Source organism: Schistocerca gregaria, chromosome 2 (genome assembly GCF_023897955.1).
Source record: "Schistocerca gregaria isolate iqSchGreg1 chromosome 2, iqSchGreg1.2, whole genome shotgun sequence".
Taxonomy (NCBI): Eukaryota; Metazoa; Arthropoda; class Insecta; order Orthoptera; family Acrididae; genus Schistocerca; species Schistocerca gregaria.
In genome coordinates, this window is record NC_064921.1 from 534,009,621 (window position 1) to 534,153,799 (window position 144,179).

The 144,179-nt window shown below is 39.1% G+C and overlaps 1 protein-coding gene across 2 annotated transcripts; it reads left to right on the top strand.

The window, feature by feature from the left end:
• The first annotated feature begins 13,943 nt into the window (after positions 1-13,943).
• On the top strand, positions 13,944-92,344 carry LOC126330529 (putative 3-methyladenine DNA glycosylase). 2 transcript variants are annotated; one of them, XM_049996365.1, is made up of 4 exons: positions 13,944-14,152; positions 21,712-21,889; positions 60,909-61,360; positions 87,854-92,344. In XM_049996365.1, the coding sequence occupies exons 3-4, from the start codon at positions 60,952-60,954 to the stop codon at positions 88,288-88,290; spliced, it is 846 nt and encodes a 281-aa protein (XP_049852322.1). In that variant the 5' UTR covers positions 13,944-14,152; positions 21,712-21,889; positions 60,909-60,951; the 3' UTR covers positions 88,291-92,344. The 2 variants fall into 2 exon arrangements, with proteins under 2 accessions (XP_049852322.1, XP_049852321.1); XM_049996364.1 differs by lacking the exon at positions 21,712-21,889 and having other exon boundaries at positions 14,047-14,152.
• The last annotated feature ends 51,835 nt before the right edge of the window (positions 92,345-144,179 follow it).

Genomic DNA, 144,179 nt, shown 5'->3' on the forward strand with positions numbered 1-144,179 from the left:
TCTTTATGCTATTCAATGAGACAGGCCAAGATGTGCGAATATAATTGACCAAAATTTCAAATTTGAATCAGCTTCCGCGGCCTGTGCGATTTTCTTATAGTTCAGCGGAAAAGACTGAAGCAATTCAGAATCCTGAGCAGCGATGTGGCAACAAGATGCAGCAGAAGTGTCAAAATCTGTATCAGGGCCAATTGGAAGACGTGAAAGTGCGTCCGCATTACCATATTGAACCATTGGACGATACACAATCTCGTGCTGGTATTGAGACAATGACAAAGCCCATCGTTGCCCATTATGGGCGTTCGTACAGGAATCGACTATGTCGGATGAAAAAAGGACGTGCAAAGGCTTGTGATCCGTTACTAAGTAGAATTTTCTGCCCTACAAATAGTGGTGGAATTTGGTGACACCATAAAAACAGCCAATGCCTCTTTCTCAATTTGTGAATAGTTACACTGAGCTTTGGACAACACTTTTGATGCGAAAGCAGTAGGCCTCTCTTTATCACCAATTCTGTACGAAAGCAGTGCACCGATTCCGTAAGAGGAAGCGTCAACTTGCAGTGCAACTGGTTTTTCAGGATCAAAGTGAACTAAGCATCGATCATTGAGCAATGCATTTTTAAGTTTTTTGAAAAGCTACTTGGGACTCATCTGTCCAAATTAAGGGGACATTCTTGCGACGCAAGCGATGCAAGGGAGGCGCGATTTGTGCAGCATTTGGCATGAACCGAATATAATAGTTCATTTTCCCTAAAACTGACTGTAATTCTGTGATATTTCGAGGAACTGTCAAGACTCGTACGGCTAAGAAATGTGACTGAAGAGGATGTACACTTGACTGTTTTGACATGACCAAGATACTGCAACTCAGGCAATACACGAAACAAAGCACGTAAATTTGCAATGTGTTCTTCAGGTGTACGACGTGCTACTACAATACTGTCCAAATAGTTCGAACAGTTTGGCACTTGTACAGTCAGCTGTTCCAAATAACGGTGAAAAATGGCGGGTGCGGAGGCATTGCCAAAAAGGCAAACGCAAATATTTAAACAAGCCCAAATGAGTATTTACTACATACACATTTTGAGATTCTTCATCGAGCGGTATTTGAAGATACGCGTCACGCAGATCAATTTTTGAAAAGTAGCGTTCAGCGCCTGATTTGTCAATGAGATCCTCTGGGCGTGGCAACGGATAAGTATCAATCAGAGTTTGTGGGTTGACTGTAGACTTAAAGGCAACACAGAGGCGAATGCGATCTGTAGGTCTGGGGAGCAAAACCAGTGGACTTGTCCACTGACTAGCTGATATGGGCGCAATAAGTCCGTTATCTTGAAATTCTGTAAGTTCAGCTGCGACTTCGCTCCGTAATACAATGGGAACAGTTCTCGCCCAGCAAAATTTCGGCTGAGCCTTGTCTTTTAGCCTAATATGTGCAACAAAATTGTTAGCTTTGTCTAAACCTTCAGAAAAGAGTTCTGGAAATTCTTTTAGCAAACTAGCTACACTGCCTTTTGCATTGAATGCCAACACTGACAACACAATGTCCTCAATTTTAAGCTCAAACAAATCAAATGAATCGAGACCAAATATGTTCTCACTCTCGCGTGATTTTAGCACTGTAAAAGCGAGCGATACTTGGCAGGCAAAGTACATGTTCCGAGAACGGGAATGTCTTGTCCATTATAAGCCATTAGTTGCATGCTAGTTTTAGACAGGCGTGGAGAGCCTAACAGTTCATATGTGTGAAAATAGAGCAATGTGACAGAGGCACCCGTATTCAACTGAAATTTCACACGTTTCCCACAAATAAGTAAATGAACAAAAAGTTTGTTTGACTGGCGAATCACGGTAGAACCTGCATGCTTGCTAGTTCTGCGAATGCCTGGCTCAGACTTTGAATATACTGCATTAATGACAAGGGCCTTGTAACTAGATTTTTGTTAGTGGGCCGAATTCGGATGTTCCTTTGCAAACAAATGGATTGTGCATGTACTTTCCTGCCACAAGCGTAACACTGAGCTTGGGGGGAGGGGCAGTCTTGGCGTTTGTGCCATGAATAACACCTAGGGCGAGACTTAATTCTGTTCGCCTGTGTAGCTGCCTGTTTAGCGAACTGCTTACACGGCGTACAGCAATGTTTACTCATCGTGGCTAGGGCAGGACAACGGAGCGGAATGGGGCGATTACAAGCAAGGGACCAACCCGGCAAATACAGGGTGGCGCACAAAACGTGTTAACATTTTGATTTTGAATATAAACTTTATTGTCAATACAATCTGAAAAGAACATTTACTACAATGAAGAGCCGTCCATGGAGATTTGTTCTAACTCAGCACATGCTCAATATGTCCACTATTTCGTTTCCTAACTTCCTTCAAACGAACAGTGAAGTTAGTGATTACCCTACGGCACATGTCTTCCGTAATTTCACTGCAAGCTTCAAGAATAAGTCTTCTGAGCTCCATTATATCACATGGACGTTTCGGGAAATTTTTCCCCTTTAGGTACCCCCAAAGAAAAACGTCACATGGATTGAGGTCTGGACTATTGGGGGCCAATTTTGTCCGTTACTGAAGCGACCTGGAAACCTGAGTGAAATGCTCCGCATGTCGAAATGCTCGTGTAAAAACTCCAACACAGTGTTTGCAGTATCTGGCCTTGCTCCATCTTGCATGAACCACTGCGTGTTCAAGGGCAAGGCAGTAGAAAAAGCTGTGGTACGGAGCTATTGCGAAGCATGCTCAAATAACGCTCGCTGTTGACAGTTTCTTCAAAGAAAATGGGTCCAATAAGTCCATGACTGGAAATTGCTGCCTGCGCTGTAATCCTCGGAGCATAATGTTGTCGTTCATGAAGCACTTGTGGGTTTTCAGTGGCCCAAAAGCGTACATTTTGTTTGTTAAGCACACCGTTTAAATGAAAATGTGCCTCGTCTGAGAACCAAACGTTGTTGAGAGTTTCATCCCTATCCTCCGCCCACTGAGCAAACAGTAGTCTCTGCTGCTTGTGTTCTTCAGTGAGCTTCTGTGCACAGATCATCTTGTATGGGTACATATGGAGGTCACTTTTAAGAATGCGTTGAACGGAGCGTCCCGATATTCCCAGTTGCACTGCTGCCTTTCTACACGACTTCCCGGGACTTCTCAGTACAGTAACTAGTACATTTTCAATATTCTCCAGCGAACAAACAGGGTTAGGCCGAGGTCGCTTCGCTTCCAATATTGTTCCTTCCTGTACAAATTTATCATACAACCTGTGGATGATCTTCTTGCAAGGGACCCATCGTGTGTTAAACTGTTGTCGAAAACGCCTCAGAGTCACAACAAGGCTTTTCGTTTCATGAAAAAGTAACGCAATTGCCGATCGTTGCTGTGTCGTCAGTCTTCCATTGTCAGCCATTGCTGCTTACTAGTCTCCTAACGGCAGTATCGTGAATTACACGTCATTTCGTAACTCATTTGTTTTTCCAAGCTGTGCTGGTACTGCTGTAGAGATCCCAGCGGGATATCTAATATGCGTCGTAAATTGTGAAACAAACAATTGGTAACACATTTCGTGCTCCTCGAATGTATGAGCCAACAAGGCACCTGAATTGTACTACTCTAGTATTTGCACTACCTGCTGAAATAATGGATCAGACTGTTTCAAAATTTGCTCTCTGACAGTGAGTGAGTTTGCATCAGGTATATTGTACCGAGCGAGGTGGCGCAGTTGTTAGACACTGGACTCGCATCCGGGAGGACGACGGTTCAATCCCTCGTCCGGCCATCCTGATTTAAGTTTTCCGTGATTTCCCTAAATCACTCCAGGCAAATGCTGGGATGGTTTCTGTGAAAGGGTACGGCCGACTTCCTTCCCCATCCTTCCCTAATCCGATGAGACCGATGACCTCGCTGTCTGGTCTCCTTCCCCAAAACAACCCAACCCTCAGGTATATTGTACACGATTGCATCACGAAACATGACATATGAATGTAAAGCACCACATGCACATCTGAATTTTCATTTCGTTGTCATACCCTGCAAATCCATTAGCCACTCGCGATACGTTTGTTCTGACTGTTTTTTGCAATTAAAGAACTGATACCTAGCTGCTACCACATTCACTTGTTGGTCATATTAGTTAGTTAGTGACGCAATAACCTGGTCGTAACTAAGTTTACTCGGAGTGGCGTTAGGAAAAAGTTCTTGAATGGGGCGGAACGCTGCACTTCCTAACGTTGAAAATAGATAGGGAAGTTTCATAGTAGCTGGTACATTGTGGGCGAGGAGATGCGATTCGAACTGGTACAACCACTCGAGCCATTCCTCGTGTTGTTCATAAAACTGTCGAAAATCTGGTACAGCAGCTGTAGTAGGCAGTGCCTGTTCCGTCGGGCACGCAGCGTTGGGCAGTAGCTGCTGCACCGTGTTGAATAGTGCAGAAATCTGCGGCGTCTAGAATCGAAACATCTGCATTAGCTGCGTGGCGTCTAACGCTTTCAGCTGTGGCGCCTGAGCAGGTGGCAGGACAGGTGGGGTGGGCATTTTGGAAGTGACAAATGCAAAAACAAATAAGAAACAGTTAAAGTAATTGAGCGTGCCTGCAAAGTAAAGACAAGAGAAAATTAAGACACCAGCACAATATAAACAAAAAGTTCGTGGCTGTCAGACACTGGATTCGGCGGATACTCGTCGCCAAATGTGGGGTCTTGCCCACTCGTCTGGTATAGGATGCCTAAAGGATGCTGCGTTCTCAGAACACTATACAACAATTCAAGCAAATAACATTAGTAGTTTTATTTCAATAAAGCAGGTTGATAATACTTAATTTTGAAATAACCATAGCGTCGCAAGCGATGGGAGACATGCAGTATAAATCAGAGTCCTTTGTTCCAGACAATGCCACCTACTGGCAGGATGTACTGGCAGAAGTAAAGCTGTGAAGACGGGGCGTGAGTCGTTCTTGGATAACCTTGTTGGTAGAGCACCTGCCTGCGAAAGGCAAAGGTCCCGAGTTCAAGTCTCGGTCTGGCACACAGTTTTAATGTGCCAGGAAGTTACATATCAGCACACACTCCGCTGCAGAATGAAAATCTCATTCTGGAATGTTCATGAAAGTTTGACACACAGTTTTTGGATCACTATTAACTGATACCGTAGCACTCCTTGCTAGGCCATGCTAATACTCTGCGAATACTGTCCACTAATGTCTGTCCAAGGCTGGCAGGAGCGACACCTATATTAGCTTTGGCTGGATGTGGCTCCTATCGTGGTGACATACTGGTCAGCACGCTATATGGTGATGTCTCACCGCCTTCTCTGCTCTTGCATTCCTCATCTTCGTTCTGGCGCTTGTGGTTATGCCAAAACAATCTTTCAGGTGTGCTGGGTGTATTTCTGCCAACTAAGGCTTTAGACAAGAATGAAGATTTCATAATGAAAGCATGGACGCGGAATGAGAGTAGTACTCTAACAAAAGGTCTAATTCAATGATGAATGAGATGGTGGTATTTGGGAAATACAGTTAAACAAAGATACATGTTGTGATTTATTAAAAGTTTATATATGGTGAACAAATGTAAGTGTACATGGTGGTAACTTTAAATTGTGAACTGTGTCAGAGATGAAGTGAAGGTGGCGAGTTATGGCTGTAAGTGCATATGGGCAATCATATAATAGCAACTAGATGGCTTCGTTTTATTTAGGTTTCATTTAAGATGAATCTATCAGAGTAAGTTGTAATGGACACTCGTCATGGTGCCAACAGTACAACAATGATCCATCTTACAAACACTGTGCACTGCAGTAGTATTGGATTGGGCTGTGGCGAGATAAAAACTTTCACTGTGCAAACGACTATTTGGTTGCTGGTATACAACAAATGAAATATTTTATTAGTCTTTCTGTTGGCAATATGGGCACTAACTGGTGCATGTAGCGACTGTGCGCTATTAAATTCCATGGACTAAGGAAAAATGAAAAAAAGAGACTAAATAGATCAAAGTTTCCCATAGATACCACTAGTATACCATGTACTCGATTAAAAGGGGACAAAATTAAATGCTCATGTGGCATTCTCTGCCGGCAACCTCCAGCTGGTGACGTTCGGCCGCCAGGTTGCAAATCTTTTTTCAGGTGACGCCACTTTGGGCGACTTGCGCGTCGTTGATGATGAAGTGATGATGAAGACAACACAACACCCAGTCCATGACTGGAGAAAATCTCCAACACGGCCAGGAATCGAACCTGAGCCCATTGAATGGTAGGCAAACAAGTTACCACTCAGGTACGCAGGCAGATTAAGAGGGGACAATGAACACTGAAATGAGCTACAATTACGAATTATACATTTTTATTGTCTAACCATACGTATTTTATTCACAGAAAATTTTTAATGTTATCGATAATGCATTATATGTTGCCCGGAATTTTTCATGGTTTCGCCATCAGGTGTGGAGTGGCAAGCAAGAAGTAGCTTCAAATGCAGGTACCTACAGTTAGCTGCGCCTTTCCAGCAGCAGATCATCCTTACCTAAACCTCAGCCACCTGCTGCAGCCAGTCACTACTATGAATACCAAGAAGATGAATAAATGTCAGTGAACTACTCTAACACTTGTAACCAATCACTGGTACAGAAAGAGGAATAGTGAAAATTCATATAATATGTCAATTCAGACTCTTGCATTCCAAATGAAATCATGAACTGTATACATCACAAAGAATTATATCAAAATTTAGCTCTGTTTGCCAAGGAATTTAAATTGAACAGTTACCCTTAAGTTACATTCTTGACTCTGAAATTTTCACATCAGACTGTACTTAAACATAAACCCATATATGTAGATCATGAGTAATAATGTTTTTTAATTGAGTAATCGATTGAGCATTTACTAACAATGTACTAAGCAGTCATAATGATAAAGAAAATCAAGTAAAATTCAAATACATAAACCTATACTGTGAAAAAAAGTGTCATCAAGCTGGACGTCTCTGCAGTGGTTTTTCGCCAGTTGTCTATGAACCATACTGGAATGTGGAGACGTAGTATAAGAATATTCCAGCAACAGTAAAAGTAACCAACTTCATGACTGATAAATAGTCACTCAAAACACTGATCTTGTAACAACAACGTAGATACAATGATAAATTATTACTTGAAAACTGATATGTTATTCCAAACTAAATGTGTTGAAAATCTTGCAATAACACAATTCTAAATCATCATAATAAGGAAGAACAGAATGCACAAACAACTTTTGTGTAATGTATAACTGCTGTTTGTCTAATGATTTCGAACGAATCTATAATGAGAATCAGTGAATGTAAAGCACTCTTGTAATGGACAAACGAAACTGATCTTAAAACCATTGAAAGGATCAATACATGCACAATCTAATAGCCCCAGCATGTCGCCATTGAGGGGGAATGTAATGCATGTTACTTGATTATGGAAATGCTATGTACTTTATGCTACGTTAGTGAACTGTGTGCTGTGATGATAATCTTCGCCAAGTACATAGGGTACCAATGGAATGTATAATTTAATCTTTGTGTTCACTATCTAATATCGCTAGAATTGTAAGAGAAATATTTTCATGACTGATATGAAATGAATCACTTCTGTTTTGGTCTTGAATCTGGAAGGTACTATGTATTTGCCTATTGTAATCAATTGCATGTTGCGGCTTTCAACTGAATAGAAAACCACCTTCGACCTGAATTTAATTAATTAGTTACTTTTGGAATAACTCTTACCCTGGTCACTGGTGTAAAGAAAGCATCTATGTGGTACACAGTGTTGACATAGCTGCTACCAATGCTCTTCTCTGTTGCGAACTCTTTAGTAATAAACTCTTATATTTGGATTAATTATTAGTGACATATTTGGAAACTGCACTTCATTTGTTTTTGTAACTGTAGTCCATAGCCACGATTATTTCTGTTGGAACATACAGATTCGCAATAAATTACTTTTCCACATCAGATGAGACAGATGGAGTAGTGCACTGCGCATTCTGGTTGCAAACCAAGTCGTTGTTCACTTTACCAAGCAGTTATATTGCAACAAACATCAAGAAATTATTTAGATTACATGATAATTCCAAGAAGCGAACGATTCCTGTCTGTTGTAATTTGCCCACATGCAAGTAGTCTCCAGACAACCTTAGGTTCACAGGGGTGAAACTCGTAAACGGATTTCCAGTAAAACAACGTTGATTCACTGCCAGGCTACTTGAAGTGCCATAATCTTCATCATTTTCTTTTCTTGTTTAGTGATGTAAAGTCTTCCATATTTGTTTTGGTTTCATACAAAACAAAAGCTGGTTTCATATCATTCTGTTCCTGATTATGGTTTCATATTTGTGCTGTAGGCTACTTTATAAATGTGATGTAAGTTGTTGTTGTTGTTGTCTTCTTCAGTCCTGAGACTGGTTTGATGCAGCTCTCCATGCTACTCTATCCTGTGCAAGCTTCTTCATCTCCCAGTACCTACTGCAACCTACACCCTTCTGAAGCTGCTTAATGTAGTCATCTCTTGGTCTCCCTCTACGATTTTTACCCTCCACACTGCCCTCCAATACTAAATTGGTGATCCCTTTATGCCTCAGAACATGTCCTACCAACCGATCCCTTCTTCTGGTCAAGTTGTGCCACAAACTTCTCTTCTCCCCAACCCTATTCAACACTTCCTCATTATTTATGTGATCTACACATCTAATCTTCAGCATTCTTCTGTAGCACCACATTTCGAAAGCTTCTATTCTCTTCTTGTCCAAACTATTTATCGTCCACGTTTCACTTCCATACATGGCTACATCCCATACAAATACTTTCAGAAATGACTTCCTGGCACTTAAATCTATACTCGATATTAACAAATTTCTCTGCTTCAGAAACGCTTTCCTTGCCATTGCCAGTCTACATTTTATATCCTCTCTACTTCGACCATCATCAGTTATTTTGCTCCCCAAATAGCAAAACTCCTTTACTACTTTAAGTGTCTCATTTCCTAATCTAATTCCCTCAGCATTACCCGACTTAATTCGACTACATTCCATTATCCTCGTTTTGCTTTTGTTTATGTTCATCTCATATCCTCCTTTCAAGACGCTATCCATTCCATTCAACTGCTCTTCCAAGTCCTTTGCTGTCTCTGACAGAATTACAATGTCATCGGCGAAACTCGAAGTTTTTATTTCTTCTCCACTACTCCGAATTTTTCTTTTGTTTCCTTTACCGCTTGCTCAATATACAGATTGAATAACATCGGGGGGAGGCTACAACCCTGTCTTACTCCCTTCCCAACCACTGCTTCTCTTTCGTGTCCCTCGACTCTTATAACTGCCATCTGGTTTCTGTACAAATTGTAAATAGCTTTTCGCTCCCTGTATTTTACCCGTGCCACCTTTAGAATTTGAAAGAGAGTGTTCCAGTCAACATTGTCAAAAGCTTTCTCTAAGTCTACAACTGCTAGAAACGTAGGTTTGCCTTTCCTTAATCTTTCCTCTAAGATAAGTCGTAAGGTCAGTATTGCCTCACGTGTTCCAGTATTTCTACGGAATCCAAACTGATCTTCCCCGAGGTTAACTTCTACTAGTTTTTCCATTTGTCTGTAAAGAATTCGTGTTAGTATTTTGCAGCTGTGACTTATTAAACTGATAGTTTGGTAAATTTCACATCTGTCAACACCTGATTTCTTTGGGATTGGAATTATTATATTCTTCTTGAAATCTGAGGGTATTTCGCCTGTCTCATACATCTTGCTTACCAGATGGTAGAGTTTTGTCAGGACTTGCTCTCCCAAGGCTGTCAGTAGTTCTAATGGAATGTTGTCTACTCCTGGGGCCTTGTTTCAACTTAGGTCTTTCAGTGCTCTGTCAAACTCTTCACGCAATATCGTATCTCCCATTTCATCTACATCCTCTTCCATTTCCATAATATTGTCCTCAAGTACATTGCCCTTGTATAGATCCTCTATATACTCCTTCCACCTTTCTGCTTTCCCATCTTTGCTTAGAACTGGGTTTCCATCTGAGCTCTTGATGTTCATACAAGTGGTTCTCTTATCTGCAAATGTCACTTTAATTTTCCTGTAGGCAGTATGTATCTTACCCCAAGTGAGATAAGCCTCTACATCCTTACATTTGTCCTTTAGCCATCCCTGCTTAGCCATTTTGCATTTCCTGACGATCTCATTTTTGAGACGTTTGTATTCCTTTTTGCCTGCTTCTTTTACTGCATTTTTATATTTTCTCCTTTCATCAATTAAATTTAATATTTCTTCTGTTACCCAAGGATTTATACTAGCCCTCGTATTTTTACCTACTTGATCCTCTGCTGCCTTCACTACTTCATCCCTCAGAGCTACCCAATCTTCTTCTACTGTATTTCTTTCCCCCATTCCTGTCAATTGTTCCCTTATGCTCTCCCTGAAACTCTGTATAACCACTGGTTCTTTCAGTTTGTCCAGGTCCCATCCCCTTAAATTGCCACCTTTCTGCAGTTTCTTCTGTTTTAATCTACAGGTCATAACCAATAGATTGTGGTCAGAGTCCACATCTGCCCCTGGAAATGTCTTACAATTTAAAATCTGGTTCCTAAATCTCTGCCTTACCATTATATAATCTATCTGATACATTTTAGTATCTCCAGGGTTCTTCCATGTATACAACCTTCTTTCATGGTTCTTAAAACAAGTGTTATCTATGACTAAGCTGTGCTCTGATGAAAATTCTACGAGGCGGCTTCCTCTTTCATTTCTTAGCACCAATCCATATTCACCTACTACGTTTCCTTCTCTCCCTTTTCCTACACTCGAATACCAGTCGCCCAGCAGAGCTAGTTGGCATATAAACTTGTACTACTGTAGTAGGTATGGGCTTCGTATCTATCTTGGCCACAATAATGCTTTCACTATGCTGTTTGTAGTAGCTTACCCGCATTCCTATTTTCCTATTCATTATTAAACCTACTCCTGCATTACCTCTGTTTGATTGTGTGTTTATAACCTTGTAGTCACCTGACGAGAAGTCTTGTTCCTCCTGCCACCGAAATTCACTAATTCCCACTATATCTAACTTTAACCTATCCATTTCCCTTTTTAAATTTGCTAACCTACCTGCCCGATTAAGTGATCTGACATTCCACGCTCCGATCCGTAGAACGCCAGTCTTATTTCTCCGGATAACAACATCCTCTTGAGTAGTCCCAGCCGAAGATCCGAATGGGGGACTATTTTACCTCCGGAATATTTTACCCAAGAGGACGCCATCATCATTTAATCATACAGTAAAGCTGCATGCCCTCGGAAAAAATTACGGCTGTAGTTTCTCCTTGCTTTCAGCCGTTCGCAGTACCAACACAGCAAGGCCGTTTTGGTTATTGTTACAAGGCCAGATCAGTCAATCATCCAGACTGTTGCCCTTGCAACTACTGAAAAGGCTGCTACCCCTCTTCAGGAACTACACGTTTGTCTGGCCTCTCAACAGATACCCCTCAGTTGTGGTTGTACCTACAGTACGGCTATCTGTATCACTGAAGCACGCAAGCCTCCCCACCAACGGCAAGGTCCATCATTCATGGGGGAGGGGGGGGGGTGATGTAAGTATGTTGCTCATAATATTGGTCGAAGAAGGGCGTATAGTGGGCATGCGGGAGGCCTGGTGGACGTACCGCCGAATTGCTCAACACGTGGGGCGTGAGGTCTCCACAGTACATCGATGTCGCCAGTGGTCGGCGGAAGGTGCACGTGCCCGTCGACCTGGGACCGGACCACAGCGACGCACGAATGCACGCCAAGACCGTAGGATCCTACGCAGTGCCGTAGGGGACCGCACCGCCACGTCCCAGCAAATTAGGGACACTGTTGCTCCTGGGGTATCGGCGAGGACCATTCGCAACCGTCTCCATGAAGCTGGGCTACGGTCCCGCACACCGTTAGGCCGTCTTCTGCTCACGCCCCAACATCGTGCAGCCCGCCTCCAGTGGTGTCACGACAGGCGTGAATGGAGGGACGAATGGAGACGTGTCGTCTTCAGCGATGAGAGTCGCTTCTGCCTTGGTGCCAATGATGGTCGTATGCGTGTTTGGCGCCGTGCAGGTGAGCGCCACAATCAGGACTGCATACGACCGAGGCACACAGGGCCAACACCCGGCATCATGGTTTGGGGAGCGATCTCTTACACTGGCCGTACACCTCTGGTGATCGTCGAGGGGACACTGAATAGTACACGGTACATCCAAACCGTCATCGAACCCATCGTTCTACCATTCCTAGACCGGCAAAGGAACTTGCTGTTCCAACAGGACAATGCACGTCCGCATGTATCCCGTGCCACCCAACGTGCTCTAGAAGGTGTAAGTCAACTACCCTGGCCAGCAAGATCTCCGGATCTGTCCCCCATTGAGCATGTTTGGGACTGGATGAAGCGTCGTCTCACGCGGTCTGCACGTCCAGCACGAACGCTGGTCCAACTGAGGCGCCAGGTGGAAATGGCATGGCAAGCCGTTCCACAAGACTACATCCAGCATCTCTACGATCGTCTCCATGGGAGAATACCAGCCTGCATTGCTGCGAAAGGTGGATATACACTGTACTAGTGCCGACATTGTGCATGCTCTGTTGCCTGTGTCGATGTGCCTGTGGTTCTGTCAGTGTGATCATGTGATGTATCTGATCCCAGGAATGTGTCAATAAAGTTTCCCCTTCCTGGGACAATGAATTCACGGTGTTCTTATTTCAATTTCCAGGAGTGTATATGCGTTTCTGTATATTGCGCGCATTCTGCTTCATACATTCTCGCATTTAATAGAAAATTCTGTGTTACAAGTTTTTGACAGAGTTGGTATTCAATGTCATTACATCTTAGCACAGGATAAGTATGTAATTTTGCTTTGAATGATGTTCTGTCTTGCCACACTATTCAAAGCAGAATTACATACTCATTCTGTGAGAAAATGCATTTAAGTTGAATATTAATTATGTCAGAAGCTGCCAACGTGAAGTTCCCCATTAAATGGGAAAAGGTACGACAAACAGAGATGAACAGAAATGATGTGGAATACGTACAATATACATACAACGCCATTAAATCGTGCAGTTCACACACAGATTTGTCAGCATTAATACTTATATATGTAGGTGAGTCCACAGAACACCATGCTAGAAAAGAACTTCTATTTTATACGAAACAAAACTAATTATTCAATCATTTTCTCCGTCCTATGGTTCGGATGTGAGCAAAAGTCAAGAAAACTACAACAAACATACAGTGCAAGAAGTCGTAATCAGTAACACAATGAGATGAACCCAGATTCTGCGTCATTTCAAATCGAATGATTTTTAGGCTTTGACGTGAGGTAAAGCGGAATTAATTGCACTCGATAATGACCATATGGTCGAAATTGCAATATCGGGTTTTAATTTTGCAGTCAAAAGGTCCACAGAGTAACTTAGAAAATTTTATATGACTGTGAAACCTATCTATGAGATGTTAATCTTAGCTTTTATGTTATGTTATCGCGTGAATCGAAATAAAAATATGGAGTTCCTCGTATAACTCATTGCTAGGCCACTTGGAGCATTGTCATCGATTTATGTTCTTATTTGTACATAGATAGGCGTCAGCTAAGTTCAGTTACTTAAAACACAAAAATTTTTCGCTTTTACATATGTACCGTCTTTTGTGTATGAGCACACAGTGTTAAAAAATACTCAATTAGTCCAGCAATATTTGCAATATTTCACGAAAACGAAAGAAAAAATAATGTAAAAAGTAAGAAAAAACAAAAAGACGAAATCGACTACTACTGAGCATGATGAAAATAGGTCAGCTTCTGCACTTAAATGGCGAAACAGTACATCGCTCCCCCCACCAACTGTAACATTAGTAATTTCTTCCCGAGATTCCTTGGCCTTGACATTCCGTTCTGTTTCTGTGACGGCCAGTCTAATATAGACTGTGGTTTGAACGCCATCCTCTGTTCCGTCAAGTGTGAGTCGATCTTACATTTCTGCCGCAATTTGAATGGCTTATATCGACTGCTCGATTTTTGTGTGACGAGTATCGATTAGTCTAGTTGTGTTTATTATTATCTAGTTGTGTTTATTATTTAGAATAAGGCGCGGTGTTCCTCTTTTGTTTACGCAAATTACTTATTAGAGTGTGAGTAGTGGTATAATTTTACAGAAGCGCATTACTATTTCCCATTTGTTATTGAAAGTGATTTAAGAGAACATGTCCATAATGTAAAGACGATTGTGATTTATGTACCTTGGAGATATGATCCTTTAAAACGGAAGTTATTTTGTGTAATTGAAAACTATGCTTTATAGAGATAACAATTAACTATGGTCATAACTGGATAGTGTTTGTGCAACTGCTCAAAACTGTAAGGGTGTACTGATTACTTCATATTTTTTTATTTTCTTTTTTTTATCCAAATTACGGAGCAAGGCCGTTCTCCCACAGCAACATAGAACAACAATTATTTGCGTAAGGCCTTGCAGTCGTCCAATAAATTGGGTGCGACGTATATTTCCCGATTTCATGATCAGTTAAAAAACTTTTTACCTCTGTGCAGTTGTTTTCGTTTGTACTTGTATAAGCTCGAACACGTCAAAGATGGGATGCGAAATTGGTTGTAGTTCTGTTGAGGCAACCATCACTTCGTTTTTCTTAAAGTATTTAGGGAATCCAAAAACCTTGCTCGTTTCTGATGCATGTTCAGTTCCTTAAATACTTCTCTGCTGCACACAGCGAGTGTGTGTATCCTATTTATATCTTAAAACTATGAACAGCTTACATCATAAACAACTTATGTACACAGTTTCAATGCAAAGCTATATTGCAATTTGGTTCCATTTGATATTCAATTAACACCATTTGACATTCAATTAACACCACATACACACTGCTTCTCCAACACTTCATCATTAACAAAATTTTGCAATTTTCCACGTTAGTGTCTCTTCACAGAATTGCTACATGTATACAGTAATCTAGAACAGAACTAGATAAGATACAAAATCAACAACAGAAGCTTTTTTTTGCAAACACACATAGTAAAAACAGTACTATTAGGATATAAATATACTCAGTATTTAATTAAGATTAGCATTATTGAGAACCAACATATCTACTTGAATTTCTCAAGTAGAAAATATGACAATAACTTAATTTGCACCTTCTGAGGGTGCTCCCGACACTGTCAAGCTTGGTCCTACCACACTTTTGCTGTTTTCTACATTTCCTCAGTCTAACACAAATTAATGTTGTGTTAGTCCTATCTGTTTTAAAGCCAGGTAAATTTCTAGTCAGTAGACTGTTGTCATTCAAGTGTTTACTGACTTTGTAGAAATAGTGGTATGTTTTAATAGTTTTTGCGTGTATTCCTGATTCCATTTTCAGCTACAATATGCCTTTTGAAATTTGTAATCTCTAGAGAAACACTTCACAATTTATATTACATGACACCGATGCTTTATTTACATCTGCTGACATTCAGTTCAAGCTTTTGACCATCATTAACACTTTTCATGGTACAGGCAGGTTTTGCACACAATTTTTTCTGATTTTTGGAGTTCAAGATTAACATGTGAAGTGTATTTATAAAATAATTCTTAGTGTCATACAAGAGTTTTCAGTGCCTGTTGTGACCCATGTAATGGATATAATAATTCCACATATTAGAATTCTGACTAGTTTGTTTGGAAAGTTCATTTCAAAATAAGCCAAATATGCTGAAGAAAAAAAAAAAGATTGTTATAGCACTTCTTACTAGAATTCATTGATTATACTCAGTACATAGCCACCACAATTTTCAATAGAGGAATTTATTGGATGTATCTTGTTTGATGAGTGGTGTCACTGTTGGCAATTAAAAGGAAGTTGTGGCAGCAGACATGTTAGGTTGTATGGTGATAATTCAGTTGTGTTTGTGAAGCCAGTAAATGTGTTACTACAAGTTACAGTTTTCTATAGCTGTGTAAATAGTGTAGTGGCTGCCATAACTGAGATGCTTGTCTTCACTATTTTGATGACATCCAGCGTTAAAGCTGAAGCTGAGTATCATAGCCTTCACTTACGGTAGCCTAACAATACTCCATTGATGCAGTAATTATCCTTGAGCGCTGTGAGCTTGTTGTATGTTGTACATCATTTATTCGATTGTGCTGTGATTCTCACTGCAGTTATTGGTGATGAGACCTCAGCTGCTGGTAATGTGGTGTCTACATCTGATTATTCTGCTATTCACAATTAAGTGCCTGGCAGAGGGTTCAGTGAACCACCTTCAAGCTGTCTCTCTACCGTTCCACTCTCGAATGGTGCTGTGGGAAAAACGAGCATGTAAATTTTTCCGTCTGAGTCCTGATTTCTTTTATTTTATCGTGATGATCATTTCTCAGGTTTTCGCAATCCGAGGAGAAAACTGGTGATCGAAATTTCATGAGAAGATCCCGTCAAAAAAAAAATAGTCTCTTTAGTAGATCTATTGTACCTTCTAAGTGTTCAGCCAATAAATTGCAATCTTCGATTTGCTCTACCCACAACATTATCTATCTGACCGTTCCAATTTAGGTTATTTGTAATTGTAATTGCTAAGTATTTAGTTGAATTTATAGCCTTCAGATTTGTGTGACTTATCGCATGATCGAAAGTTAGCAGCTTTCTTTTAGTACTCGTGTTAATAATTTCACATTTTTCTTTATTCAGGGTCAATTGCCACTTTTCGCACCCCACAGATATCTTATCTAAATCATTTTGCAATTCGTTTTGGTCATCTGATGACTTTACAAGACAGTAAATGACTGCATCATCTGCAAATAATCTAAGAGGGTTACTCAGTTTGTCTCCTATGTCATTAATATAGATCAGGAACACTTCCTTGGGGAATGCTGGATATTACTTCTGTTTTACTCCATGACTTTCCGTCTGTTACTACAAACTGTGACCTTTTTCTGACAGGAAATCACAATTCCAGTTGCACTACCAAGGCGATATTCCATAGGCACACAGTTTGGTTAGAAGATGCTTGTGAGGAATGATGTTAAAAGCTTTCTGGAAATTTAAAAACATGGAATCAATTTGACATCCCCTGTCAATAGCATTCATTACCTCATGACTATAAAGAGCTAGTTGTGTTTCACAAGAACGATGTTTCCTGTATTCATTCTGACTGTGTGTCAATAAATCGTTTTCTTCAAGGTAATTCATAATGTTCAAACACAGTATATGTTCCAAAACCTTACTCCAAATAGACATTAGTAATATGGGCCTGTAATTCAGTGGATTACTCCTGTTTCCCGTTTTGAGTATTGGTGTGACTTGTGCAATTTTCCAGTCTTTTGGTGCGGAACTTCCTTTGAACGAGCTGTTGTATATAATTGCTAAACATGGAGCTGTTGCATCAGCATACTCTGAAAGGAACCTGAGTGGTATAGAATCTGGACCGGAGACCTTGCCTTTATTAAGTAATTTAAGCTGCTTTGCTACACTGACGATATGTACTTCTATGATTCTTATCTTTGCAGTTGTTCTTGATTGGAATTCAGTAATATTTAGGCTACTTTGTCGCCTTTGGTTAAGGTGTTTTGGAAAACCGTGTTTAATAACTCTGCTTTAGTGGCACTGTCATCAGTGGCTTCACCAATGTTATCGTGCAGTGAAGGTATTGATTGCATCTTACACTATGAGAATAGCAGAGTCGACCCTTTAAAGGAGCTCTTAAGATTTGGACACTGCCAGCCGCTTTGCCCGATCCCATTTCTCAGAGACACAACCAGGAGTACATATGATGCCATATTCCGGTTTCTAGCAAAAGAAGACATAAAAATCTAAAATGGATTGAACTTAACTAAAGAACTTTATTAACAATTAAATTTTTAGCAGTCAACTGTGTTTTCTAATCTGATTACAATAATTTTGATCTAAAAACATATGAATGTATGCCCTAAACAGTACGTATAACGAAGGAAAAAAAGTTACCTTGTCATATGTGTCAGTACATTTATTGTGATGGCTAAAAAGTTTGTATGCCAGAAGCCAAGTTTAAAAAAAAAATTCGTCTTGCCACTGGTGTGCTTTATATATGACCAGAAACTATGTGGGTTTTCTACCAGATTCCGAGAAAGAGTTTCGTTATGGAATTTATTGAAAGCATCTCACATTTAAGCATGTGCCATGTTTAAAACTTTGCCAATCTTGAGTATTTTGCATTCTTTTAAATTTGGCATACTTTCGTTGCTTCTTCAACAGCGATCTAACCTGTTTGGTGTACCATGTGGGATCAGTACCATCACTTATTGATTTATGTGGTATATATATCTCAATTGCCGTCGATACCATCTCTTTGAAACCATTCCACATCTTTTCTATGCTTATGTGATCAGCTCGGAAGGGGTGGAGACTGTCTTTTTAAAAAGGTGTTAAGAGCACTTTTATCAGGTGGGGTTTTTTTTTTTTTTTTTTTTTTTTTTTTTTTTTTTTTTTTTTTATAGATGTACTTTTCGTTTCTTTTTGATAGTTGTGGTGCTATTCAGCCTGGAAGGCAACTGCCTTGTGGCCACTAATCCCTGTATTCATGATGATACTCCCTACCTGTCCAGGATTGTTTGTTGCTAAGAGGTCAAGTATGCTTTTGCAACCATTTACTCTTTGGGTGGGCTCATGAACTCGTTGTTCAAAATTATTTTCTGAGAAAGCATTCAGTACAATTACGCCAAGTGTCTGTGATTGTGACTTAGCTGCCTTTGAAATTATTTCAGGCATCTATGACATGATTTAAGATGTTGATGTCATGATTTCAGCTACCCATTATACGACTTTGTTGGCAATCTCTACAAGGGAAATAGCTGAGTAACTTGGCACAGTGGTTAGCATACTGGCCTCATATTTGGGAAAAAAGGCGCTTTAAACCCGCATCTGGCCATCCTGATTTAGGTTTTCCATGATTTCCCTAAATCACTCCACCAGATCAACCAACCGGCAAGGGAATTGCTGAGATCAGTTTAGACATACTTTTCATTCCAGTTGACCCATAGTGAGAGACCCTGTGGGAGGTGGAAAATGTCAGAAAACAACAATGCACACTAAATATTTACAAATAAGGACAGATATGCTAATGTACTTTCCACAGATTCCATATGAAGTTGCCCTTGTGGATGTGGAACTGGTAAAAAAAAATTATCGTATGCATATTTAACTTTAAAAGGATGTAAAACTTGATGTGATTCTTCAATTTCTCCAGGCATGTTTTATGACGAAATAAATCTTGGGCGAACAGCCTGATATGAGTGTGCATAGGACACAATATTTCGGCAATCGACCACATTGCCATCATCAGGTGCACTGATGTGAGGGGAGCCACAACTAAATTGTGACAGTGGTTACATCCTTAGCAAGGTGTGGAAGCCCGCGATCACCGAGATTAAGAAGAAAAAGGATATTTCCCAGAGTGTGCCGACTTCGGGAGAGGAGGGGAGAATAACGAGAGTGGTGCTGGCAGACCCTCCTGAACGAGAAGACCTAGGATGAAGCGCCTAGACGGCAGGAGAATTGACGCTGTACTTGGACCACGCGCGGGGCGTGGACCGCACCGACTCATAGGAAGCACCTGAGGGAGGGGCGGGAGGGGGATTGTCCTATATATACATGGCGCCGGCTCACCGCCGGTCAGTACATCAGCGCACCTAATGATGGCAACGTGGTCAATTGCCAAAATATTGTGTCCTATGCGCACTCATATCAGGCTGTTCACCCGAGATTTATTTCGTGATGTAAATCTTGTCATGAAATATTAAACATTCAGTATACTTAGGTGCATATGATAATTCTAGGGTATTGCAGCCATGAGTCATGCAAATTAAGAAATAACATTTTATAGCACTTATTTACATCTACTGCATTACCACACAAAACTTGTGCAGAAGTCAGATTGTATCCAATATTCACATTATTGGATATTGTTAACAGTATATACGCATTAATTGGTTCTGCTAAGAAATTCATAAATGAAACAGAAGGAGTTGGTCACCAATACATCCTTTAGACTCTTCTCAAGCTTAACTTTATTATTAATTAAACTTCTTATGGCCGCTGACGTATTATGGAAAATGTATATTGCTGAATAGTGGACATCTTTCTGAACCAAAGTAAGTGACTTTAAATATTTGTGAAAAGTTATTCTTATTTCTAGTACTGATTCCATGAACTGTGGTGTTAGTTTGAAAAAGAGGCATATTTTTAGTGACAAATTTCATTAAGGAATAAATATATTGGGAAGTAATAGTTGGTGTCCCCAGATCCTTAAACAGCCCTCTTCAGAACATTCTTGAGTTCATGCCACAAATAATTTGTGTTGCACGTTTTGCGCTCAGAAAATTTTTAGTTAGCCTTATGATTCACTCCATGAAATAATCCCAATTCACATTTTGGAATGAAGGTAAGCAGAGTACACCAGCTCTGTTTTATTTGTATATTACCTGTGTCTGACAACATTCACACAGCAAATAGAGATTTGCTTAGGTACTTCAGTAGTTCTGTGATATCCTCGTCCCAGTTAAATTTACTGTCAAGTTGTAATCCCTAAAATTTGACACTGTCAACTTCTCACTTGTAATCATATTTTAGGTGTGTGCTCACAGGAAGCCTAAAAGTTCAACCTGTGTGTAGTAAGTTTCTTCAAGGTTTAGTGAGAGAGAATTGGCTAGGAATAATATACTAGTGTCCATGACCATCCCAAGGCCATACTTGATTTACTATTTGTTGCAATGTTTGTTTCACACTTGGCATCTGGTAATGTTACTGTTGAAAGATCATTGATATACTCAAGAAAAAATAAGGACTTAAAATTTAACCTTGGGGGACACCACATGTTTTGGTTCACACTGGATGATACTTTATAACTTAATACATGTTTCTTTCCTATTGACACCCTTTGTCTTCTGTCAAGGACATAGGATTTGAACCATTTTGCAGCATTTCCTGTTACACTGTAGTATTCTAGTTTATTTAAAAGGATGTGATTTACACAGTCACATGCCTTTGACAGATCGTGAAATATACCAGTAGCCTGTAATTTACTGTCTAATGAATTACGTACATTCTCATTGTATTTGTAAGTATCCTTCTCAGTATCAGAACCTTTGGAAATCATAATTGTAACTGGGATAATATTTTATTTGTGATAAGGTGGTTAAGAAGATGATTATATTATCTTTTCTGAAATTTTTGAGAATGTTGGCCAAAGTGAAATTGGACGGAAGTTTGATGGTATTCCTTTATTTCCTTTCTTACACAAAGGCTTAACTTCTGCATATTTCAACCAATCAGGAAATGTTCCACTGATAAAAGGTTGTACACAAATAACTTAAAATGCCACAAAATTCAACTCTGTTGATATATTACCATAGGCACTAAAATTTTTGATTTTAAGCGTTCTATGGTGATCATTACTTCTACTGATGTTGCGAGAGTTATATCAGTCAGATGGTTTCTCAGAATATTGTGTGCATCTGAAAAGGTAGAACTTGCAAAATCACTGCATATCTTTTCCAGTGTTTGTTTGTTACTATCTCGAGATATTCTAATGACGTTTCCAGTTGTCTCATTTGAAACTGCCATATTTACTGATCTTTCAATGTTTTCAATATGAATTCATTGTCAAATTTGATTCCCCATACCCAAGCAACATAATTTTTTTCAATATTAATTTTAAATTTTAGAAGCAGATCATAGCAGTAAGCAGCCTGATACCATGCTGATGTATTGGGGATGTTATAAGCAAGGCAGAGATACAAACGTCAAGAACAGCCAATAGATGACAGCACTAACAACTCTGAAACATTACTAAAACAAAAACTGACAAACTCTCAGTACATCCTTTTGAATAAGAGGATTTGGGTAAGAATTTTCTTGTTATTGACACCTTCAAACACACTAAAACCTGCAAATTTCAGGGCACAGTGGAAAATACATGTTCTGATTGGGGACATAAATGTACTGACAGTGGTATTACTAGCCAACGTAAATGTGCAGTATTGTAATTTCAGTTTTGTTATGTGGTTTCTGAGTTAATGTATACACTACTGGCCATTAAAATTGCTACATCACGAAGATGACGTGCTACAGACGCAAAATTTAACTGACAGGAAGAAAATACTGTGATATGCAAATGATTAGCTTTTCAGAGCATTCACACAAGGTTGGCGCCGTGGCGACACGTACAATGTGCTGACATGAGAAAAGTTTCCAATTGATTTCTCATACACAAACAGCAGTTGATCGGTGTTGCCTGGTGAAACGTTGTTGTGATGCCTCGTGTAAGGAGAAGAAATGCGTACCATCACATTTCAGACTTTGATAACCGTCGGATTGTAGCCTATCACGATTGCACATTGGAAGCGTGTATTCGTCATCGCCATACTGGTGTATCACCCGTTGCTCTACCCTTCATTCGATCCCTGCAAAACCCGACATTTCAGCTGGATAGTGCACGACCGCATGTTGCAGGTCCTGTATGGGCCTTTCTGGATACAGAAAATGTTAGACTGCTGCCCTGGTCAGCACAATCTCCAGATATCTCACCAATTGAAAATGTCTGGTCAATTGTGGCCGAGCAACTGGCTCATCACAATACGCCACTCACTACTCTTGATGAACTGTCATATTGTGTTGAAGCTGCATGGTCAGCTGTAACTATACAAGTCATCCAAGCTCTGTTTGACTCAATGCCCAGGCATATCAAGGCCATTATTACGGCCAGAGATGGTTGTTCTGGGTACTGATTTCTCAGGATCTATGCACCCAAATTGCATGAAAATGTAAGCACATGTCAGTTCCTAGTATAATATATTTGTCGAATGAATACCCATTTATTATCTGCATTTCTTCTTGGTGTAGCAATTTTAATGGCCAGTAGTGTATATACACTTCTGGAAATGGAAAAAAGAACACATTGACACCGGTGTGTCAGACCCACCATACTTGCTCCGGACACTGCGAGAGGACTGTACAAGCAATGATCACACGCACGGCACAGCGGACACACCAGGAACCGCGGTGTTGGCCGTCGAATGGCTCTAGCTGCTCAGCATTTGTGCACCGCCGCCGTCAGTGTCAGCCAGTTTGCCATGGCATACGGAGCTCCATTGCAGTCTTTAACACTGGTAGCATACCACGACAGCGTGGACGTGAACCGTATGTGCAGTTGACGGACTTTGAGCGAGGGCGTATAGTGGGCATGCGGGAGGCCGGGTGGACGTACCGCCGAATTGCTCAACACGTGGGGCGTGAGGTCTCCACAGTACATCGATGTTGTCGCCAGTGGTCGGCGGAAGGTGCACGTGCCCGTCGACCTGGGACCGGACCGCAGCGACGCCGGATGCACGCCAAGACCGTAGGATCCTACGCAGTGCCGTAGGGGACCGCACCGCCACTTCCCAGCAAATTAGGGACACTGTTGCTCCTGGGGTATCGGCGAGGACCATTCGCAACCGTCTCCATGAAGCTGGGCTACGGTCCCGCACACCGTTAGGCCGTCTTCCGCTCACGCCCCAACGTCGTGCAGCCCGCCTCCAGTGGTGTCGCGACAGGCGTGAATGGAGGGACGAATGGAGACGTGTCGTCTTCAGCGATGAGAGTCGCTTCTGCCTTGGTGCCAATGATGGTCGTATGCGTGTTTGGCGCCACAATCAGGACTGCATACGACCGAGGCACACAGGGCCAACACCCGGCATCATGGTGTGGGGAGCGATCTCCTACACTGGCCGTACACCTCTGGTGATCGTCGAGGGGACACTGAATAGTGCACGGTACATCCAAACCGTAATCGAACCCATCATACTACCATTCCTAGACCGGCAAGGGAACTTGCTGTTCCAACAGGACAATGCACGTCCACATGTATCCCGTGCCACCCAACGTGCTCTAGAAGGTGTAAGTCAACTACCCTGGCCAGCAAGATCTCTGGATCTGTCCCCCATTGAGCATGTTTGGGACTGGATGAAGCGTCGTCTCACGTGGTCTGCACGTCCAGCACGAACGCTGGTCCAGCTGAGGCGCCAGGTGGAAATGGCATGGCAAGCCGTTCCACAGGACTACATCCAGCATCTCTAGGATCGTCTCCATGGGAGAATACCAGCCTGCATTGCTGCGAAAGGTGGATATACACTGTACTAGTGCCGACATTGTGCATGCTCTGTTGCCTGTGTCTATGTGCCTGTGGTTCTGTCAGTGTGATCATGTGATGTATCTGACCCCAGGAATGTGTCAATAAAGTTTCCCCTTCCTGGGACAATGAATTCGCGGTGTTCTTATTTCAATTTCCAGGAGTGTATATATATAATGTATGCTCTCACAAGCATACACTAAATTTCTTGCTACTTCCATTGTGAGTGGGCAGTATGTTGTACATGGCAGATGGAGTTGTAAGAGCACCGCCTATGTGTTCATTTCAAATGGTATGTAGTGGTTTGCAAGATAATCCTCAATTCCTCACTGAAACCAATTCCTGAAATGTTGTAGGTACATTTCTAACTACCCATCAGTACTCCTGGGAATTAAACTAGTGATTGTTTCATAGTCCTTGTTTTACACTTCAAACTGTCTGGCATTACAATAACTATCTATTCCATGGTCTTCCTTGATTCCTTTTGAATCAATTCTCCTGAGTGATACCAATTCTCAGCTTGGAACCACAACTTCGCGAGGTTTACATTGTGAATGATGTAAGCAACCTGTTGTTAAATGTTATCCATGGGTCTATGTAAACTATCCTGTTTATTCCGAATTTCTTGCAATTTCTGAGGGCGCGATTAGGCGATAACCTAAGCACACAGTCATATTTGTAATTGTGGTTCTCACAAATATTTTGCTGTTTTTCCCCGAATATGGCACAATTTCTTTTAGGACATTTTTTTAATTGATTCCCTGTTTTATTATTATAATTTTTTTTTTTTTTTTTTTTTTTTTTTTTTTTTTTTTTTTTTTTTTTAAGCTATATCTTGTTCCTGTCTGTTGTGTTCCCTATATTTTACTATTACTGGGATTCTAAGGTTCTTACAGTACACATTACTGTCTTCCCAACCAGAACACTATTTTCCCATGGTTATCTGTTTAGTTTATATATTTATGACTATCGGATCCAGCAATGCTTTGCAATTGCTAAATATGTATGGGAAATCTGCAGACATCTTGAACAGTATCTCCATACATCTTTTCCTGCCCTCTCCCCCCAAATCTCTCTGTTCCTTACTGATTGAATGTTTAATAGATTATTGTATAAAAATCTGAAGTAAATCTGCCAAGACCTTTTTGAGATTTGTGGTAACTACATTTGCCTTCATGTATTACATATAAATGTGTATTTTATATATATATGACAAAAACATATAACCTATGTCCGTCCGAATGGTCATTAATGCTTTGTGTAAAAATTTGTAGTAAATCAGTCAAGAATTTTTCAGGATTTTAGCCGACAATGTTCCTCCTTTATATATTACGTATGTATTTATATATTATATATATAACTGTGAAACTCATTTTTTTAAATGAAAATGTGACAATGGAACTGTGAAACTGAATGCATATTTTTTAAAGTTTCTTTCTTATACAAGAAATACCATGACCATCCACAATTACGAAGACGACAAAAGAAGTTAACCAAATCGATTAGGCTGTTCTCAGATGATGATTTTTCACACTTGATTTTAATTTTTGTCTTTCACTGTGGATTTTCCAAAAATTTTCTTTCATATAAACTGTGCCCTGACAGTTACAAACAGAACAGGGGAAAAATCAACCAAATCTGTCGATCCATTCTTAATTGATGATGTATCATACTTTCGGGCAATTGATGCTATTTTCTGACTTTTTCATATATTTTGCAATTGATTTTTGTTAATATAGATTAACAATTTCCATGATTTGATAATTTATCATTACATTTTGGGTTCATGGAAACATTTACAAGTATTGGTCACCATTTTGATATCTTTTGTGTGTGTTGCATCTTTGGATTTGGTATGACATCACTGGTCAAAGCTGATGGGTGGAGTTGTATGCTGGAATTTATCCTTTCTTCTCCCTTTAGGTTTATATAATTTTCTGAGGTAATCTGTGGCTACTCATTCTGTTAATGTGTTAATACTATTTCTTTTCCATTCTCATATATTATTTGTTGCCTCATTTTTAGATGGTTAGTTCATTTATAACGTCATTCTGTTTCATCTCTGCATTTCTATACTGCTTTGAGAACTCTCATTTCTGGTGCCTGATTTCTATTTTCGTATCCTTTATATGTGTCACATGACTCACTTACAATTAAGTGGAAAAGTAATAGTCTTACAAAATTTCAAACATTTTTCTTCCTCAATGTATTTTTCAGGCGCATATGGCTTCTTCCACATACACTGGACTATTTTGCTCATTTCTTCTCTGTGTCTCTATCATATTCATATATAATTACACATAGTTGTAATGTATGAGTTGGTCTAATATTTCAATATCAGCAACAGTTTTTTATCTTCTTGGGTCCATTTTTTTATTTTATTTTATTATTTATTTTTTCGTGTTGATATCTTTGGGTTGTCTACTTCTAGCTAAGTGATCAGCGTGTCTGACTGCCATTCATAGGACCCAGATTCAGTATCCGGTACTGGGATGGGGTCCACTCAGCACCAGGGTGCCAGTTGAGGTGCTTCTTGAATGAAAAGTAGCAGCTCACATTAGAAGATGATACAGCAACCATTCTACACTTACTGAAATCAAACTGGAGTTAGTAGATTTGTTCTGTGCTATCAAATTTGTTTATTGAAGCTCGCAGCCTGGATACATTTCAAACACTGACAATGTGGCTAAGGCATCCAGCTGCCTTCCTCATGTGTGCTTGGTGTCCCACAATGCTGACAGGGTGGGGTGTGACTGAGTGGTGGCATAACACCACTCTTTCCATCAGTGACATCCTGTGGGCTCGGTGGCTAAGGCAGCAGTGGCCGAGGTGCAGCTGATGTCTTCAGCAGCACTGCGATGGCTGTGACCCACTGTAGGAGTGTTGTGGCCAGCGGGCTATGTCCAAGGGCATGGCTGGCCCTGCAGCGCTGGTAGCTCTGTGTCTCATGTCTAAGGGCAGGCTGCTCTGACACGAGATCGAACTGTGGGCCCTGTACAGCATTCTGGATAGCCTCTAAGTGTCACAGCCATGTGGTGATAGTGCTTCAATACTGATACAAGAATATTTCCGTTAAAAACTGGCTTGCTTGGGCTTTGCCATGCCTTGCGGTGTGTGCACTAATTGCTTTCACTTTTGCAAGTGTAGGAAGCCGTCTGTCTTCTTCTGCTTAGGTGCTGCTGTGTCAGCTATTATCACATCTTGCCTGGTTGGCTCACTTTGCATCACACTACGGCTGTGTTGTGTTTCGTAAGCCATAACTTCCACACCCGCCTGCAACTGGTTCAGCTGTTATCTATTTCCTACTTTGTGCGTTTCTGACCTAACTCAGTTGGTGCTCCACAGTACCCTCCTTCTTAACAAGACCTGATCCCTCTGGTCTCCTTAACTAGACTAGTCTTACACTAGAATGATAGGAGCTGGTGGCTGGTCCAATTGGCCCCAGTCCATTCTTTTGAGATTACTTTTATCAATGTATTCCTTTAACAGGGTTCCCAAAGGTTCTGGAAACCAGAGGATTACAAACATGTCAGGGAAATTTGGAAAAAAAGAAAACACTGGAAAAAATCTCAGTTTTGTCAAGTAGATGAAATGGTTGGTTCACCGAGGTGTCGTGCGTCGTTGCTGGCTGGGAACAGCTGAGTATGTACACCACTTCCCTACTCCCTCATTCCTACTGCTTCTCATATTTCTACCATTCCCCTCAGCTTGCAGTCAGTGCAGCTAACACTTCTTGCCACTGGGCTAGCAGCTACCGATGAGATGTAGGGAGGTATGAGGGGTGGTTTCATTGGATCTGATTCTCAGAGACTGTAGACTCAGTGGCCCGGTCATGTGTGCACAAGTTGTGTCCAGTGATTGTGTGAATGTGTGTGTGCACTCATTTTCTGGTAAAAGCTGTGGCTGAAAATTTAATTGTGAGAATGTGATTGTCTTTTCTATGTGCCAGTCTGCGACTCAGCAATAAAGTTAGTCAAGAATGCCTTTAAAATAACGATGGCAACAGTATCAACAACTCACTGAGTTTGAATCGTGTTGTGTAATAGGGCTACAAGAAACTTGGTGTTCCTTCCGCAGTACTGCAGAAAGACCTGGCAGGAACACAGTCACTGTACATGATTGCTAGCAGCAGTAGTCTTGGGGAAAGTACGGTAGCAAGAAGACCAGGCTCCAGACGATCATGTGGCACTACCAAGGAGCAGAACCATTGTGTTCATCATATGGCTGTGGTGTATTATACTGCATCTGCAGCAGCAGCAATTGGAGCAGCAGTTAGCACCACAGTGAGACAACAAACTTTTTACAAATTGGTTACTTCAAGAAAGCTCCAAGCCAGACACCCAAGAAAGAGCTCATTGAAGGGTGGAGTGGAGATCTGTTGTGTTTCTGATAAAAGCTGGTTCTGCCTCATTGCCAATGGTGGTTGTGTGTTAGTTAGGAGGCCATTTGAGGGCCTGCAACCAACCTATCTGTCTGCTGGACACACTGGACCTACACCTGGAGTTATGTTCTGGGCGTAATTTCCTATAACAGCAGGAGTACTCATGTGGTTATTCCATGCACCCTGACTGCAAATTTCTATGTCAGTGTGGTGATTCAACCTGTTTTGCTGCCTTTCATGAACAGCATCCCAGAGGGTGTTTTCCAACCAGATAACACTCACCCACAAGCCACTGCTGTAACCCAGCATGCTATTTCAGAGTGTCATCATGTTGCCTTGTCCTGCTCAATCACTAGATAAGTCTCCAGTCAAGCACGTATGTGACATCAGCAGACGACAACTCCAGCATTAACCATTCCTGTATTGACCAAAAAAGTGCAACAGACATGGAACCCCACATCACAAACTGATGTCCGGCACCTGAACAACATAGTGCATCCATATTTTTAATGTACCTTATTAATGTACCAGCATTTCACATTTGCAAAGGCTTTTATCGTGCTTACATCAACCTGTGATCTTGGAACGTTAATCATTTAAATGTGTTACATAGAAAAATGTTTCCTGAAATTTCATTACTCTACATAACTTGTTTCTTGGTGTTGCAAATTTGTTTTCCATCAATGTATTACTACAACCTGTAGAAGGTAACATAGATAAGTATGAGAAGATGCATTACATCACTGTGAGTTTTGGAAATTTGATAGTCAACTAACAGTACACACTACTTCCAAATTGTTATGGAAACTTATTTTCCAGCACAAAGCAGGCTTTGGTCATTTGCTTTACTGGAAAGGCAACTGTCCAATATATGTACATTTGTGAATGTCATAATGTCACTAGACACTAGATTTACTTTCATCGAAAATGATTGTAAACAGGGAACAAAACAACTTGTTATGTCAAAAATACTTCTGTGCTGAAAGTTCTTGCACCTCAATCAAATAAATGAGTGTGGAAGCTTTCTTCAGGGCTATCACTTGCAAAATAGTTTGTGATTCACTTAAATAACAAAGAAAAATAAAAAATAAACATTAATTCAAACTTTAATAGCAGTGAAACCAAAATTTAACCTATGACTTAGCAGGACCACAGAAACAATTTCAATACATTCAAAATGTAATACAGAGAACTGAAAGAATGGCAATAGTAAAGCAGTTATTATCTGTTTAGATAAAGACAAGATACAGACAACACCTCAAAGCCTATAAAGAAAATGCCCACTACAAAAGATAAATAGTAGCATCTTACAGCTTAAATGGAGAAACTTTGATCAACACAATTTTATGTAATATAATAAATATTCTCTCTCTCTCTCTCTCTCTCTCTCTCTCTCTCTCTCTCTCTCTCTCATCTGTCTCCTGGTGCCGCCCGCCCCCCCTTTCTGTCATGTATAGTTGTAAGAAAACTCATTTCGTTGACATCCGAAGTTCCTCCTCACCCCCATAGATCGACCAAAATACATGAAGAGCACAAATAAGCCCATAGTTGTTTGCAGGATCAACCCAGTACTGGCTAACTTCCTCATAAAATGTACTAATAAGCATCATCAGGACTGTTAGTGTTGGACTATGAAATTTAAGTATATGCTTTGCTAAGAACTGTAATGAATTACATACTTAATTGGTTGGTACAGATCACTCAGAAAAATGTTTGTTGTTCTCTTACAACCACAAGTTTCAGTTTTCTTGTGAAAGAATAAGGGGGGGGGGGGGGGCAGTGCTATTATGAATGTAACAATTTCTCTGTCCGTTGTTGTTGTGGTCTTCAGTCCTGAGACTGGTTTGATGCAGCTCTCCATGCTACTCTATCTAATGCAAGCTTCTTCATCTCCCAGTACCTACTGCAACCTACACCCTTCTGAAGCTGCTTAATGTAGTCATCTCTTGGTCTCCCTCTACGATTTTTACCCTCCACACTGCCCTCCAATACTAAATTGGTAATCCCTTGATGCCTCAGAACATGTCCTACCAACCGATCCCTTCTTCTGGTCAAGTTGTGCCACAAACTTCTCTTCTCCCCAATCCTATTCAATACTTCCTCATTAGTTATGTGATCTACCCATCTAATCTTCAGCATAGAACAATCAAGATGCGTAAAGAAGAGCACTAACCCATACTTTGTTGAAGAAGCAACCCAGTACAAACTAATTTCCAAATAAAATGCACTAATTACATGTAAAAAGCACCACAACCTAGTGGTGTTGGACTATTTAACTATGAAATTACATGCTTTGTCAAGAGATGTAATGAATTAAATAAAATAGAAAGAAACTTCCACATGGGAAAAATATATTAAAAACAAAGATTCCAAGACTTACCAAGCGGGAAAGCGCCGGCAGACAGGCACATGAACAAAACACACAAACACACACACAGAATTACGAGCTTTCGCAACTGGCAGTTGCTTCGTCAGGAAAGAGGGAAGGAGAGGGAAAAATGGAAGGATGTGGGTTTTAAGGGAGAGGGTAAGGAGTCATTCCAATCCCGGGAGCGGAAAGACTTCCCTTAGGGGAAAAAAAGGACAGGTGTACACTCGCACACACACACACACACACACACACACACACACACACACACACACACACACACACATATCCATCCGCACATACACAGACATATGTCTGCTTGTGTCTGTGTATGTGCGGATGGATATGTGTGTGTGTGTGCGAGTGTACACCTGACCTTTTTTTCCCCTAAGGGAAGTCTTTCCGCTCCCGGGATTGGAATGACTCCTTACCCTCTCCCTTAAAACCCACATCCTTTCATTTTTCCCTCTCCTTCCCTCTTTCCTAACGAAGCAACTGCCAGTTGCGAAAGCTCGTAATTCTGTGTGTGTGTTTGTGTGTTTTGTTCATGTGCCTGTCTGCCGGCGCTTTCCCGCTTGGATGTAATGAATTACATGCTGTATTGGTTGCATAAATCACTTGTAATAGCATGTGTTGAACACTGACAACCACAAATTTCATTTTCTTGTCCAAGCAGACAAGTATTATGAGTGTGAAAGCAGCAAAAATTCATATTTTCTAATACTTCAAATTAATTGCCAATTTTTACTTACAGCTCTTCACTGATAATGACTATAAGATATGAAACACACTATCCATGTAATACATTCTCACTGCCCGAAGTGGTAGAAGTTTAGAATATATGCATACTGAACAACAAACAACCGATTTACTAATCATGTAAAATACAGTAATTTGTTTTACTGTATACAGGGTCAGACATTGTTCCACTACACAGATCCAAAGACATTTTCATTATTAAAGAGGCTGTTCAGAGTTCATTATCTGTGGGAAACATTTTCTAAACACACACATACACACACTTCTTTTTCATATTTCTGTCAATATAGGACTTCAGAAGAGGAGAAAATATATGTTCTCACATTTAAATAAATGACCTAGAAGATAAATTTTTGATTTGAAACAGTAAGTTTCCATTTGTATTGATAATAATGACATTACAATTACATTTACAGTTTTTCTTCATTCAAACTCTGTAGTTTCCTCATTTTTTTTTTTTTAAAAAAAAACATTAACACAGTTATCGTACATTTACTTCACATATCATTAATAAATGTATTTGTTGGAACAAGTAACAGCTCACTTAGTATTTTCTCTTTAAAATGTCCATTTTCACAAGTGAAGTGCAGTAGGAAGGAACCTAACCTGTTCTCTCTGGCTGTTGTCAAACTAATTACAAGTTTTCTCTGATTGTTATGTCTCAAGAATTCAGCTTCACTGTGACTTTCAATTAACTTCTGTACTGTTAAGTAGTTCACCTGACAGCATTCACCATATCCGAGTGAGGATACAACAGACCTCCCATATCCATTCCTGCTGTTAAAGTATCATTATCAGTACTATCTTCAGGCAATGCTTCCCTGTCCAAAATCATGACTGAAGCACAAAATTCAGATTTCAGTCTCTTCAGAGCAGTCAGAGTACAGTAGCCATATAAATAAGTAGGAAGTAGTTTCTCCACCTCCTCCACACCTGTAGGAGGACATTTAATATGAATTGCATCATTAATAGTTGATGTGGATGATTCATTAGTGGCTTTCATATCAACTGGAAATTTAGGGAGCCTGCTTTCATCAGTACTTGTCAGAGAAACTGTCATATTCTGAAACTGGATTGTAAGGGAAGAAGGTTTTGATGTCTTATCGTAATTCAGTTTCAAAGACTTTTAAGGATACTAAGTACTGTAAACATGCATATGCTCTGTAGTTGCCAAATCTTCCTAGAAGCACTCATCTGTATTCTACCTAACAGAAAGTACTTGAAGTCAAGTTCATTTGTACAGTACTTGCCCATTTCATTTATCCTATGAGTGGTGTTTGATAGTGCCCAACTGGGTGTCTTGTGTAAGACAGTTATTATTTTAACCCCATCTCATCCCAAACATCTAACCAGTTCAGAAGCTTATTCAGAAATAAGAAATTATCCTTGTTTCCTTTCACTATCAGTAGACGCTTAAGTGACTCTTCCAGACATTCATCTTTGCATTTTTTTTGTTTGATCACCATTTTTCAACTAATGTAATAAAATCGGTAGTACTCTGATATTCATACAGATTTTGTTCCTTGCCTAAAGGCAGAAGCCCTCTGTTCAACCCATGGATCGAAAACATTTAGAGCATATGTTACATTCTGCCTTTCAAAATTTGGTAGGCAGAGAGATTTTATACTCAAGCCATAGGAGTACTTTGACTGATTTACTTTCCAACGCATGGAGATTCTTAAGGGTAGAAAATGAAGCTAATTTAGTGGAAAATTTTTGTCCGTGTTTTCAAAATTAGGGTATGTGAGAACCTACAGGGAATTTTTCTGGGTGACCCTGTTTTTCCTAATGCTTTTCAACCCATGGGCACTGTAATAATAAAACAATAAGGATGAGCAAGGGTGTGAAGTATGGGGATAAACAGTACTCTTAACATTACTTTTTCTTCACTATGGTCCAACTTTCACTAAATTTTTCTCTTTCCAAGTAGTCAAATTTGCTAAATTCCATGAACCTTCTTCTTCCTTCAAACTGTCTATATGTACGTAGAGATTAAGATACTACAGCAGATAAATTGGTATTTCCAACCTTACCTTTCTTGCCTCAGGTATCTCTAATTTATTCTTGATCACTCTGAGGTACTGAGGGCAGTTGGAAATTTCACAAACAATGATTGAAGTTAAAGACTCATTCAAAAGAACGGAGTGTATCAAAATGAATCATCTGATTTTTAAAAAATCATAACTATTGTGTTATTTGAGATATGTGCATGAAAAATGTACTGTAGGAAATAGCAAACTCTCAAGTTTTACATGCTTCCACTAGATAACAGCTGTGTGCTCCCACTTCAGTTCTTCTAAAATGACGTTGGGACAACAGAAAGTGTTTTTTGTTTACAGTTTATGCAGTGTGCCTCAGTAATCACTGTTCACCGTGACTTCCGTACTAGATATGGCATGGATCCTCCTACAGCACAGAGCATTAGACACCATGAACAATTCTGAGAAACATGTTGTTTGTGTAAAGGCAAGTCGCTGGGCCATCCTCGAGTGTTTGACACAGACATTGAATGCATCCGCCATAAGTCACAAGGCATCTGCAGAAATCCGTTCACCATGCAGCTCGACAGCTCAACATGTCCCTGATGTTTGTCTGGTGTTTGTTGCGTCAACGTTTACACATGAAACCATAGAAAAGTCAGCTACTGCAAGCTCTTCATGAATGCGACAAACAACAACGTGTGGAGTTCTGTAGTTTCGTTCTTGGCAAAATGGAGGATGACATTTTTTCCATGCTTAGTGTTCAGTGACGAGGCAACATTCCATTTAAATGGAAAGGTGAACTGTCATAATGTGAGAATATGAGGTACGGAACAACCACATGAAGTTGTACAACATGAGAGAGACTCCAAATTTTGATGTGTTTTGTGAAGTTTCATGGGAAAAGGTACATGATCAATTTTTCTTTGCCGAGAACATTGTTACAGGAAGCACAGATCTCGATGTGCTTGAGAACTTTCTTTTCCCATGGTTGGAGACTGATTGCAATGACTTCATTTACCAACAGGATAGGGCACCACCACACTGGCATCTGGAAGTGTGGGAATTTCTAAATTGATGGTTTACTAAATTGATGGTTTACTGAACGATGGAGTGGTCACTCTGGACCAAATGATTCTCAGCCTTACATTACTGGGCCTTCAAGGTCACCGGACTTGACTGTATGTAATTACTTCTTGTGAGGGTTTATAAAAGACTCAGTTTATGTTTCTCCATTATCGACAAAATTGAATGTGCTAAAACATTGCACAACAGCAGCTGTTAAAGGTGGAACGTATGACATGCTCTCTGTAGTGTCGGAATAATTTGAATACTGCATTGACACAAGCCATGCATCTCAAGGTGGACATACTGAACACCTATGAGAAGGTATTAAAAAAAGTAAAGAAATAAAAAGATTTCCCTGTTCATCAAAAATCAAAATTTATTGTATATGTTTATTAGTTTCAGAAATATAGAAGTGCCGAATTGGATGATTTTTGTAATACGCCCTTATTATGTCTCACAAGTTAGAAACCAAACCACATACTGTTGCTTTTAACGGAAATCTCTTGCTAAAGGCTAACATAATGTTTCATTAAACACTTAATTACTCTATGATGATCATTCTGCAAAGCATTCAATGCCAATATACAGGTCAAATAAATAGTGCCTTCAAAACTAACACGGAAAACATTGTTGCATCTATGCAACTGTGAAATACAACAAGCTGAACTTAGCAGTCAAAATTCATTTGCCAAGTAAGACTTCTGACACAAGATCAATACTGGTACCTGGTTACTATATCGTACAGGACTCCTGAAGGTATAAAGGAATCCAAAGATCTATAAGAACTCATTAAACATTCACTTACTTTGGAATATTTGTTTGGTGAAACGCTTCCCTATGAATGACAACAATCCACTTACAATGAAGGTTTCCATTTTTGGGAAGGAAAACCCATGGACCTTAGTTCCACTTGGATAATTTCCATTACAGTGAGGATCATAACACTTGTACACCATTGTGAAATCTCTCACTAAGATTGACAGTCTCAGAACAATAGTAAGTAACACGCAACAAGCAGCACTACAAAATCCACACTGTCAACAACACATGGCATTGTGTACCTGTCATGATGTCATTAAAGATGCTGGTGATCACTACATCTTGTTGCTTCACAAACAACACTTCCCCTTCCAGGTGCTGGTTCCGCAATGCTTCTACAGCGATGATGACCAATAGTCCAGTTATGACCCACATCATCTTGTTTCCTAGCACATCTCATATGAGGACGGGGATACCTATTATCCTTTCCTCGCAAACTCCACTGCTGCCCTGCAAAAACTCATTTCGCCTGTACTAAATACTGTGTGACACCTATATCTAACGTACAAAGACATTTATTTATTCTTATCTCCTAGGTCTTGAATCATATGGGCTTCCTATCATGGCTTCACCTACAACCTCTCATTTGCTTCTCTGCACCTTCTTTCTCAGTTTCCCATTCTAGTCCACCCCTCCAATTCCTGGGATAAACCTGCAGGCTCCGTCAATAAGGTTTCAAATGTCCTACATGTCCAATTGTTGTTCTTGTCAGAAACTGAATCTTGCAATTCACTGGTGACGTAGTGTCCACAACTTGATATGGCCCTTGATGCTCCCTTAAATATTTCTTCATCTTTCCCTTCAGAATATATGAAGTTAATAGCATCACCCATTGGCCAACCTTGTACTTCAGCACTCATACTGTTTGGCTCACTCCTTCCTCTTGTATTTCCAGTGCCCATGTATTCACCCTGCACACCCTGTTCCAAGTTATTTTTATCACCCTTGTAAATTCATTAACTTATTCTCCCTTCTTGCCATTCTTGGTTTTCAGCAGGTTGAACGATGATGACATTTTATGACCATATACCACCTCATATGGTGACAGTCCTTTATTTATGTACTGTTTTGAGTTGTACACGGAGACCACAGACTTTAAATAGACATCCCAATTGGTATGGTGTGTGTCCACATAGCACACTGGCATTTTCCCTATAGTTCTGTACACCCTTTCTGTTCTCCCATTAGCTTGAGGATGTAAAGCACTCGTCCTCAGTTTCTTCACACATAATAGCTTACACGGTTCCTTGAACAAATCCAATGTAAAGTTGGTTTTCTGATCTGTTATTGTTTCAGGTACCCCAACTAAAATATATAAAGAGTTCACTAATTCTGTGTCATTATCATTGTGATCTTTTCCACACATCTCAAAAAAATGATCTATAATTGTCAGTATGTATTTATTCCCTGCAGGTGTTTTTTTGAAAGGACCTGAAATATCAGTCCTGAGAAATTCAGATGTTGCTGATGCTTCAGACAATTTCTGCAATGGTAGTCTCATTTGACACAAATTTGCCTTCTGTGCACACTGTATGCAATTCTGCGCATAGTGGTTCATGTTCATCTTCCTGTCCTTCCACAAATACCTTTCTGCTACTCTCCTGTTAGTTGTCCAACATCCTTCATGACCTGCTAACAAATGATTATGTCTCTTTTGTGGCACTCTATGATTCAACTTCGGTAACACTACTGTTCATGGTCCCAGCTTCGTTTCTCTGCCCAGTAGCCCATCTTGCATAGAAAACTGTGATTGTTTACTAAACTGCCAACACTCTTCATCCATCTTCTGCATTTTCTGCCATTCCTTAAGCTCATTACCACCAATTTGCAACACTGCTACTTTTCTGTGAAAGCCAGCTGCATTCCCATGTTTCTTTTGCGGGCTTGTGTATGACCTCAAAATCAAACTTACTTAGTCTTACCACCAATCATGTCAACCTACCAAATGGGTCCTTCAGTCTCAGTAACAATTCCAATGCTGTATGATCTGTTATAACTCGAAACATTTTCCCAGAGAGATAACAATTGAAGTAGGTGATTTTGTTGATAATGCTCAACATTTCTTTTTCCATCTTGGAATAATTCCTCTCTGCTGAGTTCGGTTGCCTTAATGCATAGGTTACCAGGTCCTCTGCGCCCTCTATTTCTGGAAACAGCACACAACCAAGTGCGTGGTTTTATGCATTGCATAACAGAGTGAATTCCTTATTGAAATCTGGAAACACTAAGGTTGGACTTGTTAAAACTACTTTCAGTCTCTCGGAGCATGTTGAGAAACCTCTGGCGAAACAAATTTGAAACCTTCTTCAGTTATTGTGTCAACAGTATAGCAACATTTGCAAATGTCTTTGTAAATCTTTGGTAATAGTTTGTGACTCCGAGGAATGATTGTAGCTCCTTCACTTCCTCAGGAACAGAAAATTGATACATAGCTTTATTCGATCACGGGTCTGTCTTAACCCCATCCTTATTTATTATGTGACCAAGGTACACCACCTCTTCCAACACAAAATTACACTTTTCCATAGTCAACATTAAATTTGCTGCCCTCAGTCTCAGGAATACTTCCCTTAAATGTTGTATGTGGTGATCCGTATCACTCCCATAGACAATTATATTGTCAAGATACACCAATCATTGCTGTGGTTTCAGTACTCTGAGAACTCCATCTAACAATCTTTGAAATTTCACAGGCATGTTCTTTAATAAGAAAGGCATCCTGCTGAAATGATGGTGTCCGTACAGTTGAGAAAATGCTGTTTTGGGCTGATCTTATGAAGCACTATTTAGCTGATAGTAGCCACTCCTTAAGTCTCTCATTAAAAAATACTTGCACTAGTCCAAATACTCTATGGTTTCTATAATGTTTGGCGAAGTGTAGGCATCCGTTATAGTCTTAGGATTCTGACATCAATAATCGCAACAAAAGCTATACTTTAGTGTTTCATCCACTGATTTTTTGAGTTCGACAATAATTCCTGACCCCCTCACCATGGGCTATTAGTCTCCTCAGTGATCCCATCACTTGTCACCTCAGTAATCCTGTTGATAAATTCTTCCAGAATCAGTTGCATGTATCTCAGAAATCTGTATAGTGTATGGCAAAACTGTGATTCATTTCTTGTTGGTATCTGGTACTGTGTAATATGTGTAGCTGGCAACCACCTGTTAGGAAAAAACAAATCCCTAACCTTCGAAAGTAACTCTAACATTCATTCCCTGTCACATCCCTTTGGGTGCTTTGCCTTTCCTTGTAATGCAATTTCAGTAGTGACTGACGACTGACTGTCGACAACCTTGTGTCCCACTCTTCTTCCTCCTCGGTACTAAGATAATTCACAAATATAGGTACAATTTTCTCACCATTTACCTCTCTTATGCATATGAAACTTTTCTTTACTAAGCATTCTGCCTGATACAATACTTCATTTACGTTGATCAACCAGAACATTACAACTGCTTACGTAATAGCTGGTATGCCAGCTTTGTTGCAGATAACAGTGGTGGCACGTTGTGCCACAGAGCCAGTGAGGCCTTGGTAGGTCACTGGAGGGAATTGGCACTGCATCTGCACACACAAGTCACCTGATTCCCATAAATTCCAGGAGGGGTGATGAGCTCTGACATCATGTTCAATAACATTGCAGATGTGCTCAGTCGGGTTCAGATCTATAGAGTTGGGGAGCCAGCACATTAATTGGAACTCACCACTGTGTATCTCAAACCACTCCATCACACTCCTGATCTTGTGACAGGGTGCGGGCGTGTGTATTCTGTGACCAGTATACAATACTCCTTGACCGACCATCATGGTGCCTTGCAGGAGCTCTACTGGACCCATGGAGTCAAGGAGCTGATCCCCTGGCAGACAACGAATTCACACCCTCCCATCGACATGATGAAGAAGGTATCAGGATTCATCAGATCATGCAGTGCTCTGCCACTGCACCAATATACAGCATTGGTGGGCACATGCTCATTTCAGTCATAGTTGCCGATGTTGTGGTGTTAACATTGGCACATGCATCAGTTGTAGGCTGTGGAGACCCATTGTTGGGAATGCTCAGTGCACCATGTATTCAGACACACTTTTACTCTGCCCAGCATTGAAGTCTCATGTCAATTCTGCCACAGTCTGCCACCTGCCCTGTTTTACCAGTCTGCCCAACCTATGACACTTGCCATCTGTAATGAGGGGTAGCTGTCTGAACGTGGTTTCAGCTTGGTTTTGCCCCATGTTGAAGACACTCACCACAGCACTTTTTGAACACCTGACAAGTCGCGCGTTCCTCATTCTACACACAGACAGCATTATCACCTATAATAATGGATATAAACCAGAAATTGTGAAACAGCTCTTTAACAAGAAAACAAGTAAAAAAACTGTGACCTCATCTACACTAGGTGTCACACCAGAGGATAACTCCACTAGCTGTTCTCATCATTGGCAAAACACCTTATAAAATAAGATGACTCTTTTAAAGAGCCATAGCTTTATGATTGCATATTCTATGAATAACAGCCTCAACAAGAACTTGGTCCACTCGTTAAAGAATACTAATGACAAATTATCTCATTCTATGGTGTACAAAATTACCTATAGTGATTGCCCAAGTTATTACATTGGCCAGACAGGGAAAGCCCTCTCAGCTAGATAAAAAGAACATATACCCATGAAAAATGGTGATAGCACGTGTGGCTTGACTTTTGCCGAGCACCTTGTTCAATTGGCCCGTGCTCCCAATCCACCAAATAACACAGAGGTATTAAATTGCGAGGTAAAAGGCACTAGGCTTGATATCCTTGAGGAGTTTCAAATCTTTAAACACCTGTTGCTTGATAAAGAAAATATTCTTAATGACCAGCTACAACTGAGAAATAAGAACTTTTTCGAAGGTTTTCAACATGTGCTTCACCAGCCCTGATGTTACGTTGCCTTTGCAGTAGCTGATGCCTGACTCCACTTTCTTTAATCAAATGGTAATGTATTCAAAATTGAGGAATAATTTTGCCGAGTAATAGCTAGTCTTTCTTACGGGCTCCAAATCTGTTTATAGGGTTCTGGTTCTCCTCAGAAGTAAGTTCGGTTACATATTATGTCATTAACAGTTTTAACGGTTATATAAATCCAATCCTAACGTAAAGGTAGCTACTGTTATGCATCAATATTTCCAAACGCATATGCACATGGCCATCAGCAGTGCTGTTTCTCTTCAGCTAAGTAATGTAGATTTATGACTGGGTACTAGGGTGCTATAGTTTTGTATTTGACATGGCCAAAATTTGGCATGCAATAGTTTAGTGTCAATAGCTTCTGAAGAAGCCCAAATTATTTTGGCTGAAACATAGGTAAATATTTGTTTCTATTTGCAACTGAGGCTGACGTGTTATATGCTTAATTATCACAGTTGCTGACAGGGCTGCACGAAGTTAAAAATTCTTAGGCAAAAATCTGTGTCCACTGACATCATAATGTCCCACTCATGTAATTTACACCATGAGGGGCTCCATTGTTGATGTTTCACTAGATCAGCACAGGCAAGCGACAAGCGCACCCATGTTCAACAGTATCTTGCAGTTCTCTTCTCCTGGTATTCCTATGACTGCACTGTCCACCTCTACATATGGCTTTTTGGTATCTCATCTTACTGGAAATGATTATAGGTGGACATCAGGTTCCCTTTGATGTTTAAAATAGGGTTTATCCCCAGCCCTCTACCTCTGAAACTACTGAGACCTCTGCCTCTACCCTCATTGTCCCAAGGCTGGTGACATTGCCTCCTCACATGTCTCGTTTTCTCAGACCTATAACACCTTATTTTGGTTGAGAATGCTGTTTATCTAACTTGCTCTCTGGTTGACATGTCAATTCCTTCACATTCTATTGCCAATCAGAAAGCTTCGCAGAAATATGTCGGACCTCATGTCTGTACTCATCTTGACGTTTCTGCTCAGCCTATCATAAAGTCACATCATTTACTTCAGTATTCTGTCCCAACTAATAAGTACACCCATTGATCTGTATGCAGATTCTTCCACCGAATCCACATGCTTCTTTGTTACCACGCCCAATTGTTCTCTAAAATTTCTGACACCATTCTGCTTCATTTACCTGTGGAATAAGCCCTTCTTAAATTCCTCATATGTTCTGGCTCCCTTGTGAGCCACCATATATCCCAGGTAAGTTTTTGCTTCTCTTGCTAATCTCAGTTTCACTACCTGTAAAAGGTCCATTTCAGACCATCCTTCCATCTGTGCCAAATTCTATCTTCCACAAATGCTTTGCACATCTTTAGTTGATTTTTCAGAAAAAATAAGCAACTAAACTCTTAACTGACAAATCTATATCTCGCTGTGGCAATTGCGATTTCAGTATTCCATGTAAGTCCATGTTACTTGATGTCAACTGCGCTAACCTTTCTGATAATATGCAAACTGCCTCTGGTTCTGACATACCTAGTGTCTCTGACTCTGCAGAAGCTTTCTCCTCTCCGACTGACTCTGCAGAAGCTTTGTCCTTTCCGACACTCACTTTGAAACACCAGTACTCACAGGGCAAACAAAATAAAATATATTACCCTAGTTCTTATGTCAAATCAATAACCATTTGGACTCTCAGCAGAGCCTAGCCATATGATTGTATTGTTTACATGTGAAACATAACACTGGTCTGATTCTGTACATGGTGCTTTATGACCTTCTAAGCTATACTGTTTGCATCTAACAGCCAATCATGACCACATTACCTCTGAAGTGCGACAGATTAGTTGACTTTTTACATGTAACAAAATTCACCTTACAAAAAGTGTGGTAGTCAAGCTCTGCACATGACTAAGTATTCAACAACAATTAAATTTTCTGGACTCACCGTACCGTAGGCTGTAGGTACAGATGTTGCTCTAGAAAGACAGTGTCAGTGAACTCACACCAGTAACTGGAGTCAGTAGATTTGTTTTATGCTTTCAAATACCTTTATTGGAGTTCTTCACATGGATACAATTCAAACAGCCAGCATGTCTGGCTGAGGCTGTTGCCTCCCTCATATGTGTGTATGATGACCCACAATGCTGACAGAAGAGCAGCATGGCTGAGCATTGGTGTAATGCCACTGCTTCCATCAGTGATGTTCTCCAGCTTCAGCGCCAAGGAAGCAGTGGCTGAGGCATGGCTGTTGTCTCCAACACTGCAGCAGCGTGACTCACAGGAGAAGCCCTGTCGCCGGCAGGCTATGTCCCATGGCTCAGCTTTGTGTCTTGTCTCTCAGGGCAGGCTGTCCTAATGTGAGGTCAAATGCAGATCCTGCACAGTGTTCTGGATGGCACCCCAAATGTCATAGCTCTGCAGTGGTTATGTTGCGGTTCTGACACTTGAATGTTTCAGTACAAAAGTGTGTAGGTATTTATACACACATGGACGGTACTTGCTTCGACTTTGCTGTGCACTTATATACTAAACACTACTACGATTGCTGGTGTGGAAAGGCTTCAGCCTTCTTCTGCTTAGGTGCTGCTGTGTCAACTATTTCCACACCTCACCTCATGGCTTGCCTCACAACACGCAACAACTGTGTTGTGTTTTGTAAGGCATAACATCCATGCTGCCCTTTGTGGGCCCTGCGTCAACGCCTGTTTCTTCACTGTCTTGTGGGCCACACAGTGCCACAGTAGCAACTTCCCGTGACTCAGAGCAATGAAAATCACGGGTGTTGCTGGGGCATCAACACATTCAGCAACCATCTGCACTGGCACGCACACGGGGCTACTTTGAGGATGGCCGTTGCATTGTACATTGCTGTTGGAAATAAACACTTAATGCTGTCACTGTTTCACTGTGCACAGACCACCTGTCTCCCCCACCATTTATCTCACCCACCCTCATGTGTAGTGATCCAGAATAGTCTGGGTCGCTACAGTACTATGTAAGACAGAAAAGAACAATTGATATCAAGGGGAGCTACAGCCATAATTTTTCTCCAAGACATGTAGCTTGGCTGTATCGTTAAATGATGATGGCATCCTCTTGGGTAAAATGAAGAAGCAAAACTTGCGTTCTACAGGTCAGAGCATGCAAGTTCACATCCCTTAACATTGCAGGTAGTTTAGGAAATTTAAAAAGGAAAATGGGTTGGTTGAAGTTAAGACATTGTGGGGGGGGATTAGTGAGTTTGGGGTAGGAGGAACAGGGCTTCTGATCAGGTGAGTACAGGGTTATAAATACAAAATAAAATAGGGGCAATACAGGAGTAGATCTAATACTGAATATGAAAACAGGAATGCTTGTAAACTATTATGAACAGCATAGTCAATGCATTTTCATAACCAATATAGACACAAAGCCACCAGAGTAGTACAAGTTTATATTCCAGCTATCTCCACAGATGATAAAGAGATTAAAGAAATACATTATTAGGTATAAGAAATTATTCAGATAATTAAAAAAAAGAGAAAAATTTAATTGCATTAGGGGACTGCAATTAGATTGTAGGAAAAGGAAGAGAAGGAAAAATAATAGATGAAAATAGAGTGGAAAAGGAATAAAAGAGGAAGCCTCTTGGTAGCATTTTGCACAGAGCATAGTTTAACCATTTGCTAATACTTGATTTAAGAATCATGAAAGAAGGCTGAAGATGTGGATGAAACGTGGAGATACCGGAAGGTTTGAGATTCATTATAAAATGGTAGGACAGAGATTTCGGAACCAGATTTCAAACTGTAAGGCATTTTTAGGTGCAGATGTGGTCTCTGACTACAATTTATTTGTAATTAATTGTTGAGTAAAACTTAAAAAATTACAAAAAGGTAACAAATTAAGAAGTCAGGACCTGGATAAGTTGAAAAGATCAGAGGTTGTTGAGAGTTTCGTAGTAGGCAACCATTGACTGCAACAACAGAAAGGAATACAATGGAAGATGAATGGGTAGCTTTGAGATATCAAACAGGGAAGGCAGCAAAGGATGAAGTAAGTAAAAAGGTAAGATCTAGTAGAGGACTTTGAACTTCACAGAAGATATTGAATTTAATTGGTGAAAGCAGAAAATATAAAAAATGTATCAAATGAAGAATGTGTAAGAGAACAAAAATGTCTAGAAAATGAGATTAACAGGAAGTGCAAAAGGGCTAAGCAGGAAGGGTTAGAGGACAAATATGGAGACATATAATTGTATATAATTAGGGGAAGAGAGTAGCAGGCCTATGATTATCAAGGTCTCAGATGGAAAACCAGTACAGAGCAAATGAGGGAAAGCTGAAAGATGGATGGAGTATACAGGTATAGGGGGTCTATGTGAGGAAGATGAACTTGAAGATAGTATTATAGAAATGGAAGAGGACATAGATGAAGATGGGAGATACAATACTGCAAGATGAACATGACAGAGCACTGAAAGATCTAAGTTGAAACTGGGCCTCTGGAGTAGATGACATTCCATCAGAACTACTGATATCATTGGGAGGGCCAGCCACGACAAATCTATTCCACGTGTTGTGCAACATGTATGACACAGGTGAAACACCCTCAGACTTCAAGAAGAGTGTAATAATTCCAGTTGTATGGAAAGCAGGTTTCGCACATGTGAGTATTACTGAACTACCAGATTAATAAATCCATGGCTGCCAAATATTAACTACAATTATTTACAGAAAAAGGTAAAAACTGGAATAAGCCAACCTCAGGGAAGATCAGTTTGGATTCCAGGGAAATGTAGAAACATGTGGGGCAATACTGACCCTATGACTTCTTTTAGAAGTAGGTTAAGGAAAGGCAAACATCCATTTATAGTATTTGTAGGCTTAGTGAAAGCTTTTGACAGCATTGACTGGAATAATCTCTTCGAAACTCTGAAGATAGCAGTTGTGGAATATAACGAGTGAAAGTCTATTTTCAGTTTGTACAGACAGCAATTAGAAGAGTCAGGAGATATAGAGACAAAATACAGAGAAAAGTGTGGCATTCAGTAGCTAGAAATATGTCAACACAAAATGTGATTGTAAGAAGAGTCAAGCAGGTTGAAAATTTTGTTTCAGTGTGAGGCAAAAACTTTGTAAAGCAATAATTTAAAGCTTCCAAAGTTTTCATGATAATCATAAAAAGAAGGTTAATGATATACTGCTACTGAAAACAGATAAACTAAACTGGGTCTAGGCCAAAACAAACTATTTATAATGTGGGAGGAATTTAGTGGCTTTCAGCCACCATTGCAAGGCCATCTTCTGAAGTTTGTGAATGTAGCCCACAGTCGAGAAAAGATAAGTTATTGGATGTAACAGACAGTGCTGACTTAAGACAGGAGGTGACATCATAAAAGGCAGTAAACAGTAGGTCCCTCCTCTGTTATTTACTGAAGGAGGAGGAGTTGATGGAGAACCCAAGAGTCTCTCACATATATCTCCAAATGACAAACATGCAAATGAGTGTTCTGAAATTGTGTTCTGCGTGTGAAAAGAAGTCAAAGAGTGTAACCAAAAAGGAGAAAATAGAGACGAAAATGCGGTCATAGAATAGGTTGCATTTGGCGGGTGACGTTGAGGACTAACACCACAGAGGCAATCCCTGTACAGTAGGAGCCCCATGAGCTGAGAGTTCCAGAGCTGAATTCAGTATACAAAGAGATTACAGGACATGAGAAGATGTATTACATCAAAATGTTAGGAGATAACTGCATGATGCAAATCTCCATTCACAACAACCATGGTGAGGAATACCCCAGAATTGGCATCAGGTGTCGTTAATGAATAAACTTGGATCTGTGTGTTCCCTGATAATTGCACATGTTTCAAGACAACCTATTAGTATCAAATGCCTCCAACACTGTGTTCCACGTGAGCAACAATGTGTGCTGGAGTGATGTTCTGGGTGGCATTACATGGGGCCATTATAACCTCTCTTGGTTGTTGGATGCAATCTCACTCCTATATAGTACAGGGATGGAATTTGCAACCCAAAGTCTGACTGTGTAGCCAACATTTTGGTGTTTATCCTGATGGATGATAAACTGCATGCTCATTATGCTCTTGTCATGAACATGTTCTTATAACGTAGTAGGATAACGAGAATGGAGTGGCTTGCCTGTTCCCTGGCATTAGCCACATAGAACTTGTGTGGGATTGATTTAAAAGAGTTGTTCTTGGATGTCAGCAGTGACAAAATATTTTGCAAAATGAGTGTGTATGCATGCCTCAGATAAAATTTTTGGTTTCTGTATCACAAATTTTGAAATAACAGGGTGATGCAAAACTTTTGTTGGTGTGTATATAAGAGTGTAAAATATTGTTTTTCTGTGTATGTTTATAATTTTCTTTATCCGAGTAAAATCTGTTGTCATTCTGCAAAAACTAAATGCCCATATAAAGAATTAATACAAAACAGTAAACTAAGCAGTAGTTAAATGAGCAATACAGTAATTTTCAAGAATTTTTAGTGAAGTGTAATGGTATAGAATTTTATGAAAAAAATGAAGAGAGATCAGGAAATGTACTTACTGTTCAAAATTCCTGGTGTTTAAAAACCGATTGGAGCAGTATGAGACATTGCTCGTGTACTTGTTTTTGTAAGGAGTGCTTAGAGCATGTCGACAGAAAGTTTTCGGGAAGAATGCAAAGGGCACAAACTAAAACTTAGATGAATTTCAAAGAGCACAAGAGTAAGAATTAAGGGAGAATTATTTCAGATAGTGTTCTGGAAGTGTTTGCACTGGAGGAAGCCATATAGGTCAGTAAAATTTTGATGAAAAAATTATTGGCAAACTGGCTTGTCTGATGTCAGGAAAGTTATAAGTAGGAGCAACAGACCATTGTGTAGGAGAAAACATGTTGGGAGCTGCCAGCTGAGATTGCACCTATACCAGATGGCAGTCCATCTTAGTTACACCATAAGCTGGTTTTTGAAGATTAGACCTTGATTAAGCCTGAAAACGTACAGTCACACAGGCAGTGCCTTTAATTAGTGTACCAAAGTATATTTTAGCTGGTGACAATATCTACAGAATTAGGGAGAAATGCGTTAACTGAACCTGGCTTACAGCTCTCAATACATCATCACACACCCAAATGTCTGTAGTTGAATGATGCTAATTATATAGTTGTATACTGGTTCACTGTTACCATTGACTGTCACTGGTGGCCATCTAGCTATGACTGTGAGGTCAGCATATTTTGTGTCATGGAAAAATCATGTGAGTAATAGCAGGCAGTTCCAAAACGATCCTGGCGGTTTGTGTGTAAATCCCATGTGCCAGAGCAGCAAAATTGATTGTAATGGTATGTGCGAGCAGCTAATTCAGTAGCATGAAACTGTCTTGTCAGTTGGAATTAGTTTCAATCTCACGAGCTCCTTGAATTCTAATGAGTGCTACGGTTAATCTTACATAAATGTTGTGAGTTATGTACACCAATTTAATTGAATGGCAAATGTCCTAATAATAATTTGATTTTACCAAACTAGTTTGTTCTTTCTTTAATGTGTACCTGCCCTTTCTGGAGTATTGTGGTATTCATGCAAAGCTCCATCAGGTTCACATATGGGAGAACAGTGTGAGAACAACTGCATAACAGGTAAGGACAAGTAGGCCAACAGGCAGCTGGACTCAAGTGTGCAGCATCCGAAGGTAGGATTGTGTTGTAATTAAACCACACACCTTGGTAGTACTACTATTTATCACCTCAGGCAGGTTGTTTGAGATGACATTGCAAATGTGAATCTCTGGTTGAAACTTCCTCTTGATGTAAATTGATTTGTTCAAAAAATTCCAGAACATTCATAATTTTTTGCCATTGTTGTGTCTGACCGAATTGCAGTAGGCATTCCTGAACACACCAGCATTTTTAATTTGTAATTGTCGGAAGCTTCATTCTTGTTTGTCTGTTAGTTATTGTTCTGTGCTGTGTTGAGTAACATGTTGTGTTGCACAGTTTCTGAATTTCAAGATGACAAAGTTAGAGAAACAGCATGTCTTTGCGTGAAACTCAAGAAAACCTTTACAGAGACACATCAAATGAGGTAGGAAGTCTACGATGATGAGCACTTAAGCCATACTCAACATTATGAATGGTCCACATGGTTTAAAAATGGCTGGCCAGAAGTTAAAAGATGACCCTCAATCAGGATGCCCTTTGACATCACTCATGTCAGGAATATCAACGAAATTGTGCTTGCAAATTGAAGACAGATTGACTGAGAGATTGGAGCAGAATTTAACATTTCAGTTGGATCATGTCATAAAATCCGGACATAAGCATCTTGGAATGCATTGTTTTGCTGCCAAGTTCATCCCACGGCTCATGATTCAAGACCAGAAGAATCTTCGCCTCTCAATCTGTGAAGAGCTTTTGGATCGCGCAACTGAGAATGAGATGTTTCTTAAGAGAATCATAACTGGTAATGAGCTGTGGGGCTACAGTTATGGTGTTGAGACTAAGGTTGAGTGTTCACAATTGGTTGGAAAAGGTTCTCAAAGACCAGCAAAAGCTCCTCAGATTAGGTCAAATGTCAAAGCAATGCTGATAGTTTTATTTGATGTTGAAGGATTAATTCATCGTGAATTTGTGCCACAGGGACAAACTGTTAATTGATAGTTCTATCGTGGCATGTTACATCACCTGCGAGAAAATGTGAGAAGGAAATGTGGCGAGACAATTCATGGCTCCTGCATCATGATAACGCACCCACACATTCATCCCTGTTGGTACATGACTACTGCACAGAAAAAGAAATCACTGTGCTGCCTCACACTCCATACTCTCCAGACCTGGGTCCTGCAGACTTTTTTGTTTCCAGAGTTGAAAACCCCATTGAAAGGAAGAAGATTTGTAACAATAGACAAGATAAAAGAAAATTCACAGACAGCACTTCCTGCAATTCAGAAGAAGGCATACCAAGATGCTTCCAATAGGGAAAATGGAGTTGGGAGCAGTGTATCAATTGTGTAAGAGAATATTTCGAAAGAGACTTTGCCAAAGGTCAAGTTCACTTTTTGCCTTGATGAATCATTAAATCTGGCGAAGATTTTACAGGTTACATTAAATAGTCTTTTGATGTGGTCATCATTTGCACAAGATGTAATGGAGATAAAGTAAATGCAGTTCAGGAGAGTTAATAATGGGATCTAAATAGGGTATTACTAAAGACCTCCTCCAGAATTCTGATGATCTTTCTGCTGAGGGACTGCCTTGATATTGCTGCCTCCCAGCCACATGTGGCAAGGTTTTTATATCCTCCAAACCAAGTTTTTCAGCAATGACAGTAGCATTCTTCATAATTTCATCTGCAACTTATTCAGGACTATCATGATAAGTTTTCAACAGTTGTAAATTAATTTAATATGCTGCAGTTCCTTGGCTGCATCCAAAGCAAAGGATTGGAGAATATTGATGACTGGTTCCATCAACCTGAATATTTGGATATTAAAATTAAGCTAAGAATAAATGAAAAAGCCGGAAGCAACCACATGGTGAAGGAAAGCATTTTTTATAGTCAAACTGTTTCCTTCATTTGATAACGATTCTAAGGATATCATTAAACAGAAAAATTCTCCTTAAGAACTATGACATAAAATTTTTGTGTTTCCGATTCTACCTTGTTTCACATACTTTGGAAATGTTAGGTACCTTAATAACATCTTTGCTTGTTCATATAGTGTTTCAAATCCCAGAAAGACTGATGAGGAAAGAATAAAGTCTTAGTGTACTTGTTGTGCAACATTTCTTGAACAGCAGTCTTCTTTCCAGCCATCATTGAACAATTGTCAAATCCCAAACCACTGCATTTCACAAGGTCAAGATTTTCTTTTGCCAAAAGCCATTGATGGTCTGTGGAATTCATTCAGTGTCTAGAGCTTTCAGCTCAATAAATCCAACAAACGTTTCTTCAGCTTTGTAGGATTATGCATCAAAGTCCAATCAATAATTGTTCATTTCCAGAGGTATAAAATGTTTCATCCACTGTACTTGGAGTCACAATTGGCAGCAGTTGAGTTTAGGGTTGTTCTGCACACCAGCATCACACATCCCCTGACAGCCAGTCAGCGTTCAGTAGTATTCGGAGCACTGTGCTATGAATATTGTAGGCAATGTGAGTATTAAATGTAATTGTAGTGAGTTATTTAGTGAATTTTAATTCCATCGGTTGTAAGTTGTCATGCCCAATGGTAATGGTAAGCAAGAAATTCTACACAGGCAAGTGAGAGACATAATTTACAGGATCCACACTTTCATCAAGAGGAGAGCACAAGTATGCACATACTGTAACTTGTTTTCAACCGACAATAATGCAGTCTCCGTCCATGCCTGAACCTGTAAGGACTGCCATCATTCGTGAATCAGCACATAGTACAATATACGTTTCTGCCTTTTTCACTTTCTTTGTAATATCTGCCTCAGGCAGCCCTATGTCATTTGTTATATTGATCGATCGCTAGCTTTCCTTCTTTTTCCTGTGCACGATGTGTTTCTTCAGTGCCACATATCCTGATTCAATTCATTCCTTGTATAACTCTTCCACAATTCCTTCTCCACAATGCTCATCTCGTAGAGCAAGTCATAAGCCCTCAAAATATAAGACAAGAAATAATTGGTTTAATTATTTTCCTGTTTTCTTTTACATTTTTCTGGGAATACTTATTAATTTGTGCAACCATTGGAACACTCGACAGGAAAGCTCCATCTGCTTCCAGTGCCACTCTATGAAAGTGGGTTTCTATGTGCTTCTTGCACTGGTTGTGAATGTCTTTGAATTTATAGAATGGCCTTATGGTAAAAGGTCCCAATATGCCTCTAACAGAATTCAGGTTTGGCAGAAAAAACTTACAATATTTACAAAAGTGCATTTTTTGTACCAGCTGTGGCGAGTAAGTTTCCAATCAGCAATAAGTTAATTTTTGCTTTAAATGTGTGACATCTTTCACAAATTTATTAGACACTGGAAGTGTCTAATGACCTTCCAGTAAGTCTTTCTTGTGTAAAGAAGAAACTGGAGACAGAAGCTTTATAGTGATATGGAGGATGAAGATGTAGTGAATGAGAGAAACTTTTATTTCACAATAACGACTCCCAGTCTCAAAAACTAACTTAGAACCCTTGTGCTGGTGTTCTACCTTCTAATGACTGCATGGGTGGCCAATCAAAACTTCCAAAGATATGTTTGTGATAGGGGTAGGGAGAAACCATTGACAGCACTGACTGACCGACCGACCTTATGAGTAAGATGGAACTGTTCCTCTGCCTCCCTGCCTCACTCACTCACTCACTCACTCACTGTATTAGTCTACTTATTAGTAGAATGAGTATCAAATTAAATTTGCTTTGATACAACTCAATGAATTATACTGATAGTGCGACAACTTTTGAAGAGCTCCCTTCAGAGAAGGCTGAGACAGAAGGGGCGCTGCAGTTTACACCATTTCGTGTAGTGCTGGCAACATAGATACAGGCAGAGCTCAAGTACTGCAGTAGTGTGTCTACACCATGCTCAAGATTGTTATACGACAAATGTTGGCAACAGCGAGAAAAGGCAGAACAACAACTATACAGGAGTTAGCTCTTTAAAAAGTTATAATACTGTATACACTTAACAGGCAGCTACAGTCCTGCAATTGCTACCTCAGTGATGTTGCTAGCAATGAAAAACAAGTGTCACAATCACAAAGCCTGCCAAATCATATTGTACAGAATACAGATGTGTCTCGAGAAGAAATAGGGAACAAAGCACCTGCTTTACATGCACAGATTGTATGTGTGTTGGAATACACTGTACCTACCATTGTTCAAGCATCGCACGGAAGTGGACTATATGAAAGTTTATGTGTTTGCCATTACTGATCTATATTAACTGTTTGACTGGACAACGTAGCTATATGTTGAGGCTGCAGACTCCTTTCTTGAAGATGCCAAGTCCATGGCAGCTAGAAATCTCAAACACCAGTCACTACAAAATAAATCCACATGCTGCTTCTTTATTGTGCATATATTTCACCTCCATTATGTACATTTTACATTACAGTATACGGTTTTAACAAAGTTCACAGTACATATTAGCCTTTTTCATTTCGCTCTGTATATGGTCTCTGAGTTTCCGTAGCATGTGATGTTATGTCCACTGTCTTGCATGGCGAAGTTCTGTGCTCTGAAGTGGATCTCTGAGGTGGGACAGCATTTTCTTGGAATTATTACCCTGACCAGCATGTGTTTCCCTTTGCAGGAATCCAGGTGCCCTTCATCCTTGTCTTGCAGATACACTGTGTCCGCTTCTGCTCTCATGACATAAGCAAAAGAAACAGAAAATTTTCCCCACAGTATGTGATCCAAAAACAAACACTTATTTACTAAAAGAATAATGCTCAAGGTAATGCCTGTCTTTCATCAGATAAGGACAGAGAGAAAAACATATCACTTTTTCCAGTGTGATATGTTACCCCTTAGATGGAGGAGGTCATGACAACTCACTTACCTAAACAAATAAAAAAAATCCTCAGCTGTTTTACAAGTGACTTTGCTCTTAACTTGGCAATCATAGACAATAATTCTTTCTTGGACATTAGTTACAGCTACTTTCAAAAAATCAGTTAATAGCTTTAAAAATGAGAAAATAGCTTACACTAATTCTCGTACCCTTTTACTTCTATTTCAGTCTTTGGAAGTTACAAGTCTTAATAATTTCTCAGTATTTCCAAACTTTTCCGTTTATGTGTGTATCTTCTTCACAAAGCCCTTTTATTACAATACTTTTTGTTACCATCGAATAGAGATTTAAGTGTCAGGAAGTCATTTCTGAAAGTATTTTTATGGAGTGTAGCCATGTATGGAAGTGAAACGTGGATGATAAATAGTTTAGACAAGAAGAGAGTGGAAGCTTTCGAAATGTGGTGCTACAGAAGAATGCTGAAGATTTAATGGGTAGATCACATAACTAATGAGGAGGTATTGAATAGAATTGGAGAGAAGAGAAATTTGTGGCACAACTTGACTAAAAGAAGGGATCGGTTGGTAGGGCATATTCTGAGGCATCAAGGGATCACCAATTTAGTATTGGAGGGCAGTGTGGAGGGTAAAAGTTGTAGAGGGAGACCAAGGGATGAGTACACTTAACAGATTCAGAAGGACGTAGGTTGCAGTAGGTACTGGGGGATGAAGAAGCTTGAGCAGGATATGATAGCATCGAGAGCTGCATCAAACCGGTCTCTGGACTGAAGACCACACACCAAACCAGTCTCTGGACTGAAGATCACACACGTGCACACACACACACACACACACACACACACACACACACACACACACACACACACACACACACACACGTGCACACACACACACACACACACACACACACACACACACACACACACACACACACAGATCCAAAACAATCATTCTATTATTTATAGCCTCCACTTAGTCACCACTGCCTTTTCAGAATCTTGCCGATTTTGTATTTCTATCCTTTCACTCAAGAAACTGGTAAGTATACCTACCAGCCTCTTTTTTAAGTCATCACTCCTCTGACTGGTTTGGTGTGGCTGGCCACAAATACTTTCCCTCCAGAACCAACTTCTTCATTTCAGAGCAGCACATGCAACCTGTGTCCTCAGTTATTTGCTGGATGTGTTCCAACCTCTGTCTTCCTATACATTTTTTAACCTCTACAACTCCCTCTAGTACCAGGGAAGTTATTCCCTGAAGTTTTAACAGATGTCCTACCATCCTGTCCCATCTTCTTGTAAGTGTTTTCTTCATATTCCTTTCCACACCTATTCTGTGGATAACCTCTTTGCTCCTTACCTCATCGGCCTATCTAATTTTCAACATTTTTTCTGTGACATCACATCTCAAATGCTTTGATTCTCATCTTCCCCAGTTTTGCCACAGTTCATGATCCACTACCATATAATGCTGTGCTTCAAACATACGTTCTACGAATTTCTTGCTCAAGTTAAGGCCTATGTCTGATACTGGTAGACTTCTCTTGGCCAGGAGTGCCTTTTTGTCAGTTCTAGTCTGCTTTTTATGTTGTCCTTGCTCTCTCTTTCTCTGTCTCTCATAGGTTATTTTGCTGCCTAGATAGTAGAATTCCTTAACGTAATCTACTTTGTGATCGCCAATTCTGATGTTATGTTTCTTACACCATTCTTAATATGAGCACTTTGTTCTTGGTCTTCCACTCCTATTGTTCCCTCTTGGTTCTTCAGTCGCAATGTCATAACTGCTGCTCTTGTGCATTTACCCTTCCTAAAGACAAACTGATTGTCATGTACCATATCCTCAATTTCCTTTTGCATTCTTCTGTATATTATTCTTGTCAGCAACTTGGATGCATGAGCTTTTAAGCTGATCGTCAACAATTCTTACATTTGTCAGCCCTTGAAATCTTCGGAATTTTGTGGATGACGTTTTTCCGAAGGCCAGATGGTATATAACCAGACTCATACATTCAACACACCATTGTGTATACTACATTCCTTTTGTTCAGCAATTTGGTTAAGAAAATACATAGATAACTTATACTACATTAAAACTAACCTCCGGAATTTTGTGGATGACGTTTTTCCGAAGGCCAGTTGGTATATAACCAGACTCATACATTCAACACACCATTGTGTATACTGCATACCTTTTGTTCAGCAATTTGGTTAAGAAAATACATAGATAACTTATCCTACATTAAAACTAACCTCCTCTGAGAAAAGTACTTATAAACCCCACCAGATACTTCTTCTATTTCATGAAACTATAAACTTCCCGGGTACAAACAGTTAATACACTTATAACAGATAGTCTACCAAATCAAACATATATATTCTCCACAATGCATAAATAAAACACAATATTTCTTTGTTATTGATGTAGGTTTGACCCCAGATGATTTTTGTGGTATTCACTGTAACATATACTTAAGTATGCATTATCGAATCCGTTATCGCTGTATTCTCAGCTCAGAGGAGTCACATGCTGAAGGATAATTGCAGACTCTTACTTTTAGTGCTACCTGTTCACTTATCATCTTTATCCTACAATTGGATAACAAAGCTCAAACATCTAGCTCCCTTTTCATTTAATTTTTTGAAACTTATAAAAATACGAATGAGTTTGTTTACTTTGCTAGCTTGGAGTAAGCTAAAAAATTTAACAGTGCTGTACTACTCTTGCAATCACTGTCAAATACACCACTTATTGCCAAAAAACAATCACTACATACTTAGAATTCTTTACTGGGGTAGTGTCCTCTTACTGCTTCCCTCACACGCCTTTTGGTCTGGGTCATCCTTCTGGTCCACTCCACCTTTGTTTCACACAAATACAGGGTACATTATCACATGCCATAAGAAGTGTCTACCTACCTTCCATTTAACAACTTATTTGGAGGTGATTCACCGAAAGGCAGAAACTCTTCATCATCAGCAGATACACAAGCGAAAGGTCCTTTGCTAGCTTTTGGAATGAAATTCCTTTTATCAAGCTTGTAGGAGAAAACAAACACACACACACACACACACACATACACATACACACACACACTCACCTGTCTCCTTACATTGTGCTCAGTTAGCTAATGCAGAAAGAGAGAGAGAGAGAGAGAAAGAAACCACCACATATGCTGTCCAAAAACAAACCCTAACTTACTGACGGAAATTTTTTTCTCATAATCCTTGCTTAAAATTCTTTGACTGAAATTGTCTCATGAATTATTTTTATTGTTACATTTAAGAAAGAAACACAGTTCTAAGACTTACCAGCATTTCTTTCTTTTAAAAAAAATTGCCAGACATTATAATATTATGTCTCAAAATCACCTGAGTTTCAGTCATCTTGTACAAGACCATGTAGCATGAGATATGTCAAATTGCTGCATCTTCATTAATATTCAATCAGCAAATCTATAGGCTTTATGAGAGTTTGGCTTAATAATCACAAAGTGTATGTGACTTACCAAAAAAAAAAAAAAAAAAAAAAAAAAACTGATATCCATGTTGTGTAGCTGTTAATTTATTTGTATTGAGGAAACTTGAAACATAAAGCAGTTACTTAATCCACCACGCTCGCACATGACAATCATATCACTGATCTGAACTCATTGTTAGCCACTGTAACTGTTTCACTATGCTATTGTTGAATGTTTCATGACACTTTTTTCGTAAACTCATCTATGATTTTTTACCCCTGACTACAGAAAACTAAGTCCTTTTGCATTTTTAATTTTTAATTACTTGCTGCACACAAGAAATTGATAATTGTCTGCAATTGAGCTTCATTTCAAGCAGTGGCACAATCTGAAATCTAGTCTTCCATGTCCATTTATGCAAGTGCAATAGCTTGCGAGAAAAAACTAATCGTCACAGAAGAAATTAGTGTGCAGGGACTTACACACGTATGCCTAGAAAACTGAGATAATTGATCTAAGTCCTTATTAGAAATGTTCTGAAGTAAAATGACATGCCTATACACTGTTATAGAACATTACTGACAAGTACCAGTATCTTTGCAATTTCAGTGAATGCGACACATTAATTACGATTACGTAAATTGTTTATTTTATTTCATTACATGAGGGGGAGTTGGAAAATAAGTTTACCCTGTCGACTGTGGGCAGAGTTGTGTGATATGGGCGAAAGACAACACGCAAGTCAACGTGCACGTGCAAGACACCGATACACCATTCGGTAGAGGTCAACCGTGATCCAGCAGATGGCTCCATCGCAGTGCCTGCTATGGAGCTATGGAGAGAAGGTGCATTTTGGAGTCGTGGTCAAAGGTGGAAGTGAGAGCTTTTATCCGCTATGAATGGGCACGTGAGTATAAGACACAGAAATTCATAACTGCCTTGTGGAGGTGTGGGTCAGGTGTGATGTCGAGACAAATGGTGCCAGCATTTCGATGATGGACATCAGCAAGTGCAGGACATACCGAGACCTGGACAGACGCACAAGGCCACCACAGATGCAAATGTCAGGAAGGTGGACGACATGATTAAAGCGCACCAGTGTATCACCATCGATGGAGTAGCAGGAGAACTTGGAATCAGACATGAGCAAGCTCAGGAAACCATCCACAACATTCTTTGATACAGAAAGGTGTCAGCACGATGGGTGCCCTGCCAACTGACCACAACACACACATGGAACAACGCATGATGTTCAGCCTGGAACAGGTCATGTGTTACCATGGATCTGGCAATGATCTTCTGTTTCGAATTGTGACGGGGAATGAAACATGGGTCCATCATTACACGCCCGAATCAAAGGCCACATCCATGGAGTGGAAACATCCATCATCACCTGTCCGAAAGAAGTTCAAAGCACTCCATCTGCAGGTTAATTGCTACTTACCATTTTCTGGGTCACCAAAGGAGTTTTTCTGCTTTACTTTGTGGAGGATGCAACCATCAATGCTGCGCAATACTGTGCTACTCCATCGAAATTTAAAGAGGTGATTTGGAAAAAGTGGCCTGGTCTTCTCAGATATGGTGTTCTGCTGATGGATTACAATGTGGGGCCACACATGGTGATGGCAATGCAAAACCATATTGCAATTCTTGGTTGGGAGCACCTACATCATCCACCTTACAGTCCGGATCTTGCACAAAGTGACTTCTATCTGTTTCCTCATTTGAAGATGATTCTCGGTGGAAGGCACTTTGGCACCCATACTGACGTCAAACAAGCCATTCAGTGCTTCTACCAGTTTTTCCATTCTTCTCTTAAGAATCTCCATTAGTATTTTGCAACCATGACTTATTAAATCCATAGTTCAGTAATTTTCACACCTGTCAGCAGCTGCTTTCTTTGCAATACCTTCAAGCCTGAGGGTATTTTACCTGTCTCAACATCTTGCACATCAGATGGAAGAGTTTTGTCAATTTCTGAAAAAATATCACCTACTCCTGGTGCCTTGTTTTGATGTAGATCTTTCAGAGTTTTGTCAAATTCTTCTGGCAGTATCATGTCCCTTATCTTATCTTCATGTAGATCCATTTCTGTTTCTAATAATATTGCTTTGAAGCTCATCACCCTTGTATAGACCCTCTACACACTCCTTCCACCTTTCAGCTTTCCCTTCTTTGCTTCGGACTGGTTTACCACCCGAGCTCTTGATATTCAAATAGCTGCTTCTCTTTTCCTGTAGTAGTATCTGTCTTTCCCCTAGTGAAATATTCTTCTAAATCCTTACATTTGTCCTCTAGCCATTTCTGCTTAGCAATTTTGCACCTCCTGTCTGGCTCATTTTTTAAACATTTGTATTCCCTTTCACCTGCTTCATTTGCTGATTTTTTTTTCTTTAATTTTCGCCTTTCATCAATTAAATTCAATATCTTTTGTATTATCAAAGGATTTCTACTAGGCCTTGTCTTTTTACCCACTGCACTCATTCTTTGCCCAATACTCGCTATGAAGCACTCAACAAACTCTGGTTCTTTCTACTTATCCAGGTCCCATCTCCTTAATTTCCTACCTTTCTCTAATTTCTTCAGTTTTAATCTACAGTTAACCAATAAATTGTGGCCAGAGTACACATCTGCCCCCCTAAACGTCTTACAATTTAAAAACTGGTTCCTAAATATCTGTCTAGCAATTATATGATCAGTCTGAATGAAACCTTATTTTGTCTCCAGGTGTCTTCCACATATACAGCCTTGTGTTATGACCCTTAAACCAAGTTTAGCAATGATTAAATTATGTTCTGTACAAAATTCTACCAGGTGTCATCCTCTTTCATTTCTTTCCCCCAGTCCATATCCACTTACTATTTGTCCTTCTCTTCCTTTTCCTACTATCGGATTACAGTCACTCATCACAATTAAATTTTCATCTCCTTTAACTCTCTGAATAATTTCTTTTACTTTTATCTTATCATACATTTCTTCAATCTCTTCATCTGCAGAGCTAGTTGACATGTACTTAAGAGTGTACTTCTGTGATAGGTGTCGGCTTCATGTCTGTCTTGGCTGTGACAATCCATTCTCCATACTGTTCATAATAGCTTACTCACATTCCTATTCTCTTCTTCATGATTAATCCTACTTCTGCATTACTCCTATTTGACTTTGTATTTATAACCCTGTATTCACCAGAAGTACTGTTCCTCCTGCCACAGAACTTCACTAACATCCTCTATATCTAGCTTCAACCTATCCATGTCCCATTTTAAATTTTCTAATCTACCTGCCCGGATAAGAGAGCTAACATTCCACACTGCAATATATAGAATGTCAGATTTGTTCCTCCTGATGACAACATCCTCCTGAGTAGTCCCCACCCAGGGATCCGGATGGGTGACTATTTTACCTCCGGAATATTTTATCCAATAGTAAGCCGTCATCATTTAACCATACAACCAGCACACCAAGGTCTTTTTGGTTGATGTTACAAGGCCAGATTAGTCAATCATGGAGACTGTTGCCCCTGCAACTACTGAAAAGGCTGCTGCCCCTCAGGAATTGCACATTTGTCTGGCCTCTCAACAAATACCCCTCCACTGTGGTTGTACCTGTGGTACTGCTATCTGTATCACTGAGGCACACAAGCCATCCCATCTACTGCAAGGTTCATGGGGTTCATTGGGGGGGGGGGGGGGGGGGGGAAGGGGAGTGATACGACATGTATTAAGGCATCAAGGAATAACTTCCATATTCCATGATACTTGAGGGAGCTGTGGATGGTGAAAAACTTAGGGGAAGACAGAGATTGGAATAAGGCCAACAAATAATAGAGGATGTTGCAAACCAGTCAGGAGACTGTTTAGGTCTCCCCCCATCCCCACCCCATAAAAAAACCACCTACATCACAAAGATAAAAGAAAGCTTCTTTCAGTGAAAGATGTAATTGTGATTGTTGTGCCACAATAGTCCTTATTCTATTATTTTATCTGCTCTTTCTATTTGCTTTCAAAAGTTATTTTAGTCTTTTCTTCTGTTATCTTTGTAGAGTCTCACATCAGAAAAACATTGTACATCTGTTGATTTTACCTGAGAACTATTAGGAAAGAAATAGCAATTTGTTTCTTTGCCATCTTAATACTTTTCAACTCACTGAAAAGTGCTTTGGTTATGTAGCTTGTTATGTTTGTTATTTTATAAATTATGAGAATGCTGTTATAGCCTTGCCTTTGGGGGAGGGGGGGGGGGGGGGCGGCAAATGGTGTATTTCAAAACGTCTTCTTGTGCAGTATACCAAGTGTGTTTTTGTTCACCTGTCATCTTGTTATTTTTTTTATAAAAATTGTAAAAGATTATACTTAACACCTTTCAAAAGTACCATTTGCAGCCATGACAGACCATTAGCCACACCATTCATTTGGTTAAGCTATAATCTTGTTTTTGTAGCATATTAAACCCAAATATTTCTCAATGCCATGAAAATAGAATTGTTGGCAAATATGTAAATTTGATTCACATTGCAGGCTTCCATTTTATACTCTTGGATTAAAGCATCATTTATCTTCCATGAAGAGAACAAGAGAGAAAACATCAAAAGGAAAAAAGAGAATTGAAACAGAAGCTACAAGTTGTTACTTTCCAGCAGCTACTGAAAAGGAAACTGGTGCTGTAAACTCCAATCTGGTGATCTCAGAAACATGTGGAAGCAACAGATTAAAGGAAGAGTTCTTTGACATATACTGTGAAGATTTAGCCAGAAACCTCATAGGGAAAGTACTTGTGAGAAAATTTGATAATATAACCCTGAAAGCCAGAATTGTTGAAACAGAATCTTACCTTGGTGGTGTTGACAAGGCTTCACATTCTTACAATGGGAAAATTACTGAGAGAAACAAACCAATGTTCATGAAACCTGGAACAACTTATGTATATTTTACGTATGGAATGTACCATTGCTTCAACATTTCTAGTCAAGGTAGGCATGACATAAAATTAGTTTTTGTATCTTTACAAATAGGGTACAAATTATATTTAAAAAATTATTCAGCTTGAATTTATTGATGAGTTGGAAGAATTACATAATTATAACTTTGCAAGCTCAGCCTCTGCCATTTGCTGAAACAAAATCTTTGTCCTCATTGCTAAATTAATAGACAGCAAGAGACAAGGAGGTGGCGGTGATGGGGGGAGAGAGGAGGCAACATATCTCGAGTTATGTACCTATCCGTATCCACATAATGCTAAAAGGGAAGGTAGCAAGAAATCTAATGTAGAAATGAGGAAGACAATAACCCAGAAAATAATGAGTTGGTACTTAGCTGTACCTTTAGGGAAGAAACAAAGCTACATAGTGCATACATTCATAACAGTATATAAGGCAACAGAATTAATATTTGTGTCACACACAGTTTTTATAGTATGCAGACTGTTGTTATTGATTGACAATGGAAAGTCTTTATTGGAATATAAGTAATTTAAGATGTAAAGGTAACAAGTCATTAAATAGTTGAGATGCTAAGCTGCCGATAGCCATATAAACTAGCTTGAGAATGTTGGTAGCTTTCAGATGATTGTTTCTTCAGAGTTATAAAGCGCACATTTGCCTGTATGGCTACATTGTCTCAGCTGCTTACAGTGTGCTGGCACAACAGCTCGACTGAGGTGAGAGGTTGTGTCAGGTTGAGTGGTCAATAGGGAGATAACAAATGTTTGGGGTAGGAATGTGGCATTGCTGAGCTCATTCAGGCTGCATGTTCTACGTCTACATCTACATCTACATCCATACTCCACATGCCACCTGACGGTTTGTGTTGGAGGGTACCTTGAGTACCTCTATAGGTTCTCCCTTCTATTCCAGTCTCATATTGTTTGTGGAAAGAAGGATTGTCGGTATGCCTCTGTGTGGGCCATAATCTCTCTGATTTTATCCTCATGGTCTCTTCGCGAGATATACGTAGGAGGGAGCAATATGCTGCTTGACTCCTCGGTGAAGGTATGTTCTTGAAACTTCAACAAAAGCCCATACTCAGCATCTCTCCTGCAGAGTCTTCCACTGGAGTTTATCTATCATCTCCGTAACGCTTTCGCGATTACTAAATGATCCTTTATCAAAGTGCGCTGCTCTCCGTTGGATCTTCTCTATCTCTTCTATCAACCCTATCTGGCACGGATCCACACTGCTGAGCAGTATTCAAGCAATGGGCTAACAAGCGTACTGTAACCTACTTCCTTTGTTTTTGGATTGCATGTCCTTAGCATTCTTCCAATAAATATCAGTCTGGCATCTGCTTTACCAATGATCAACTTTATATTATCATTCCATTTTAAATCACTCTTAATTCGTACTCCCAGATAATTTATGGAATTAACTGCTTCCATTTGCTGACCTGCTATTTTGTAGCTAAATGATAAGGGATCTATCTTTCTATATATTTGCAGCACATTACACTTGTCTACATTGAGATTCAATTGCCATTCACTGCAGATCCTCCTGCATTTCAGTACAATTTTCCATTGTTACAACCTCTCGATATATCACAGAATCATCCGCAAAAAGCCTCAGTGAACTTCCAATGTCATCCCCAAGGTCATTTATGTATATTGTGAATAGCAACGGTCCTACGACACTCCCCTGCGTCACACCTGAAATCACTCTTACTTCGGAAGACTTCTCTCCATTGAGAATGACATGCTGCATTCTGTTATCTAGGAACTCTTCAATCCAATCACACAATTGGTCTGATATTCCATATGCTCTTACTTTCTTAATTAAAGGGCTGTGAGGAACTGTATTGAAACCCTTGTGGAAGTCAAGAAACACGGCATCTACCTGCGAACCCGTGTCTATGGCCCTCTGAGTCTCATGGACGAATAGCGCGAGCTGGGTTTCACACAATCGTCTTTTTCGAAACCCATGCTCATTCCTACAGAGTAGATTACTAGTCTCCAGAAAAGTCATTATACTCGAACATAATATGTGTTCCAAAATTCTACAACTGATCGACGTTTGAGATTTAGGTCTATAGTTCTGCACATCTGTTCGACGTCCCTTCTTGAATACGGGGATGACCTGTGCCCTTTTCCAATCCTTTGGAATGCTACACTCTTCTAGAGACCTACGGTACACCGCTGCAAGAAGGGGGACAAGTTCCTTCGCGTACTCTGTGTAAAATCGAACTGGTACCCCATCAGGTCCAGCGACCTTACCTCTTTTGAGCGATTTTAATTGTTTCTTTATCACTCTGTCATGTATTTCGATATCTACCATTTTGTCATCTGTGCGACATTTTAGAGAAGGAACTACAGTGCAGTCTTCCTCTGTGAAACAGGTTTGGAAAAAGACATGTAGTATTTCAGCCTTTAGTCTGTCATCCTGTGTTTCAGTACCATTTTGGTCACAGAGTGTCTGGACATTTTGTTTTGATCCACCTACCGCTTTGACATAAGACCAAAATTTCTTAGGATTTTCTGCCAAGTCAGTACATAGAACTTTACTTTCAAATTCATTGAACGCCTCTTGTATAGCCCTCCTCACACTATATTTCGCTTCGCGTAATTTTTGTTTGTCTGCAAGGCTTTGGCTATGTTTATGTTTGTTGTGAAGTTCCCTTTGCTTCTGCAGCAGTTTTCTTACTCGGTTGCTGTACCATGGTGGCTCTTATCCATCTCTTATGATCTTGCTTGGCACATACTCATCTAACGCATATTGTACGATGGTTTTGAACTTTGTCCACTGATCCTCAACACTATCTGTACTTGAGACAAAACTTTTGCGTTGAGCGGTCAGGTACTCTGTAATCTGGTTTTTTTTCAGTTTTGCTAAACATAAAAATCTTCCTACCTTTTTTAATATTTCTATTTACGGCTGAAATCATCGATGCAGTAACAGCTTTATGATCGCTGATTACCTGTTCTGCATTAACTGTTTCAAATATTTCGGGTCTGTTTGTTACCAGAAGGTCTAATATGTTATCGCCACAAGTCGGTTCTCTGTTTAACTGCTCAAGGTAGTTTTCAGATACAGCACTTAAAAAAATTTAACTGGTTTCTTTGTCCCTGCCACCCGTTATGAACGTTTGATTCTCCTAGTCTATATCCAGCAAATTAAAATCTCCACCCAGAACTATAACATGGTGGGGAAATCTACTCGAAATATTTTCCAAATTATCCTTCAGGTGTTCAGCCACAACAGCTGCTGAGCCAGGGGGCCTATAGAGACATTCAATTACCATGTCTGAGCCTGCTTTAACAGTGACCTTCACCCAAATTATTTCACATTTCGGATCTGCGTCAATTTCCTTCAATGTTGAGGGAGTTGTCTACTGTGCACAATACGTGGAGGAGTGGATTGGGCATTGGGAGGGGGAAATAGGACAGAGGAAGATGGAGAGTGTGGAGAAGAGGATGTGATTTCAGCAAGAGTTAAAGTCAGGATCATACAATGAGGGTAAGGTGCCAGTATAACCTAGAGGATTACAGGATCAGAGTCGCACAAATTATTTAGGAATAAAGGAGATGAGTTCTTATTTTTTTGTAATGACAATTCCCATATGCATAATTCAGAGAACCTAGTGTGGGGGAGAGGGAATAGGGTGCGGAGGATCCAGTGTTTCGGTTCGTGGAACAGCCATTCAAATCTTGTGCTCGGCATCACAGCTACTTATTGCGCCTAGAATCCTTCCTACTCCTCCCAGTAATGTCTTTCACCACCTACCCATGTCAGCATAACGTAGTCCACCCTTCTACCACAGCTATTCCCACCCCCTTGTCACATGTGTCATTCTCTAGTGAAAGACCTCGATGCAATAACTGTGGAACACATACCCAGTACATATTATTACAGGCTTATTCTAACCTACCAGAAGCAGGGCCACATGTGAAAGCAGTTATGTCATATACCAGCTGTGTTGTAATTTCTGCACAGTATTTTATGTGGGTGTGCTCACAAACCCACTGTCCACATGAATGAATGGCCACCACCAAACTGTTCCCAAAGAGGCACAACTTGCTGGTTTGCACAGCATGCACGATTTCAGTGGCAGCCTTACAACCTGTGTCATCTGAATCCATCCCTTCAACACCATCTTCTTTGAGCTGCATGGATGGAAGTTGTCATTACAAAACATCCTTCAATCTTATAATCCTCGTGGCCTCAATCTCTGCTAGTCTTGCCCCACATCCAGCACTGCAACTGTCCCATGATCATGACTTCACTCATCCTGTGTCCTCTTATGTCCAGCTGCCCTCATCCTCTGTTCTATCTCCCTCCCAATCCACTCTTCCATGATTTCGTATGCTATGGACAGCTCACCCTGTCTGCAGGCTCAACAAGTTCGTCAATGACATCTTCCTATCCTGAGCAACAGCTGCGACTCCCTCCCAACCATCAGCCACCATTTCCCACTCTTCCTTCCCACTCCCCAACTGCTTCTCCCCCCACCCACATCACGTGACACAACCTGTCAACCTCAGTTGAACTGCAGTCTTGGCACATGTACCCAGTGTGGAAAACGTTGTCGTACAGGTTTATGTACGAGATCCATTCAAAAAATTCCACAACATTCATAATTTCACACCAATGGTGTGTTGGAGTGAAATGCAGTTGGTATCCCTGCACACGCCTGTGTTTAATGTGTAGCTGTCAGAAGTTTAATTGTTGTATGTCTGTTTGCTAGTGTTCAGTGCTGTATTGAGTAGAACGTTGTGTCACACAATTTGTGAATTTTATGATGGAAGAGTTAAAGGAGTAACACATCTGAATTAAATTTTCCGCAAAACTCAAGAAAACCTGTTCAGAAACACACCAAATGATGCTGGAAGCCTATGATGATGAATGCTTAAGCTGTATTCAGTGGTACGAATGGTTCACATGGTTTAAAAACGACTGGAAAGAAGTTAATGATGACCTTTGTTCAGGGCATCTTTGACATATACTGACGGCACCCATGTCAGGAAGAACAAGAAATTGAAGAATAATGAAACATTTCATTTGGCTCATGTCATGAAATCCTGACACAGCCTCTCGGAATACATCATATTGCTGCCAAGTTCATCCTATGGCTCATGAATCAAGACCTGAAAGACATTTGGCTCACAATATTTTGGATCGTGCAAATGAGAATGAGATGTTCTTTGAGAGAATCATAGTGGTGATGAGATTTGGGGCTACAGTTATGGTGTGAGACCAAAGTTCAGTCCTCGAAGTGGATCAGCGAATGTTCTTGAAGCCCAAAAAAATTCAGCAGGTCTGGTCAAATGTCAGAGCTATGCTGATAGTTTTGTTTGACATTGTAAGATTAGTTCATCATGAATTCATGCCACAGCGACAAACTGTTAATTGCTGGTACTATCAGGACATATTGCGATGCATGCGAGAAAATGTGAGAAGGAAATGGCCTGAATTTTGGTGAGACAATTCATGATTCTCACATCACCATAACTCACCTGCACATTCATCCCTGTTCGTGTGTGACTATTGAACAAAATTACTGTGCTACCTCATCCTCCGTACTCTCCAGATCTGGCCCCCGTGCATTTTTTTTTTTTTTTTCCTTTTTTTCCAACATTGAAAAACCCATTGAAAGGACGAAAAGGGGAGGTGAGAAAATTCACAGACAGCACTCTTTGTGCTATCCAGTTAGAGACATACCACGACTACTCCCAGAAATGGAAGCGACATTGGGAGCAGTGTATCAATTGTGGAGGAGAGTGTTTCAAAGGAGACCATGCAGAATAAGTAAAAGATAGCATAGAAAAATGTTGTGGACAAAGTTCTGGAACTTTTTAAACAGACCTCAATTATGTGTGTATGTGTACTCTGTAGCTCTGAATAAGGATCTGTCCTAAAGCTAGCAATCCTTTCAGTCTTGTTGATACACTTATTAACAGCTTGTTGCCTCAACTATTCACTAAGTTTTTATCTGTACTCAAACTTCTGTTATTTTTAGTTGTGCCATACTCTATCACATTGCCAGGAGCTGAGCGCATGACTGCATGTAAGATGTAGACAAAGAGGTGTGATTAGGCTATCCCTGCCATTCCATACTATGCTAGTAGAATCGGTGTGAGTGGTACTTGGAATATATAGGGATGTAGAATAAGACAGTATCTAAGAAGAATAAACTGTATCTGTGCATAGTATACCATAATTTGTATTTACTATAAGTGTTATTACTTTTATGCATGCATCTGTTGTATTGCATATGACCATAAGTTTAAACAATGTAAAGTCCATATTGGAATATCAACATTATTATGAAAACTGTGGATTGGTACTCACCATAAAGATGACACACTGAATTGCAGACAGGCACATTGAAAAGTGTTACATATAAGCTTCTTCAGAATAGAAAAACACACACACATTTACCCCATCAAACATACCTCACACACACATGACTGTTATCTCCGGCCGCTCTGGCCAGAATGCAAGTGAGACATGTTGAACAGGAGCAACATTCCAGAATGGGGCAGGGAAGGGGAAGGGATAGCAGGATACGGGTGGGGAAAGAGGAATCAGCACTACCTGACGGAGTGTGCAGGGACTAGAGATGATAGGACAGGAGTGCCAGGTGTAGTGTCAGGAGGCTGTGTGGGAGGGAAAGAGAGAGAGGGCAAGAGGCTTGAAGGAGAGAAACGGAGAAGGAGAAAAGAGTGGTGGGTGTACCGGCAGAGAGAAACATGCAATGAGGGTTAGACAAGGCAAGTTGTGAGGAGGTGACAGAACGAAGGGAGTGGAAACAGTTGAGTGGAGGGTGCTGGACAGCAGCTTACTGTAGGGTTGAGGTCAGGATGATTTCAGGAGTAGAGAATGTGTTGTGAGCATAAATCTCATCTGCACAGTGAATAGGTTTGTGGCAATGAAAATGGATTAATAATTGCTTGAACAATTAAAAAAAATTGGTTGAAAGAATAATTGAAAAGAAATTTTGAAGCTAATTTATGAATCTGTGCACAATCTTGGGTGAACTTTAACTGACAGCAATATCAATAGACCTTTAACATCATTACATTCAAGGTCAATAAACATAATTTGCATTACATACTGCTCCTTCCAGTAGTGTGCAGTACCAAATAACCACCGCAACCATTGTAATCGTTAATCTTCACATTAATTGGATTGCGTTTAGTCCTGATTCCGACAATGTCGATGCTGCAATGCTCCTCTGGATACTGAATAAATTATTCTCCTCTGCACCAAATCTATTGATGCAGGATCTAGGTGGCAAAATGATGAACAGATAGGAGTTGACCTTGAATAAATATTCCTTTGCTAATAAGTACTTATGACACTTTTAATGAACGTTTAAAATACATATTTCTAACAACACTGATACATAGGATCCAAGCATATGTCTGCACACTCCATTTCCCGAAGCAAAAGGGTGAAGATACATCAATTAATAAATTGAAGAGTGTGCTTCTTACTTTGTTTCACACAGATATTTAACGACATATTAAAACATTATCCTTGCCACAAAAAAACTCATTAATTTACTCTTGGTGGTGTCTAGAACTCATTCAGTTTACATATAGCTCATATATAAGAAAAGAAAAGAATTAAAAAATAATAAGATTCAATAAAATTCCTGTCCCACTGTGCACAGACGTCATACGGAGGTGCACAGTGCCTGAGCTTATTTTCCTTTCTGAGGTTTGATGATTCTGGTCATTATGGGCATAGCTTTTATTTTCGGCCATTGGAGTTATCCTGAATGGTTATCAATTTATGTGGTCATGTCAGCTTCTTTTAACACGTACATATATATTTTTATTCCTAACGAAGTGCATGCTGTAACATAGTCCCATTGTTGTCAGTCAGCATCTGCATAGTGTTTAGCTTGTGAAGTAGATGCGTGCGGCCCAACAGCCGTTATCGTCACAGTTTGCACTCACATGTCTTATATGAGGCCAGAGTATCCATGTCGTGCATTTACAGTGGATTTCACTGCACAAATTCGTGAAGCTCGTGTTCAGCAGTGTGATTCTTTGTGAAATTTTCAATGTGGTGACAACTGGTTTTCATATCAGCGGCTCGAGGAATTTATTTCAACTTATTGCTCTCACTTATTCAATGGGGAGACCATCCATTGACAAGGTAAGTTCCTTTCTGCTTTTACGATGTTGTCAAGCACAGAAAATTCATGTTACACAAAGTATTGCCACTTTTAGTTTACCACGCACACACCCACATATTGTTTTACCACATGTACACTGAACACTTTGCAGCCAGGTTTCGTATGTTTTTGCACTTTGTTTTTGAGCTTCTTTCATAAAGTTGCATTGCATAAAGGTTTGTAGTGTCTTTCCCACATACCCTACACATAACATTATAAAATACAAATACAATTACAAAATACACTTATCATATTCATTTGCTGACATGCCATTATCGTCACTCATATACATCATAGTCTGTAACATATTCTATCCCCTTTTTATATTTGTAGGGTCATTACTTGTCATTTGGTTTTAGTACATATTGGCAGATTTCATTTTCATTACAGTATTTGATTCCAATTATATGAGTACATATTTTGCTCTCGTTTGGTTATACATTCTTCATATAACATTCATACAATAATTTCATTTCAGCTTATGATGACTTCTTGTCAGAGCATATTTATCAATTCAAAAAGAATCAAAGAAGTAAATAATAGCCTCTCAGATAACTACGCATGGCCTCACCTCTCTAGCATTCTCCAGGAAGGATCTACACACTGCAGGGTTGTGGGAATTCCACTGAAAAGCATTTATGTGCTCAGTTACATCTCGTTAATAGACTTAATTGTGATTCCAAGAACAAAATAGTTCGTTGTTTCTAAGCACAACTCAAATCTGACGATACCAACCATATCAAACACTTATTCAGTGTAATTGTATAAAAGATAACCATTTCATGTGCTAAGGTTTACAGAGTTGTATCATCAATACAATGTGCTTTATATAATGAACGCAAAACAATGTTTACATAAGTAACAAACGTGCATAAAACTTTCAATGTAATTCAGTTGTTTGGCACTTTCATTGGTAGTTGACACTCACAGTAGGTAGGTTTCAACCCCTTGATTATTTGGTAGTACTCGACCTTAGTTCAGCATCATTCTACATGATGTGCTGCAACTGTTTTCTTCTTCACTTACTTTCACACTATCACATGCATATGTATCATAAACTTACAACTATATTTACTTGTGGTGCAATCCTTTCTTATGTTTACATGGTACCTAACACTCTACAAGCATTCATCTTTCTTCACTGTCGGACATTTCAATGCATCATTCCCTGGAAGAAAAACCTTAATACTAACTTAAAACTAAATTTTCATAGATAAGTGTATACAGGCTCACTAGCTACCAATACATTCTTCATTTATTCAACCATGTTTTAATTCACTTCAGTGTGCAGTCGTGCTATCACAAAATTTATTTCATGTCATGTGTGCGTCTCTACTTACCTTATAAATCTGAAAGATGAAGTGTATTAGAGGCATGGTGCAACCTCTTATTCAATTTGTCACTAATACTGTACTTGCTTATTTACCTTCAGCAAGCTTTTTCTCCTCTGTCAAGTATGATTATGCGAGCACCTTCAATATTTAAATTTGTAAATATTGTACAGATATGGATATAATGTACAGATGTGGATATATTAAGTATATATCTCGTAATTTAGCATCCCTTTCATGTTTATGTAATCCTGTAGGTTATCCTTGCGCGTGTGTGTGTGTGTGTGTGTGTGTGTGTGTGTGTGTGTGTGTGTGTGTGTAAGATAGTCATAGTTATTGTGTAGACTTTCCCTTAATGTCCTATGTTTCTGTTTATTCAATAGGCTTTACAAATGCTAGTGCGGGCTATAGTTCATCAGGTTTGTTTGTTTTGAGCACTACAAAACTTCCAGCTGTGCCTGTATGGCGCGCACGCACTTGCGGTTTGTTGACAAGCTTGCTTCCCAATGTGCATGCGCTGTGTTGCTCTGATAGTACTTGCATCGCGACGGGTTATGTATTGAATTGTGTGCTACTGTTCATTTCACAACTTCATTTATTTCTTTAAAACTGGGCTATGCACAGGGCAAAACATTGTATTTAGAGTCTCGTCGTTTCTAGACACATAGAAGCAAAATTCTTCTTTGTTGCAACCACTCATCGTATCCTTTACACATTCAACATATAAGAAAAAACACAAACAAAAATTCTGCTTAATTCAGATCAATTCAATTCCTTTTATTTGTCTGAAGACAACACTGCTGTTGCATAAGACATTGTCAAGTACAAGTTATTTCTTTGTGGATAACACAATATAATGTTTCATATAACTTACATAAATTTTAATTTATACTTGTATGAGTTATTTTTTTGCAAGCAACAGAATACAATGTTACATATTAAACTTACATAAATTTCAATTTACACTTTTATATTACCCACTTTATAATATATATAATTTAGTTCACATTACAATTAAGTGATTTATAGTATTACATAAAAATTCCTGAACATTACAGAAAGCCTTTCTTTTTAGCCATGATTCCATCAACATTTTAAATTTATTGTGTGGCAGTTCCTTAATACTGTGTTGTATTTTGTTCAGAAACACCTTGCCAATGTGAGTAAAATTGTTTTTCGTCTTGGATAGTCTAGTCCAGGGGACATTTATCAAGTTTCTGTTCCTGGTTTCATAAGGATGGACATTAGCCCTAGTTTCATATATAAGAGTATGACAACGGCCTTGCCGCAGTGGATGCACCGGTTCCCGTGAGATCAACGAAGTTAAGCACTGTCAGGTGTGGTAGGCACTTGGATGGGTGACCATCCAGGTCGCCATGCGCTGTTACCATTTATCGGGGTGAACTCAGCCTCGTGATGCCCATTGAGGAGCTACTCAACCGAATAGTAGGGACCTCGTTCAAGAATACCATCATAACGACCGGGAGAGCAGTGTGTTGACACCATGCCCCTCCTATCCGCATCCTCCTCGGAGGATGACACGGCGGTTGGGTGGTCCCGATAGGCCACTTGTGGCCTGTAGACAGAGTGGTTTTCACATATAAGAGCATTCTTTTTGGCGTAGACAAGAACTCACAGTATGTACAAGCTGGGAACAATAAGTATTTTATATTTGGTGAAGTATTCTGTACAGGAAGTTGTGTTTTGTAGACCAAAAATGCATCTTACTACTTTCTTCTGCCACAAGAATACATTATTAGCCCCAGCAGAGTTCCCCCAGAGTATTATCCAATAGTTCAAATGTGCGTGGAAAAAATGCATAATAGGCCATAAGGAGGAGGTCTTGATTGACACAGCTTTTTAATTTTCTTATCAGGTAGACTACTCTTGATAATTTATTAAAAACTTTTTCTGTCTGGGTATTCCAACATAACTTACTGTCAAGATGAATGCCTAACAATTTCACTGACTTTTTCATGAGTTTGTGCAGGTCAGTAACAAGGTTCCTGTGGGAGAAAAGTATGTGTTCTGTTTTATCATAATTTAGCTTTAATCTGAACCACTCACTAGCCTCTTCCATCATTAGTTCATTCATTTGTATCACAACCTTTTCATGTGTATGAGATGGATGAAAGTGGTGTCATCTGCATACATCATTACTTTACATGGCACCATACTTGGCAAGTCATTTACATGTATAACAAACAGGAAGGGTCCCAGCACAGAACCTTGTGGGATCCCATACATAACTTTCTGAAAATCAGATTTTTTTTAATTAATTGATTTATTTATGATCACCATATGTTTTCTGTTAGAATGCCAGTTCATTGCCTTTTATTCCATAATGTTTTACTTTGTTTATTAAAATATTATGTGAAATAGTATCAAAGACCTTGCTAAGATCCAACAGAGTGGCATAAGTATGTTGTCTTATCTTCAAAGACATGTAGAGCAGATAACACAACATTTTGAATGGCCTTAATTGTAGACAGTCAATTTTGAAACCCATACTGAGCCTTGTTTAAGAGGTTATTACTTTCAAAACTCATTCAGTTAATTTTTTACTATAGTTTTAATAATTTTTGTTATTATTGGGACTATTGCAATAGACCTATAGTTTTTAGGTGTGTTTCTGTCTCCATTTTTATGCACGGGCAATATGGTGGTTAACTTCAAGCTGTTTCGAAATACTCCTTTTGTGAACATAAGATTTATAAGGAAACTCATACGGTGACAGATTGTATTTTCAATTTTTTAAGGATAGAATTGGACAGACCATAGACATTCTCTGTTCTAGAGTTACTCTTCTTGGAGACAACTATTATTTCCTTAGGTCAACAGTTTTCCACCAAAAAGCTTGTAAACCAGCATTAGTTCCATCTTTCCATAAAACGGGCAGTCTATCTGCATTTCTGTGATTATTTCTTGCCTTGACTTCATCTGTCATAGAAAATTTTCCAACAGTTATGAAGTAATTATTTTAAGGGTATGGGTAATTTTCCTGTAATAGTCCTAGTGTCTGTTTTAATTACATTCCATGCTGCTTTGCATTTGTTGCCAGAATTAAGAATGCAATTGCTATGGCCTTTTCTTAGCTTCAACAATCTGCTTCCTGTATATCTTTTTTAGTTTATCATAAGCGTGTTTAGTGTGATCGTCTCTGTGCAATTTTTCATAATACACTCTTAGTAAGATCCTTAATTTATGGAGATGAGGTGTATACCAGTAACTGGAACTTCTGCTCTGCTTCTTGGTATGTGACCAATATTTGATTTTGTTTTGAGTGGGCAGCACTCATTAAAGATATTTACAACTGTACATTGGAAGCAATCAAATGCTCCAGTACCTGAGTCAGTTTGAATCACAGTGGAATTCCAGTCAACACTCATAATTCTATGTGTCATATTTATTATGTTTGTATGATTTAGCTGTCTCACTGCCCTAGGTTCTTTTGTTTGCTCTTGACCTTTGCCAAGCCCAGTTAATTTTAGATATATGCCATCATGGTCAAACAGCATGGGTTTCACAACATCCAAGACAACATTATTTCTGCAGATATTGGCCTGAGCTCCCAGTTGGTGCACATCGACAGTGCAGAAAGATACATATATAGCTTCTTTTCTGTGTTTACTTCGTAGATTCTTACTTAAATTGCGTGTGAGTTTCGTATGGGAGGTGTGATTTCGAGTTTTAGTTACTGTAATCGTAAATTCAGGCAGATTGTAGCACAGTCATTAGGTATTTATACAGGTTAGTTCATACATTCTTTGCGTGTTTCCCTTGTGTTATCTGGCACTGACTCGTGTTTCAGTAACTGTTGTTCAACATCGATTAGAATGGATAGGGACTGTGATTGCTGTGTTCAGATGAGGGCTGAGTTTGCATCCCTTCGCTCACAGCTGCAGGCAGCGCTGACTTCGGTCACGCATCTTGAGGCTGTTGCCAATGGGCACCACTGTGGGGAGACGGACTTGGGTATCACGGGGATGTCAACCTCGTCCCGTCTGTCCCCAGATCGGTCTGCCGCTGTGGTTGCACCAGTTGCTGCCCGCAGTGGGGCTGAGCCCTCGCCTGTGGTTGATTGGGAGGTCGTTCCAAGGCATGGCAAGCAGCGAAAGACGTCCCCGGAGGGTGATCAGAAAGCCTCCCCGGTGCGTCTGACAAACAGGTTTCAGGTACTGTCTCTGGCTGAACCAGATACAGCTCCCTGCCCTGTTTCAGAGGATGATTCTCAGCCTTCAAGGTCCGGGCAATCGGAGAGGGTGGGCATTCCAGGTGGAGTCATTCCTGATGTGGAAAGGGTCCTTCCGGATGCCATGAAGAGCACAGGGTGCAGCCAGCTGCAGGTGGTGGCACATGTCAGCACTAATGAGGAAATACTCTCGGATTCCAGTGGCTATCTGATTTGGTGAAGGCGGCCAGTCTTGCTTACGAAATGAAGGCAGGGCTCACCATCTGCAGCGTCATTGACAGAACCGACTGCGGACTTTTGGTGCAGAGCCAGGTGGAGGGTCTGAATCAGAGGCTCAGACGGTTTTGCGACCGTGTTGGCTGCAGATTCCTTGACTTGTGCCATAGGGTGGTGGGGTTTTGGGCCCCGCTGAATAGGTCAGGAGTTCACTACACTCAGCTGGCGGCTACATGGGTAGTGGAGGCTGTGTGGCGTGGACTGGACGGTTTTTTAGGTTAGAAGGCCTCGTGAAAGTACGGGGTGGGCTGCAGTCTCAAAGGGTGCATGGCAAATACAGGATGTGCTTGGATCAAGGAACAGTCAGAATTGTAGTTGTAAATTGTTGTAGTTGTGCTGGGAAAGTCCCTGAGCTTCAAGTGCTAATAGAAAGCACAGAAGCTGAAATCGTTATAGCTACAGAAAGCTGACTAAAGCCTGAAATAAGTTCTGCAGGAATTTTTACAAACTCTCAGACGGTGTTCAGGAAAGATAGATTAGGCAGCTTTGGTGGTGGAGTGTTTGTGTCTGTCAGTAGTGGTTTATCTTGCAGTGAAGTCGAATTAGATACTCTGTGCGAATTGGTATGGGTGGAGGTTATACTTAAGAGCCGAACTAAGTTAATAATTGACTCCTTCTACCGACCCCCAGACTCCGATGATATAGTTGCTGAACAGTTCAGAGAAAATGTGAGTCTTGTAACAAATAAATACCCCACTCATACGGTTATAGTTGGTGGAGACTTCAACCTTCTCTTGATATGTTTTTCAAAAATACTTGTTCAAAACCGGTGGGAGGCAGAAAACATCTTCCGAGATTATCCTAAATGCTTTCTCCGAAAATTATTTCGAGCAGTTAGTCCACGAACCCACGCGAATTGTAAATGGTTGCGAAAACGCACTTGACCTCTTAGCCACAAACAATCCAGAGCTAATAGAGAGCATCATGGCTGATACAGGGATTAGTGATCACAAGGTCGTTGTAGCTAGGCTCAATACCGTTTCTTCCAAATCCATCAGAAACAAACGCAAATTAATTTTATGTAAAAAAGTGTCACTAGAAGCCTTCCTAAGAGACAATCTCCATTCCTTCCGAACTGACTATGCAAATGTAGACGAGATGTGGCTCAAATTCAAAGATATAGTAGCAACAGCAATTGAGAGATTCATACCTCATAAATTGGTAAAAGATGGAACTGATCCCCCATGGTACACAAAACAGGTCCGAACGCTGTTGCAGAGGCAATGGAAAAAGCATGCAAAGTTCAGAAGAATGGGAAATCCCGAAGATTGGCTAAAATTTACAGACGCGTGAAATTTGGCATGGACTTCAATGTGAGATGCCTTTAATAGGTTCCACAATGAAACATTGTCTCGAAATTTGGTAGAAAATCCGAAGAAATTCTGGTCGTATGTAAAGTACACAAGCGGCAAGACGCAGTCAATACCTTTGCTATGCAGTGCCGATGGTACTGTTACCGGCGACTGTACCGCTAAAGCAGAGTTATTGATTGCAGTTTTCCAAAATTCCTTCAACAGGGAAGACGAATGGAATATTCCAGAATTTGAAACACAAACAGCTGCTAGCATGAGTTTCTTAGAAGTAGATACCTTAGGGGTTGCGAAGCAACTCAAATCGCTTGATACGGGCAAGTCTTCAAGTCCAGATTGTATAGCGATTAGGTTCCTTTCAGATTACACTGATACAATAGGTCTCTACTTAGCAATCATATACAACCGCTCGCTCACCGATAGATCTGTACCTACAGATTGGAAAATTGCACAGGTCGCACCAGTGTTTAAGAAGTGTAGTAGGAGTAATCCATCGAACTACAGACCTATATCATTGATGTCGGTTTGCAGTAGGGTTTTCGAGCATATATTGTATTCAAACATTATGAATCTCTTCGAAGGGAACAATCTATTGATACATAATCAGCATGGTTTCAGAAAACATTATTCTTGTGCAACAGAGCTAGCTCTTTATTCGCACGAAGTAAGGGCCGCTATCGACAGGGGATCTCAAGTTGATACCGTATTTCTAAATTTCCGGAAAGCTTTTGACACCATTCCTCACAAGCGACTACTAATCAAGCTGCGGGCCTATGGGGTATCGTCTCAGTTGTGCGACTGGATTTGTGATTTCCTGTCAGGAAGGTCACAGTTTGTAGTAATAGACGGCAAATCACCAAGTAAAATTGAAGTGATATCAAGTGTTCCCCAGGGAAGCGTCCTGGGACCTCTGCTGTTCGTGATCTATATAAATGACCTGGGTGACAATCTGAGCAGTTCTCTTAGGTTGTTCGCAGATGATGCTGTAACTACCGTCTAGTAAGGTCATCCGAAGACCAGTATGAGTTGCAAAGCGATTTAGAAAAGATTGCTGTATGGTGTGGCAGGTGGCAGTTGACACTAAATAACGAAAAGTGTGAGGTGATCCACATGAGTTCCAAATGAAATCCGTTGGAATTTGATTAGGCCCTACTCGATAAATAGCACAATTCTCAAGGCTGTCAATTTAACTAAGTACCTGGGTGTTAAAATTACAAACAACTTCAGTTGGAAAGACCACATAGATAATACTGTGGGGAAGGCGAGCCAAAGATTGAGTTTCATTGGCAGGACACTTAGAAGATGCAACAAGTCCACTAAAGAGACAGCTTACACTACACTCGTTCGTCCTCTGTTAGAATATTGCTGCGCGATGTGGGATCCTTAACAGGTGGGATTGACAGAGGACATTGAAAGGGTGCAAAAAAGGCAGCTTGTTTTGTATTATCACGTATGAGGGAAGAGAGTGTGGCAGATATAATACACGATTTGGGATGGAAGTCATTAAAGCAAAGACTTTTTCGTCACGGCGAGATCTATTTACAAAATTTCAGTCATCAACTTTCTCTTCCAAATGCGAAAATATTTTGTTGAGCCCAACCTACATAAGTAAGAATGATCATCAAAATAAAATAAGAGAAATCAGAGCTCGAACAGAAAGGTTTAGGTGTTCGTTTTTCTTGTGCACTGTTCGGGAGTGGAATGGTAGAGAGATAGTATGATTGTGGTTCTATAAACCCTCTGCCAAGCACTTAAATGTTAATTGCAGAGTAATCATGTAGATGTAGATGTAGATGTAGATGTAGATGTAGATCTAGGCATGCATTTTGTCTTGTGGGTTTACTGTTGAGACAGAAGAAATTAATTGATCTCAATGTATCTAACAGGAGGCTAGTTTGAGAGTTATGCACATTCACATCTATATTAATAACTCGAAAGATAAGAATTTTATATGTCTTATATCTGAGTAGAAACAATAACAGTTTTTCTGTGTGGTCCACTGTAACTTTTGAGTCAGTATATGGAAATCACAATAACCAGGCATTCTGGGAACTTAACAGCAGCAGCTTCGAATTCTTCTTCTTGAGTTAAATGCTTAATATCTATTATGCTGAATTTAAGTCTTACACAATCTCTTACAAGTATACCTACACTTCCTTTCCTCATAATAGATTTAAAGTAAACAGATGCTATTTTGTAGCCATCAGGAATGTACAACTGGCTTTCATTTTTTGTGAGCCAGTGGTCATTAAGACACAGAACATCACAACTAACAACATAAATTCTAGAATGTGACTTTCCCCCTTCTTTCAGTATACAAACATTTTTAAATCTTTGTGTGATTAAAGGCCCTTCTCTTTGCCCGCATTCGTGTGTACTATTCTATATGCTCCCAGGTAGATGATTTTAGTAATTATGTGAGGTCCAGTGCATATTAGTTGCCACTTATGGTTCTGGTTTCCAATTTTCTGGATTTTGGATGTGTTCTAGGTAATACATCTTGTTTTGTACATTTCAGCTTCCCTTTCCAGTATTTAGCCCAGGCTTTAAGGTTCATTACTGCATGTCATATTTTATCCTGCAGTGATAATTCATGTATCGGTATCTTTGACAAAGATTTCTCCTGCTCGTCTACTTGTTTGCAACTGAATTTCATCTCACTTGGTGTAAATCCAGTTGATGTATGGGGAAGATTGTTAACAACTTGTAAGAAGGGAGTGACATATTCAATCCACTTGGTATGTTTGCGAGGCATATAGGGCTTGAGAAACATGTTGAATTCCTTAAACACCCTTTCTGTGGGGGATGCTTCAGGATGAAATTTGGATATTATAATGTGTTCGATTTGGTTGGAGCCAACAAAATATGAGGCATTATCTGTTAACATGACTTCTGATTTTCCTACTTCTGTAAAATAATGCGCTTTGATTCGTCTTATAGTTGAACTGGCTTTATCATTCTGTACAGCATACAATTTTAAGTATTTGGTAAAAATATCATATATACCTTCTATATACTTTACACTAACCTTACTTCTGGGATAGGGTCTATCCACATCCACAGACACCTTTTCTAGAGGTTTTCGGACACCTTTTCTAAAGGTTTTCTACCACAATGTTAAGTAGTTCAATCTGATGGGAGATGTTAGAATATTTTGTTTTCTGGCAGACAACACACTTCCTTACCACCTGTAGAATCTTCATCTAAGGTTGGGGAAACAACAATATTGACCTATTTTGTCATTGCACTTAGCAGTGCCATAATGGCCCCAAGTATTGTGTGTGTGTGTGTGTGTGTGTGTGTGTGTGTGTGTGTGTGTGTGTGTGTGTGTGTGTGTAAGATAAAATCATCCACATATTCCTCCGGCAAACACACACGCCATTGTTATTGTTCATAATGCTTCCTATGTAACAGAACGCCTTTGTGAATAGTGAAAAATATTTTTAACTCTTCAACACCGTTTTGCGTAAGTTTCACTCTTACCTTACTGCATCGTGTGTCTACTTGCTGTAATGGCTCCAACTGTTTACACATTTGGGCATAGTATGATCAGAGTGTTTAGTCTTCCATCAACATACCTCTTATTTCAATCTTCCTGCTCTAAAAGATCGTTAAATTCCTCTAAGCCTTGTGGTAGTCGAGAAAGAGCATAAGCTATTATGTTCTGGTTTCCCTTTACATACACTATTTCAAAAGCAAATCCTTGAAGATACATACACCACCTGGCCATCAGTTGGTGTAGCAATTTACAAGTTAACAAAAATGATAGGGACTGACGGTCACAGTATACTTTTGTGTGTTTACCTCAGAGGAGATATTCAAACTTTTGAAAGGACCTATTACAGCCAAACCCTTCAACTCCATAACTGAATATGAACGTTTGGCGTAGGATAAGATGTGGCTGCAAAGCTAATTACTTTAGGGATGAGTTTTACCTCTTCTTCTGCCATTTGAAAAAGACATGCACACAGACCCTGAGAAGACGCATCGCATCAGTGCATAAGCAAACATCCTTCTTCATGTCTGGTTGAGATAGAATATTAACATTTAATAAGGCTTGCTTGATGTTCTTGAAACTGGATTGACGTTGCTTGTCCCATAAACAAGGTCTGCTTTTCCAGAGAATATTGAGAAAAGCATCGCTGTTCATAAGTTGGTTAGCGATGAATTTCCTGAAAAAGGAGACTAGGCCTAAATATGCCTTTAATTGTCTCTTGTTTTGAGGTACAGGACAGTTCCTAATGGCGTCAAGTATTTTAGGATCTAGCAGTATGCCTTCTGAAGAGATTGTGTGTCCCAAAAATTTTATCTTTTCTTTTCCGAAACTAGATTTCTTGAGGTTTTTCTGTTATTCCATGTTCGGAAAAGGAATTCAATACTTGCTCAATTAATCATAAGTATTCTACCCATGAGCGTGCGGCAACTAAAAGGTCGTCCACGTATACTGTTACCTTACTCAAAAGTTCGGGTCGTAGCACCTTGTCTAGGGCAGAGATAAATGCACCTGAACTTACATTCAATCCAAACAGTAACATTTGAAATTCGAAGCTCCCACCCCCACATACAAAGGTTAATATATTTTCTTAGTGCTTCCCTCTTTGTCCATGGTATATGGTATGAAGTAGAACAAAAAGTTTTGTGAGGATGTACTTCCATTGTGTACACAAAATTCTTAATGATACTTGGTATTTTTTCAAACACATGGATATAAGCAAATATTAGTTTCGTAAGTTCTGCTTGCTGTCCTTGAGACAAGCACTTTGATTCACTTACCTCTCTGTTTATTGTGTCAACATTTACCTCATCTGCTTCTGACTGTTAGTTATTGTATGTGTTCACAAACGTGACTACAGGATTTACCAATTGAACCTCAGAGTCATGAGTAACTTCAGTTTTACGTCTATCAACACTTTCCCTGATTAGGTCTATTGCAAATAATTGGTTATTTACAGTGAAATGATATTGGCCTTTTCCTTTATCAGTTTGTACTTGGTATGTCCTAATTGTATCCATACCAATTAAACAGTCAACAAGTAATTTCTCCACTATCAAAACAATGCACTGTACAGAAAACGGACCTAATTGGATGAGAATTAAAGCTTGTATTTTGACTCCTTTCGATTTCAGACCAGTCGCAGTTTGTACTTCGCAATTTTGTACTGGTTGTGTGGGTATACGCCCACATTTCTTCAGTTCTTGAAAGATTCCCTTTGACTTCAGATTAGTAGTAGCACCTGTGTCAAGCACAATGGGTACATCAAGGTCAAATATTTTGGCTTTAGTAGTAGCTTGTACTTTGCCCTTTGTCAAATTTTGCTGTGTGTCCTCATTACTTTGATACAGACCATTTTTCACATCACTACCTTGATCGTATCTGATGGAGCAAGTGTCAATCAAGCTTGTGCCCCCACTCTCCTTCCAGATCACAGAATGGGGCCCTACCATGACCATTTTGAATTTTCTGGAGTCCCGGTGGTGTAGGTCTCTGGGTTAGGCGTAACTTCTACTAATGGACTGTTGGTGTTTGATTATGCCAGTTAGTATCCTGCAAGGCTCTCAACTGAAATTATCTTTGCCTTTGCGTGTTATTCAACATATGCACTTTCTTTGCTGCCAGAATTATGCTGTCTATGTGTTATTCGGCTGTCTGGTATTGTTTCATGTTTGCCAACGATCGGCTGATTATTGCTGCTAAGTTGTGTCTGTACATATTGTACATACTGGCCATACAATACTTACCCGTTATAGTTGTTTTTGTTAAATATTTGCCCATTTCTTTTATACCCACCCTAGGATTTATGGATTTTGCCATTGTCGTTGTGATTATCATTACAATTACCATAGGTCTTTGTGGGATAAGGTTGCCATCCATGTTATACTACGAATCTGTTGTTCACTTGTTGATCCATAAATCTCTGTGGCACTATCTGCATATTAACAGGCTTGGGTTGTACTGATCTCTCTTCTTATATCAAATCTGTTGAGTCCAGTAGAGATAAAAAGTATTTGGTGTTGTGTTCAGGAATGGTAATGAGTTTTTCCTTAACGTGGGCAGGTGGATGGTCCAAAAATTTTCAGCACATCTACTTGAGATACCGGATTCATTTAGTATCTGGCTTTATTCAAATATTTTTCAAAGTAGCCCCTTAAACTTCCATGTTTGCTATTGAATGGGGAGGGGTTGAATACTTAATGTGTGAGGCTCTCTTGCATGGCCTCAGACCAATCTTTATCCAGAAAGGCTCTCTCAAACTGTTCATAGTAGTGGCTACGCTTCGCCATGTCCGTAGCCCATAGTAGAACGTCACCCTGTGTGTATCGAACAACAAATCTAATTTTCTAGGCTTACACCCATGTACGAGGTAAAACATTTCGAAATGCTCTGATAAAGACCAAAGGATTTGTTCCTCTCACTTCAAAGGTAAATAAGAACCTTTAACATCGCAGCGCGTCAGCAATCGTTGGTTAATATATTAAAAAACTAAAAGCCCCATCGATTGCGAAAAAAGTACCTAGTGTTAACCTAGGTTTCGGCGTTGATAACTACACCTTCTTCAGAACAACAATAAAACCCACAAGTGCCTAAGAAGACCTTTGTCAATGATTAAAAGAACACCATAGCTATGCATTTATAAAGGAAAAAAAAGGAAAACACAAACAGTACATATGTACAAAGTCAAAAACACTACTTAACTTGATGGTGTACGGTCCACCTCACACCGGCCTGTGTTCGATGGGCCATGATCCGCCATAAACTGCAGCTACAAATGGTCGCTCACTTACAAGCTTGTATCGCACTGGTAGATGAGACAATCAATTCCTGGTTCATAGAACAGAGGTGGCCACTGACAGATCCACAACTGCAACCACTCTTGCACATTATTGACCTACTGAAACCAACATCCATGCAAGTCCTTCATCAGGTCACTAAAGATGTGAAAATCACACAGTGAGAAATCCGGGCTGTGCGGAGAATGCAGCAGAGTTTCTCAACAAAATTGATGGAGCATACCCTTTGTCCTATTGGCAATGTGGTGATGGGCATTATTGTACAACAGGGTGATTCCACCCAACCGTGTGAGAGCAAACAGCAAAGCCAATAGAGGAAATATTCCATATCTAGCCCACCAAAGTAGTCCAAAGCTGCTCACAAAATTTCCTTTACATCTGCAGCTACAGTTACACAATTACTCTGCAGTTCACAATTAAGTTCCTTGTAAAGGGCTCATCAAACGACCTTTGGACTACTTCTGCATCATTCCAATCTCAAACTGTGCTGTCATCAGCTGCCGAGATCACGTGACATGAGCTATGACTGGCGTACAAAAGCGCGTCGCAATCTCGATTTCATTGCTTCATAAAGTTACATGCAGTGTTTGATGGAATTCGAATTTATACCTCCGTAACACGAAAAAATGCAGCGTACATGTTGCTGCACATCAAAGATCTTTCCAAAACGTATTTTTCCCCCTGAGTTTTGTTTTCTAAAGTGCCGGCAAATTCTACGTCTGTGTAGAAAACCATAAACATTCGAAGGATTGATAAGTTTTCCAGTGCCGAGGAAAAGTATACTGTCATTTAACATGGAACAAGTGTATTTTCACCTGAGAGAAAGTGTATTTTTGACCGGGAGATCCGGGAAATATTTTTTCCTTGTCCACGTATACACCCTGAAAAAGACCAAACAGAAATTATGTGGAACATAGGATCAATGAAGGGTAGCGTGATCTCACAGTTCAGACAGTTCTGTTTCCCAAAATTGAGTATCTGGATGCATTTTTCCCATTGAGGATATGTGCAATGTCAAGCATTTTATATAAATCCAAAATTTGTGAATTAAGAAGAAAACAGAATGTGTCCCCGAATTTCAAATCCCGGCTTCTTTTATCAGGATGCAGAGGTAATAGGTTGACTGTGTGAACAAATCTGTGAATTGTCTTGCAGTTAGTGATAGGAAGGATGTGAATATTAATGAAAATAAACTTACAATAATTAAAACAACTACTGAGTTACAGCATCTCTCTGTGCAGTCACTAGAAGAAAAAAAAGATTATACTGTCTCACATTCATAAAATGTATTACAGTTTAACACATGACTCCCTAATGCATCATTCAGAAGCTCCAGCCCTGTGGCCAGTCTGTCATTATTAGAACAGTGTGCCATATTTTCACTGCAAGAGGTTTTTATGCTGAAGAGAGGACACTAAATTGCTTCCCCTGTTTCTGATGAGGGCATAAATGAGATGTAGCTTTCAAAATTTTGTATGAGGCATCTTACCTTAGTTGAATGTATATTTGAATAGGTGTGTGTTCTGCTAGCTCTTCCCATTTGTTTTTGTTTTATTCCATGCTTTCAAAGCAGAAAGGGTGTGTGTGTGTGTGTGTGTGTGTGTGTGTGTGTGTGTGTGTGTGTGTGTGTGTGTGTTTGGACTAGTGGTCACCATCACCGACAAAGCAGTTCCCATCCACCCATACACACCGGTCCCAGCCCTTCTGCCACTCGTCAAATGTTTTCTGGAAGTCCTGTTCTTTGAGGGTGTTTATCACCACCAGCGAACTTTCTTGAATCCTCTCTTGAGTGTCGAACCTATGTCCTTTCAACTTTAGTTTCAATTTTGGGAACAGCGCGAAGTCGCAAGGTGCCAAATCTGGCGAGTATGGTGGATGGGGTGCAACCGCCATGTTGTTTTTGCCAAAAAGGTCTTGGTGAGCAAGGACGTGTGACAGGGTGCATTGTTGTGATGCAGCAGCCAGTTCCCTTGATGCCAAAGTTCAGGCCATCATAGCCACACGTTTTCACGGAGACATCGCAAAATGTCAGGGTAATACATAGAATTCACTGTTTGGTTGGGTGGGACGAATTCTTTGTGCACAATTCCCTTGGTATCAAAGAAAATGATGCTCGTGTTCTTCATTTTGCTCTTCATCTGTCTCGATTTTTTGGGTCTTCAAAAGCCCAGGCTCTTCCAATGGAACAATTGTTGCTTTGTCTCTGGATCATAACCATAAATCTAGCTCTCGACACTGGTGATAACCCGTGACAAGAAGGTTAGATCATCAGATCATCTGATGAAGATCCATGGACACTTCAACACTCTGTGCCCTCTGATCGGCAATCAAGATCCTTGGCACAAATTTTGTGGCGACATGATGCATGCCCAATTCATCAGTCAACATTCATTGACATGTCCCATAACCAATACCCACTTCATCTGCAAAGTCTTTAATGGTTCGATGTTGATCTGCATGAACCAGTTGTTGAAATTTGGCAACAATGTCTGGCATTGTGCGGCTAATGGGCCGTCCAGTGTGAGCATCATCTTTGACGGCTGTACAGCCGGCCCAAAATGCAGCATGCTACTGAAACACACGCGTACGGCTCGTGCTCTGTCCCCCAGACAGTTGCTGAATCATTGCGAGAGTCCCCATAGCACTTTTCCCGAGGTTCGCACGGAATTTGATACACACGTGCTGTCTGTTTGAGGATACATCATAAAATCACCACACACCAAACACAGAGTATTACCACTGTGGACACGCAACACGTCTTCCTGGCTGAATGCCACTCTGCACACTGACTCATCAGATATGCCGCTCTCACCATCTAGCAGTGGAAAGATCTACTACTCCTACTTTCCAGATGGTAGCACCAGTCCAGAAAATTTTGGATTCCACTTTGTACATCACAGTAATAATGATATTTATTCTACATCAAATAATTAGTAACAATAAAGTTTCAGGACATCACACAGCTTTTTCTTCTGAATACACCAGGTATGGATACCAAAGTTTAGGATATACGAACTGCAGTTTACCAAAGTAGGGCTGTGATATATATGCAGGTGTAATATTACAATTTTGAGTTAATGATACATTTTACATTTTTAATATTGCTCTAAATATTTCACTTTTGTTAATTTATAAGAACAGTGATAACAGTTTTTTCCAATTATCTCAGGTGTGTTGTGACTTACTTAATACTATGAAGCTGAAGTATCTGCAAGAAATAACATTTTTATTTATTTTGTGTGAAGACAAAGAACTCATTTGGAGAATAAAATATATTTTAAGTCAGAATTTGTTCTAGGTGATTTTTCAATTTGGTAGCGGGGCAGTCTGTGAGATTTCTAAGTAGGACATTGACTTGCTACAGCTTAGCCTGGAGTACATTTTATTATTTTTTATTTTTTTTTTAAATTTCATGTAAGGTTGTTCTGTGCCTATTTGTGTGATGTTTTGACTTTATTTTAGTTTGATATTATTGCTGGTTACATGTTAAGTTTGTTATCACTGTTTTTGGTAAGCCTTATTACTTTTAAATGACAAACACACTCAGTTTTGGAAATGCGTCCCTCTTCAGATTGTCCTGGATCATGATTCCCAAGGTTTTTGTCCAGTTTTACTTTCTTACAATTTTGTTTCCTGTAAATAATTTCTCTGTTTTTTTTTATTTTGAATTCCATTACTGCAGTTTTTGTAAAATTTTAGATGGCTTTCATTGGAGTACTAAATTATTTCATTGATAACACTGTTGCAAAATGTGTTTAGGCTGTCTACACAAATATTGTTTCCTGCTGCTCATGTATGATTTTTATAAATTTGTAGCTAGTTTCTCTAACCTCCACATTCCATAGCTTATCAAGTAATACATTGATGTTAACAGTGATTTTTTTTTCTAAAATCAAGGAATATTTCAATAAGCTACTTCCTTTTCACCCTGGCAGATATTATTTTGCCAATTAATTATGCTGCAGCCACTGAAGTTGACCTATTTTTCTCGAAGCCATTGTGGTTCTGAAACATTAGATTGTGTTCACATTCCATAGCTTGTCAAGTAATACAGTGATGCTAACACAATCAGATGTTTTTTTTTATGAAATCAAGGAATACTTCAATAAGATATTCCCTTTTCACTCTGGCAGTTATTATTTTGCCAAGTAATTGTGCTGCAGTTACTGAAGTTGACTTATTTTTCATAAAACCATTCTGATTCTGAAACAGATTGTGTTGACTAAGAAATTTCTCTAGTCTAATGTAGATAACCTTCACAATCACCATAAAAAAATGCAGGTGAGATTGAGGTTGGTCAGTAGTTTTCAATTCTCGACTTGTCAGCTTAATTATGAATTGGAATTGTTTTTGTTATTTTTATATTGTATGAAAAACTGTCTGATAATTATGTCATTTACCTCTGTACCTGTGACATTGTTGAATCGCCTACTTATTTTTGTTGCTTTATTTTAGGGGATGGGGCTGCTGTTCTTATAAGAGCATTGGAACCAATTGAAGGATTGAATTACATGTGTCTCCAGCGACAGAAAAGTAAGAAAAGAAAAAATGATGGAAATGTAAAAACGTCATTGCAAAACAATAATCTGAAACCACATGAACTATGTAATGGTCCAGGGAAGTTGTGTATTAGCATGAATATTGATCGTCATACTTGCAACATGAAAGATTTAAGTCTGTGGGAAGGGATGTGGATTGAGGAAGATAATGAAAGTCGTAAAATATCAGAAAGTGAGCTTTTTGTTAAAACACACAGAATTGGTATTGATTCTGTTGGTGCAGAGTGGGCTAAGAAACCACTTCGTTATTATCTAATGGGAAACAAATCTGTTAGTCGGTTGGATAAGCAGAAGGAGTTAGAACTTAGAAATATGGTTGCATCATCTTCATGAGACACCCACTTTTGTGCAATATGTCCCTTGTGTTTTGTTACCATGTTACTAGAACAGTAACTAAACTTAGTGTAAGAGTTTTGTATGCTGGTGGACCAGTGGTTGGAAAAACTAGAATACCTTCATATGAAGAGGCATTATTGTTCGCGCAAACAAAGTTAACACTTGGCACGGTGGCTGATGGGAGGGACGAAAATGGGAAATGCCTTTGCAGGCACTGCGCCAAGTGTCAACTTTGTTCGCGTGTGTAGCACAGTAGACTTTAATCTGTGATCCTCTGTTTGGAATGGTCTTACTATTAGAAGCAATTACCAAATAAAAACCTATGCCAAACATATTCTGGCATCTTCCAGATTTAACATTTCCATTTTTGATTATATGTAATGTTTTCTTAAAAAAAAAAAAAAAGTACTGATTCTTTTAACTCGTACATCAAATGAAAGTGTGTCTTTATTATTATTATTATTATTATTGGTTTGGCCTACTAAGGACGACATCAAATGACACGTCTTCTTTCTTTCCAGTAGTTTTTCACGCTTTCCACATGTTTTTCTCTTTGTTTCCTTTTGTCTCTATTATGCGGGTCATTTTTCTTTGTTCTCTCCTGGAAGCCTTTGAAACATTTTACTTTGTTCTGTACTTTTATCTTTTACTTATTTCTTCCTGCTTTATTTACATTTCCCTCAGGTCTGTTTTAACTCCTTTGATCCAGATCATTGATGTTTTTGGGTTTTGGTCAAAAAAGTTAAAAATTCTTTTTGTTATTTTGTTTTCATCTAGTCTTTCTAGGTGTCCATGGAACACAACTCTTTTCTTCCTCATCGTGTTTAATGTTCATTCTACTTTTTCATAAATTTCTTTATTACTACTTAATTTGCATTTCCCAGTTTCATATGTTTGTCCCAAGATTTTCCTGATTATTTTCCCTTCCTTCTATTTCCCTAATTGTTTGGCTGTATTTAATGAAAGGTGTTCTGAAGCATAAAAGCATTCTGATCTAATGATAATGTTGTAACATCAGAGTTGAGTGTTTATGGAAATAAATTCCTTGCTATACAGATTTTTTGTTAAGTTAATAGCCACCTCCAATTTCTTTGCCCTTTCTAAGTTAGTTTCTTTGTCCAAAGCATTTTTTTTTTGTATTATTTCACCTAAATATTTAAATTTTGTAGTTTTTTTTAATTTCATCCATAATCAGTTTCCATGTATTTTGTGCCTCCAGCACATTTGTCATATACTCTGCTTTTTCAAAAGATATAGATATCAAAAGATATTGAAGCTGTCTCATGTAGGAGATTTATCTGCATTGTAGCTAAGAATGCAAGACTGTCTGCAAAGGCCAAACAAGCAGTTCTCAGATTATCCCCTTTTCTTCCAGTTATGCTTTTTAAAATCCTTCTTCTTCTTCTTCTGTTCTTTTCTTCCATTCCTTGGTTACCTTTGCTAGTACGCAGTTGAACAGCAGTAGAGACAATCCATATCCTTCTCTTACACCAGTTTTCAAAAGCCTTAGAGATTTCACCCAAAAATTTAATTTTGTATTTGTTACTGTGTTTTTTTTTTTTTTATGGGTAACACTGATTAGTTGTCAACTCCAGGGCCAGCTTGGTGGGTGACAGATCGAGCCATCATGCAGGGCAGCAGATTTTTGATGAAGGCAAAATGCTATATTTTAATATGGCTCCAAAAGGATGAATTAAACAAGACAGTAAAAGAAACTTCCTGGCAGATTAAAGCTGTGTGCCGGACTGGCAGTTTAAAACAGTGTGCCAGACCGAGACTCAAAGTCCCTAGTTTGAGGCTTGGTCCGGCACACACTTTTAATCTGCCAGGAAGTTTCAAATCAGTGCACACTCCACTGCAGAGCGAAAATTTCATTCTGAAGACAGTGAAAGTTTTCATAAAGTTGGAGAATAAATTGGAAATACAAACTATTCATAAAATCTAGTGTCTTACTGTAAATTATATGCAGTATTGTGAAACAGGTGACAGATGAATATATGGTTTCATATAACAGCATAACACTTCATATATAGAAACCTTAAACACCTGATCAGTATTGCTGAAAAAAAACTTTGTAACAAATAAGTAAGGAATAAGTAAAATACGAGCTGCCCACCATATGCCATAGTCTTTTGAACCCAGACATTGTGATCAAGCAGTGTTTATAAGTGAAAAAATGCATGCCATCTTTACCCCGACCCCTCCCCTCCCTGCCCCAATCCCTCTCCTTTGGACCTGCAAGTTATTACCATTTACATTGCTCTTCGTGCCACTCTTCTCTAAATTCTTTTTTTCTATTTCATCTGTAACTGTGTTTGACGCTCCCTCATTTTCTTTGCTTTCTCAGTTTTGAAAGACATAATCAGCAGATTGATATTCAGATCATCTAAAAAAATAAATAAATAAATAAACCTGTCAAACCGTATTTCGGAGCTAAAGCAACTAATGTGCACTTCATGAACTGCTTATTCAGTTTTGTCGTATTTCAAACTTTTTGCATTCCAATGACCTTATTAGTGTTTGACTGTTACTTTTTGTTACAATAGATGAAAGTGCTTTCAAAACTGCCTGTTTTAAGCCATAAATTGTGCTCGGGGAATGTCAGAGTGAGGACCTTCTCAATATTTGACCATAACTGTTTTTCCTTTGTATACTTTGGGCCCACTAAATAGGTCCTGGCAATTTATACACTTGTTTTCCAACAGATAAAGCCATTATGTGTAAGTCATTCGACTTTCTACAGTGCAAGCTCTGATAATACTGCCAACAATGCAGTTCTCAGTTATGCTGATTGCTATTGTGCTGATCATGGTACTGCCACTCCGTCTCCATGACCATGTTGCAAACTCTGCTCGGTTGTTTATTAATGGACTACAACTAATACAAGCACTGATCAAAAAGTTTCCATTTGAAGGTGTTATTGCAGTGTAAATGCAATGTAGTGCAACTCCAATGCAGCTATATAAGCACCAAGATGTAGTCACCGGATTAGCATGGCGTTCATGTCTTTCCGATGTGTGTGGTAAATGTGGAAATATGAACTATGGCAAGTTTATTATCAAATACAACCAAACAGGAACAATGTGCTGTTATTCAGTTATTGGCTGCTGAATGATAAACATTGGTAGACATCCATCAGAGGGTGAAGAATGTACATGAGACAGCATGTTTATCAAAAACCACCGTTGTGGAGTGTCATGATGCAGAAGTTATACCATCTCAAAGTGGAGACATTCAATCACCTGCCCTATGTTCTGATTCTTACCATCCTGTTACCATGTCTTCAGTCCCTTGAAAAAGGCATTGAAAGTTCAACGATTTCTGTCAAATGAGACTGTGCAGCTGACAGTGACAGGCTTCTTCATGCAACAGGACACAGTGTTTTGTGAAATGAGTATCTTCAACCTGGTGCACCAATTGTATGATTGCCTCTACGCTCATGGTGATATTGCCTGATTACCAGACCGATTTTGGACTGTACAGCCTTCAAATGGAAACTTTTTTATCATCCATTATGGTTGTGAGTGAGGCTGGGCATAGTGGTTGAACTGTGGTTTATGTCACTGATAGAGATTTGTATGTTCTGTGCTTGTTAGAAACATATTTCATTTGCCACACACTGTTTATTTTTATTATTAACTTTGTGCAGTGATCAACACAACAACAACAACGTGCTTGTTAGAAACATATTTCATTTGCCACACACTGTTTATTTTTATTATTAGCTTTGTGCAGTGATCATGTAGGTGAAGAAAGTTTGTATCCTGTTGTAGCATTCCTGTTGTGGCTGTCTAGTAAACACAACAGTAATGATTTCATTAAAAGTTAGTATTTGTTGACTCAACTTACAGAGTCCGGGGATTAGTGGGTAACGTGAAAAGGCTGTCTCACTGTGACACACCATGTTTTCATTAGTCTGTATTGCTAATAGTGTAAGTCCTTACAGTGTCTGATGGCAGAAAGTGTCTCTCAGACAAACAGTATAGGAAAAAATAAACTGAAAGAAAAATGTAGATAAAATATTCTTCAAATAAAGTTTTTTCAAACTAAAGACAGTGTTGATCAAAATTATCTAGGCATGAATGCAGAAGCACACATAAACCAGTGTAAGCATTCGGTAAGTGAAGATGTGCCTTCAGTATTAGAGGGTAAATTGGACATTGAGTGCAAGCCCTCTAATGAATGCAAAACTGTTCCAACTCAGTCTAGCAACTGCATATTTCAAACTCAGGTTAAAAGTTATGTTGTTGATTCAAATGTCAGAAAATGGCCCAACAAAATAGGCAATTTTGTTAGGACAACCTTAGCCAAAAGAGGCTCTACAAAACAAGCAACCAGACATGACAGCTATACTAGGAATAATTCTAATCATTGCTTTACTTCTAAAAGTTACAATTGTACTTTGTGCAATGTTGAAGTTGTTCAGAAAAAATGAGTAGTTTATTCTGAAAGCACAGATGTGGTGTCTTGTTTCTGCAACCCTAACGTTAAAATATTACTCACTTCAGCTGGTTACTGTAATTGGCAACACATTCCTGAGACATTAGCTAGCCTTAATAGGTCCCAAGTGCACTTTAGGCAGAGCTCTCAAGTAGATTAAAATCTGGCAGTACTGTTGAGGCACAAATTCTGTAGATATTAAATGTGGGATCCCAGAAATAGGAAGGTGTAACCGAATGTCTCATAACAGTTATTCATTTTTTGGCTTGACAGTGTCTTCCTGTAAGACAAACTTCAAACTCTTTACTTACAACAATGGGAATTTCTTAAAGTTGATTGAATCAGTAGGATAATTTGGATCAGTTCTGGGAGAACATGTAAGGAGGACAACTTGTGGTGAAAATAAGTTTCATCATTATTTGGAGAAAAATACACAAAATGAAACAATTCAGATTCTCCATCAAAAATAAAAACAAACCTAACAGCCCTATTCCCTCAGTCCAGTAAACACTAAGATAATTAACTGAACAGAAAATTAGTTTCTTGACTAGAAGTGTGTAGTATTACACTCTGGGAAGCAAGGTTGCAGACAGGCAGCACCTGTGTTGTTTGTTGCAATAAACTGAAGTCACAAAATATACTTTTCTTGAATTCTTGTTGTTGTTGTTGTTGTTGTTGTTGTTGATTATATTATTATGATTATGATGATGTTGACTCGGCATGCCATTCTTAAAACAATTGGGAGAATGATCTTTGTGCAGGCCTTGGTCTTAATATGCTTGAGAACAAAATATTCTCCAGATACCAATGGATCGTTGTATGGTATTCTTGCAATCAGTCCTGCCAATAATGTGACTTTCAGGAGTACTAGTCCTGCGTGGTTCGCAGGAAAGTTTCTGTAAAGTTTGGAAGGTAGGAAACGAGGTACTGGTGGAAGTAAATCTGTGAGGATGAGGCGTGAGTCATGCATGGGTAGCTCAGTTGGTAGAGCACTTGCCCGTGAAAGGCAAATATCCCAAGTTCGAAACTCGGTCCAGCACACAGTTTTAATCTGCCAGAAAGTTTCATATCTGCGCACACTCCGCTGCAGAGTGAAAATCTCATTCTGGAATGTGACTTTGTTCAGTTATGTGAAAAGTAGCTGGATAAACTTGTAAACTTTTGAAATAAATGCTTTTGAGAACCACTTCTCATACATTTGACTAACAACATATACAAAACAATTCTTGAATATAAATATGCTTACACATCATAAAATTTCAGTAAGTATGTTTTACATAGTTACAATGGAGAAAAGCCCCTTACTTACTCCTCATGTCTGATCCCTTTCATCACTTCACTTACACTCTCTTCAACGCGCCCCAAAAATCATAAGGTAAAGAAGGATGTTACATGTCAATGCTAAAAAGAGGTGTTAGAGGACACTGCAATAAGATTGTGATATCCTTAATGTACAAAATATTATTCAGAATACAAACGTATTTTCTAAAGAGTACATGATTAGATAATATTAAACACAATTATTATAATTTGTAGTTAGTTTATCTACCGATAACAGGCGAAGGAAGCAAATTTGTCTTCATTGGATAATTAATGTTTTCAGAGACAAAGTGAAAATGTAAAGAATCAGATTGTCCAAATATAATGGTAAAAACATAATATGATAAATGAAATTTCAAATATACGTCATTGTAATATGAATGGTACTGAATAATTCATTGGATTTGGGTGTATCATGACCTATTACTGGATAGACATCACAAAGGTACAGATTTGATTCACACTAGTGTATGAAGAGAAGTCGCAACACTTAAAAATTGTAGGAAAATGCAGGAAGACTTACATAGAAGTGGCAACTAGTGCAGGGATTGTCCATTGATCCTCAACATAAACAGATATAATGTACTGCAGATAAAGATGCAGAAAATCATGTAAAGCATAACTGCACAATTGTGCAGAACAATCACTGGAACCAATCACATCAATAAATACCAAGAGTATGCATACTGAGTAATTTAAAGCTGAATGACCACATAAAACTGATCACAGGTAAGGCAGATGTGTGGCTGAGATTAACTGAAAGTCTATGCACAAATGAAGCAATTACAAAACCCTCATTCAATCGAAATTTCAATATTTCTCATCAGTCTGTGATCTGTACCAAATAGGACTGACAGAGTAAAGAGAGAAGATCCAAAGAAGATCATTGTGTTTCGCCACAGGTTCATTTGTTAGATGCAAAAGTGTCCCAGATATGCTCACCCAGCTTTGGTGGCAGATGCTACAAGAGAGGCATTCTGCAACATGGTGTGGTTTACTGTTAAAATTCCAAGTCTGTGTGCATTCCTAGAAGAATCAGCCAATGTATTGCTTCCTACAGTGTAATTCTCACAAAAGGATAGTGAATGTAAATTAGATTAATTATTCTTCCCATGAACCATTCGCAACCGGAACAGAAAAAGGGGGACGCAGTATATCCTCTGCCACATGCCGTAAAGTGTCTTGGGGAGTATGGATCGAAACAAGATAATGATATGTAATTTCCCTGCCCATTCTCATTACCAAATGTAATATTACTTAGTAATGGGTGTTAAGAGAAAGAATAAATTACCATTTACTATATTAATGTATAGGTACTGTTCCTACAAAAGGAAACATAAGACACAGTTTGAGCAGAGGGATGCCCCTGGTCCCAGACGAATGGGCTCATCTGTGTCCCTGAAGTGGGGAAGACACAAAATAGTGTATTTGAAAATGTACTGTTTTGATAGTAAATATACATTGTGAAATTCTATTAAAAATTCATTCAAGTGGGTATAAGCCTTATGACTGTTTGGAACGACAAGGTGTCAAGGTGTTGATTCATTTCATATAAATTGATTTCAAAGTTTCATTACCTCATTATTCATTTGTCTCTCCACCTATATTCATGATTTTTGGGGTTCCATACCGCAACCAGTTCAAACGGATTCCATATAGGACCACTTTATTGTATGTCTGTCTATCCTTTCAGCTGTTAAAATTCCTTTTTCTCAGGATCAGGTAGACAAATCAAGTTGAAATTTGTATCAAAAATTAAGATCTGTGGCCTCTTGGCAGTGTAAAAAATAAGCTTCTAAGTCAGTGCAATCAAAAGATATGACCTTTTATGTCATGTGTTTTGGCACACTCAAATTCACTCATGACATGCATGTAGGGTACTTCCCGTTGACTTAGAATCGTGAAGTTTGACAAGAGGTGAAGGTACACACTAAAACTAAAGACAAAATTCAAAAATTGTTAATTTTTATTTCTAAAACACGAAAAAAAATTTTCATCATTTTTTTTTATCTCACACTCTGTCTGTGCATCTACATCTACATCTACATCTATACTCTGCAAATCACATCGAGGTGCATGGCAGAGGGTACAGCCCATTGTACCAGTTAATAATGTTTCTTCAGGTTCCATGCACATTTGTAGTGTGAGGATATTGATTGATTGAGTGCCTCTGTGTGTGCAGTGATTATTCTAAACTTATCCTCATGACCCCCCCATGAGCCACGAACCTTGTCGTTGGTGGGGAGGCTTGCCTGCCTCTGCGATACAGATAGCCATATCATAGGTGCAATCGCAACAAAGGAGTGTCAGTTGAGAGGCCAGACAAACTTACAGTTCCTGAAGAACAGCAGCCTTTTCAGTAGTTGCAGGTGCAACAGTCTGGATGATTGACTGATCTAGCTTTGTGACATTAACCAAAACAGCCTTACTGTACTGGTATTGCGAACAGTTGAAAGCAAGGGGAAACTACAATTGCAATTTTTCCTGTGGTCATGCAGCTTTATTGTATGTTTAAATGATGATGGCATCCTCTTGGTCCCCCATTCGGATCTCCGGGCAGGGACTACTCAGGAGGACATTGTTATCAGGAGAAAAAAATGGGCATTCTATGAATCGAACCGTGGAATATCAGATCCCTTAATTAGGCAGGTAGGTTAGAAAATTTAAAAACGGGAGATGGTTAGGTTAAAGCTGAATATAGTGGGAACTGGTGAAGTTTGGTGGCAGGAGGAACAAGACTTCTGGTCATGTGAATACAGGATTATAAATATAAAATCAAATAGGGGTAATGTAGGAATAGGTTTAATAATGAATAAAAAAATATATAAGCACAGTTAAGCTGCTATAAACGGCATAGTGAACATGTTATTGTAGCGATGATAGACATGAAGCCCACGCCTACCACACTAGTACAAGTTTATCTGCTAACTAGCTTCCCAGATGACAAAGAGATTGAAGAAATGTATGATGAGATAAAAGAAATTATTCAGATAGTGAAGGGAGACAAATATTTAATAGTCATGTGGGACTGGAATTCGACAGTAGGAAAAGGAAGAGAAGGAAAAATAGTAGGTGAATGTGGAATGGGAATAAGGAATGAAAGAGGAAGCCGCTTAGTTGCTGACGCTTAGTTTAAGAATCATGAAAGAAGATTGTATATGTGGAAGAGGCCTGGAGATGCTGTAAGGTTTCAGATAGATTACATAATGGTAAGACAGAGATTTAGGAACCAGGTTTTTATTGTGGATCCTGACCACTATTTATTGGTTATGAACTGTAGATTAAAACTGAAGAAACTGCAAAAAGGTGGTATCTTAAGGAGATGGGAGATAGATAATCTGAAAGAATGAGAGGTTGTAGAAAGTTTCAAAGAGAACATTAGGGAACAATTGACAAGTACAGGGGAAAGAAATACATTAGAAGAAGAATGGATAGCTTTGAGAGATGAAATAGTGAATGCAGCAATGGGTCAAGTATGTAAAAAGATGAGGGCTAGTAGAAACCCTTGGGTAACAGTAGAGATATAGAATTTAATTGATGAAATGAGAAAATATAAAAATGCAGTAAGTGAAGCAGATGAAAAGGAATATAAACATCTCAAAAATGAGATCAGAAGGAAGTGCAAAATGATTAAGCAACGATGGCTAGAGGACATATGTAAGCATGTAGAGGCATATATCAGTAGGGGTAAGATAGGTACTGGCTGCAGGAAAATTAAAGAAACCTTTGGAGAAAAGAGAACCAGCTGTATGAATATCAAGAGCACAGATGGAAAACCAGTCGTAAGCAAAGAAGAGAAAGCAGAATGGTGAAAGGAGTATGTAGTGCATCTATACAAGGGAGATGAACTCAAGGGAAATATTATGGAAATGGAAGAGGATGTAGACAAAGATGAGAAGGGAGATACAGAATCTGACAAAGCACTGAAAGACCTATGTCAAAACGAGGTGCCAGGAGCAGACAATATTCAGTAGCCTTGGGAGAGCCAGCCATGACAAAACTCTTCCAGCTGGTGAATATGATGTGTGAGACAGGTGAAAAGAAGGATATAATAATACCAATTCCAAAGAAAGCGGGTGTTTATAGGTGTGAAAATTACTGAACTATCAGTTTAACAAGTCACATTTGCAAAATACTAACATGAATCCTGTACAGAAGAATGTAAAAACAGATAGAAGCTGATCTCGTGGAAGATCAGTTTGGATTCTGGGGATATGTAGGAAGATGCAAGGCAATTCTGACCCTACGCCTTATCTTAGAAAATAGATTAAGGAAAGGCAAACCTACATTCTAGCATTGGTAGACTTAGAGAAAGCTTTTGGCAATGTTGAATAAGCTTTTAGCAATGTTGAATGGAATATTCTCTTTCAAATTCTGAAGGTGACAGGGGTAAAGTACAGGGAGCAAAAGGCTATTTACAATTTGTACAGAAACGGGATGGCAATTGTAAGAGTCGAGGGGCACAAAAAGGAAACTGATTGAAAAGAGAGTGAGGCAGGGCTGTAGCCTATCCCTGATGTTATTCAATCTGTACATAGAGCAAGCAATAAAGGAAACAAAAGAAAAATTTGGAGTCAGAATTAAAATCCATGGAGAAGAAATAAAAACTTTGAGATTTACCAATGACATTGCAATTCTGTCAGAGATAGCAAAGGACCTGGAAGAGCGAGCAGTTGAACTGAATGGACAGTGTCTTGAAAGGAGGATATAAGATGAACATCAACAAAAGCAAAATGAGGATAATGGAATGTAGTCTAATTAAATCAGGTGATACTGAGGGAAATTAGACACTTAAGGTAGTAGATGAATTTTGCTATCTGGGGAGCAAAATAACTGATGATGGTCGAAGTAGAGATGATATAAAATGTACACTGGCTCTGCCAAGGAAAGTGTTTCTGAAAAAGACAGATTTTTTAACATCAAGTACATATTTAAGTGTCAGGAAGTCTTTTCTGAAAGTGTTTGAATGGAGTGTGGCCATATATGGAAGAGAAACATGGATGATAAATAGATTAGACAAGAAGAGAATAGAAGCTTTTCAAATGTGGTGTTACTGAAGAATGCTGAAGATTAGATGGGTAGATCTCTTAACTAATGAGGAGGTACTGAATAGAATTGGGGAGAAGAGGAATTTGTGGCACAACCTGACTAAAAGAAGGGATCATTTGCTAGCACATGTTCTGAGGCATAAAGGGATTACAAATTTAGTATTGGAGGGAAGTGTGGAGGGTAAAAATTGTAGATGGAAACCAAGAGATGAATACACTAAGCATAATCAGAAGGATGTTGGTTGCACTACTTTCTCGGAGATGAAGAAGCTTGCTCAGGATAGAGTAGCATGGAGAGCTCCATCAAACCAGTCTCTGGACTGAAGACCACAACAACAACATCCTCATGCTTCATATGTGAGCAGTAATCAGTTAAAGCCAGTTCTTGAAACTTTGTTAATAGACTTTCTCGGGATAGTTTACGTCTGTCATCAAGAGAGTTCCAGTTCAGTTCGTTCAATATCTCTGTGATAGTCTCCCACAGATCAAAAAAACCTGTGGTCATTCATGCTGCCCTTCTCTGTGTATGTTCAGTATCCCATGGTAGTTGTGTCTGGTACATGTCCAACACACCTGAGCAATATTCTAGAACCAGTTGCACAAGTGATTTGTAAGCAATCTCCTTTGTAGACTGATTGCACTTCCCCAGTATTCTACTAATAAATCGAAGACTACCACTTGCTTTACCCATGACTGAACCTATGTGATCATTCCATTTCATATCCCCACAAAGTTTTACACCCAGGTATTCATATGAATTGGCCGATTCCAACAGTGACTAATTGATGTTATAGGATACAACATTATTCTGCGTTTTGTGAAACACAAAATTTTACATTTCTGAACATTTAGAGCAAGTTGCCAATCTCTGCACCACTTTGAAATCTTAACAAAATCTGATTGAATATTTATGCAGCTCCATTAGAGATAACTGCATCATCTGCAAAAAGCCTGATTTTACTATTAATATTGTCTGCAATATACAATATGAACAAGGGTACTAACTCATGTCCCTGGGACACACCTGAAGTTGCTTCTACATCGGACAATAACATGCTGAATCCTCCCTGCCAAAATAGTCCTCAGTCCAGTCACAAATTTCTCTTGATGCCCCACATGACCTTACTTTTGACATGAACCATAGCTGTGGTACTGAGTCAAATGCTTTTCAGAAATCAAGAAATACTGCATCTATGTGGTCAATCCAAAGCTTTCAGTATGTGGTGAAAAAAGTGCAAGTTGGGTTTCACATGATCAGTGTTTCCAAAATCTTTGCTGGTTGGCACTGTGGAGGTCATTATCTTCAAATATATCTTTATGTTTGGGCTCAGAATATGTTCTAAGATTCTACCAAAAATCAATGTCAGGGATATTAGATAGTATTTTGTGAATCACTTCTATTACCCTTCTTGTAGATGGGTATGACCAGTGCCTTTTCCCAAGAACTGGGCATGGTTTTTTGTTCGAGGGATCTATGATAGGTTATAGTTAAAAGAGGGGCTAACTCAGCCACAAATACAGTATCGAGACTGACAGGAATTCCATCAGGCCTATAGCTTTGCTCAGTTTTAACGATTTCAGATGTTTCTCAACACCACTGTAAGTAATGCTTACTTCATCCATCTTTTCAGTGGTATGAGGATTAAATAGGGGTAGCTCTCCTGGGTTTTCCTTTGTAAAGAAACATTTGCAAATGAAGTTTAGCATTTCAGTCTTTGCTTTGCTACTCTCTGTTTCAGTTCCTGTCTGACTCGCTAGGGACTGGGCACTGACTTTGGTACCATTCGTAACCTTTACATATAACCAGGATTTCCTTGGGTTCTGTGAAAGATCACTGGACAATATTCCACTATGGTAGTCACTGAAGGCATCATGCATTGAGAGTTCCTCTACATGCTCGTGCCCTGTGCTGAAAGTTTCGAGTTCCTCATTGAGATATGACACTACCAAGTTTTTTTCTAATTTACTGTATGTATATATCCTTCTGCTTGGTTTACTTGTTTGTTACACTTTGGTAATCATTGTTGACACAGCCGCATTTTAGTTACTAATACTGGTTTTGATGTGGACATCTTCAAAGAGGTCAGGTCTATGTTTTGCCATTAGATCAAATATATTTCCACCATAAGTGAAATTTCTAACTATTTGTTCTAGGTAGCTTTCAGAGAAGGAATTTTGTAAAATTTCACAGGATATCTTATCACACCCACTACTAACAAAACTGCGATTTTCCCAGTTAATTATTGGATGATCAAAGTCCCCACTGATGATTAGAATATGATTGGGGAATTTACATAAAATGAATGGATGAGTCTGATGGACAGGGTGGGTGTGTGGCATCTGTTAACAAGACCCCTTTTTCTCAGAGACAGGTACATGAATCAAGTTGAAATTTATTCCACATAAGTCCTTGGCAGTGTAAAACTTTAGGCTTCTAAGTAAGGCAATGTAATCAGAAGATACCACCATTTAATTCACATATTTTACACTTGCAAATGCACTCGCTGAAACCCATAGGGTACTTCCCCTTGATCTAGAATCATGATGTTTGGAAAGAAATGAGGTTTCGCAGAACGAGCAAAGGGAAAAAATCGGAAAATTGTTCATTTGTAGCACTTGGTGTTCGAGTTCTACTCACACTTATCTGGACTTTTTGATGTGGTACTAGGGCATTCTGGGCTCAATGAACTGTAAAGGGCATTTACAAAAACATTGTAATGAAAGTGCAGCATAACGGTGTTTACATTCCCATACCTCATTCTTTGTAAACCAGCTGCAGCAAACAACTGTAAAAGCTAGAGGAAATTGATATCTGATCGTGCTATTCATGCATCTCATGCATTTTCATCTGCCACTTACCTCTAGGAATGTTTCTTCAGTCAATTTATAAGAGCAAATTTCTGTTTCTTTCCCAAAAATGGACATTTTTTATGATAGATATTTTCCCCATTTAAATCCTAATGATTGCTTGGATGGTAATATTTCATTAATGAAATTAATTGTACAAATATTCAACTTTATTTGTTGTTACTTACAAGAAAGATAATTCAATTATAAAAAAGTAACTCTATTTAAATTCACTACAGTGAAGTCAGCATATGTATCATGTGTGTTCATAGGGAAATTCAATGCATGATAGTTTTATAATATGCTTGATACACAAGAGGCATGCCACTGACATCTTTCTTCTTCTCTTTTGATGGTAAGTGGTTTAACAATATTCAGTTTCTTTGGTTTAATTAGGTGTCCATTCAGTTGAGTACATTCATTATCTTCAGGTTTGAAAGTTTGATCATGTCCCTCCTTGGCAAAATTTTGAGTTGACCTTTTCCACAATGTTATGAGTGAGTTAAGTTTTTGTTAAGGAAATTCAAAACAGCACAGGAAATTAAAGAATTCCAGTTCTCTGGAATGCAGAAATCACTTCGTGTGATGTGGTCAGTAAAATCATGTTCACCATTTACCTTGTGTAGAATGGATTTTAAGGTACTAACAAGATTATTTCCAAATCTGCCAGATTTTGCCTCTGTTCACAAAACACATTATCCAGTTTTACTACTGGAATAATGAGCTATTAAATTACAGACATTTAATTTTCTTCCATAAAAAAAAAATGTACTGACTTCTGCTCTTGGACATGAGATTACATTCTGCAGATAAAAGCAAAGCACAGGAAATTATTTCTGTTTCGTGTTCTTACCTCCAAGTTTACTGATCACTTCTTTTTCTTTATCATGTTTACAGTTTTTTTCCAAATTTTCATTGAGTCAGTTGTATATTTTTGCCATTTTATATTCTTTACATAGGTTGCAGCGATCAGATTTTCTCTCACTGAATTCTAAATTAATTCCATTACAAAAATATGCCTGTACATACTATACTTGGTTAGTGTTTTAACTTCTTTGAGCACTTATTTTGATAAAGATAATGCATTTTAAAAAGAAATAAACTTCAGTCAGTTGAGGATCATTATTTTTTTATGAACATGTACAAACTGTGCCTAGAAAATATTTCTTGCGTACCCAGATTTTTTCTCCTCAAACATTGGAAAAAAAATGTTTGAAACTAAGTGACTTGTAGGTGATTACATTATAATTCATTTTTGGATGCACAATTGTGCTTCTTTCAGTTTTTACACTGCACTTGAATGTGCACGTATTTATGCAGTGTTTCAATATTATGGTGCTTTTGGCTGGAACACTTTTACCTCTCCAACTACATTTACATATGGAACTGAACCTAAAAACAGATGCATATAGTTAGTTACCAGTCAGAACCACTTTCAACATCTGAATTTTCTGAACAGTAATGAACTGGAATCTGCTAACATTTCAGTTATCCAATCATTATTTACATCCTGTTATTATTTATTATGATGACTACATGAACAGTAAATTAGAACAACAGTGCCTTTATGATTCACAAATAATAGAAACAATGCTGGATATCTGAAACAATGGTTGTAGAATCACACACTAGGGTGCATTTGAATGACAAAGTTCCAACTGAGCACTTGGAACTTTGTCGTTCATAACTGAAATTCATCTGTAGAAAGACACAACTCCATTTGTCAAATAGAACCTTGTCATCCCAATGAATCAAAGTGATATCAGTTGGAACTTTGGTGTTCTTGTAACTTGACATGCAGCATGAGTTCATTCTACTTATAGCAGATGTCAGATAGAACCTCGTCAAACTAACCCCCTCCATTTTCTTCGGGTTTTTCAGTTGGAACCTTGTCATTCCAAAGGGACACTTTGTCAAAGTTGCTGCTAAGAAAAGTATTTTGATTATGTTTGCTATGAAGGTTGACATATCTGATGTCACAGCCTGGGAATAGTTTACAAATAGGGGTAGTGCTCCATTGGTTTGAAAGATATCAAGATGATTGTTGGCCAAGAGCAGATCACGTGAATGGAGGCAATCAAACCTGGTGCAGTACTGCAATAAGCTGAATTAGTAATGTATTTGAGATTGCCTTTTGAAAGATGTACAGTCATCTGAGAACTGACTTTGACTAGTGAACAAGAACTCATTTTCAAATATTACAATAATAACGGATGTAGACATGGGTACATCATATGAACAAAGTTTATGCTGCTCCATTGTGTATTCTGAAAAGAATAGATTGCTTCTCATCATACAGTGGAAATGCTGAGTTGCAGAAAACACAGGACAACAAAAGGACTGCTAAACAAGTAAGCTTTCAGCCAAAAGACCTTCTTCTAAATTAAACTACACAAACACTTTCACGCAAACACAACTCACGCACACGTGACCACTGTCTCTGGTTGCAAAGGCCAAATTGCAAACAACAGAGCATGATAGGGGAAGCAGTCTGGGTTGTGGGGGTGAGGAGGAGGCTGAGGTTGGGAGGGGGAGGGTTAACAGGGTAGGGGTGGGTGACTGTATTGTGCTACTTGTGGGAGAAAACAGGGACATGGCGGGGAGAGAGAGGATAAGGCAGCTAAGTCCAATTGAGAGGTTAGATTGAGCGCATGGGGGTGGGGGAGTGGAAATGAAGAGAAGTAAAAAAGACTGTGGATGTGTAGTGCTGGAGTGGGTCACAGTTCAGAAAAGGTAGTGTTGTTAGAAAGGATCCAGATGACACAGATAGTGACGCATTCATTGGAATGAAGAATGTTGTGTTGGGTAGTGTCCTCAGCAGCTGGGTGGCTCGGGTAGTGTCCTCAGCAGCTGGGTGGCTCCGCTGTTTGTTGGCCACAGTATCATGGTGGGCAGACAGACAGCTTGTTGGTTGTCATGCCCACATAGAACACAGCACAGTGGGTTGCAGCTTAGCTTGTAGATCACATGACTGGTTTCACGGGTAGCCCTGCCTTTGATGGGATATGTGATGCTTGTGACTGGATTAGAGTAGATATTGGTAAGAGGATGTATAGAACAGGTCTTGCATCTACATCTATTACATGGATATGAGTCATGAGGGAAAGGGGTGTGAGCAGGAGTTGTGTAGGGATGAATGCGGATATTGTGTAGGTTTGGTGGGTGGCAGAATACCAATGTGGGAGGGTGGGACAGATAGTGTGTAGGACATCTCTCATTCCAGGGCGTGGTGAGAGGTAGTCAAAACCCTGGCAGAGAATGTGATTCAGATGCTCTAGTCCTGAGAGGTACTGAATCATGAGAGGAACGCTCCTATGTGGCTGGACAGTGGGACCTTGGGATGTGGTGGGTAACTGGAGAGATACGGCACTGGAGATCTGTTTCTGTACAAGGTTGAGAGGGTAATTATGGCATGTTAAGGCATCAGTAAGACCCTTGGCACATTTTGAGAGGAACTACTCATCACTACAGATGTAATGGCCAAGGACTCCTTGGGACGACCCCTGTCACCAAGATTGCTTCTCCCATCATGCTCTGTGGCTCACAGTGTAGCCTCAACAGCCCAAGACAGTGATCATGTGTGTATGAGTGCATTTGTATGAATGTGTGCGTGTGTGTTTTTTTGTCTAATTCAGAGGAAGGCCTTTTGTTTGAAAGCTTTCTTGTTTAGTAGTCTTTTTGTTGTGCCTGTCTGTGACTCAGAGTCTCCCCTAAGGAGAGTAGCAATCTGTCCTTTTCACAATATTTTCATTATTCTACTGTGTATCTGTTCTACATCATAATGGTAATTAGGGCTATGCTAACTATCCTGCTGCAGATCTTCTCAGTGTTTTTTTAGATAATTGCGATGACCTTATGATTTAAGTGAATGAGTACATGTGATAGAAGTGGAGAAACTCTTTGGTGTAACAGTGCTGGGCGTGAAAAATCCTTGTTTGGGTGTTTCATCTCCCACTTGCGTCGCAAGTTTCTAGAGTACATTGGGAAAATACTTACTCTGAATTAATGGTTCCTGTGAAGAGTCCTTGAATTCTGGTGTCACACGCATATAGCTTCAACTGTGAATATAATGCTTATGTATACCAACTTAATTGGAGGGGACAGGCCTCTGTGATATGGTCTAATTTTACCAGATGAGTTTGGTATTTATTTGCTGGCCAGCCAATCTCTTCCCTAGCCTGTTATTTCATTAAAAGTATATGGATGTGTCATGTGAAGTAGTGAATGTAAGAGGAACTTGTGCAGTGAAAGCAAAACAGATGAGTTTATAGGCTGCAGTGTCACTGAACTCACTGACTCATCAAACCAAAAAGGGGTGTGCAATCAGAGAGTGATTGTGCATGCTGGTAGCTAGGTTAGCCACCACAACAGAGTACCCTTTCTCAGAGAGATGATGTATTTGTGCTTTTCATATGACTGGTAGAAATCATTGCAAAATTAGGAAACATGTGAATAAGTTACAAGATGTAAATACAGGTGTAGATCAGTGGCACAGAACGTCATATAATAAGAGTAATATTTGTTATGAATAGGAATGTAGGGGAAAGAGTGACTTCCTGCAGACGGTTAAAGGAAAGAATGACTTCCTGTAAACATGCCTACAACTACGAGTAAAGTTCAGGTATATATGCCGACAGCACAAGTTGAAGAAGAATGATGGACATCATTGCTATGTTAGACCTTATCAAAAATTGTAAAAAAAAAAGAAAAAAGTTATCTGTCGAAACCAGCATGTGAAATTTTGTATTGTTTCACAATAATATTTGTTTCAATGCTCATTGTAAACAAAACGCTCAGTCAGTTTCTGAGATTTCATTGTTTTAACAACAGCAGCATGACAAATTTTAAAATCACAATGACCTCACATCCCAATAGTGCCACCCAGTGTGTATTTGTAAAAACTTAGGTGACCTTCATTTATAGAAGTGAATCTTAGACTACGAGAAAACCAGAAAAGAAGAGAAATAAAGTTTCTGAGATATGATACTACAGACAGACAGCATAGGGGAGTTATGTAGGAATTTTACAAAGGAGGATCAAGTAATGATAGTGGATGGAGCAGGGACCAGTCTTGATAGGGACAGGGAATGTGATGTAGGTGGTGATCTGGTAAAGATAGCTACTCAAACTGGTGGCACTGATGTGCACTTCATGCAACTGTTTCAACATCATGATCAGCCTCATCTTAATACACCTGTTAGGCGCATTAACATGTGGATGGGGAGGGCGCTGATGGCAGAGGCCATGGGTCTCATCTCGGCTGTGTCAGTTGGGATCTATCAGTAGATCGGGTTTCACTAGGCATGGCCTGCATCTCAATAGGTATGGGAAGGGGAGGCTGGCAAAGCTTATAGGTGACAGTGTAGTGAGTGGTGGTGGTGGTGGTGGTGGTGGTGGTGGTGGTGGTGATAGTGATAGGATCAGACATGGAAAAATTCCTGTAGTAGTTGATGTTAGAGCTGCACCTTTTTTAGACTGAAGTCAGCTGATAGGTATATTTGCATAAAGAAAGTCCATCTAACTAAGGGCTCACCTTCAGAGGATGTAATGTTTCCAAGTAGAGAAGGAATTAGCATATGTCATCAAAATATAAGAGGTATTAGAGATAAAGTTAGTGAACTGCTTATAGATGTTGAATCTAAAATTATTGGTATATCAGAGCACCACTTAAATAATTTGACAGTTCAGATGTTTCCTTTACCAGGATACAGATTAGCTGTCTGTTTTCCAAGGAGTTCCTTGTGGGGTGGGGGAATGGCTATGTATGTAACAAAACAGTATTCCTTTTGAGTCCATAGACGTATCGCGGCACTGCACTGAACAGATATTTGAAAGTTGCGCAGGGGCAGTTGTATTTATTGAGACTAAATTTCTAATTGTTGTTTTTTATAGGTCCCCTAACTCTGACTTCAGAGCATTTCTGTTCAAGCTGGAGGGGGTTCTTGATTCACTTTGTAGGAAGTACCAGAAACTAGTTAGTTACATGTGGTGTATAAATTTTGTATATGATGGTGCAAGAAAAAGGATGTTTGTAGATCTCATAAATTCATATGATCTGATGCACACTGTGTTTTTTCCCACTAGGGTGTAGCACAGCCACAGACAACAGCACAGCCACAGAAAATATTTTTATTCATACTTCATTACTAGATGGGCATTCTGTTAGTAAAAGCATAAATGGCCTTTCAGACCATGATGCACAAATTTTAACACTGAAAGGCTTTAGTACTCAAACAAATGTCACGTTTAATTACAAACTATTTAGGAAAGTTAATGCAACACCAATAGAGAGTTTTTTTAAACATTGTCAAGATGTTTGTAGGGCTGATAACATAGATGATAAATATACTGCTTTCCTTAACACATTTCTTGTGCTCTTTGAGAGTTGCTTTCCATTAGAACATTCTAAACATGGTACTAGCAGTAATAGGCATCCCAGGTGGCTGACTAGTGGGATAAGCATATCATGTAGAACAAAGCAGGAAGTATATCAAAATGTCAGAAGTAGTCACAATCAAGCTACAGTAGCCCATTACAAACTGTATTGTAAGGTGCTTAAAAATGTTATTAGGAAGGCAAAGAGTATGTGGTATGCAAATAGAATAGCTAATTCACAGAATAAAATTGAAACCATATGGTCAGTTGTGAAGGAAGTGTCTGGTCAGCAGCACAAGGTCGACGATATAAAGTCAGTTCTCAGTAAAAATATTTCTGTTACTGATAAATCAGATATATGTACAGTATTTAACAATCGTTTTCTATACATTGCTGGTGAATTAAACAAATATTTAGTTTCTACAGGGAATCACATAACTTTCTCGGCAAATGCCTTTCCGAGATTGATGTCTTAAATACTCCTCTGTGATTCAGACAAGTGGGAGATTGAGTCAATAATTAAATCACTAAAGACTAAGGACTCTCATGGTTATGCTGGACTGCCTAGCAGAATATTAAAGTACTGTGCTGCACATGTTAGCCCTATATTTAGCCATATTTGTAATTTTTCCTTTAGGAATGGTCAGTTTCCTGAGTGATTAAAGTACTCAGTAGTAAAACCACTTTATAAAAAGGGAGAAAGGGATAATGTAGATAATTTTAGACCTATTTCTATGCCATCAGTGTTTGCTTAAGTTATTGAAAAGGCTGTGTATGTAAGGCTAATTGATCATTTTATATCGCACGATTTGCTATCAAATGTACAGTTCGGCATTAGAAGTCGTTTAACAACTGAAAATCCTATACTCTCTTTTCTATGTGAGGTCTGGATGGGTTAAACAAAAGGTTTCAAACGCTAGGCATATTTTTTGGATTAACAAAGGCATTTGATTGTGTTGATCACAAAATATTGCTCCAGAAGTTGGACCATTACGGAATACGGTGCAACAATTCATGTTGAATGTTACTGAAGTTTCTTCTGCCTAGTCCAACTAACTTGCAGCCTCATTGCATCACTTTATATTTAATTTTAACAATAGCTTCCAAAATAAAGTGTTATTAATTTTTTTACAATTTTGGTGTTCCAATTAAAATTTACAAAACATAAAGAAAATGATGCTACATCCAAATAAGGTATAAAATACAATATTCAATGACAATCTTTTATAGTAATATCTTTAGTTTTCCATAAGAAAATCATTCCAAACTTTAATTACAGTTTGGATTTGGTTACTAATATTCAATGATATCACAAATCTTGTGCTTTATCTGACAGCATATGAGAAAATTGCAAATAAGGCCTCAAATTCTGAAATTGGAAAACTGTGAAATGTAAACAATTGGAGAATTAATTAGAAATGTAATTACAAAGACTATTAATTGCATAAATAACAAATGAATATACATTGCTTGGTAATAACTTTGAAGCTGATTCTCAATATAAAGATGTTTTCTATTACAGAATTTTTAGGATACCATTTTGTTAATTAGAAGCATAGCATTGATTTTTCATGCTAACATCTCTGTAGTCTCTAGTTATTTATTGGTGAGGACTTATTATTTCAATTTCTTGTTTACTTACTTAATTTAGTATATGTACATAATTTTATCAATGACAACAATCCACCAATAATTATGACAATGCACGATCTTCTAGAACATTCCATATGCCTTCGCAATGAATATCAAGTTTTTTTTTATCAAATAGGACAGAATGATATATATATATATATATATATATATATATATATATATATATATATATATATATATATATATAAAGGCACACATACAAGGCCTTAGGAAGCACTGAATGATGTGGGGTCTGAGTGGGATACAGTCTAGTGGGGGGTGCCCCAGGGATCAGTGTTGGGGCCACTCCTGTTCCTTATTTATATAAATGATATGCCCTCTAGTATTATGGGTAACTCTAAAATATTTGTTAGCTGATGACAGTAGCTTGATAGTAAAGGATTTTGTATACAACAATGGCTTGGTTTCAAATAGTGCAGTTCATGACCTAAGTTCATGGTTTGTAGAAAATAAACTAACACTAAATCACAGTAAGACTCAGGTTTTACAGTTTCCAACACACAATTCAACAAAACCTGATGTTTTAATTTCACAGGATGGGCATATGATTAGTGAAATGGAACAGTTCATATTTATAAGTGTTCAGACAACTGTCGTGGAAAGCCCACTTTCAGGATCTTGTTAAGAGACTTAATGCTGCCATTTTCACTATTCGAACAGTATCTGAAGTGAGTGATTGTTCAACATGAAAGTTAGTCTACTTTGCTAATTTTCATTCACTTATGTCGCATGGTATTATATTTTGGGGTAACTCTTCCCATTCTAAAAGGATATTTTTGGCTCAGAAAGGGCGGCTCGACCAATAAGTGGTGTAAGTTCATGAACCTCTTGTCACTCCCTGTTCACGAGTCTGGGTATTTTGACATTGGCATCTCAATATATATATTCCTTACTGTAATAATAATGTCATGTGACTAGGGCCTCCTTTCGGGTAGACCGTTCGCCTGGTGCAAGTCTTTCGATTTGATGCCTCTTCAGCGACTTGCGCATTGATGTGGATGAGATGATGATGATTAGGACAACACAACACCCAGTCTCCGAGCGGAGAAAATCTCCGACCCAGCCGGGAATTGAACCTGAGCCCTTAGGATTGACATTCTGCCATGCTGACCACTCAGCTACCGGGGGCGGACATTCCTTACTGTCATTTCTTGTTAATAATATTAGCTTATTTCCAAGAATAAGCAGCTTTCACTCAGTTAATACTTGGCAGAAATCAGACCTGCATTTGAATCGGATTTCCTTAACTCTTGCTCAGAAAGGTGTGCAGTATACTGATGCATCCATTTTCAATAAGCTACCACTCAAATTTAAACATTTTATCAGTAATCACACACTTTCAAATCAAAACTGAAGAGTTTCCTCATGGTTCACTCCTTCTACACTGTCGAGGAGTTTCTTGAAAAATTGACCTGATTCTTGTTGTATTGTTGATTGCGTTTACTGATACTTATGGATTGAATTTTTTTGGATTCATAAACATTTATTTTTATCTGTTATTCCTTTTAAGTCTTAATTTCATGTACTGACCCATTCCATGACCCTGAAGATTTGCTCCTCAATTTGGTCCTATGGAACTTATCGTGTAAATAAATAAACAGATCCTGGAATTTTTTTAAATGGGCTGGTAGAAAACAAATTGAGGAGGTTCTCCATAACATTCAACACTCGGGTTGGAGTAGAGACAGTGAGTACACATAACAGCAAGACTTGCAACACCTGAAGAAGATAGCAGGGCTGTATAGTCCAAATGTTGTGCATAAAACGAGAGTAACAACTCAGCAGAATGCCCAAAGTCACTCCATTAATCAATAGTGGTGAGAAAACCTGAGAAATTACAGTCACACAGGTGAGGTCCTTGAGTATTGATCTTATCATATACATTTCACTGTTTAATTGCAGTGGCAAAGATTGCTACATCTATTACCCTTGATGGGTGCAATTCCCATGCCCAGCCAGTAGCAATTTTGTACCCAGAAAAGTTAAGGTAACGAGAACCATGAGAAAGCAGGAAGGCAACTGTTGAAACTCAGTTGATGAACATTTCCAAGAATATTGTGCCTCTTCCTAGTACAATTCATTACTCTCATACAGGAAAGTGCTAGTGAGATTATGCCATCATAGAAAGGCTTGTTTTACAACTGTACCTCATGAACCTACACCTAATGCAGTGAAGGTGCTTCTTGTTATCTACGACACAGACAAAGCTGCTGTTTACAATTTACTCCAATGTTTTTCTGAAATTGTTATAGGCGATGTACACTAACTTCTTGGCTAGGTATGATCCTTGCAAATTTGAAGAGTGAGTTGTCCTCTCTCCATGAGTTGTGAAAAGCTATGAAAATTTATTTTCCCCATTACCCATGAATTTGCAATGAGCTGTATCAAAGCCATAGATTGTGTGAAGGTTGAGGACTTGTACAACCTCAGTTTTGTTAGGACTTTGATCCTTGAAACGCCATCTGGCACTGCTTGCAGAGCAATACTTCCCTCAAAGGTAAGGCTGCCTCCTCATATAACCAGGAGCTAAACCATACCCAATATCTGAGCTAGGAAGCAGCAGCTCATATTAGTTTCACAGTGAATTTCAAAATGCTTTTGAGATTTAACGATAAATGGCTCTAGCCGCATCTACTAGTCATATACAATACAACTTCTGCCATTCATCAAAATGAAACTGACCATGGACCTACACACACACAGATGTATATAAAGACCACCCTAAATAACTGTTTGTCCAGATTCAAATTACAAAATATTTCTAGCAATTGTTCTTTATCTGTCAGGGGGACATCTATCAGCATGATTGCCTTTGTTGTAGCATTGTTTTTTTACAAAGATATGAACAGTGGTATGACTGTTTTAAATGGCACCCTGTAATTTTTTTTTCAATAATTCATTTCCTCTCCTAAAGACCTATTCAAAAATGTATCACAGTGTACCATTCACTGAAACACAATGCTATTCATTACATAACACAACATTGACGTTGACACTCCCAGTGCTTGGTGCAGGTACTCAGGGTAATGGAACACATCCGTGTGCTGACGTTGACAGAGGACAAATGCAAACATAAGTAGAATGCGCAACCCTCATTCCATCTACCATCGTCAGTTGACGAGTTGTGTGAGTAGAATGTGCACCAACAAAGAGAAGGTAGAAATGCTACTCATCTATGGGGAATGTAAGCAGAACAGTAATTGCAATACTGTTTTCTTATGTACGGGTACATTTAGGACAGCAGTTCAGTCCTCTTAAATACTGTTGTGTAAAGTAGGTGTACAGTAAAGGCTGTCCTTCGTCCAAACAGCATTGACATAATGTTTCTTTTATTGTTGTTGTTGTTGTTGAATGTAGACGAAATGCTACACAGGCAGAGGAACTGTATAGAGAGTGATATCCTGACAAGAACCCACCTTCCTGATGGATGTTTCCTCATCTTGTTGCAACACTTCAGGAAATGGGAAACTACAACCCATGACAATTCAATAGTCACAGTACTTGCACAGACAAAGCTGCCAAAGTTACTGTTCTCGCTTCTGTTGCTATGAATCCACAAGTGAGCACATGACAGCTTGAACACGAGATTAGCATTCCTAAAACCAGTGTACATCATACTCTTACACATCACCAGTCCCATCCTTACCATGCTTTATTGGTCCAGCAACAACCCACAATGGCTTAGACAGGTGGGACATCAGCATCAATGGAGCATTAACGTCTGGTGTGGGATGCTTGTTACTACAATTATTGGCCCTTATTTCATCAATGGTAGTCTAAACAGCACAGCATATGTCAACTTCCTCAAACGAATACTTGCTCCTCTTCTGAATGAAGTGCCACAAAGAGCAGAACACTTATGTGGTATCAACACGATGGATGTCCAGCACATAATGCCTTACGTGCACGTCATGTTCTGAACCGAAGGTATCCTGCCAGATGGATTGGTCAAGAAGGAACAGTTTCTTGGCCTGCTAGGTCTCCTGGTTTAAATCCTGTGGGCTTTTTTCTTTGGGGATGCATTAAAGACATCTATCACAATATTCCAACAACTCCAGAGGACATGCAGGAACGTTTAATTCTTGCTTGTAATTCTCTTCAGCAGGCAACACTGGAAGCAGTAAATGATTCTCTCATTCAACAAGTGCACCAGTGTATCGCTGTCCAGGGTCACCACTTTGAGCATCTTTGAATATTTTACTCCTGGGCAATGGCACAGGAGAGTCAAACTCAATTTTGTGTTAATAAAATAGAAAGAAACTTCCACATGGGAAAAGTATATTAAAAACAAAGATTCCAAGACTTACCAAGCGGGAAAGCGCCGGCAGACAGGCACAATGAACAAAACACACAAACACACACACAGAATTATTAGCTTTCGCAACCGATGGTTGCTTCTTCAGGAAGGAGAGGGAAAGACGAAAGGATGTGGGTTTTAAGGGAGAGGGTAAGGAGTCATTCCAATCCGGGTAGCGGAAAGACTTCCCTTAGGGGGAAAAAAAGGACAGGTGTACACTCGCACACACACACACACGCACACACATCCATCCGAACATACACAGACACAAGCACACATATTTAGGCCCGAGTCGATGTATAGGTGAAGGATTAGGCGGGTGAGGGCTATGGATTGTGCTGTTTGGAACTGGTATAAGGACTGATGGAAAGAAGGATTGCAGCCAGAGATGGGAACTTTAAGTGTGAGGCCTTTGGGAGTAATGCCAAATGTCAGACAAGCCTGAGTAAATAAAATATGGGAGCATAATCTGGCTAGGGTGAAGGCATGTTTGCGGAGGGAATATAAATAAAATTTAATTGGGTCGTTGTAGGGATGTTGTGAGGTTGACATGGTATTAGAAGGTGGAAAAGGTAATATGTAGATAGAAATTTATATAGGGAGAGATAAAGGTGTGAAAAAAGTCGAAAAAGTGTTGGTTTGAGATGAGCTATGTTGATCCTGTGCTGAACTTAGGTTGGTGAACAACAATGGGTGCAAAGGTTAGGTAGTTATGTTGTCTCCAGATCACGTTAAAGGGTGGGGAAATTCAAGAAAAATTCGAAAAACATTTTTCGAAAAAAGTTTCGAAAGAAAAAAAGTTTCGAAAGAAAAAAAGGTTTCGAAAAAATAATTTCCGAAAAAATAAAATTCGAAAAAATTTTTCGAATAAAATCTCGACAAATATGTGTGTAAATGTATTCAAAGGACTGGTTGTGGACTGGCAGGTTATGAGAATGAGGCTAACAATTGTTTGATGAAGAAATAATAACGTGTAAACCTGTGGGAAGCTGCTAAAAAATGATCGGTTATGTGGGAAAAACGGGAATGGAAATAAAACGAAAGTTGGTGGAAATAACTGAGATGGTTCTTTAATGGCTGAAAGGAACTGAAGCTGTGAAATAGTATTTACGAGTTTACACGAAATATTTGTAAACTTGGAACAGTGGATTTTATAGCAGCGGTTATGTTGAAAGCGTTAAAAAAATTTTAGGTTATGGTTTGGAAGTAAATTACGTATTATTGAGTATAATTAGGCAGGATAAAATGTAGGGTAGATTCGGAAAAAGGGAAGATGAATACAAAATGAAACTACTTGTACAAACGAGAAGGGAAAGTAAGATGACAGAGAAGATTTCGAAATGCAACAGAGACCATAACAAACGTAATTGTTGGGTTCAAATTAATGATGATGTAAATAAAATAGAAAGAAACTTCCACATGGGAAAAATATATTAAAAACAAAGATTCCAAGACTTACCAAGCGGGAAAGTGCCGGCAGACAGGCACAATGAACAAAACACACAAACACACACACAGAATTACTAGCTTTCGCAACCGATGGTTGCTTCTTCAGGAAGGAGAGGGAAAGACGAAAGAATGTGGGTTTTAAGGGAGAGGGTAAGGAGTCATTCCAATCCCGGGAGCGGAAAGACTTCCCTTAGGGGTGAAAAAAGGACAGGTGTACACTCGCACACACACACACACGCACACATATCCATCCGAACATACACAGACACAAGCACACATATTTAGGCCAATTTTGTGTTATGTTTTTACTTGGTTTTCATTTGTTTTTTGACAACTCCAGCAAGTGGATGAATTTGTGACCCCGGCCGCAAAGTCAGTGTTGTGTTCTGTAATTAATAATGTTGTGTTTCATTGAATGATACACTGTGATATATTTTTGAATAGGTCTTTAGGAGTGGAAATGAATTACCGAATAAAAAATACAATTTAAAAAAGTCATACCGCTGTGCATATATTTAAAAAAAAAACAAAGCTACAATGAAGGCAATCATGCTGATTGATGTCCCCCTGACGTCTAAAGAAAATTTGCTTGAAACAGTTTGTAATTTGCATCTGGACAAACAGTTATTTAGAGTGGTCAATATAAATGGGACACTCCGCTTGTAACATTTTTTTTTTCTTTCATGCAGACACAGCTCACACACACACACATCTGTGGCCAGAGACAGTTTTTAAAATGCTGTCATAACCTACTCATTAACAGATATAATCTTATGTCAAAGGTTTAAAACAGCAAGACAAGTATTACACTCAGAAACTGTGATATGTCTTGAGACCATGTAACTCATGGTTTGCAAATACCCAGAACATATATATCCTACATTTGAGAATGAGGTAACTTAATGACCTCCCAACAAAATTTACACATAATTTCAAATCTTTCCAAAAATTGTTCCCCATTGTCACTCTCACACAAAATAGTGAAAGGAGAAAGTTTATTGCTTACTGTAGTTTTGCTGTTCACATTGTAAAACTTCAGCATCAGGCAAGGCATTTGAATTTATTACTACTATCTCTATTTGCATCATTTTGCAGGCAGTATTTACAAATACCACTGAAAGGACCTGCAAAATTGTATTACTGTAGGACACACAGTTCAGGTGATGTGATGCAATAACCATTGAGAAGCTGCCAAAACTTGCTTTTCCTTAAAATGGAGCACAAATTACAGGGACTATACTCATCCAGTGTTTGATTGTGACAGCACTAACTGACTTCCAACAAACCTTAAACATAAATTCAAACCTTTACAATTTTTTTTCTCACTGACATGCCTAATGTCAAATGTTTAACACATTAAGTAATCAGATGTCTGCAGTTATTTTGTACATGGGAGTTTGATTCTTTAAAAAAAATTGTTGGGGGCAGGGGGTTAATAGTAAGACCCTAAATGATTTGATACAGGTCCACACAGTAGATTGGCGAACAAAATACATCCATACATATAGAATATCAGAACGGATACACAATTAGACTGAAAACTTCTGTGGGAACAGAACAGTTTCTCATTCCTAATGAGGAGGTAGCACTAGAAGGAAAGAGGGTACCTAGTCTTCCTGAAGTCAGTTTCCTAGGCCTGATGCTGTTCACAATATACAGGGTGAGTCACATTATACATAACTACCATCTTATTTCATGAACTGTTCAGATTATAGGACTGATATTTTCAGCAGTTGATGGTATACAAAAGTGCAAGTAGCGTAATTTTATTCTGTGATAAGAGGGTCATGCAGGCTCTTATACTGTACATTCTTAATCAAGTAAAGATCACACAAAGGCCCTGTAAAACAGGAGTGAACAATTCAGTCAGCTCCCCAAAAACGGGGTCTAAGACATTTTAAAGTACTGAGTGCTTTAGGGACTGTCTTTTCAGGTTGCTAATGTGTAGTAACCATATAAGGTTAGAATCAAATATGAGACCCAGAAATCTCACCATGTCTTCAAAATTAAGGACAGTGTCCACTATCTGCAACTCAGAAAAGTTTAAAGGAAAATGTGATTGGTTAAAAAGAACACTCACAGACTCCTCAGTCGAGAAATTAAAACTGATCTTCCCTACCCATTCCTCCATCAAATAGTCTGTTGTAACTGACAAGTTGGTGCAAGGTTCAAGTTTTAAAAAAAAAGACAGAGAAGTCATCAACAAACAAATAACACTGGACAGAATTCTTAACTATGAACATAATATGATTAATAGCTATGGCAAAGTAATTAAAACTTAAAACAGTATTTTGAGGGATATCATTCTCCTGCTCAAAGTGAGCATGGAGGTTATCAATAACTTGATATCTAAAATAGTATGGTGAGAGGAAGAACAATATAAAGATGTGAAGACATCCTCAAAATCAACATTCATGGAGCTGCCAAAAAACATGCCTGTAAGTAGAACTGTAGGTCATCTTCATATCAAAAACATATCCCTGAAGTGATAGCAGTATGGGAAAGCCTATTGTGTAACTGCTTACAGGAGGTTATCAAAAGTTGGGTGATATCTTCTGTACCCATACTGGTAGTGACAAAGAAGCTGCCTAAATTCTAAGATTAAGGCAAGGTGATAGTTGATCATCTGCTCCAAGTTTTTCCCCACACAACTAGTGAGGGCAACTCTATAACTACTTGGGTACGTGTAGTGCTACCTTGGTTTTAAAAGTGGAATCAAAACTGCCTCTTGCCTGAAGTCAGGGAAGACTCCTGACACCCAAATACACTACTGGCCATTAAAATTGCTACACCACGAAGATGACTTGCTACAGACGTGAAATTTAACTGACAGGAAGAAGATGCTGTGCTATGCAAATGATTAGCTTTTCAGAGCATTCACACAAGGTTGGCACCGGTGGTGACACCTACAACATGCTGTCATGAGAAAAGTTTCCAACCGATTTCCCATACACAAACAGCAGTTGACCTGTGTTGCCTGGTGAAAAGTTGTTGTGATGACTCGTGTAAGGAGGAGAAATGCGTACCTTCACGTTTCCGACTTTGATAAAGGTTGGATTGAGCCTATCGCGATTGCGGTTTATCGTATTGCGACATTGCTGCTCGTATTGGTCGAGATCCAATGACTGTTAGCAGAATATGGAATCGGTGGTTTCAGGAGGGTAATATGGAATGCCATGCTGGATCCCAACAGCCTCATATCACTAGCAGTCGAGATGACAGGCATCTTATCTGCATGGCTGTAATGGATTGTGCAGCCACGTCTCGATCCCTGAGTCAACAGATGGGGACGTTTGGAAGACAACAACCATCTGCATGAACAGTTCAGCAGCATGGACTATCAGCTCGGAGACCATGGCTGTGGTTACTCTTGATGCTGCATCACAGGCGGGTGTGCCTGCGATGGTGTACTCAATGACAAACCTGGGTGCACGAATGACAAAACGTAATTTTTTTCAGGTGAAGCGTGTATTCATCATCACCATACTGGCGTATTACCTGGCATGATGGTATGGGGTGCCATTGGTTACCCGTCTTGGTCACCTCTTGTTCCCGTCTTGGTCACCTCTTGTTTGCATTGACGGCACTTTGAACAGTGGATGTTACATTTCAGATTTGTTACGCCCCGTGACTCTACCCTTCATTCAATCCCTGCAAAACCCCACATTTCAGCAGGATAATGCACGACCGCATGTTGCAGGTCCTGTACGGGCGGGCCTTTCTGGGTACAGAAAATGTTAGACTTCTGCCCAGGCCAGCACATTCTCCAGATCTCTCACCAATTGAAAATGTCTCCTCAATGGTGGCTGAGCAACTGGCTGAGCAACTGGCTTGTCACAATACGCCAGTCACTACTCTTGATGAACTGTGGTATCGTGTTGAAGCTGCCTGGGCGGCTGTACCTGCACACGCCGTCCAAGCTGTGTTTGACTCAATGCCCAGGTGAATCAAGACCGTTATTACGGCCAGAGCTGGTTGTTGTAGGTACTGATTTCTCAGGATCTATGCACCCAAATTGCGTGAAAATGTTATCACATGTCAGTTCTAGTATAATATATTTTTCCATTGAATACCCATTTATCATCTGCATTTCATTTTGGTGTAGCAATTTTAATGGCCAGTAGTGTAAGATTAAAAATGGTGAGTAGCCTTTCTTTACTCTGCCCTGTGAGGTGTATAACATCTTGTATTGGCAACTCAGTGACATGTCAAACTGCTAAAAGCACAGAACGTAGCTCCCACATAGGAAGGGGCAGTTGTATTCTTCATCAGAGGTGAAACTGAAGTCATAATTGATCCTCTTGGCAGCCATCCTGTAGTTCTGAAAGGCTGAATTCTGACTGGCAGTAGCGATAAATGTGGCAAAATGAGGTGTTATTATTCTGGGCTCACTACAGTAGCAACTATGAGGTGTGGTAGTGATGTGTACAATCACTGACCTCGTTCAGTGGATGTATTTTTTTTCGGTAAGCATAAGAATTGAGTACCAGCAGAAAGAGGCTGTAACAGTAGGTGTATGGATGTGGTTGTTTCTTTTTAAGCATTCGATGAAAACCACTACATGATCAGGGTTATGGATCACGAGCTGTTTAAAGTTTAATCCAGTCTGGTACTAAAATCAGAATTTGTGGTAGTAGATGGAGACAGGAGGCATCCACTGCTGTGAATTGGGGAGACAGAGCATGCAAGGATACTATATCATCATGGCATTGTATACAACATGTTGACAAAGTTTTTGGGAAGCCTGCTGAAGAATATGACTGGCACAAACTAAAAGTTAGATGCAACTTCTGAGGGTGGATACCTCTTTTGGCAACAAGCAGGTGGGCAGATCCACAGAATGGATGATATAGGAAAGAAAAATAAATATTCAATCTGGAAAATGCATTTTTATAGAAGTAAGAGTTAAGAATGATTATTTCAGGTACTTTTAATATAACAGGGTGAAAATGTTTTTGTGGATGAAGTTTGGGATGTGTATCATTGCTTAACACAAGAAAAATAATGATTAATATACCATGTCATGTTATGAATATCCTCCACGAATAAAATAATTCATATCTTGTGTAATCCGGGGGGCTGCTTCTTGATGCTGCCATAGGTTCATCTTGCATTGTCACACACGAATCATGTAATGGTAGAAATAAGTTTCAGTATGTTTCGCATGCTAGATCTTTGACGGCGAATGTACAGAGTCTGACTACATGCTGTTGAAACAAAATTTGGTCTAAGACTGACTTACAACTGATGTAAGACTGACTTATGGTGGCATACAAATCACATCTATTTATATGATTTTAAACAATTACTGTTATTGTTACATATTAAATTTGTATACTTAACAATTAAAGTTTTTACATACCATCTTCTCAAATTACATAGAAAGTTACATGGAATAACATTGAATAATTTCATACAAAGACAGGAAAGGATCTGTTTCAATTAAGACTATAAATTACATGTTTTATCATTCCAAAATATATTTCATTGATTTTCATACATTATTTCACTAACTAAAAGGAGAAATATCCTATAATTTACAGTTGGACAGAGTGATTAGTTTTATTGAATGAAAGGCCTAGATTTAATTAATTAAATTTTGTACAAGTAAAATTTTACATATGGTTGTAATTATAGTTCTATTGACTAACACCAATTAGAACATGACAGTGGTTGACCCTGACTGAAAAATTCATCATGTCATATTTCTATTAGGGATACAAATCATTTCTGATTTAGCAAAACTTAAAATAGCTGTCTCTCGATGACTAAAAATATTGGAACTTTAATTGTTAATTACTCCATAATTACAATAGCAATTTTATTCTTACCATGTGCCTGTAGTTTGTATTGTGTGCAAATTGTGATGGTACATTAGTCTTTTATCCAACATGTTTTCTTCATGTATATCTGCAGACTCCCACAGAGATCAGTTTACAGGACCAAGCCTATGGCATGTGATAGGTCATTATGCAACCAAATGTTGGTAAATTGAACACTGATAATTGTCTAGTTGTGTACTGGTTCAGTGTTGCAAACAGGTAACCATCTGGTCACGACTGTTGGGTTGGCATATTTTGTGTCTTGGAGAAATCGCCACTTGTTGAGGCACTTCTAGAACTATCCTGCATGCAAGAGCAGCAAATTGATTGTAATGATATGTGTGAGTCACTAATCTGGTAGCATGGAGTTCTCTTGTCATTTGGAATTAGTGTCGGTCTCACAAGTTCCTTGAATTATGGTTAGTCTCATGCTCAACTATGAATAAAAGTTGTAACTTATGTACACCAACTTGACTGGACGATACAGAGCCTCAGTAAATCATTTACCAGAGTAATTTGGTCTTTTTTTTTAATATCCTACCTATCCTTTCCAGAGTATTGTGATATTCAAGCAAAACTGCATCAAGATCACATATGGAAACATAACGTGAGAACAACTGCATCACAGGTAAGGGTGGGTAGGTTAATAGGTCAAGAATGTGCAGCTGTATGTAAGTATGCAGCATCCAAACTTAGGTTTGTATTGTAACTAAGTCACACACCCTGGTCAGGCTACTGCTTATCATCTCAGACAGGTTGTTCAATATTATGTTCCAAATGTGAGATTCTGGTTGCTTCTTCCTCTTGGTGTAGACTGGTGCATGTATAATGCTGGTTAATTGATCTGCTAAGTTATGTATGAAAGCTTTTTATTCTAATTAGCATCAAGAAGCTAAAAATAATATTAATTAAATAAATGAGGAGAAGTAAATCATGTTTCAAATTGGTGCATTGGCCAGAAATTGAAGACTTCAAAACAAACAGGACACTTGTCAAAAGTTTACATTTTTTGGAAGAGTGAAAAACATTATAAGTAGCTGTATAATGTCTTCCCATCAATTATGTTTTTTATGTTCCTTCTTGGGAAAGTCTAAAATATTTTTATGACTCCGTACTAACTTCATTTCAGTGTAGGTACAAAGTAATAAGATTTTATTGTAAATTACGGTCCTTGCTAACATAAGCTGTTTTTGTCAGAAAATGTAGCTGGGAGTATGAAGGCATTGGCCCCTTACCTAGCTTGCATTTATCATGAGTCTCTCACCCAGCACAAAGTCCCAAGTGACTGGAAAAAAGCACATGTGATGGCAGAATATTAGAAAGGTAAAAAAACAGACCCACAAAATTGCAGACCAATATCCCTCACTTTTGTTTGCTGCAGGATCCTTGAAAATATTCTAAGTTCAAATATAATAAACTTTCTGTAGGCTAAGCAGTATATGTCCATGAATCAGCATGGTTTTAAAAAGCATCACTCATGCAAAACACATCTTGCCCTTTCCTTACATGATGCGTTGAGAACTATGGATGAAGGGCAACAAGAAGATTCCATATTTCTAGATTTCCGGCAAGCATTTGACACATTATCCCATTGCAGGCTATTAGAGAAGATAAGAGCACATAGAATAAGTTTACAGATATGTGATTGACTCAAAGACTTCTTAAATAATAGAGCCAAGTATATTGTCCTCAACAGTGAGTGTTCATTAGAGACAAGGGTATCATCAGGAATGCCTCAGGGAAGTGTGATAGCATTGCTGTTGTTCTCTATAAACATAAATGATTGGAAGACAAGGTGGAAAGCAGTCTGCAGTTGTTTGCTGATGATGCATGGTGTACAGTAAGGGGTCGAAGTTGAGTGACTGTAGGAGAACATAAGATGACCTAGGCAAAATTTCCAGTTGGTGTGACGAATTGCAGGTAGCCCTAAATGTGGAGATACGTAATTTAATGCGAAGAGTAGGAAGAACAAACCTGTAATGTTTGGATATGGTATGACTGGCGTCCAGCTTGACACAGTCAAGTCATTTGAATATCTGGACATAACATTGCAAAGCAATATGAGGAACAATGAGCATGTGAAAACTGTGGTACAGTAGGCAAATGGTTGACTTTGGTTTATTGGGAGAATTTTAGGAAAGAGTGGTTCATCTGTAAAGGAGACTACATATAGGACATTGGTACAATCTATTCTTGAGTACTGCTCAAGCGTTTGGGATCTGTACCAGGTCAGGCTGAAGGAAGACATCAAAGCAATACAGAAGAGGGCTGCTAGATTTGTTATCGGTAGGTTTTAACAAAACATAAGTGTTGTGGAGATGCTTCAGGAACTCAAATGGGAATCCCTGGCGGGAAGGCAGTGCTCTTTTCTGGCAACACTATTAGCAAATTTTAGAGGACCAGCACTTGAAGCTGACTGCCAAACATTTCTACTGCCACCAACATATGCCACGCATATTGTCTTCACAGAAGGTGATGATAAAGATATGAGTAACAGCAGGCCTATCTCAATCTCATCCTGATTTTCTAAAGTTTTTGAAAAAATAGTGTACAAAAAAACTGATGGACTTCATTGACTTCATTTACTAAGTTTAGCTCAACATGGGTTCAGAAGCAACAAATCTACTGTAACTGCAGTATATGATTACATAAATGTGTTATTAGATCTGTTAGATAAAAAAAAACCATAACAGGCATATTTCTGGATCTGTCAAAGGCTTTTGACACTGTTGACTACAAAATATTGCTGGATAAAATAGAACGCAATGGTATCAGGGGAATTTCAAGCAAAAGCAAGATGTACCACAGGGCTCAGTATTGGGACTTCTACTTTTCCTTCTTTATATTAATGACTTGAGCCTGAATGTAGATGCACACAAAACAATAATATTTGCTGATGATGCAACTGTACTCCTCAAAGGGGAGAATACGGAGGCTGTGCAAAAAGCTGTGAACTTGGTCAGTGAACAACTCAGCAAATCAACAGATTAACTATCAAGCCCAAAAAGACAGCTTCCATGAACTTTCACACAACACAAAATGCAAATTCCTATCAGCCACTTGTCACTGTAAAAAACCAGCCAATAGCTACTGACACTGTTTTCAAATTCCTGGGTCTGTGGGTTCAAGATAACCTGAAATGGAATACACATACAGGAAATATAAATGCCAGAATGAGTACTGGCTGTTATGCATTGAGTGTACTGAAATCGTGTGCTAGCCTGAAAACAGTTATCATTATGCTTATATACAAGCCCACCTAAATTATGGTGTGACATTCTGGGGAAATTCTCCAACTGCACTGAGCACATTCAAAATCTTCCCACTAGTATTAAGTCCATCGAAGACAACATAAAATTTAGCAAAGCCTTGAGGTCATATTTGTCGTGTTACTGTTTTTACTCTGTAAATGAATACCTAGAACAGTAATCTTGCTATGTATGTTAAATTGAAAACATTGAGCAATGGAGTGAAGTAAACTTAACCAACCTTTGCAATATAATACATTAGGGTACTGTATGTTAATATATGTTAACAATATTAACTGATATTTTCCAACATCTGTAACACATTGTGTGCCATCAGATCACATGGAATAAATAAATGAAAGGGCCATGAAGATAAGATATGAGAAATTAGGGCTCATAAGAGGTGTACAGTCAGTCATTTTTCCGTCGCCTCTATTTGCGAGTGGGACAGGAGGGAAGGGAAATGACAAGTAGTGATACAGGGTAACCTCCACCATGCACCTTATGGTGGCATGCAGAGTATCTATGTAGATGTAGATATAAGGGTAACAGAGATTTCCCAGTAGACTTTGTAGAGCACATTATTGTTTATTTTCTTCACTGTTAGAGTTTCAGGCAGATACCTTTTGGACAAATTCTTATGGAATGAGTAGTGACAAATCCTTGGTTTAAATGCAGATATGTGATGTGCAACAAGCCTTTGAGTGGCCAATGAACTGCATGACAACTGTTATTGTGCTTGCCTCTCACATCTTTTGGAGGATGTTGTTTGAGATCAGATGCTGTTAGACAGTGCATAGTTAACCTCAAGAGATTGCACGGAAACCCATGAATGCCTCTCTATAAATAGATAATTCTGCTATAGTAGCATCATCAGTCACTCAGACTGTATAATAAAAAGAAATATTATATGCAAAAGGGGTGACAGACAGTGAAACAGTGCTATAACTGTCATTTTTCCCCGTTATGCACTACTTTGTGTGACCTGTTTTGGTTTCACATTATGAACTGTAATAAGGCCAGACAAATAGGTGTCTTGTATAGTTTTTGACTGCATTCTATTGAATGCTGAGAAAAGCTGCTGCCTTTGTTCAGCTGTTGTTATTTGAAAGCTCCACAGTCTTTTGCATCTGCAGCCAAAGCGAACGGAGGTCAGGTCACCTACAGACCTAACCATCAAGAAAAGCAGGTGTAAAAATTTAGTGATGGAAATAAAGAATGTAGACAGTACTTACCTGCAGTCATCTCTGACACGTTTTGCAGGAATGCTTTTACTGAAATAATTTCGTGTTCTTCACCCACAACTTCTTCTTCTTTATTGAATTTTCCTTTCTATCTTGACATTTCTGCCCTGTCTTTGGAATTCATTACAGAAATACAGACAGTGATCTGTCACTTTCCAAAGTTTATACTTAAGAAAATCAACAACACTGTTGGTGCATTGTCACCTGCTTTCACACAAAAATAGCTCTTGTCAAATGACAAAGACTGTTTTTGTCAGAAATTGTTTTGGCAAAGGATGTTTTTGTAGACCTGCAGTAACTCAGAACAAGGTACGTTTCTGCCATATCTGATTAGAACAAATCGTGAGTCCTGGGGATGGCTAGAAGATCCTGCTGAAATCTCAAAAACAAAACAAAAAATTGACAAGGATTGTTTTTGTTGTAAAGTCTTCAATTGATATGCAATATTGCTGTAGAAGAAGTAAGAGAGTAATGATTTTGACATGAATTCTCCAGGTGTATTTTAGTTGTGGGTGAGACAGCAACACTCAGGAGCACAGTTGGCAAGTTTGGTGCATCCATTTATAACAGCATAAAAGGGATAGAGGAAACTGACTCAACTACTTTAGCCAAGCGCAGATAAGATTGGCTTTTCAGTCATAAAATGTGTGTGTGTGTGTGTGTGTGTGTGTGTGTGTGTGTGTGTGTGAGAGAGAGAGAGAGAGAGAGAGGTTTGGACACCACTGACAGGTGAGGAGCTAATGACAGGATCAACCAACTTCAGACAGCTGAACTGTGAAACCACCATTGCAGAGCACTGATGACCTCAATGTTGAGCGCCCATAAGCCCCCAACCATTGCAGAGAAAGTAGCTGATGCAATTGCAAGTAGCTCATTGCAGCAGGCTGCTTGTTTTTCAGTTGTCTGGCACACTTGTAACACTTAAGAAAAGAACAGCCAATAGTGATAAAATCTTAGTAGATGCTTCTTCAAAGTGCAAAGTCGAAGGAACAATTGATATGAATAAAATTAAGAAGGAACTAAGTAGTAATTAAGTTTTCAATCCTGATATGTACTAAACTGAGTACAGTATGAAGATGAAGCATTGGTAGATTCTCCTAGCATTGTTTCACTAGAGCAAATCAATGTTGAATGACTTGTACTTAGTCTGAGTGAAGTGTGTCTAGATGTCAAGCCTGGTGGGCTGAATGTTTAGCTTTTCTCATTAATTGAGACACTACATAACGTCAAGTATGAATTGCAGAAGGACAATGAAAAACTGTGCATGGAGATTAGTAAGAACAATGATAGCATAAAAATGGAGATCAGTAACGTTAAAAACAAAAGTAATGTGCGTGTGACATTCTTGTCCAGAAGTCTCTTCAGAGAATTTGGTTGCTTGGTGTAAGTCTTTTTATTTGATGCCACTTTGGCAACTTGCTGATTGACGACAAGGACAACATGTACCCAGCACTGAACAGGAAAAGAAAAACATGATTGACAACATAAGAACTCATGTTTAATGATGAAATCGAAATTGAAAGTAAAGAATGGCACTGAAAACCAGTTTCCCCCATAGAAAGTACACTGGGAAAAACATGTTGGTTTGCAGTTAGAACTGTTGTTTCAAATGTAGACTCAGAACTTGCTATGGGTCGTCAAGACTGTGAAACAGGTTGAGGAGGCTGATTTACAAGTCAACAAGAGACTGGAAGCAAATGAGGCTGCCTATTACACTTTTACGGTGAACATGGAATTACAGCAAGTAACACATGAGGAGGAAGTCAGTAAAGAATTGACTAAGATAAGTTAAACTGTTATGCTCAGTTAGCATGATAATTTTAGCAACCACATAATAGAAATAACTCTCACACTGGACGCTGAGTAAAAACTGCCCATGTCATTTCACAAAAACAACTAATGCATAATCTTATTGTTGATGAGAAAATGGTGAAAGGATTTTAAAGTAGTAGAAAAGTGTAGCATAGCATTCATATACTTCTTCAGTGGAAGCAGGCTTTCATTTGCTATCACAAATTCAATTACTTCGATCAACCATACTTATTCATATAGGGATCCATTGAGATGTTGCCACTGTCTCGGTCAGCAAAAGAACATTTTTTCTGCTTCTTTTTTGTGGTAAGGTGATATCATTCATTGGGCTAATGACATAATAACCACTTGTAATGATTTGATTGAGTTCAAAGAAAAATTCCTACAGGAATATTGGTCTTCCAGAATGTGGAGAGAATTATTGGTGGATTTCTGGAGTGGTAATACATAGCACCCAAGCCACATAACTATTGAGGTTTCCTGTGAGTGTTGGCAGGAGAGAATAAAACACAAGGTCCATTCAATAAATAAACAGAAAGGTTGTATAAAAATACAAAACTTTGACAAAGTTTGTGCTTCTTTGTTATTTTTTGATGGTATACTAGAAATATTAGATCAGCTTGGCAGCACAGCTGCCTCATGAAGGGATGCTGGGAATCAGTGAACCAAGATAATGGCATCCTTGCAGGTTTGCACCAATGTGAAGCAGTGGAGTGTTATGCTTATACATTATGGATATTTTAGAACCCATGACTGTTAACTGAATGTAAATACATAAAACTGCAACCAGTCACTTTTCTGAATAGTTACTTATTATTCTGCGAATCAGTGTTTGAACCCATTTAGGTTCATCTTCAGATGGTTTTCTGGAAATTGTATCATTATTTCTACCATAATGCTGGGTGCTGGCTTGCAACAATATGGGTGGTTTTTTCCTCTTAGTTTCCATCTGTCTGGCTCTGTGGAGTACTGTTAGATTTCTATTACCTGACAGTTCGAAACCAATGTAAATTCATCATTTGATGGCAGTGCATTATGGTGATAGTTGTTTTGAGTCAAACACTAGTATAAGAGTGGGCACATAAGTTCAAATGGAGGCATAACAAGTGTTGAACATTTGCCACACACAGGATGTTAAATGTGCTGTCACAGGGAACAACATTGCAAGAGTTAATGAGAAAAATAGACATTTTACAAAAGCAATATTGCAGCAGTAATGAACATTAGTTTCAGATCAGCCCACTGTATTGTTTATCACATACTGATGTTCAAGAAAGTGTGTGCAACATGGGTTCCAAAACATCTGATATCAGAAACAAAAGAAAGGTGCATAGATGTGCGCAGGGGGCTTTTTGAAGAGGAAGAATTTTGTCACTATATTGCAATGGGGGATGAAATTTGGATGCATTTTTAACTCAATGAAGATGAAAAACCTCTTAGTGGCTTAAAGTTTACTGATGATGAGGAAGTCCAAGCAGCAGTGCATAACTGGTTATGAACACACTCCTGAAAATTCTTTGCACATGGAACTGAGAAGCTTGGCTGGTGTTGGATAAGTGCATAGAATTTGAGGGGGATTTCATTGAAAAATAAATAAGTATTGTATTCCATTCTTGTAATACATTCTTTAAAAAACGTGATTTTTATTGAGTGGTCCCTGTATCTTGATGCATGTATGGTGACAGAATTGTTTGGTGTGGGTATAGGGTACATGTTAGTTACCACTCTGTATTCAGAGAGAGTTGGTTACAGTGCCACACAGTAAGTACGAGAATTATGTCTGGTTGCCCAAAAGGGTTGAGCAACTGCCTGTACAGGAGGAAAAGCAATATGAATATACAACCATGGCAATGTGGTGGTAGGCTGGCACATGTTATGTGTTGTTAGGATAGCAGACAGAACTTCCACAATGGGCAACCAAAGAGTCAGAATATGATAATCAACAAGACCTGTTAAACTAAACAGCGTCTCGGCATGGGATTTGCCCAAGACAAAGAAATCTGTGACCCAATATTACAAATATAATGAGCAAAAAATAATATAGATATGCAAAACAAGAAAATACAACAGGGTGAGACCACAAGTGACCTGAGTGGCATGAGTCAGAAGGGGCTATGGACAGTACATCCACCGACTGTAGCACTATTGCCAAGGAGATTTAGTGACCCTGCACCAAGAGGAGACATCATTGACCTTCAAGAGTGGGGTGGATTATGACAGCCATGCTGGAGTTTGGCAGCATGTGATGTGAACATTGCAGAAGTAATTAGACCCTCCCTGATAGTCCTGATGTGACTCAAGTGAATTTCACTTGCAGGATTGGTATGCTGTATACAGAACCAGAACCAAATGCAATAGGAACAACAGAGACTAATTTATTTGGTTGGCGATTATGGGAACTGTGGGCTCCTAATTGAATCATGGGAGAGATTAAATACTTATGAAGTTCAGAAGAACAAATTTGAACAAGCAAGGCAGTTGGAAAGTGCAGTTGTGCCTCTGGAGGAAAGAAACATTTTCTATACATTTGTATTTGATATGGATCCCAAATATGACCTGCCCTTAAGGCTAGGTAGTTGAGAATGAATTGCTTTTAGATTCACAGGCCAAGCATTGTGATGCACAGAAGTTCGGTGACACGTTACTTCATGACAGGATGCTTGAGGCTGTTCAGTGTGTACCTGTAGGAATGATGAAACCTGAAAATGCATGAGGTAAACCAGAATTTGGCGTAAAGGTTGAAATTAAATATCTGTTATCTAAAGTAGAGCTGGTGCAAACAGTATTTGATATTAATCCTGTTGCGAGCATGTTAGTAGGGGGATTGGAGAATGAATTACCCCTAGACAGTGGGTTTTGTGATGTTGCAAGAATATTTTGATGTTGCAAGAATATTTTGATTTCCTGCAAAACAAAAGAAACATAATCATGCTTCCAGTATCAAGAGTCAAAATCTTTGGAACAACAGAAAAGGTGTCAAAAGGTAAAAGGCATGAAGTCATGACATCTGAGAAATTGTACAGAGTAACTGAAGAAACATTTTAAATTATTCCTAAGCTCAGTATAGACATTATTGTAGAGACCGATTTTTTGAATATGCACTGTTGTGACATGAATTTGAATGTGTGTTAATAAAGCTGAATGTGAAGAAGAAAGCTGTAGTGATGCATTTTGCAAAGCAAAAAGATAAGAAAATGAATATCTTGGGGGAGAGTAAGCTGAAGCATATGGGCAAAAAAAAGTAATTTTTGTGTCAGGAATAGGAGAAGGGATTTCAGTGGAGGAAGAGTTTTCCTGATGGGGTATGTTTATAGGGCTTCCTGACCATTAAGAGCCTTGATAGAAGAACAGATGAGTGCACTTGAGGTGTTTAGAGCAATTCTTCCTTTCCTTGTTCTATTCTTTTCTATGCAGTATTTTCTTTCTATCTGTCTGGAGTAAGCATAAGGGAATTCCGCTCTCTGGGAAGTTCCACAGTAAGGCAACTGTAAACACCTCACCTGTTTGGAACAATAAATTTTTCCTTTCCTTTATCATTTTTATTTCCTTTCTTGAGGTATTGTTTTGGGTTTAAATGGAGTCATAATGGAAGTTGAAAGGTGCAGAGAAAAGGCGAAAGAGAATTAGAGAGTTACATAAAAGGGAAATATAAAGTGCTGAGTACATAAATGAGGAAGGCTTAAAATGTACAAGTAATGAAGTGAGGTTAAGTGATGAGAAAATAGGAGGAAAGTGCAAATTAAAGAGATAAAGAAGTGAGAAGGCTAGCAAATCTGAGATGACTGTAACAATGTCAGGAGGGCCTGTACTATGAATTAGTCTGGAATTGGGTAAAATAAAAGAGATATGAAAGATTTAGGTTTAAAGGAGCTGTTAAACTGAGAAATAAAGTCATGTGGGATGTGACATTGAATTTGAGGTTCAGGTAATTCAAAATGCTTATAGTGTGGTAGTTATGAACATCTTCAGTTAGAAGATATATGAATAATGTGCAATTAAAGAAGCAGTACTTAGTCAGCTGCAGCCTGTAATAGTTCAGGGTTGAATTGTGATTTTTTTAAAAAGTTTTATTCCAGCCACTGGCGGGCAGTAGAGGCCAGAGCATCGCAATGTGCTTACAAATAGGCCACTGGGCAATGCTGTTGACATTACATCAAACACTCCAACCAGACAGGTTTGTGATGCTGGCCCTGGGAAAAGCATGTAGAACTGGTAACACTTACTGTGTGACCAAGAGTGAAGTAACATCTTGTAACTCAGAGCACTTGTGTGCTGCCAGAAACTTACACACTGCAAATATGACCATGCCTAGCAACCCTTGCTTGGTGTGGAGTGCTGAAGTGAGTCAGGAAAAGCAGGCAGGATGAGTAATGTGGAACAAATCAACTTGTTTCCCTCCTCTCCCTCCCATTCCTCAGTAAGACATCAGAAGATTAGTGATAAAGAGTATAAATAATCAAACCTAGAAGTTCAAGGTATTCAGTTGTGCCACTGTTCTGCATCATGAATAAGAGAGAATAACTTTGTTGAGTTTCAGAGAAACCTGGGTAATAAAGGCCTGCTGGCTGCCTGCCTGTTGACCAACTTTTTAACTTCCATCTTGAGGTGCATCACACCTGTGATGCAGCTGGACTTGGGAAACTTCACTGATACAAGGAGCTGGTGTGCAGGCAGCCTCCGTCCTCTGAAGAACTTCTGCCAACGAACTGCAAGCTGTCTACAGTAGAGCTTGTGGGAGGCTCACCCTTGTGACCTGGCTGACTAGATGTCATTGGTCATTGTCCTAGTCAACCCCTGGTGAGTGACTGGGGCCTCTAGAGCACGGAACATACAGTGACAGCCATTGCACCCAAGTGCATGACATGGTGGCCACGGGTAAATGATTGGGTGCATAGTTGGCCAAACTCCAGAGGTAGTGTATTTTAAGTATTTCAATGCATTAGTTGGTTATCTGAGTTTCTAGGTATTAATTACAGTAGGAGTAAAGTACACTACTACTATGGAATCTGTTGCTCCTATAACAGTATGGGTGTTAACATATGAAAATACTCTACAAAAGCAGGAGGATGAGGTACTCCTTCATAGATTTGAGGCTTTGAATGCCATTCAGTTTCAATCATAGTCTGAGTCGGGAAAATATGGCACAGTTGGGGGTAGCTGCTTTTGATCCATATGTCAAACAATGGAAAACATGTTGATATTCATTAGCAATTTTACAGCTATTTCTGCAAAAAGCAGCTGGTCGCATGAAGTAACCCTTTGTGCAGATAACTTGTGTTCAAGAGTGGAAGTCAAAACATATGTGTTACATCATGAGAATCTCAGTAAAGCATCATTCTTTGAACGGTTGATTGCTGGACTCAGCTAGCATTACCAGAAACAAAACAGCACATGGGTTTTTAAAATATAATGAGTTGGTGGAAGTCAGGGCTATTCCAAGTGTAACAGTCAATAGAAAATACCCATCTTCTTTCTTTTGCAAACTCTGATACTGCAGTAGCTGTAAAAGAATAATGAGTATTTGCTGCAGCTTCCTGAGCTCTTTACATTGTAGCTAATGATATGTTATGCCAAGAGAAAGTCCAAGTAATAATGTTGTCATGAAGTTTCACTTTCACAATTACATGTTTGTTCCTTAAAAACTGAAACAAAATTGGCACACAAAAACTTGAACAAAACTGATCTCCCCCTCCCCCCCCCCCCCCCTCCCCCTCCAGCTATTTTGTCACAGCTTGTATACTATTTCAATATTTACAGCTGATGTCATCTTATTGCATGCAGAAGATTTAGAGAATACAATAAAAAAACTTGTTGGCATTTACAAACAGAAACTAAAAATTCAAGTATTGATTCACTCCTCCTACAATGCAACATTAAGTTTTACTTGGGTCTTAGTTTTTTAGTACCAAAATTCACCAGATATGTTCACTAACAATGTGTTTTACAAAGTTGCTTATATCATGAGAGTTATTTGTTGGAAAATGTTCTTTGTGTGTACATGAGTTCTTTACATAAATACAATTGGAAAGCTAGTTTCACATCATATGAAAAGTATTCTGGAATTAAAAAATAAGGATTGTTTATGACTTATTTTCAAATATCAGCTAAACTAGAGCAGAGATCTTTTTGCACTCAATAAAATTGAAATAAAATTAATGACAGTATAATAAAGCAGCATAATAAACTGATTTTACAAAATCAGATAAATGAAGTAAGAAGCCTGTAAATGTGGCAGTGTGACATGTGTGGTTAACATTTCATGTCATGCATATCCTAACAGTGATATACTGGTACATTTCAACACCTCCCTCTCCCCCAGAGTATTGGCCTTTTGTTTCAGTTTGAAGTTGACTTGACGGATGATACGGTCCAAGGAAAGATGAGGAGCGGATAACTACATGATGTTGTAGGAGAGAAGTCTGGTGGAGCGGAAATTGGCTGATGAGGCATATAGGTCACAGATTACTTGGGTAAGAGCAAGAGATTTCTGTATTTGAAACTGTAAAAGAGTCTAGTGCAGAGTAGGATTACATTGAGTAAGTGGGACTTTTAGACTGCAACAAAATGCCAGACTTTACCTCAAAAATCTATCCCACCTTCTCCTAAACTACCTGAACAGTGGTGTTTTCCTTCCTGTCCCACTGCAGTTCCCTAAACAGCCACACCATCAACCACCACTCCTCTCCTACAAACTGAGCTTGGCCAACCTCCTTAACATTTCACACCCTTCACCACTGCCTACAAGACCAAAAAAACTCATAACCACAAGAACCAGTCACAACAGTACAGTATGCTCAACCTCTTCTCTAAAGCACTCTCCCCTCCTGAGTTAACTGTGTTATCCAAGGGTCTTACTTTCAGCCCTAAGCATACTGATTTTATGTAGAGCCTACTTTCCTTCAAACATAATGTCAGTTGGAAATATCACTTTGCAACCCAATCCCAAGACCTTTCCAACAAGAAACCTGACACTGAACCATGCCTTGAACAGTTTCAAGTGAGAACCCAACTTGATCCACCACCACTACCACAAAATAATCCCTTACAAGCCTTCCAATAATTTCTCACATCCAGCATTGCTTTACAACCTTTCCTCAGGTCCCTACAACATGACCCTAACATGTTTTTACAGTACTCCAGGCTCTATGTTCCCTAAAATCTGATGACTCCATCATTATCCTCCCAACAGGCAAAGGATCCACCACTGTGGTACTTGACCAAAAGGGATATGTTAGCGACAGCCACCAGCTGTCTGACACCCCTACCTACAGTGTCTGCCATCAAGATCTTATCACTGTGATTCAAACTGACCTGCAGTCCCTCCTTAATACCTCAAGCCCCTAACCCCTCAATCCATACAACATCTCACCCCCTTCAAACCATGCACCTCCACCTTTTACATTCTTCCTAAGATCCACAAACCCAATCATCCTGGCTGTCTTATAGTTGCTGGCTTCAAAACACCCATGAACATAAATCTGCCTTAGTTGGTCAGCATCTGCAACCCATAGATCAAAGCCTTTTTCTCCTGTATCAAACGTACCAACCATTAACCTAAATTATCTGAAATCCCACTACCACTACCATCACACACGTTGCTTTTCACCATTGATACCACCTCCCTCTATACCAACATCCCTCATGTACATGATCTGTCTGCTGTTGAACACTTCCTCAGTTAGTGCCCACCTGATTTCAAGCCTATGACATCCTTCCTATTCGCCTTAATCAACTTTTACCAACAACTACTTCACCTATGAGGGGCAGACATATAAACAGATCAGGCATATGACCATGGGAACCAGGATAGCTCCTTCCTATGGCAACCTTTTCATGGGTCCCTTTGAGGGGAACATTCCCTCCCATACAGCCTTGGCAATTGAGGCAAACATATTTGTTCAGATGCTAACTCCTTACAATAACGCCACCGTTCTCATTCCTGCCTTCATTGGATGTAATTATCCACCAGTCTAGTTCAAAAGCAGATTTCCCAGGCCATCTCATCCAATCCTAGGACTGCTGATCCACCTCAAAAACTAACTTTGGAGCACACCACTGGTCACTCAGTATTATGCTGGTCTGGAATGTATTAATCAGCTACTTTGACAAGGGTACAACTTCCTAAAATCATGCCGTGAAATGAGTTCCATTCTGTCTGTGATTTTGTCCGCCACACCTAGAATAGCTTTTCGTCACCTTCCCAATCTCCACAATATTCTTGTCAGACCGTATGCTCGTTCTGCACCCATCTCCCTACCCTTTGGTTCCTACCTGTGTGTCCGTCCCCACTGCAAGACTTGCCCTATGCATCCTCCTATCGCCACCTATACCAACCCTGTAACTGGCAAGACATATACTACCAAAGGGAAGCTACCTGTGAGACGACATGTCATATACCAGCTTTTACATAAACACTGTTCGACCTTCTACATTGTCATGACTGCTACCAAATTATTGGGTAGGATGAACGGGCATAGCCAAAGGGTGTACACTGCCAGCATGCAATATCCTGTTAAAAAGCATGCTCTACAACATGACAGTCCTGACCATAAGTGCCTGTTTCACCACATGCTCCATTTGGATTCTTCCCCATACACTAGCTTCCTTCCTAGAACTCCGCAGGTGGGAACTAGCGCTACAACATATGCTTGGTTCTTGCCACCTGTCTGACCTTAATTTATGTTAATTTCTCCCGCCCAGCATTCTTCACAGTAACTACTCCTTTCTTCACTTTGTTTTATTTTTCTACATCTTTCATTTTATTACCCGTCTATTTTTCGCCGGCCCCCTCCCTTCTGTTACATACAATGCATTAGCTTTTCACTCATATTATCTCATGCATGATGTTTAAGCAGTAATCTCTGTCTTGCATATTACCCTGTCTTCCACCTTTAAGCTCTCAGGTTTTCAAATATCATCCAGTGTAGCTCCGAACAGTCTTTCCTTCTCATTCTGTTTGTATGTCTTCCCTGACTTGCAGCTCTGGGTGAACTTTCCGAAATCTGTCCCTTTTCCTAGACCTGTGCAGTCCTTTTCCTTCCGCCCTTTTGCTTTACATTCAACCCTTCTGCCTGAAGAAGAATCCTCTGGTTCCAAAAGCTTGCCTAATTATGATCTTTTATGTGTGTATTCTGTTGCCACTTGGTGAGTAGATTTTTTTTATCTACACAATTACCTAATTTTGCCAGAAATTCATACAGTTACAAATTGATAGGTTCAGTATTCTAATTTTATGATTAATAATTGACAGCTTTACCATAATTTTTTTTTTAGCAGTTTCAAGATGGCGTCAGTTGCGGAAGTTTTGAATGTAAAAGTTGTCGAAAATAATGTTATACAGTGTCAATCTTGCAAAAAGTGCGTGAAACCTGTTAAAAGTGGCTTCGTGTGTGTCCAGTGTAACTATAAATTTCATTTTCGTTGCGGAAAGGTTGATCCTTCCCTGAGAAGCGACGATAACTGTGCGACTATGTGGAACTGTGCGGATTGTAAACAAAAGGCTGCATCTCTTAATGATCAAGAAACGTGTACTTGTGATGTAGCAAGGAAGACCGACAGTATAAAAAAGGAAAACCTATCATATCTTAAAATCATTGGACTTTTGCAGGATGAATTAAAAAAACTGTACGAGAAATATGAAGTAAATCCACACAAGTCAGAGCAATGGCGTGGTAAAACAACGACCAAAGATGTGAAAATCGGTGCTTCATCTTCCGAAAATGATCTGTTGTTAATTATTGCTGAGCTACGAGAGGAAACAAAAATTCTGAGTGATGAAAACAGAAGACTCAAGCTTAAATTGGAAGAGAGTGATCATCGGCTATGTCTTAATACCTCGAAACCCATGGAAGGATTGCCAGAAAGTAAAGCTACGACTAAAACGGCTCTCAACAGGCCTAGCAGTAAATGGGTTACTGTAAAATCGAAGAGGAGCTCTTACAAACATATTAATAATAAACATAGGCAGGACACTCTGTTACCATTAAATAACAAATATAATTCGCTTCAAAACACAGATGACATAGAAACTGTATCAGCATACTCATCTGATAATGCGGTGCAGGACACTCAAAACTTAGCGAACAGCGAAGTAAGGTACAAGAAAAAACGTAAAATTAAGATTTATTCAGACAGTTACGCCAGAGGATTAGCAGCTATGTTAACGGAACACGGACCTCGTGTGATTAACGAGTTTGAAATACAAGGTACTGTTAAGTCAGGAGCTGGTCTACGAGACGTTGCAACATCAATCAAGAAAGAAAGCACAGCCTTCGCGGACAGAGACTTTGTAGTGGTAATGGCCAGAGCAAACGACGTCAGCAGAAATGAAAGGAAGATAGCTACTTTGACACTGAAGAAGACTCTCGAAGTGTTAACCCACACCAACGTGATTGTTGTTAATGTTCCTCATCGACACGATTTGCCCCAGTGGTCGTGCGTGAATAAGGAAGTGGAGCAGACCAACAAGGAGTACAAAGCTATCTGTAAGCACTTTAAGAATGTTTCCTTAATTAACACCATTAGTTGTAGCAGAGAACGGCATACCAAGCATGGGCAACATTTCAATAAGCTAGGTAAATGTGTTTTAAGTGATACAATTCTCGGAATAGTATTGGATAAGCTAGAGAAGGAAAAAAGACCAGTAATGTGTTTGGATTATGTTTCAACTGAGATGACAAAAAACTTGTATGCATAGACCAGGCTGGGTGTTATAGTAATGGAAGGACACAACCTGGTCAACTTTCATGCGGTAACACTAGGTCATGTCAACTAAGAGAATATACAAAAGAAGAAATGCCTAAAATAGGGTTCAAAATATGCTACCTCAATATTCAGGGTATGACAGATAAAAACGTAATAGTCAACGAATTTTCAAATGAAAACGTGGTAGATTTTCTCTGTTTAAGTGAACATTGGTGCAAAGAGGATGAGCTTGGGTACAAAGTATTGGAGGATTACACACTACTAAGTTACTATTGTAGAAAACAGCACTTACGTGGTGGGGTAGCAATATATACAAAAACACCTCTTGCACCAAACTTTGGCAGGATGGATCTCAATACCCTTTGTGATGAAATGCATTTTGAAATATCAGGTCTAGTAATTGAGAGCCTTAAGCTAATGGTAGTAGTAGTGTACAGGCCACCTAGTGGTGACCCACATATCTTTCTGGAGAAACTTGAGGAACTCTTAATGTACATATGTATACCAAAATGGAAAAAATACAATATTGTCATTGGAGGGGATATCAACTCAAGTTTTGATGTCCTGCGGGACAGAAAAACTGTGACAGAGCTCCAAAATGTGCTTCGACAATTTAACCTGTACTATGTTAACTGCAAACCCACCAGAGGCTCATCCTGTCTAGACAATATATTTACAAATATTAAGAGAACTTGTATGTCCACTGATGTAATTGGTTTCCCTTTCTCAGACCATGATGCAGTATATCTTAGTCTTAATAATGTAACTTCAGACTGCACTAAACGAGAATCTAAAATTGTGATTACTAGACCAGTGAGCAAAGAGAGGGTGGATAGGTTTAGACATGCCCTCACTTATTTCAGTTGGGACACACGTTTTAATAGGTTTCAACACTGTTCAGGTGATATTGTTTTCACCAAGTTTTTCTCCGTATTCTTAAATATATTTTAAAATAACATCCCTCTGAAAAAATGTACAGTGAATATTAGTAGTAATTACAAGAAAAGGAAAACAAAGGAATGGTATAATCCACAGTTAGGGCAACTGAAAAATACTGTCATGCTGTATTCTAGTCTGTACAAATCCAGTAAATCAGAACTGCATAAAGAACTCTATGCTAAAGCTAAATACAAGTATAGGAAGGCAATAAATGAAGCAAAGAAACTGCATAACATAGTAAACATTGAAAAATCTAACAATAAATGCAAAAAGGCGTGGAGTGTAATAAACTCCATTCCACACACTAAATACAAAGAGGAAATCGCCATTACCCCAGAAGAATTTAATAAATATTGTATCCAGTCCATTGAAGAAATTAGTAGTTCAATAAACAAACCCCCTGAAAATGCACTTAGCATTATGGACAGCTGTTTTGAAAAGCTTCCCCCGAGCACCTTCACTTTCACGGAAGTGAGCCCAAATAATATCCTAAAAATTGTAAAAAATTTCAAACCTTCAGTTAGTGTTGATTACTATGATATGTCAGTTAATTTGTTGAAAGATGTTATTGATTGTGTGATTTATCCTTTAACCTTTTGTGTTAACAAATGCCTAGTTGAAAGTAAGTTCCCTGACATACTAAAAATTTCTAGAGTTGTGCCCATATATAAAAAAGGGGAAAAGAATTGTCCCGCTAGTTACAGACCTATATCCATAACCCCAGTTTTTTCAAAAATTTTAGAAACAATTATGTATGAGCAAGTTAGTGTCTACTTGGATAAACTAAATATAATTAGTGATAAACAGTTTGGATTTAGAAAAGGTAAATCCACAACGGATGCAATGGACTCCCTCGTAAAATTAGTCCTAGATGTGTTCGAGGCTAGGGACTATGCCCAGGCTACATTTTGTGACCTGAGCAGAGCCTTTGACTGTGTAGACCATGACACTGTGCTGAAAAAGCTAGTTTACTATGGTTTTGATGACAACAGTATAAATATGTTCAGGTCTTTTCTAGAGAACCGTCAACAAGTTGTGTGCATTGGTAGGGAGAAATCAAATTTGGTTAATGTTAGGTACGGAGTGCCTCAAGGGTCGGTGCTTGGGCCTTTACTGTTTATACTAATGATTAATGACCTGCCCTTATTCATAAATTCTCACATAATATTGTACGCTGATGACACAACTTTTCTACATAAAAGCTCTGATCTAGGTACACTAAAAACACTGACTGAAAATACCCTTGCTCAGTCCTCATTATGGTTCAAAGCTAACGGCTTCCTACTAAATGAAAACAAAACCCAGACACTTTACTTTAGCCTCAAAGAGATTCCCAATTACCAAGAATTAGAAACTGTTAAATTTTTAGGTGTTACTATTGACAATAAATTAACATGGGAACCACACATTAAAAATATATTGGCTAAGCTTTCAAGAGTCATTTATCTAATTAGAAATTTAAAAAGACATGTCCCCAATGACTATGTGAGATCAGCATATTTTGCCTTCTTCCAAAGCATCATCTCTTATGGGATCTTACTGTGGGGTAGTAGCTGTCATGTAAATGACATTTTACTTTTACAGAAGAAAGTGATCAGAATAATAACGGATTCTGATAAAACAGAACATTGTAAACCTCTGTTTATTAAATTGCAGTGTCTTACAGTAATAAACTTATTCATGTACAATGTTTTATTGTACATTAGAAACAATGTCTCTAATTTTGTGTTGAGAAATGATATTCATAGCCATAATACTAGAAAAAGAACATCTGTAGACGTACCATATCGTAGATTATCAAAATCGCAGAACTCCTACCTAGTTATCGGACTAAGGATGTTTAATAGACTAAGTGCTGACTTTAAAGAACTGCCTGTAAATATTTTTAAAGCTAAATTATACAAGTTACTAGTGAACAATCCGTTTTACACCATTGATGAATTTTTTAAAGATGAAAATACCGTATTCTAATGTGTACGTATTTTATGTTTAAACCAATTTACATCGATATAGTAGTTTATGTAGAAGTATAAGCTCTTGACTTTGTCTATTGCTGTAACCAGCTGAATGACAATAAAATTTTTATTATTATTATTATTATTATTATTATTATTATTATTAATAAAATGTGAAATACAAGTGTAGTAAAATGCCATAATACACAACAAAACTCTGTAATCATCCTGGTCATTGACCATTGATCTTACAATACCTAAACAGTGAATGACTCATAAATACATGAAAGTAAGGATGCATGTTTCTAACAAGAGTATTGACTAAATGGCTTCACAAACTCCTGTGATGTAAATCACTGAAACAATCTTTTTTGTGTATTATTCAATAAGTCTTTGCATAGATTCTCTATGTGTACCATGTACCATGCATACCATAAGGCCCTCCCCCCCCCCCCTCTCCGCCTCTCCGCCCCCCCAAGAACCATGGACCTTGCCGTTGGTGGGGAGGCTTGCGTGCCTCAGCGATACAGATAGCCGTACTGTAGGTGTAACCACAACAGAGGGGTATCTGTTGAGAGGCCAGACAAACGTGTGGTTCCTGAAGAGGGGCAGCAGCCTTTTCAGTAGTTGCAGGGGCAACAGTCTGGATGATTGACTGATCTGGCCTTGTAACAATAACCAAAACAGCCTTGCTGTGCTGGTACTGCGAATGGTTGAAAGCAAGGGGAAACTACAGCCGTAATTTTTCCCGAGGGCATGCAGCTTTACTGTATGGTTAATGATGATGGCGTCCTCTTGGGTAAAATATTCCGGAGGTAAAATAGTCCCCTATTCAGATCTCCGGGCCGGGACTACTCAAGAGGACGTCATTATCAGGAGAAAAACCTGGCATTCTACAGATCAGAGCATGGAATGTCAGATCCCTTAATCGGGTAGGTAGGTTAGAAAATTTAAAAAGGGAATTGGATAGGTTAAAGTTAGATATAGTGGAAATTAGTGAAGTTCAATGGCAGGAAGAGCAAGACTTTTGGTCAGCCGAATACAGGGTTATAAATGCATATTCAAATAGGGGTAATGCAGGAGTAGGTTTAATAATGAATAAAAAATAGGAATGTGGATAAGCTACTACAAACAGCATAGTGAACGCATTATTGTGGTCAAGATAGACACGAAGCCCACGGCTACTAGAGTAGTACAAGTTTATATGCCAACTAGCTCTGCAGATGACGAAGTAATTGAAGAAATGTATGATGAAATAAAATAAATTATTCAGATAGTGAAGGGAGACAAAAATTTAATAGTTATGGGTGACTGGAATTCGGTAGTAGGAAAAGGGATAGAAGGAGACATAGTAGGTGAATATGGACTGGGGGTAAGAAATGAAAGAGGAAGCCGTCTGGTAGAATTTTGCAGAGAGCACAACTTAATCATAGCTAACACTTGGTTCAAGAATCATGAAAGAAGATTGTATACATGGAAGAAGCCTGGAGATACTGACAGCTTTCAGATAGATTATATAATGGTAAGACAGATAGTTAGGAACCAGGTTTTAAATTGTAAGACATTTCCAGGGGCATATGTGGACTCTGACCACAATCTATTGGTTATAAACTGTAGATTAAAACTGAAGAAACTGCAAAAAGGTGGGAATTTAAGGATATGGGACTAGGATAAACTGACTAAACCAGAAGTTGTTCAGAGTTTCAGGGAGAGGATAAGGGAACAATTGACAGGAATGGGGGAAAGAAATACAGTAGAAGAAGAATGGGTAGCTTTGAGGGATGAAGTAGTGAAGGCAGCAGAGCATCAAGTAGGTAAAAAGATAAGGGCTAGTAGAAATCCTTGGGTAACAGAAGAAACATTGAATTTAATTGATGAAAAGAGAAAATGTAAAAATGCAGTAAATGAAGCAGGCAAAAAGGAATACAAACGTCTCATAAATGAGATTGACAGGAAGTGCAAAATGGTTAAGCAGGCATGTCTAGAGGCCAGCCTTGACAAAACTCTATCATCTGGTGAGCAAGATGTGTGAGACAAGCGAAATACCCTCAGACTTCAAGAAGAGTATAATAATTCCAATCCCAAAGAAAGCAGGTGTTGACAGATGTGAAAATTACCGAACTATCAGTTTAATAATGCACAGCTGGAAAATACTATCACGAATTCTTTACAGACGAATGGAAAAACTGGTAGAAGCCAACCTCGGGGAAGATCGGTTTGGATTCCGTAGAAATGTTGGAACATGTGAGGCAATACTGACCCTACAACTTATCTTAGAAGAAAGATTAAGGAAAGGCAAACCTACGTTTCTAACGTTTGTTAACGTAGAGAAAGCTTTTGACAATGTTGACTGGAATACTCTCTTTCAAATTCTGAAGGTGGCAGGGGTGAAATACAGGGAGCGAAGGGCTATTTACAATTTGTACAGAAAGCAGATGGCAGTTGTAAGAGTTGAGGGGCATGAAAGGGAAGCAGTGGTTGGGAAGGGAGTGAGACAGGATTGTAGCCTCTCCCCGAAGTTATTCGATCTGTTTATTGAGCAAGCAGTGAAGGAAACGAAAGAAAAATTTGGAGTAGGTATTAAAATCTATGGAGAAGAAATAAAAACCTTGAGGTTCGCCGATGACATTGTAATTCTGTCAGAGACAGCTAAGGACTTCGGAAGAGCAGTTGAACGGAATGGATAGCATCTTGAAAGGAGGATATAAGATGAACATCAACAAAAGCAAAACA

What these genes read in the sequence shown, in the direction of transcription:
- LOC126330529 (XM_049996365.1), top strand. Translation starts at nt 60,952, where the DNA reads ATGAAGAGAACAAGAGAGAAAACATCAAAAGGAAAAAAGAGAATTGAA. An exon ending in CTTCAACATTTCTAGTCAAG is followed by an intron (nt 61,361 to 87,853) that starts GTAGGCATGACA and finishes GCTTTATTTTAG; the next exon opens with GGGATGGGGCTGCTGTTCTT.